Here is a 144,179-nt window from a genome sequence, read left to right on the forward strand (position 1 = left end):
TCTTATCATTTTTAGACATATATTTATATTTTTATTATTTCTTATATAATTTTATATATATTTAATTTGAATCATCATTAAATTATAATTTTATAAGTAGTAAAGCATCTAACAATACATCACTACAAAAAAACCACAATTTAGAGCTCATCAGATGTGGTTTCTAAGTGGTCGCTAAAGCCAATTAGCGACCACTTAAAGACCACTTGTAGCCTTTAAAACCTTTATCGCTAATGAAAATAGCAACTAAAAATTAAAGTGGTCGCTAAAAATAGCAACCATAAAAAATGGTCTCTAATCAACTACCCAGAAAGTGGTCTCTACTTGGTCTCCAGTTAGTCACTGATGCACTGACATAGGAGACCACTTGGAGACCAAATAGCTTCCACTTAGCGACCACGTGGCGTTGTAGCTATGTAGCACCACTCGGAGACCACATCTAGTGGTCTCTAAAACCTTCATCCCTAACGAAAATAATGACCAAAAATTAAAGTGGTCGCTAAAAATAGCAACCATAGAAAATGGTCTCCAACGTGGTAGCTATTTAAAGACCATACAAAAGTGGTCGCTATTTAGAATCGCTTATTAAATTTGTAACGACCTGGAACCAGATTACATGAGATATTATCCGCTTTGGCCCTTACTGGCCTCGCAGTTTTGTCCCTTTAACTGATTTGAGAATTTCCTAGAAGGTCACCCATCCTGAAATTTTTCCGAACCGCAGGTTTAATTTTGGAGTTCCTATAACTCCGTAGCCAAACAACCAAATATATATATATTATCAACCATTCCCCGTCTCGTTTCGATGTACAATTCGATTCATTCATGTACCCCCGTATCTTAGAGTGCTACCATCCTAGAAGTTTGTTAAAAGTTGCTCCTTGTTCAAGCGTCTTATCCTTGCCCCGACGTCCATTTTTGCCCTTATTGACCACTTCTTTAGGCCAAGCTGTCACATGCCCACCAGCTTCCATCTGGTTCTTCCTTGAACCACACATCTACTAGAGGGGTTATGCTTTAATATTATTTGTAAGGACTTGAAACCAGATCAAATAAGATATTTTATCCACTTTGGTCTCGACTAGCCTTACGGTTTTGTCCCCTTTGCGGATTCGAGAACTTACTAGAAGGTCACCCATCCTTAAATTTTTCTAAACCAAGTACGATTAATATTGAAATTCCTATAACTCCACAGCCAAACAATGTGATTAGTTCAAACTCTTTATTTATATGCTATCAACCATTCCCTACCACATTTCGAAATGCAATTTGATTCGTTCATGTATTCTCGTACCTTACAGTGCTGTCATTCTAGAAGTTGCTCCTTGTTCAGGCATCCTATCCTTGTCCCAACATCTATTTTTCTTCCTCATCGGACCACTTCTCTAGGCCAGACTATCATATTATTTAATTATTATTATAATTTACATTATTACTATAAGTGTATTACTATTTTAATTTAAATATTTAAACATTATTTTTAATTTTCATTATTTATATTTATTAATTTAATAATTATATATAATATTTCATATAAATAATTATAAAACTCAAATAACATAAATAAAAATTAAATTAATAAATATAAAAATATACTTAATGAATAATAAAATCTATTAATAAAATAAAAATAAAAATAATATAACAAATATTATAATTAATCTAAATAAAATTATTATAATTTAATTTAATTTTTCTTATTAAATTATATTATTATTATTATTATTATTATTATTATTCTCAATTTAGTTAATCTTATTATATTATTATTATTAGAATATAATTCTAAAAATTAAAATAGAAACCACACTGTTGGTCTCTACGTGGTAGCTAAAAACTCTTGCTATTGACCGAGTTTAACAATCACAGTCCATGGTCTCTAACTCAGAGACCATGATAATGGTCTCTAAAATGGTCACTATTTTCTCCACTATTAATTGGCACCCAGATTAGTGTGGTCTCTAGTTTAGAGACTACGCACGTGGTCTCTAAAGTAGTCCCTATTATTTTCGCTATTTTTTAGCGGGAAGTTAGAAACTACTTAAAGACCACATATGGTGGTTGCTAGTAGTGTGGTCGCCATATGTCATAATGTAGTCTCAAAACTTAGAAAAAATAAATTTGGTCTCCAAGTGAAAGCAAAATGGTCGCTATGTGGTAACTAAATAGCGACCACCTTATTGTGGTAGCTAAAAGTAGTATCTAAATTGCTATTTTTCTGTAGTGCATATAAATTCATAAATAAATTATAATTTTATTTAAAAAGATCATCTTTTAAAATATGTATTTAATAATTTATCACGATCATAAAACATTTAGTCAAATGCTAAATTACTCAAAAATACTTATATTATCATAAAATTTTCTATTAAGATTCACAATTATAATAAAAAGAACACCAAATATATCTAAAAATATCAAAAGACTAAAATATATATTACTCTCTTGATAAAAAAATTATATATATCTCGTGTAAAAATATCAAATCGTATGGTAATTTTTTGGCTTTACTCTATTAATTAATAGTCTATTATTATATAATAGGATTTATTGTTATTTTTATTTTTAGTTTCAATAATTTTAAATATTTATTTTTAGAGTTTCTTTTAGTCTAAATGTGGAAATTTTGATTGAAATATTTGAATAATGAGGAATTAAGGATTTCATAGAGGAAAGAGCTATAATTAAATAAATATGGTCTCTAAAATGGTCACTATTTTCTTTACTATTAATTGATGCTCAGATTAGAGACCACACTCTGTAGTCTCTAGTTCAAAGACCACACACGTGGTCTCTAAAGTGGCCCCTATTGTTTCCGCTATTTCTTAGTGGGAAGTTAGAAACCACTTACAAACCATATATGGTGGTTGCTAGTAGTATGGTCGCCGTATGGTCATAATGTGGTCTCAAAATTTAGAAAAAATAAATCTGGTTTCTAAGTGAAAGCAAAGTGGTCACTATGTGGTAGCTAAATAGCGACCACTTTATTGTAGTAGCTAAAAGTAGTATCTAAATTGTTATTTTCTTATAGTGCGTATAAATTCTTAAATATATTAAAAATTTATTTGAAAAAAATTATTTTTTAAAATATATATATTTAACAATTTATTATGATCATAAAATATTTAGTTAATGCTAAATTACTCAAAAATATTTATATTATCATAAATTTTTCTATTAAGATTTACAATTACAATAAAAAGAATACCAAATATATTTAAAATATTAAAAGACTAAAATATATATTATTCTCTTGATAAAAAAATTATATTTATCCCTTAAATGTGAAAATATCAAATCATATGGTAATTTTTTGACTTTACTCTATTAATTAATAGTTTATTATTATATAATAGAATTTATTTTTATTTTTATTTTTAGTTTCAATAATCTTAAATATTTGTTTTTAAAGTTTCTTTTAGTTTAAATGTGGAAATTTTGATTGAATTAAGGATTTCATAGAGGAAAAGAGCTATAATTAAATAAATATTGTACATGTGTATCTGGTAGGAAGTTATTTTCACAGCCAGCTAGTTCAAAGTGTAATAACCAACCTACAATTTGTTGACATGTAGTCCAACTATGACGTAATTTTTTTATTTTCTTGAATTTTATATTCTCAAGATGATTTTTCTATCATCTTTTAAGTTATTATGAGTGTCCACAGAAATAAAAAAATCTAAACTCACACTTAGCAAAAGAAGTTGGAGGCTAATTAGGAGGTGATCTTATTAATTAGCACTGTTCTTTGTGAGAATCTTTTTATTTATAAAAAGGATTATTACATTCTATTATGTAATTCACAGTTTATTCAGTGAAACATATTTTCATATATTTGAAAATATATTATATAGTAAGAGATTATGGTGAAGACTTTATATATATATATATATAAAATTTAATTATTTCCGGTAAACAATATACTGTTATAAAATAAAAAAACTTGGTTGTATGGCACCTTGTAAGATATATAATAATAATAAAAAGCCAGATAACAATTAAATAAGCAGATTTAGGCTCCATTTTTACTGGTAATAATCTTCTTCAGCAAATGAGAAGAATTATATAGAGAATTAGTGCAAGTTGTTGTTGTTGTTGTTTTTTTTTTTTTTTTTCATTAAAATAGAGTAGACTATGCTAAGTTATTAACACTCTACAGTGACACATAAACAGTGCAAGAAATTGATTGAAAATGCTTTAGCAGGCCAAGAATCAAAATGAGAAAAAGACTTGGGATTTCAAAGTATTACCCATTAACTCAAAGTTGTCAATTAGCTTGCATGAACTTGCCTAAGATATTTCTACTTTTTGAAGAGAGAAAGAGACAAGTTTGTAGTTGGTGCAACTACAATTTGAGAATGGCCATACTATTTCTTGTATGTATACAATATTATACTAATGTGTATAGACTTTATATACAAATACAATTTTGCTTTACTTGATTGTAACTTTAAATATTCCTTTATACATAAGTCTTGGATCTTGGATATGTATATACAGCTATAGTATATATGTTTGCTTGACAGAAAATTGCTTCAATTGGGGTTCCCCTATTATTCCTCCATATAGAGTCTTGTTTCCTTCATGAAAATGAAAAATAGCAATATCATACATCTAACTATGATATGACTTCTTGATAGAACTCAAATATATATTTATATGCTTTATCATCAAGCATTACAGTTATAAAAAAAATAAAAAAAGCCAAGTATTTATATTGATTTATCAATTATGGGTTTCACTTTTAAATCTTATTATAATACACAAAACCTTTCATCAAGTATGTGGTGAAACCTCATTTTCATAAAGATTATCAGGACATATAAATTACCAAGTGAATGTATATTTATGTGTATTAATAATCAAGAAATGCTTTTCTTTTCTTTTTTTCAGTAAAAAAGTATAGATTTTAGATAGTAGTGTTCAGAGGTAAAATAAAGTTAAATTAATTAATCTGTAACCTTTATTTGAGAAATTCTTTTGATTGAAATAATAAGATTTCCAATGTCTTGTAAAACTCTATCAAATAGTGAAAAATCCTAACCTACTAAAAGGTTTAAAAAGCTTAAAGAATAATGAATATTAATGGTTATAAAACTTTTACCTTCAATTGAATTGATGATTGTAAAATGCTTGGGTTGTTGCTGGAAGTATATGTCTCACCCAAAAGGACAACAAATGGAAAATGCATGGAAGCAATACACAATTGTAAATTAAATCAGTCCTGTGAGTTAAGGTAGAATATAAAAACATAATACATTAATAGCCAATGAGGAAGAAAAGGTTTGACTTGAAAAGAGAGAAGGTCAAATGAAATATTTGTCTTTGACTACACTCCTGAGTTGTTCCAACAACTGGTCCAATTAAAAGAATATGATACCAAAAAAATGAAAAAGAAAATCCATGACAGAAGTAATTTAAGTTTCCTGTTAATCACTTGAACTAATTAAAGCAATTTTTCTTATTTATCAAATCAAACCAAACCCCCTTTCCTCACTTCTATATATAGGCAATTTTACAAGGTATGAATCAATATGCATACACACACTACCAAAGAAGTCTCTTTGGACAACAACCCAATAGCAAGTACTAGGAGTCTCTTATAACCTTTTGTCCAAAAAGGTGAAAAAGAGGCAGCAAATCAAGAAATGGGTTCTCCTTTTCTTCTTCCAAAACCATCATTTCTTGGAGTTTCTCTCTTTATTTTGGTTACTTTCTGCCTTCTTCCTGAACCTGCATTTGGCAGAACCAGGCATTACAAGTTTGATGTATGCGTCATGCATATTATTAATTGCATTGGCTAATGGCTACTATATATTATATGGTACGGTTCTCATTTTTATTTATTTTTACAGCTCATTAATTGTTGATGCATTTTGTAGATCAAGTTGCAAAATGTGACTCGTTTGTGCCACACCAAGAGCATAGTAACTGTAAATGGAATGTTTCCTGGACCTCGCATTGTAGCTAGGGAGGGTGACAATCTTCTTATTAAGGTGGTCAACCATGTCCAAAACAACATCTCTCTCCATTGGTAAGCATTGATCTCTTTCTGAAAGAATAAATGATTTTTAAACTCATTTCTTGTAATAAAAATGGATATTTATTATAATTATTTAAATTCATTTCGACCCTAATTTAAAACAGTTTGATGATTTTAATAGTTTTCTTTAAAATATTATATTTTTCTATTTTAATAATATTAAAATTAAAAAAAAAAGTAATTATTATTAAAAATCTTGACTAGTTGACCCTGGTCCAATCAGATTGAATTGCAATTGGTACACCATCCAATAGCTAGAACAACATATTTTGTGCTTAAATTCATCATCATTAGCCTAAAAAACTTGACAGGCTATATGGTTTAAATGAAACAGGCATGGAATTAGGCAGCTTCGAAGTGGGTGGGCCGATGGACCGGCATACATAACACAATGTCCTATCCAAACTGGTCAGCACTATTTATACAACTATACTGTTGTTGGCCAGAGAGGCACCCTTTGGTGGCATGCACATATTTCCTGGTTAAGATCAACTCTTTATGGCCCCATTATCATTTTCCCCAAACGCGGAGTTCCTTACCCTTTTGCTAAGCCATACAAGGAAGTACCCATCACCTTTGGTAATTATAATCCTGCCCATTGAGGCTCTTATGCATCTAAATTATCTCCTTGATGTTAAAATAGAAAATAGCCAATTTAAACCAAAATTACTTTCTTTTGCAGGAGAGTGGTTTAATGCAGATACTGAAACTATCATTAAACAGGCCTTGCAAACAGGTGGAGGTCCAAATGTTTCTGATGCCTATACGATTAATGGGCTTCCAGGGCCATTGTATAACTGCTCTGCCAAAGGTATTTACTATGACACAGAAACTCGACTGTCAGACTATACTTTTTCAGAAGAATAATTTGTTTTGTCCACTTTTTGCAGATACATTTAAACTGAAGGTGAAAACTGGCAAGACTTACATGCTTCGCCTGATCAACGCTGCACTCAACGATGAGCTCTTCTTCAGTATAGCAAACCACACACTAACAGTTGTTGATGTTGATGCTGTTTATGTTAAGCCTTTCGAAACCAAGATATTGCTGATTGCACCAGGACAAACTACAAATGTTCTTCTTAAGACCAAACCCAGTTTCCCAAATGCCGCATTTTTCATGACTGCTAGACCTTATGTTACTGGACAAGGCACTTTCGACAATTCAACTGTGGCAGGAATTTTAGAATATGAACCCTCAACCCTCTCTAACAAAAAGCTTCCACTCTTCAAACCATCTTTGCCTGCTCTTAACGACACTGCCTTTGCCACTAATTTTACGAATAGACTTCGTAGCTTGGCAAGTGCCCAATTCCCTGCCAATGTTCCTCAAGTGGTAGATAAGCAATTTTTCTTCACAGTAGGCCTAGGGACAAACCCTTGCCCGAAAAACCAAACTTGCCAAGGACCAAATGGAACTAAGTTTGCTGCCTCAATTAACAACATATCTTTTGCAATGCCAACTACAGCTTTGCTCCAAGCACATTATTCCGGCCAATCAAAGGGTGTTTATTCTCCTTATTTCCCAATTAGTCCAATAATACCATTTAACTATACTGGCAATCCACCAAACAATACTATGGTCAGCAATGGGACTAAGCTTGTTGTCCTTTCTTATAACACTAGTGTGGAGCTAATTCTGCAGGATACCAGCATTCTTGGTGCTGAGAGTCACCCTCTTCACTTGCATGGATTCAATTTCTTCGTTGTCGGTCAAGGTTTTGGGAACTTTGATCCAAAGAAAGATCCTGCTAAGTACAATCTTATTGACCCTGTTGAGAGGAACACTGTTGGTGTGCCCTCTGGCGGGTGGGTTGCTATAAGGTTCCGTGCTGATAATCCAGGTTGGTATAAATAGAAGAGATACATTTTCCAGCAAGTCTAGTCTTTTTTAAGTAATCCTGAATATCCAAAGTTTGGTTTTGAAGATAATCAATTATCGAAACTAACAATCATCATATCTGCAAAAAGTTGACATGTCCTACCATCTGACTAATGAATTATGAAAAATTATCATATTCATAATGCATTTAGGTGATAATTTTGATTAAGTTGTTGATGGTTTTAATGACTTTAACAGGGGTATGGTTCATGCATTGCCATCTAGAAGTGCACACAAGCTGGGGTTTGAAGATGGCTTGGGTTGTATTGGATGGAAAGCTTCCCAACCAGAAGTTGCGCCCTCCACCAGCTGATCTTCCAAAATGTTGACACTTGAGCTACTTATGACTACATCCTGACCAGAAAAATTTCTCAATTGTTTTTCTTTTCCCCAATTTGTTTTTGTAACCCAGTTTTATTCTTTTGGCCCTTCATTTTTCTTTCAATTACTTTTGTGCTTTAATTGTTCTTCAATAACTATTTAGCTGCCCTTGTGGAGTTGAGAGAAGGAAAAATATGAACAATTTTTGTAACATGAAATGTACTGTGAGATACCTCAATAATATTATCAGGTTTTTCTTAATTTTCTTTTTTTTTTTTTGAGAATTTGTGATAATTAATAACTCAAGTATCCTCAAATGACAATTCTTTCTAAGCCACCCAAATACTAAAAGTTTACAGCATTTTCCCAAAAACAGATGATTGATTAGAATTTTAGCACTGTCTTAGAATATAAAATTGTTAGTATTTGGTTTCATGTAGCATGAGTTTTTGGCTCTTTCTCTTACAATGTTTAACTTTTCTTGTTAGAAGCAGTGCAGGCTAATCTGGTCTACTGACATAGTATTTTATGTTATTGAAAGTATAAATTTTAGTGCAGACATAATTGAGATTGGGTTTTTATGTGCCTAAGATTCCTCCGGCCTCTATGTCTTTAATCCCTGTCATTATTCAGAGACCTCAGAATCTGGAAGTCAAATTCGACACAGAATTTCTGGCCTTGCCTCGCTGTTTCAGGAATATAATGTGATTGTTATCTGCATATGTTTGGTCCAATAGCAAAATGCCAAGAACCAAATTATTATAACTATCACGAGGGAGTAGATATGGCAATTGAACTAACAATCTCTTCCTGTAAACAAGAATAATAAAATGGAAATGCTAAACTGCTACAAGGATTTGTGCAGTGTAGGTGAAAAGAAAATGCAGCAAGAGGCACAGTAAAGATTAAAATGCACCCCCATGTTTTAACAGTTCAGAATAATAGCATACTTTTCTTGGCTAATAATCCCCTCCCCTTCTTTTCTTTTTCCTGACAATGCGTGATAATTCTATGATTTTTCCTTAAGCAGGATGATTGAATACTTGCAAGCCTAACTGATTCTCACCTCAGGAAGCAAGAGTTACAATGAACAGTGCAAAGTTTCCAGGCAGCAAAGCGCATATATAAAAAGGCATCTTTCATAAAAAATAAAAATAAAGATAAAAAGTTTTAGAATATTTTCCAATGTAATAGTTTTTTTTTTTTTTTTTGCATCAGTCAGTGGACCTTGGATCACATTTAGAAGTGCAGAAACTCCCAAAAATGAACATAAAAGGATAGGATTTCCAACCGATAATATAAAAGAAATTCGTCAAGGTTATTCTGATACGAATCAAAAGAAGACACAAGTTTTGGTCCTTTCTTAGAGTAAACTAATCTGAATACTTGAATGCATTGGATAATCCACCTTTTCTTTAGGAACAAGAATAATCTACCATGATAAAAATAATGCAAAGGACTGCAAGCAGAGAAAACCAGACGCCTGCAAAGAAACAAAGTACTTGGTAAAGAAAGCAATGTAATCATCCCCCAGGCTATAAATACCATCCCACCAGAGGGTACTTTCTGCTCAATATCTAACAAATGGCTAGTTTCCCTATCCTTGTTCTAGTTCTGTTCACCACATTTTCATTAACCCAAGCAGCCCCAGCAAACTCCAAGCTCTTTAGGGAGTATATTGGAGCCGAGGACAAGGCTGTCAAATTTTCGGATGTCCCTATCAATTCCAATATCGAGTTTCACTTCATTCTCTCCTTTGCCATTGACTACACATCATCTGCTTCCCCAACCAATGGATACTTCAATGTATACTGGGACACTGAGAACCTTACACCTTCAGATGTTTCCTCTATCAGAGCCCACCATTCAAACGTCAAGATGGCTATGAGTCTTGGGGGTGACACTATAAATGGCCAGAACGTGTACTTTCAGCCTAAATCAATCAGCTCCTGGGTCAGCAACGCTATTCATTCGATATCAGCGATAGCAAACAAGTACAAGTTGGATGGTATTGATATCGACTACGAACACTTCAGCACAGATCCAGATACATTCGCCGAATGCATTGGACGTCTTCTTATTTACCTTAAACAACAGAAAATTGTGTCATTTACATCAATAGCTCCATATGATGACAAGTCTGTGCAACCGTATTACTTGGCCCTATGGAAGAAATATGGACATCTTATTGACTATGTTAACTTCCAGTTTTATGCCTATCCCAAGGGGACAACTGTTTCTCAGTTCTTGAAATATTTTGAGACCCAGACCTCTAATTATAGAGGTGGTAAGGTCTTAGTTAGCTTTGGAACAGATGGAAGTGGGGGTCTTTCTCCTCAGAATGGATTCTTTAATGCTTGCAGTAGACTTAGACAGCTGAACAAGCTACATGGCATATTCATATGGTCAGCAGATGACTCAAAGGAGGCCGGATTCCCTTTTGAGAACCAGTCACAAACCTTTTTGGCCAGCACAAAATGAATCCGCGGCTCCGTCTCTCAGTGTTAATCAAAAACTGCAACTCTTAGTGGTTATAATAGGTAAGCAGTTAGATAATGACTGCTTTGTACTTAGTGAATGAGCAAAATAACAATATGGAAACACTTCTAGCCGCCATTGCAAAATATAGGATCAGTTTTCACAAGAAAGTCACATTCCTATATCTTTGTTAATAGACCAGTGTTCAATGGTAAACTTTTGTTACTTGTTTACTTCTCACCACCGGCTGAGCCTTTTTATCGATTCATCCGAGGGTAATAGTTTGCAAAGTGATGTTTATTTTTCTCAAAAACAAAGTTACCTGAAAATTCACCCACAGTTCAGTGTATCCATTGGTTATCCATATCTGATTGACTGTGCAAAAGACAGTCAATTTTTCACGTGTAAGTAGATCATATCCCGTTTTTTAGACATAAGAAAATGATTAATATATGCATGAAACAGATAGCTCCAGCCAGTTGGAGATAAGGTGGATATCAGTCTAAACCATCTAGGTTATCACATATGGACATTTCAGAATATACACTTACACATTCCAGAATAAGAAAACCTTCAGAGGTTCGTATTACCTTTTTCTTTTTTAACTTACCTTGGAAATAGAAGGCTAAATAATGTCCATTAACATAATCCAATAATATCATCTTCTTCTCATGGTCCTTCGGCTGCAATAGTAACACTGAGGAGGAACTAAATTTTGATGTCTGATGTTCCAAAGTTTCTTCACTTCCCTTGCAAATTCCTTAAACCCTTTTGCTATTCCTTCTCTGAACCATTTTATAGCCAATACGTTAACAGTCAAGTATAGCTTTATATATAGAACCATGGCAACTCCTCCCTACGCCTCCGCGGTACGGTACAGGATATTTTTGTAATGGTACCAAATGTTATATATATATTTTTCGTATTTATAATCTAATTAGTGGATTATTATAAAAAATAATAGCAGATACAGCCAACTCATCGCTTCTGAGAACATAGGCATATTGCCGAGCCTCATTAAATCATTGTGTTCTTATTTTTCTTGCTTATTTGTTCATATTCTTATGATTATTAGTCTTATTTCTCAGCAATAATAGACTTGGAGGATACTGGAATTCTCAAATGATAGTCGGCTTTCAGGATAATCTTTAAGCGTCCTTTAAACTAATGATGTGTCCCCATGATAATTACATGCAGATCGTTATTGTAGTGATGAATGAAGACTTTGATGGAACTAAACGATGAAAATTATCAATCCATTTTTTGTTCAGGTATTATCTCCACAATGACCGGAGAGATTGTTAAAAGGCCCATCAAATCCTTTCGATCCATCTGGATGGTTCCTTCAAGTTTTTTTTTTTATTATTATTAAATTGGACAAAGGATACCAAGTTATGGAGTTTACCAGATTTCAGGGAGCAAATATTCATATGAAGAATTGAATGACAAATCAACAAACACCAAATTCAGATTCTAAGTGGAGCCTCGTATTTCCCGAAGAGGGATTGACCCAATGAGATTGTTGGCTCACACATTGAACTCGGTCATTGTTGTCGAGGCAAAGTGGTCTGGAAGGAGGGATCCACTAAGATTTAAGGCTTAAGAACAACCACTTGGAACTGTGAGTATATATCAAAACTGGTAAAAGTTCACCATTTACTGAGTTGTTTGATAATTTGAAAGGTCCTATCAATAATATCCATATAACTTCCCCAATTCTGCATTCTTGATAATCCCCAAGCATATCTTTATTTAAATCAATAATGGCACAGTGCCCTATGGAGGCAAGTAAGAAGTGTGACAATTTACTTGAGGTAGAATTAAGTCTCCTCAGAGTTGAAGAGCTGATATATCAAACTGCAAAAATGAAAAGCACAAACAAAACCCCATTCTCAACAGGTTTGAAAAAGCAAACTGCAATAAGAAAGCATAAGACTAGAAGTTGCACTAGGCATTTGTCAATAGGTTCATCAGTCACTGTTCAGCTTGGCTATTTATTTGCTTCATATGTTCAAATGCAAATGGCAGAATGATGAAACAGAACTGTCATCCCAATACCAAGTCCCAATCCACTGAAACGGAGAACTGATCGCTCCTTAGTGACACATGAAGTGAAGCTTATCCAGGAGATTCTTTTATTTGCACTCAAGACCTTTTGGAAGGAGCTGCTAAATCAACTTCCATTTAAGTGAAGGAAGTATGACTCCTTTAACAATAGTTGAGACTCGACAGGAGACGTTTCGGCATGACATTGCTCTGTATCTTTTGATATTGTACCTGGTGATGTACTGCCCCCTGAGAAAGAAGACTCGTTATATCTCCAGAAACACTATTACCTTTTAGTTTAAATACTTCAACCTCCCAAGATTTCCAACACCAGAAGGAATCATGCCTTGAAAGTTGAGATTCAAAAAACACCTCATTCTTTTAATTGACTCTTCCATAAAATAAATTGCATGAAAAATCCGTCCAGATTGAATGGAATCAACAGTGGACAAATTTCCCACGATATGGTACTTGAAATTGATAGATTTCAAAGCATTTATAGAAATGGAAAACAAAATTTTCCAACAAGACCAGCATCAGTTAGAGCAATTGAAGCTACAATACAAGACCATCAATGCAAAGAACTCAATATTTGGAATTTTTTTACTCGGAAACTCAAAAACTCCAAATATCAAAATAATAAGCATCACTTTGATGTCAAGCATAAGTAGGATAGCCAATAACGATCAAGACTGAAGATTACTCATTTTGTTCTCTTGAAAGTTTGGAATGGATGGTTAGTACAGAATAACCTAAACGTTTGTAAGAAACCAAGCTTCTTATCTCAAATAATTACATGTGAGCTGACAAGAAATGCAATCACTAGAAGAGTAAATATGCAGTATCACTACTTCAGAATAACCTTGAAACCCTCTGATTACTACAGGAGAAAACATCTCAATATACTTCCACCTAAACACAAGCCTTCGATTGTTCAGGAAAAACATATGCAGGTTTAGCCGAATGGTCATTTCCTCAATAATAGATGTTTCTACTAAGGAATCACAAACTTCTGGTAACCACGAATCAAGCATAGTAATTTGTTTAGTTATCAACCTTATAGATGTAACCAAAATAACAAGAAGCAATGCTACCGCCTTTGTGCTGTAGAAGCTAGCAAAATAGATATGCATTTGAACATCACTCTTTATGTTTTATATTATTATGTCTTAGTTAATCAGAATTTCCACTCCGATCAATCTGTAAAGCATGTTTAAGGTTCTACTTAATCAACAATGAAACAATGAAGTATTTCATGCTTAATCACACTTATAACCATAACTCAGCGCACAGTTTTCTCATGTTAAACAAGCTCTTAAATCAGGAATAATATTGAAAGTATCAAAATGAAAAATCCCTTCAACTGCAATGAGTAACTCAAAAACCAATAATCACCAATAGAAAGACATGGGAAAAAAAAGTATCACTTTTTATAATAAAAAAAATTACCCATGAAAATTACCATAACAACATACGCCAAAGTCATTAAGCCTTCATTTTCACTCAATTATCCTCTTTTCTCCTCTTTTTCTTCTTCTTCTTATCACTACTTTCCTGATCATCAGCCTCTCTACTCTTCCTCTTCTTCTTTTCCTCATTAATTACCATTTTCCCCTTATCTTCCCCAAAATGATTCTCTTCTTCCTTAATTTTCACGTTGTTCCCAATTTCACTCCCATTTTCCTCACAATTACCAATATTGGCACTTTCTTTCTTCTTGTTCTTCTTCCTGTCCTTCTTTCTCTCAATTTCCTCCCCTAATAAATTACTTGCAGCCTGACTCCGCTCCTCTTCCTTTATTCTAATTTCCATTTTGCCCTTACCGAACTTGCCAATTTCGCCACTTCTCTCCTTCTTTTTCTTCTTTCTTTCACCTTCACTCTTCTCTTCTTTAACCTCATTTATCATTTCACCCTCATCTTTCACAGTTTTTTCAACCTCCTTTATCGGTAACTCGACACTAGCAGAGGCATCTGGTTTTTGATTTTTGTGCTTTTTGCGATTAGGTTTCGAGTGCAAGCGAACTAACTCATCGAAAGCGGTGGTGGCGCGTCGGAGATACGCGGCGACAGCCTGGGAAGCACCAGTCTCCGCGGCGACAAACATGGAAAGGATTGAAGCGGCTTTGGAGATTGAAACAGGATTTGAAGAAACAATCTTTCCTGTTACTGTCTTCATGGTTGATTTTAGTTAGGGGTTTTTTTTTGGGTTAGGGTTTATAAGAGAAATTTAAGTCGTTTGGGATGTTTCTGACCCTTTTATTTTATAGGGTTTTAGTTATGGAATTTTGGGAGGGAAATATAGATTGATTGCTGACGAAAACGCTGCGTAGCAATAGTCAAGCATGTCAATAATTCTCTTATTTTCTCTTTTACGAATATTTCGTAAAAATATGAACGTAGATAACAATATTTGTAATCATTTTTAATTATAAGGAAGACATTTCAAAGAAAATATATATATATATATATAAAAGAAAGATAAATGAATAGAAAAAATTATAATAATATTTACTAAAATTATATTTGATTTAAATTATTAAAAATTTATTTTATTTAAAAAATATATAAAATAAAAATAATAAAATTGAATAAAATATTTTAATACTTATAATATATTGAGAAATTAATATAAAGTTTATTAAAAATTATACTTAATTTGTTAGAATTTAGTTTAGTTATAATCAACTACGTACTATTGAATATATAGAATTCTAAATTAATTTTCATTTCATTCAAGTTATATAAATCTTGAATTTATAAATAAATTTTATAAATTTTATCAAATACAATATGTAAATCCATTTTGAAGAGAAGAGATTATTTATTATTTGTCAATCGAAAAAATAATTTTAAGTTATTAAGAAGAATTTCTTTCTAAATAATTAAAAAAAATTAGATATCAAATTTTATTTAAATTGAAATATTTAGTTTTCATTAAATTGGGTGCTAACTAAAAAAAAATATTTCATGATGTACACATTAAAATGGTAAATTCTCGTTTAATTAATCAATTATTTCAATTATTTCTAAAAAAATGTATTGGCAATAAATTCATGTATTATTTTTTTACTTATTTCTATTAATATTATCTTTTTTTATTTTTTTTACTATGGTTCTAAACTTTTAAAATAATATATTTAATCTACATTGATCTTAACTGAAAACATATAAATAAAAATTAATAAAAAATTTAAAATAAATATGAATAGAATAATTAATACCCATAAGATTCAAATCCTACTAAATTTAGATAATGTAATAGATAATTTAATAAAAATTATTCATCATATAAAATTTAGATAAATTTTTTAATAATTGTAGTCGTATAATATTCTTTATTTTTTAATTTTTTTCACATATAATATTTTTAGATGAATCTATGTATTGTCGAGTTGTTGTTATTATTTTAATTATAAAAAAATTAATTTGAAAAATTAGGATTCTACTTTTTTATTTAATAACTCTAGTATAAAATTTAGCTAATAATCAATTGATTACTTATAGTTATTATTTAATAGATGATATCATTGGCAACATTATGATAAAATATTCTTGGCATTTTATAATTTGATATTTTCTTTTTAATTTAATAAAAACTTTAGTGTTTTAGAATTTTTGCTCAATATTAAGAAATAATAAAAATTTAAAATAGATAAAAAAAAACCTCTTAACTAATATTCAAAAGAGAAAACTTCCTCCTTAATTAAATCTTTTATATTAATATTTTTATTAGAATAAAGTAGAAAAATGTCTAAATATATATTGATAAAATTTTGATACGTGTTTTTAGAGAAACGGACACTTGGCAGTATTTTGGAATCTTTTGTTTTGATTGTTGCAAAAATTGTGAAATTTATTATTTTAGCCGGGCTTGTCTATATCTAGGAGGGAGAATATTTTGTAAGTAGCTAATGATTAATGATATTGATATTTTTCTGATTTATTTCTCGTTCTTTTTTTTTTCTACCTTTCTCCGTTATTTTTTTGCACCCAACGGTTATAAGGATCTTCCTTATACATTTGGTATCAGAGCGGTCGATCTGAACCTTAAATTTCTTTTCCAATATCTGTTCTTGTTCAAGCCAGAAGGTCAGGTACAAAAGCTTATGTTCAGTGTTAAGAAAGGTGGGCGATGGATGTGTGAGGTCTTATAACCAGCCGAGAAGAAAGGAAAATACGATCGAAGCTTTCTAAATAAAGGATATATTGCTGAGAATGCTAGAGCTCGAGAGCTCAAGAAAATAGAAGATTCAATAAAGGGTTAGATTAAAAATTTGCTCAAAGAGACTTCAAAGAAATAAGAGATAGCCATGGAAGAACTTTCTCAACACCATCTCACTACTTCTAATGAGCTAAATAAGAAGCTTGATATGTTGATGCTAAGCCTAAACAATCAGGGCTCAGGTGTTGTTATTCCTCCTATTCAAAATGACTCAACCCGTTACCATGTGAGTCCTTCACATACTCAGCAATTTAAGACTTCTTCATACCATAGTCCTACTAGTTTAGCACTAATTGAGTTTCCTCACTTCAACGCCAAAGATGTGAAGGGCTGGATTTTTAAGGGAGAGCATTTTCTTTAAGATTGATAACACGCCAGAAGATGCTAAATTTGTCTAGCCTCTATCCATTTGGAGGATCAAGTGGTATCAATCCTATATTTTCAGTAGAAGAACTCAAGGCTTGCCAAGCTGGAATGAATAAGTTACTGCCTTCTTAATAAGTTTTAGGGAGCAACTTTTTGAAGATCCTATGGCTAAGTTCATGAAACTCAAACAACAAGGTTCTCTAAATGATTATCTTATTCATTTTGGTAAGTTACTCCGTAAGGTATCTCTATCTGAATCCTATGCTATTAGCTATTTTCTAAGTGGGTTAAAGGATGAAGTACAAATTATTGTTCATACATTTAACTCTAAGTCCTTGCAACAAGCTTTCTCTTTAGCTCGTATGCAGGAAGCAAATATTGTAAAATTGATGACAAAACGTGCTCAACAATGTCTCATTCCTCTCCTTCCATCACCAAAGCCACCCCTCCACCATTATTACCAACCCTTTTACCAAACACTAAACCCTTAAATAATACCAAAATGTTTCCTACCAAAAATACTATAACATTGACTGAAGCTGAAATTATTGAAAAACGCTAGAAAAATCTTTATTTCTGGTGCGATGAAAAGTTTGTTCCAAGTCATAAGTGCAAAATTTTTTTTCTCCATTCCATTATTATATAAGAGGTGGATGAAACAGAGTACTAACAACCTCATACTCAAGATTCAGAACATGATGATGCAAACCCACTAACAATTTCTTTATATGCATTTGATGGTTTATATAAGAATAATTGTCAAACTATGAGGATTAGAGGACTTTACAAAAAATGTGTTATTCATATTGGTTGATATAGGTAGCTCTCAAAATTTCCTAGACTACAGGGTAGCTAAAGCATTATGATGCTCCCCCACTCATATTCTAGCTAGCAAGATTACTATTGCTAATGGTACTTCTATTTCCTACAATCTTGCCACCACATATTTCACTTGGACCATGCAGGGACACAAGTACACTAGCAACTTTTTAGTTTTGCCACTTGGTGGATGTGAGATGGTCCTGGGGATATAATGGTTAAAGACACTAGGGACTATCATATGGAATTTTGATTCACTTCAGATGCAATTTATTCTCAAGGACCAACATCATCTTCTACAAGGAGAAGCTGAGTCTTCTATTCAACATATCCTCCCTAAACGCCTCCATAAAATCTATTCTTATCATAATCCTTAAATTTATTCATTGACAATAGAACCTATCTCACTCTACTCCATTCAAGCACATACACCCTCAACCATTTACCTAGCAATATGTCAGCTAATTCATAAATACAAACCCATTCTCGAAGACCCCAAATCAGTACCCCTATATTGTACACATGATCATCGAATTCCACTAAAACCTAATTCTAAACGAGTAAATATTCAGCCATATAGACATTCCCCTATTCAGAAAGATGTCATCGAAAAGATGATCAAGGAACTATTGGCTTCGGGTGTGATTCAACCAAGTGTAAGTCCCTATGCTTCTCCTATTGTGTTGGTGAAAAAGAAAGATAACTCATGGCATATATGTGTAGATTATCGTGAGCTTAATAAGCATATAGTGAAGGAAAAATTTCCAATTCCTTTAATTGAAGAGTTATTAGATGAACTTTATGGTGCTGCAATTTTCTCAAAGATTGATCTAAAGTTTGGATACCACCAATTGCACATGCATCCTCATAATATTCCTAAAATAGTATTTCATTCTCATGATGGACACTGCGAGTATGTGGTCATACCATTCGTCCTTACAAATGCACCATCATATTTTTAAAGCCTCATGAATGATTTCTTTTGTCAACATTTGAGAAATATCGTGCTGGTTTTCTTTGATGATATATTGGTATACTCGAAGACAATGGAGGCACACCTTGAACATCTAGAATGTGTTTTTTCCTTACTTCTTGACAATCAACTGTATGCTAAGGAATTAAAATGTCAATTTGGTGCAACAAGGATAGAGTATCTGGGTCACTTTATTTTAGGCCAAGGTGTTTCTACAAACCCAAGAAAAATTAGAAGCTGTAAAAGATTGGCCCATTCCTACAACTGTCAAATAGGTTAGAAGCTTTTTAGGCTTAGCTGGCTACTACAAAAGATCATAGGGAATTTTAGAATTATAAGTAAGCCCTTAACAAACCTTTTGAAGAAGGACCAATTCCTATGGAATCATGACACATTGACAACCTTTAATCATTTAAAAGTAGCCCTTATCTCTGCTCATGTGTTGGCAATACCAACTTCAAGCAAGGACTTCATTTTGGAGGTTGATGCAAGCATAATGGGCATAAGTGTTGTTCTAATGCAAAATGGACATCCCATTTGATATATCAGTAAATTTCTCAATCAATGCCATCAAATTTTATCAGTATACAAGAATGAATTGTTGGCTATTATTTATGCCACTAAACAATGGAGTCACTACTTATAGAGTCAACATTTTCTAATTAAAACTGATCATCATAACCTCAAGTATATCATGGATCAGCGCATAACGACTTTTATGCAACAGAGATGCCTTGCTAAAATTCTTGGGTATGATTTTAAGATTTTCTATAAAAAGGGGAAAGAAAATATTATTGTAGATGCATTATTGCGCGTCACATATTATAGTTTATTACAAATATTAGTCTCTTCAACTCATGCTAATCTATTGGAAGAGATAGTATCCAATTGGAAAAATGATGATAATTTACAACAACTCGTCTCTAACTTAATAGCAAATTGTGATCATAAACCTATTTTTTCTTGGCATGATAATCTATTAAGAAGAAAGGGAAAGATTGTTGTAGGACCATATGAGGCTTTGCACATAAAAATCATTTTTATTTATCATGAGATAACAGTTACAGGGCATTCAGGCGTGTAGGCAACATTACAATGCCTTAAGGATCTATTCTTCTGGCTAAAGATTGATAGATGTTTGAAATTATGTTTGCAATAGCAATATATGTCAACAATCCAAACCTGATCTCACCTTATCTCCGGGATTATTGCAACCATTACCAATTCTAGAGATCCTATGATCCAACATAAGTATGAATTTTATGGAGGGCTTGCCAAGCTCAAATGACAAATCAAATGATAATGGTGGTTGTTGATTGTTTGAGCAAATATGCCCATTTTATGGCTCTTAAACATCCATATACGACAACTGTGGTTGCTCAAACATTTTAAGATTGCATTTTTAAGCTACACAATCTTCCTCAAATGATTGTCAGTGACAAAGAGCCCATTTTTCTTAGCATATTTTGGGAGGAATTATTCAGACTACAGGATGCCCAATTGTCAAAATCTATATCTTATCACCCTCAATTAGATAGACAAACCGAAGTCGTACAACTCAAATTATCACAGTAGCTTAGGCACTGCACCATTACAAGTATTGTCTGGTTATCCTCCTCCACTACATGTGTCATACTTTCCTGGTGATTCTTTTACACCAGTTGTAGATCAGTTTCTCTTTGTCAAAGAACAAACTTTGCAAGTTATCAAACATCATCTTTTGAGGGCTCAAAACCACATGTGACAATAAATTAATAAAAATAGAACTGATTGTCAATTTGATGTGAGAGACTCAGTTTTTATTAAATTACAACTGTGTAGGCAGAAAATGGTAGCTACTTAAAACTCCATTGTACTAAGCTATCGATACTATGGTCCTTATAAGATATTGGAGAAAATAGGCTTGGTCACCTATAAGCTCGAGCTTCTTGCGAATTCCAAGATACACCCAGTGTTTAATGTGTCTTTAGTTGAAACGAGCCACATTTGATATCACAGCTGCAACTGATCTCCCATTACCAACAGATACTCCTCCTACACCTTTGGCAATCATTGATAAAAGACAAGTTAAACGAGGCTATCATAATGCAACACAACTCCTGGTTTAATAAAAAGGTATGTCACCTGATGATGTTACTTAGGATTATGCATCTGATCTTCAGTACAGGTTCCCTAACATCACCCTTGTGGACAATAGCAATCTTTTATGGGGAGGGAAATGGTACATGCTTTTAGAGGAATAGACCTACCAAATAATAAGAGAGTATAATTTATGTTTTGGAATCTTTTATAATTTTGTTATGATTATTGCGAAAATTGTGGACTTTGTTATCCTAGCTCGGCTTGTCTACATTTTGCACGGAGAATATATCATAAGCAGCTAATGATTAATGATATTGATATTTTTCTAATTTTTCTTTCATTCTTCTTCTTCTTTCTATCTTTTTTTGATATTTTCATGCTCCCAACGGTTATAAGGATATTCCTTACACCAAATTGCCACAAGTTAATGTTAATAAAGTATATCAGACACATATTAAGGCTTTGACTTTATACTTTTAAAGCTCAGTGTTTATATATATTAGTTATTTATCTGTGTTATACGCGATTATTACTTTTCTTATAAATATATTTTGATTTTAAAAGTTAAAATCAAATTTTTTATTTATATATGATTGCATATATAATTAAACAATAGTAAAATCATATATATAATAAATTTTTAATAAATGTCATAATTGATAATATTAAAATTAGAATAATTATTTAAATATAAAAATCATACATGATTATTTTTTATAAATTATAAATTAATATTATAATAAATTATTAAACATTATAATATATTAAAGTGCTTTTTCTTAAAAAATATATAGAAAAGAAAGAAAGGGAGAAAGATAGCCTTGCTAATAAGATTTTAGTAACTTTTTAATTAATTAAATTAATTTATTCAATTATCAATTAATTTAATAATATATAATATCTATAATTAATAATTTATTTTAATCTAATTATTGAAATTTAACTATATTAAGATTTTAAATAATTCTGATCCGAGATTGTAACAATTTATTTATATTGTTAATATTATATTAACTAAGAAATTAGTCTAATAATTATACAATAATTTTTTATTCTAAAAAGTATTATATTAATAAATTGGTGATTTTTATGGTGACTTTATTTAAAATAAAGTTATTTATTTTATTTTAAACACTATTTATATTTAATTTGCTTAAATGCTTTTCATTAAATTTTATAAACAAAGATTATTGACAATTTGTTAAATTCTCTATAGTTTATGTTCATTACATCAAATATTACTAGTTGTGAAAAATAAATGATATTACTAAAAAATAGTTACTTTTGTAAAATCTAATGTTTTACAAAAAAGTAGACAAATATACGAAAAATATTAATTTTTATAATCATGAAATATATTGCTAAATTATGAAAAATAACAATTCTCTTCATATTTTTTACAAATTATATTAAATTTTTCATAAATGTTACTAGTTCCGAAAAAATAAATAATATTATGAAAAAATAATTACTTGTACGGAATTTAACAATTTACGAAAAAGCTGATAAATTTATGTAAAGTATTAAATTTCTCATAATCGCGAAATATATTGCTAAATTACGAAAAATGACAATCCTCTTTATATTTTTTCACAAATTATACTAATTTTTCCTATGTGTTACTAGTTGCGAGAAAATGAATAATATTTTAAAAAAATGATTACTTTTGTGAAATTTAGTGATTTATAAAAAAATTGATAAATGTATAAAAAATTTATTTTTTATAATCACAAAATATATTGCTAAATTAAAAAAATGACAATATTTTTTAAATATGTTTACAAATTACACTAATTCTTTTGTAAGTGAAACTATTTACGAAAAAATGAATGATATTACGAAAAAATGATAACTTTTATGAAATTTAATAATTGATATAAATTTGATAAATTTATAAAAAATATTAAATATTTTTATAATTTCGAAATTTATTCTTAAATTATTAAAAATATCAATTATCTTTATATTTTTTATAAATTAAATTAATTTTTCATATATTTTAAGAATGTATGAATTTCTAAAATTATATTATATTACTTTAATAAATTTTATTTTAATTGATAAATTGTAATCACATGTTACTAATTTTTAAAAAAATTGTATAATAAATTGCTATTATTTTATTAGTCGATTAAAATAAAATATAATTACTTGTTTTATAGAATAAGTAAAAAGTTTAAATATCATACTAAAATAACAGTAATAATAGGTAAAGAGAAATATTATTGAAGAGAATTAATCTATAAATCTTTACATGTAAGTTTATATACAGCTCATCAAATAAATATGTCGAGGATACCATAATTTCGTTACAGAAATTGATGTTACAAAAAAATTCATAAAGAAAAGCTAATAATTGGACAAAATGAAGTGAAGAATAAATTCTATATCAAAAACATGTTATAATTGTTATGTGTATATTAAACTTAGAAATTTCTGTGATTTAAGCTGTGGCTTAGTGGCCGACTGTTAGCTCCACCTATTGTAGGTGTAGGGTTCGAAAATACGTTGGGGTTTTTATTTTCTTCTATTTTCGCGTTTTTATTTTCTTCTATTTTCGCCAATAATCCGCAAAACAGAGGCCTTCTGTCTGTCACTTTCACCATCTCCTAAACCCCTCGCGCCAGTCACAGAAAAAAACCTTAAACCCTTTTTAAAACATTGTTCTTTCTTTTTTTTTTTTTTTTTTTATACAGCTCCTAATTCTCTTCATCATTATTATCAGCAGTAATTCTCTTCATCACCATCAGCAGTGATTGATAAAAAAAATGCGAAAAACACAGCAAAAACAGCAAGACATAGTCTATACTAAGCAGCCTTACATTGAAGATGCGGGACCTCGCAGAATGTTAGTTAGTTAGTTAAATTCAATTCAATTTTTTTTTTTTTTTTTGCGTTTATTTCAATTGTGATATTATTTATTGGATTATGTTTCTAATGATTTTTATTCTTTTAAAAAATTATGTATAAACAGCAAAAGTATGCAATTTACAATGATGTCAGGAGCAGAGATTTTAAAAGCAGCAGAATGCCAAGTTCATTTAGGTTCTTATTATGATTCCACTCGTAAACCTATTCAAGCCGGTTTATTGGATCCCCGCTTGGTATGTTTATCATCCGGACGCTTGTTCCTTTGCTTCTGTGTTTGTGTAAATGAACATTCTCTTTTAATCAATGTTGAATAAGGTTTTCCTTTTGTGGGTTTTGGTTTCAGGGTCCTGCAACTAAACAGAGTAGTGCCTGTGAAACTTGCGGCGCGGACTTTCATGAGTGTCCTGGACATTTTGGATACTTGAATCTTGTTTTGCCAGTGTTTAATGTTGGATATATGAGTAACATTTTGGATATTTTGAAGTGTATTTGCAAGGTAATGTATTTTAACAACAGTTTATTTTATATGCTAAAGTGACCCGTTTATTTAATCAAATCTATTTTTGTTTGAGCCTCAGTCCATCATAAGGAATGGAAATGCATTTTGTTCATAATTGACATTAGAGAAATCATAGCCTTGTCAAAGACAATAGTTTGTGGTTGTCGTTTTGTGTAATGGTTTATATGGTCCTTAGTGCCTCTAGTATCTTTTGCAGTCCTGTTCTCGTATACTTTACGATGAGAAATTATGTAAAGCTGACTTGAAAAAGATGAGAAATCCCAGGATAGAGCATCTGAGGAAGAGTGAGTTGGTGAAGAAGATTGTGAAAAAGTGCAGTAGCATGACAAGCAATAAAGCTGTGAAGTGCACGAGATGTGGAGATATGAATGGTATTGCTTCTGCTTTCATGTCTAGATATATTAATTTTTACCGGAAAAATATAATAAACTTGTTGTCTGCTGTGCCTCATCAACTACTGTGTGGAGACGGATGTTTCTAAGATACTTTATGATATCCAGTTCTTATAATTTTTCTTTCCAATTCATATCATGTTTAAGGAACTAGAAATAAGGTTGAGTGCAATCTTCAGTATCATCCTAATACGAATAATGAGCCTCTGCCTATTTCATACTTTTTTATTATTATTATCTATATTGACTGAAGCAGCAGTTAGATTCTTATATTTTTCTCTTTGGATGTAGAATGCAGTGTGAAGATGGTCTCATCATTTTTCCTAGAAATAAATAGGTCTCATGTGTGCATAGATGCATGGTTGTGTCTGTTTGTGAAATCCTTCGAGATCAAATTTTAAGAATAACTCTTGCAGTTTCAGGTCATTACCCTGCCATTTCAAATGCTGAAAAACAAACAAACTAAACTTAGAGGGTTAAGCCGGTTATGGGTGCCTTTTCCCTTCATTATTCATATATCATACTTTACTGTCTATCATGGCATATTCCAACTTTTCTTTTTGAGTTTGAATTTTTCTTATTGTCAATTCTTTCTAATGTTGTATGTAAGCCATTAAAATTGCATAATAGCATTAATCTCTTTCTGGTTATGGAAATGCTAAAAGAATTCGCTTATGTGTGGCTTATGATGGCTTATATGTGAGAATATAGGCTTCAGGACTGTGTAGTTCAGGTGAAAGGCTTGCTCTTTGTTGAAAAAGTAGGCTTGAAAAGGTTTCCTAGGACTGTTGCTGAGATCATGATTCAGGGTATGTTTGATAAGCTGCCTCTAACTGTTGCTGGGAGTTTCTGGCAGCAAAGGAATCAGATTTAGAATTGGCATAGAGGCTTTTAAATATCCTTAGGTACAAAATTTTGACATTTGGAAATTCTGCAAGAAACAATAGATACATCATGACCATTGAGGGGGAATGTTTGCGAGCTTGATTTCCACATTAGTTAAATCAATGAATTTCCAAGGGAATTACTGCTTTCTGACATGAACTACCGATTTGTTTGATATCGTGGTTTTCAGGGATGGTCAAGAAGGCTGGTTCTGTTCTAAGCATTATTCATGATCGGGCAAAATTAGTTGATGGCTATTTGGAAGAATGCAGATCAGCAATTGCACATACTAAAGAGTCTAGAGCACCCATTAGTCTGGCTACTTATATTCTTACCCCTGTCAAAGTTCTCTCTCTTTTTAAAAGAATTCCAGAGGAGGTACTGTTCTGCCAATTTGGATTTGATTAAGTCTTGTGGTTACTCATATTTTATTCTTACCAAGTCACAACACCGTTTTGTTGTATTACAGGACTGCGAAGTGCTTGGTCTGTATGATAGACCTGAGAAACTCATCATAACAAACATTGCCGTGCCGCCTATATCAATTCGACCTTCTGTTTTCACAGATGGATTACAGAGGTTTCCTCAATATATTTTCAATATTTTTATTAAGATGCACTTGTGGTAGCATGATGATATATGATGTGTCAACACTCTTCTGATTCTATTGCAGTAATGAAAATGACATCACAGAGAGATTAAAACAAATTATTCAGGCAAATGCTAGCCTTCGCATGGAGTTACTAGAAGGAAGAATGAGTGTGAACAAATATCTGGTAAAATTGAACTTTTTGGGAAGTGTTGGATGTTTGATACTATAACTCAATGGTAGAAATTGATTCTTTTAGCTATTTGCTCTTAGATGTTGACTTGTCTTTGAATTTTTGGTAAATCATAATTCAATCCTCTTCAAATTGGCATTCTTTTCATGTGTTTCCATCTATATGTATATATGCCAAGCGATTTCAATTCAAAAATATTTTTGTACAATTATTGCCGACATATTTGGTTACAAGGTATTATTGCATAGTACTTATGTTGAAGATTTTGGTTTAGGATTCTTGGGATGGTCTTCAAGCTGCAGTTGCACTCTATATGAATAGTGATGTTCGTGTTCCAAATAACGTGGAAGTTGGCAAGCCATTGAGTGGTTTTGTACAGCGCCTCAAAGGAAAGCAGGGACGTTTTCGTGGGAACTTATCAGGGAAGCGTGTTGAATTTACTGGCAGAACTGTTATATCACCAGACCCTAATCTTAAAATTACTGAGGTCCTTGTAGCAAAACTTGAAAGACTACTGGAGCTGTTTATATAAGCGATTTGCTTATCTGAGCTGTTATGATCTATGACTTCAGGTGGCAATTCCTATCCATATGGCTCGGATTTTATCTTATCCTGAACGTGTTTCCCATCACAATATTGAGAAGTTGAGGCAGCTTGTCAGTAACGGCCCTCAGAAATACCCTGGCGCAAGTACGGTCAGATATCCTGACGGTTCTTCAAAGTTTGTACTCTTACCCTTGTCTGCATATGGATAAATACTTCTTTTTATCTGGAACTCATTAGTTTGTGCTGCAGGCGTTTGATAGGTAGTTACAGAAAAACCATTGCTGAGGAATTGACATTTGGTTGTATAGTTGATCGTCATTTAGAAGATGGAGATGTTGTTCTTTTTAACAGACAACCAAGCTTGCATCGAATGTCTATCATGTGCCATAGGGTGATTAAGAAATGATTCCAGTGCAGTATATTTTATCACATGTTATTCTTCTGCTATTAAACTGAATTTTTATTTTTGTCCGTGCAGGCAAGAATCATGCCTTGGAGAACATTGAGATTTAATGAATCTGTTTGCAACCCATATAATGCTGATTTTGATGGTGATGAGATGAATATGCATGTCCCACAAACAGAAGAGGCTCGAACAGAGGCACTTTTGCTGATGGGGGTAAGTACTTTTTGATCTTACTGTCATTAGTCCCATCCTTGGAAACCTATCATGTTCAGGATCCTAGTTTATGTTTTGCTTTTAACCTACGTCTGCTAATGTTTCAATTTTATTCTGAACCAGTGTGATAATACCATTTATGAAACCTCTAATCACTCTTGATGATACTAATAGACTTGCAACTTCGCATGAAATAGACTCATTTCCAAACATATGATTCAATGATCACCTGTGCTACTGACCTCCTTTTGAAATATAAGCATTTTTTAACTACATTGCTCCCTTAAAATATGAAACCGGGTTTCTTATTATCTGCAAAATGTTAATCAGTTTCAATGTATGGACGAGTTAGACATTCCATTGTCTATGATATACGATTCTTATCGTGTTCTTAATTTATGCAACATGGAAGTTATGAAGTTGAAAAATTTTAAAAACATTTCTACGAAAGTACATCCTGACCAATCAACTAGAGCAACAAGGCAGCACTAGCTGCGGCAATGTGGCTGAATGTTCATTCTAATTATAAAGTGCAAGCTCTTTGAAAACTGAGTTCCGCTCATTGCTTGTACATCCAATTATACTGGTTATAGCTATTATAACAGTCACTCATAAGGACCAGCATTGACCAAAGTACCGATCTCATATCAGTAAAAGTGAAAGTCTAAAGTTGGCCATTTTGATCTTAGCATGCAACAAACTTGTATTTATTAAACGTTCTTTTAGCTTCCTAATTTCCAGATTCCAGTAATTACTTCATTCTTGAAATTGGCAAAATTTCCAAAGGGAGTAGCAAAACATATTATGGCTGGTGTTTTCATGATCTATAACATGTTAGAAGGTACACTGACACATTGTCACTTCCCTAGGTGAGGAATTTTGGTTCAATTTATAAGGTATCCTTGTCTTAAGAAAGGAAGTTATCATGTGAGCCTAATTGATTTAGAATTGAATGAGCAATAGAAAGTCTAATAGTAGACGAACGCAGTAGCCATTGCAATCTATTTAAGGCTTAATTGATAAGATTTCTCTTTCAAGCTCTTGTTTCCATGATTACGTTGTCTTCCATCACAAATAACTTTTGACCCATTTGGTGATTGATTGATTTTAGTTGTACTTTGTGGCATGATAGTGCACAACCTGAACCTTTGATCAGTGGCATCCAGAGTAGGTGCATGATTATCCCACTGATACAAAGTGGCATAGTGGTTCATGCACCTTTTGACGTCATGTACTTTCATGCAAAATTTACTATAATTTTTAGGTGTTTCACTGCTGAATCCCTTGCACTTAGTGGCCAAAGTTATAAATAATAACTAGATGGTGGTAGTTATTATTTGTAAGCATTCCTTGGATATACCTGCTTTAGAATGGCACGGATAGTGGCTTTGCAATGCAATCCAGAGGTCAAGTCAGCTCCTTGATGATGGGTGATAAAGAGAATAGAAAGGTTGAGGCTGAAGAAGAGAGATTAGGATATTCCTTAGAGAAACTATGCATATATACCTGTTTCCTTAGTGGGTAGCTAGGGGTGCTTGCCTAAGGTTCCGATATGTGACTTTAACTTGGAAAACGGCTATGATTGGTGGTGTCAGTCATGACAGATGTAGCTGTTTATTCTTTCTATCGTGTCAGTTGTCCTTTTGTGGCTTATCTCATGCTTGCATTAAATCAAGTTTGGTGAGGATGTTGACACAATACTTTAGGTCTGACATGTAGGTTAGTCTAGGTAGTAGCTTACTTGAAGTTGCTCTTACTTGGTATGGATATTATTGCATGAGCTGGTTGCTCCGGGTCATTACGGATTGATTCTCAAATCTACTGATCTATAATGGATTGGGCTAGTGATTGTTGACTACTTCATCAACTTGTATAAGCTATTATTGCCTTTCTTGTGAGCTATCAATTGTTGTTTTACGAGAATTTTGTGTGTTTGCCTCAGGTTCAAAACAATTTATGCACACCAAAAAATGGAGAGATCTTGGTTGCTTCCACACAAGATTTTCTAACATCATCCTTTTTAATTACAAGGAGGGACACTTTTTATGACCGTGCGGCTTTCTCACTTATGTGTTCTTATATGAATGATGGCATGGATCTTATTGATTTGCCAACACCTGCAATACTTAAGGTCAGCTAATACATATTGAACTTGTCCACATTTCTGTTTTATTTCATGATATGAACTTGTCCACATTTCTATTTTATTTCATGATATGAACTTGTCCACATTTCTGTTTATTTCGTGATATATTCTTTTTTTTTTTAATCGATGGCCAACCTAAAAGTGAGATTTCCTTCCTATCCATCTAGTCTTAGTTTTTGAATTATTCTCTTAATGACGGAAGTTGTTAAGGATTAAATATAATTTTATACTAGCAATTGATGTTATAAAATCCAAGTGTTATGACCACAAAAGGATTCAATGCAGACTCAGTTAAATTGAGTAGCTTAGTGCAAAATCATACTATGCATATTCCTTGCTAGAAGAACTTCCTATTTGCAGAAAAATACACACTTTATGAGTCACAGGTTGCACATGAATTTGAGTTAGATTAAGTTGATGTCGATCATTCTGTCATTGGGAAAGTATGTGTCCAACTCATTTATTATGTTTAGAGATTGGACTGAACAATATAGTATTTTTGTTGAAGTATTGGAATGAGATGGACTTGACCATTTTTGGTTTATGTTCCTGATTGTCTATCATTTCCTTAGTATCTGATTATTATGAAGTTATTTTTGTGCAGCCGATAGAACTTTGGACTGGTAAACAATTATTCAGTGTTCTACTTCGTCCAAATGCAAATGTGAGAGTCTACGTAAATCTTATTGTTAGGGAGAAAATTTACTCCAAGCCTAAGAAAGGAGATAAGAGAGAAAAAGAAACAATGTGTCCTAATGATGGTTTTGTTTATATCCGGAACAGTGAGCTAATATCTGGACAACTGGGGAAGGCTACTCTAGGTGAGCTTTCTTGTACATTTAAAGTATCAAGAAGATGTATGCACTTGTATGATAGTGCAATGTTGTTTTATACTATTTTCTTGTGAATAATTCTCATAGAATACTGAATGGATGTTGGTTTTCTTTTATGCTCCTCATCAACATATGTTATTCTGACTTAAAAGTATATATTATTCTGCAGTTAGTACTTATATGCTAAACCGTCCTAAGACTCACATGTAAAATTGAGTGGTTTCTCATTTCCTTTTTGCCACTTAAGATGTTGTTTTCAGATACGATGTTCTTGGCCAAAAAATTATAGGAAAAGTGATATCAAACCGCTAAGGGGCCATACACACGGACACAAATTCAATCACATAGCTATTGGAAAAACACAAAGATTAAAGAAAAGCAAGCTTAATTTTTTTAATCATAGCCTAACCTAATGAAATAGCTAACAGATAAGGGTTTATCTAGAACCCTAAAAATAATCCTAACACTTTTAAGTTTGAAAATTGTAAGCTAAGAAAACTTTATACCAATACTGACTAGGATACTACTAACCCAGTACTAAATAAAAAAGTAGCTTTTAAATATTCCTAATGAGAGGTGAAACTCTTAGATAATGCTAAATCTTAAACTCCCTAATGAATTAAATAAAAAATAAACCCTAAACTTGTAATTCTCTAATTGCATCATTCTGCTCTGGTTAAACATAACTCAACCTCAATTTTTTTATAGTGCTAAAGAATGAATAATTAGAGGTGGAAAAATTCAGCTTTATCTTCTTGGATGGCAACAATAAAATCAAAACTTAGACTTCATTGCTTTCTTTACATGACCAAGTTTATCGACATATATGAAATCAATAATAGGTTACAAGGTTGACTTGTTGCTCTTGAATTCATCATAAATAAGAAGTTAGTAGGATGTGGAATGTTGTTTATCTTCTCCATGTTCTCTAGTTCATCTTTCTCCAAGTATGTTCTTCACATTTTTATAGCTCAAACTCATAATTCTGGACTTCATAATCAGACACTTCTAATAATCTCGTATCATTACTATCATCTCTACTAAAGTTTCCTCTGTGAATTTATCACTTTGATTCTAGGCAGGCTTAACGAGTTGTTCTCCCTTGCAAGATAATGGAATATCTGAGTAGGCATCATAATACCTATAATAAGAATCACATAATTGCTTAACATAAGAAACTTGTTGATAGCACGTTCTCTATACTGTTAAGTCATTTTAATTTATTTCGTAAAATGTTTGATTGTCAAATACTCATGTAGTGAAGAATGAAGATATTTCATCACACCACAATATGGACTCCTAAGATAATATAACTCATCTAACTGTACTCTTTAGTCGTAGATATCATCTTCTAGTCTTTGAATTTCAGCAGACATAGTGGAATCATTTTTTTTCTTATCTGAAAAACAGAGTCCTACACAGCTGAGGAAGAGATTAGAAATCTTTGTCATACCTACTTCAATACCAAATTGATGAAGAACTACTAAGAAACCACACACACAAACTCAAACCCAAACTCACAACTGGGGGAAAAGCACAAAGCTTAAAAGAAACACAACTAATTTTCTTAATCATTGAAATCATAACATGAGTTAGTAAAATAGCTAGGGTATATGGTTTTTATGGAACCATTAAATTAATCCTAATACTATTAGGATTGAAAATTCTTATCTAGGAAAACTCTGTACTGTACTAACTAGAACACTACTAACCTGATACTAAATAAGATAATAATAAAATAGCTTTATTCTCATTAGTTCCTAATGAGAATAGAACTCTAAATAATATTTATTCCTGAACTTCCTAAATAGACAAGTACAAGAAAAAACATGAATGTCATGACAAAAAATTAAATCAAACTAATTCCTAACCTTGCAATTCTCTAACTGCATCGAAAAGTTTCTTTGCTGAACTTTGTGTAACACAAGGTTTCTTGCGCTTTAATGGAACAATGTTGGCCGAATTGCTGAATGATGCTAGTTCTGTAACATCTATACTATTATTCACCGAGAGCGTGGTTTTGTTAATGTGCTCTATTTTAGAGTTGCTTGGTCTAAGGTCATTATTCATCTGGACACTTCAACCTTTTATCCCCCCTCCATAAATGCAGTTGATAGATGCATTATATTAGAGATTGCTCTGTTCTTATATTAAGAAATATTATTCCAGGAAATGGCAACAAGGATGGACTTTACTCTATTCTTCTCAGAGACTACAATCCACATGCTGCTGCCACTTGCATGAATCGGCTAGCTAAATTAAGGCAAGTGTCTAGTCCTCTGATTAGAAAATTCTTCCTAATTGTTTTGGTTGAGGTGCAATTGAATTTGATTTTGAGGTAGATATTAGAATTTGTATTTTCTTGTTTTACCTTGGAATCTAAATTCCTGTATGGAAATTTTTCTTAGATTCTTTTTAGCTTTCTTCAAATCAGGGCTTGAACTTTTACAATTAACTTCATCTTTTTGTCATGGGAAAGTTTCAAGGAATCTGCCTACATACAGAATTGAAGGCTAGGAATTTGCTGGTTTGGATTGGATTAACAAAAATGGAGTTGGTTGTTTGGAGTTTGAGTACTATTGAAAAGTGATATGGGTTACAACAATAAAGACTGATTTGATAGAAACTTGGTTATGGAATTAAGACTAAATTAGTTGCTGCAACTCTTGATACGAAGGTTTTCTAAGGTTAGAAAAGAAAATGCAGGGAAGAAATTAATGTTTGCATAGAAAAGGTGATGAAGATCAAACTTAAGAAAAAATATGTGTACGGGAGAAAAAGGTAACAAGAAAACTCAAGTAAACATTCGCAAGAATTTTAGGAACTCATTGAAGTTTCTTGAATTGGAGCCGTCATTTTTAACTTTTATGTTAAATTGGTATTTAAACGTCAGATGCTAAAGTAATAATGAGCCTACTTGTAGAGTTTTCACTGTTTCACGATTGTGAAAACTGAGAAGCAGAATGTAGGATTTGATTTCTATATATACCGATGCATTTTGTCATTTATCAAAGTTTGGATCTTCTGATATTCCTCTAAAGTGGAGGTTAGGATTTAATAGTCCTTCAATACCACTTCTGATTCAACAATTCTTCGTACTTACTGAAAGAACAAAATGGGTAGAAGATAATCCTTGGTAAATTACTAATGATCATTATTTTCTCAGCACAAAAAGTGTTACTTTCTTCATGCTATTAATTATGCAACTTCCAATTCTTTATCCTTGAGTTGATCTTGAACATTACACTGCTCAATTTCTTTCTCTTGAAAATGCTATCCATGGTGTAATCATATCTATATATGTATGACAGCCTTGTTGTTTTGGCTGTAATTTTAGATTCTCAGAAACAAAAAGAAGTTATCTGCAGTGTCGCAAGTTTCCCAAGCCCATATTGTGGTTTTCTGGGATTTGTTTGGTTTACTGTTATTCCATTGTCTTTGCTTGATTACAGTGCTCGATGGATAGGAAATCATGGCTTCTCAATTGGGATTGATGATGTCCAGCCAGGAAAGAAATTGATTGATGGAAAAGGGAAGACAATTTCTAATGGTTATCAACAATGTGATAAACTAATTGAACAATATAATGAAGGAAAGCTTTTGCTTAAGCCTGGTTGTGATGCCACTCAAACACTGGAATCTGAAATAACTGAGAAATTAAATAAGCTTCGAGAAGAAGCTGGTGATGTGAGTATCCAGCCCTTAATTTCACTTTTATATGCATGTGCTTCATAATATATCTCATAAAGGTAAAATATTTTGGTTCAGTTGGTTAACAAGTGAATTTCTGGACAGTGAAACCAAACTGATTGATAAAGTTGGTTTTCCAGTTTATGTCATTGCTGCTATTGTGATAGACTGGCTTCTACTTTTGAAGTTCGTCAGTCATTACTGAATTATCACATTGGTTTTTCTTCCTTGAAGTCAATTTCTTTCTGATTGAAATCATCAAGTTACCTTTTGTTGTGTTGTGGAGGTTGTTCGTAAATGCCAACATAATTTTGTTATATTTTGAATTTTCTTCCCCCTTGAAGGTATGCATGAAAGAATTGCATTGGAGAAACAGTCCATTGATCATGTCACAGTGTGGATCTAAAGGATCTGTTATCAATATCAGCCAGATGGTTGCTTGTGTTGGTCAGCAATCAGTTGGGGGTCGCCGTGCTCCAGATGGATTCATAGATCGAAGCCTTCCTCACTTCCCCAGAAAATCAAAAACTCCTGCGGTAAGTTCAATCTCACCTTTCAGCTATGCCTTAGTCCCTAGCATTTGACAATAGGCTACTCTTTAATCCTTGAAATGTTAAATTTAATTGCACTTTAGTCCCTAGTTTTTCATGTTAGAGAACATTGTAATCCCTCGAAGTATACAATTTTCATCCATAATAGCATGTGAGTAAACTATTTGAAACATCAAGGATCAAAGTATCTGAACTTCAGGGGGGTTTTTAATTTAGTTGTTTTCAGATTTATGTGTCTGCAATTAAAATGCCCATTATGAGTAGAAAAATCATAGCTTATGCTGAGGGTATCAATATTTGAGCCATTTTGCTAATTTTTTGAAATAGTTAATAGCAACGCTGCTCTATATTGTTCAATTTGGAAAAGGTGGCCTAATACTAGGGCCAATAGGAAGTAATTTGATGACTTTCTGAATAATCTGCATGAACAAAACTAACTAGTTGTTTAGGCAACAAAAATTACATAGATTGCCACACTACTATAGTAGCCTTTAGAAGAGGTTGCCTTTTAGCTCTGTTTTAGTTTCATTGTGATAGTTTATGTTCAAAAATCACTCTTGAATTTTGATTGGACATGCTGAGTTGGAACTTCACATGGATTGCTTATGATATTTCTGATTTTATTTACTACCCCACCTTTGTCTTCATGAAGGGGGTTATATATTTTATTTGAAGACCTTTCTGTGAAGGAGTTAAGACCATGGAGGGTCCTTAGCTCAGGTCCCGAGACAGAGTATTCAAGTTTATTTGTTTGGAGCCCCATCAATCTTACCAACGGAATATGCATCTATTTTCATTTGCATACAAAGAAATGGATAGAGAAAATTGATAATTTTGAATATTATCTTTGGTTTCCCTGCTGTCTATTAAGTATAATTATTAAGCTAAAAATAACAGAGCTAACAAAAGTCTTATATATTATTTTTCCTGGAAATTCTTAGCATTTTAACTTGGCATTTCTTTTGAAACATTGCTTGACTATGAAAAGAATACCTAATCTATTCCATAACATTTGGCTAAACTGTACAGAGCTTGTTAAATAACTAAACCTGAACTGTTGAAGTGTTGAATGAGATTTTGTACTTTTCTGTGCAGGCTAAAGGCTTTGTTGCTAATTCATTCTATAGTGGTTTGATGGCAACTGAATTTTTCTTCCATACAATGGCTGGGAGAGAAGGTCTTGTGGACACTGCGGTATGCATTATCTTTCATATTCTTTTAAGTTATCCATCTAGATTTGACACCATGTTTGCAAGTTCATCTCCTATTGGCATAACCTGGTTACAATTTTTTTATAGACTATATGCATACAGCATTGTTTTAAGTGATGCTCTCTCTCTCCCTCTCTCTCGACATATCCAATAATGTTCTTCCTGAGGACGAAACATTCGCTACGTGGAAATTGTATTCTGTGGATAAGTGGTGGAGCTTATCCTAAGACTCTGAACAGATTCTTTAATTATTATTGCTGCAGGTCAAAACAGCTGACACTGGATACATGTCTCGTAGACTTATAAAAGGATTGGAAGACTTATCTATCCAATATGATAATACAGTACGGAATGCTAGTGGATGCATAGTTCAATTTCTTTATGGAGATGATGGCTTGGATCCTGCAAGTATGGAAGGGAAGGGTGGAGTTCCATTGAATCTTGACCGGTTGTTCTCAAAAGTGAAGGTTCGCCATTGTTATTATTTGGAACTTCTCATAACTGTTTGGAAAAGTTGAAATTAATGTTGAATGTTTACTTGCAGGCCACTTGTCCTGTTAGAGAAGAGGATTACCTATCTCCTTTGGATATTTCTGACGTGGTGGAAAATTTGCTACTAAAGCATGATATGGCTCTTGGTGGAATTTGTTCTGAAGCCTTTAAAAAAAGTCTGACTTCCTTTCTCGGAAGTCATGCCAAGAGATTGGAAAGCATGATGAAATTGGCCGATGGTGTTGAGGACCCAACCTCTGAGAATATACAAACTGGAGGGATAAGAGGAAATTCTAAGATCATAGAAAGACTGGCTCACAAAATATTTGGTGTTTCTGAAAGACAGATAGAGGTCAGTGCTTGCTATTTCATGCTATTTCTTTGTATTATTAGCACTTCAATCTTCTCTACTATTACTTTACTAATGACTTTACTTGGTGCATATGGACTTTTTTCCTAGTAGTAGACTAGTATGTTACTTTTATAGCACCATCAAGGTAGCATGAGCTGAAGAGCAATAACTTAATTGCAGAGAGTGGATATGGATTCAGATGCATTTCCCTTTTTAGTCAACGGGTTAAAACCAAGGGGGAGGTACATATATTGAAGTGGGGTCAATTAACCCCATTCTGCTTGGCTGAAAATACTTGTTAACAACAATTACATGAAAATCCCTAAGAACTTCTATTAAATAAATAACACAAGAAGTGGGTTGGGAATTGAATGATTTGACAATAGCTAGTGCATTGGTGCTAATTTTATCATGCCATCCAACGTGGGTAAAAGAGTTTCATATTTGGACATTTTATAGCCTTATTCATGAATTTTGGAGTTAGGCTTTATCTTGTCTGAAATCCCAACTATTATATTAGGAAGTGAGTAGCTAACTTCTCTCAAATGTAAACACCGGTTGAGAATTTGAAAATATTCTTTAATAAAAACTTAACCACATTTTGAGTTCCAAGGTTGAATTTGGGCAATTACAATAGGTCATATTTGGACCCAATCTATAATTCTTTGTTCTTAATCCTTTAAATGGTTATTGTTCTCTATTCATAGTTTATTAACATGTCCCATATTTCAATTGCAATTAAAAAGTTTGAGGGTATTATTTTTAATATATTTAATTAGTTATTTCCTTGTGGCGACTTTCAAATTTCTTTTTTTTGTAAGTTTTGATTAATGACCCTACCGAAGTGTATTCCTAGCTCATTCACCAGATAATCCATTAGCTAAGAAACGTGCATTGGCTAGAATGATCAAGAAGGATGGTGGATTGCATGCTAGGCATTGTGCTTATTGCAAATTGGTCACTGGGTGTCCAGTGATTGAATGGGAGCCTGATGAACTTTTCTTGCTAGTGGATTGTGTATATTGTCACATATTGCTGAAACATTGATGTTGTCCTTGTTGAGCATGAAACATGTGGGAAACAATAAATGATCAAGCAAAAGAGAACAAAGTTGACAATTTCAAGTTTTTTGGAGGTGAGTGAAGTCATGGGAGAGTTGCATCTGCACGTGCTTATTCCTTTTCCAACTCAAATTATTTAGAGAAACAACAATGCTGTCAAATGATTCTAGAACATTATTATAACTTAACAAGTGCTATAACGGAACATGTGACAATAACGCAGAACCTGCAATTTTGGGTGAAGCTTCTGTGCACATACCTTAGGGTCGTAGTATGTTGCTATCCTACATTATCTGTCGTCTCTTTTATTCTTTTGATATGCCTTCACTCTCAATGACATGGGGTAATCCTTCTTGGGGCCTATGTAACTTGAGGGTATTATTTGGAGTTAGCTGTTGAAATCATACATGTTTATGTTGACGTATGCTTAAGGATGCTGCTGTTCTTTTCTCTTTGTGCCTCTTGCGATCATAGATTATTTTGAGCTGTTTGTCGAATCCTTTTATTTGCTCTTATAATAAAAGTTCCCCATAGATCTCTGAGATGTGGATCAGAGCCTACCTTCTGTTTTTCGCAACTAGATTTGGCATTATTAGTCCTTTATTGCAATCTCTTTATGCTTTTCCATGTAGACCTGGGCATTTGTTTTGAAGTTTTAGCAAATATAAATCTATAAATGTAATTTGTAATCACATGATAGGTTTTTGTAAAAACATGCATCAATCGTTATCTTTGGAAAAGAGTTGAACCTGGAACTGCCATTGGTGCAATTGGAGCTCAAAGTATAGGGGAGCCAGGGACGCAGATGACATTGAAGACCTTTCACTTTGCTGGAGTTGCAAGCATGAGTATCCTTACTGATTTAATTTACTGATAATTGATGCTGTTTTTAAACTATTTTTAATTTTTGGCTATAAGTGGGTTTCTGGTTTGATTCCTTAGCACTGTATTAGATATAACACAAGGAGTTCCTCGCATCAAAGAAATAATAAATGGGGCTAAGAAGATTAGTACACCTATCATTACTGCAGAGCTTGAGCAGAATACTAATGTGACTGCTGCTCGAATAGCAAAAGGTCGGATCCAAAAAACTGTTCTGGGCCAGGTATGCCATTATTTCATTGGAAGAATTTAATAGCTAGCTTGGCAGTTGGTTCTACTCCTACCGAGAACATATGAACTCATTCTTGACTTGCACAGAGGTTCTTGTTTCATAAATTTGAAATGCTCGTCTCATCCCTAAATTTCAGCATTTTATAGTTTTTTCTTGGTTTCATTTACTAGATTTTGTGTATCTTTCATTTTTCTGAATCTTCCGCGAGTTCCAGGGTTGTCTTGCACAATTTTATATCCTCGATTAGCTTGAAGTCTTTCATACATCAATTTATATCTTTCAGTTCCTCTGCTCTGTAACTAGAAGTGTTTCTTTTTTTCTTTTCATCCATTAAGCTGAAATCTATCTTCTATATCTGATTTTCATGTTTATATTGCAGGTTGCTAAGAGTATCAAAATTGTAATGACTTCGAGATCAGCATCTGTAGTGATCACACTTGACATGAAAACAATTCAAAATGCACAATTATCTCTTGATGCTAACATTGTGAAGGAAGCAATTTTACGAACTCCAAGAATTAAACTAAAGCCACAGGTAAGAAATTCTCATCAGTCAATTTTAGCAATTTTAGAGTTATACATTAAACACTTCCTGGCCATGTTAACATGCAGCATATCAAAGTTCTGGATACTAGAAAGTTGGAAGTTATTCCTCTGGGTGACAGGGAGAGGGTTCATTTTGAGCTCCATAATCTTAAAAATTTGTTGCCATCAATCATAGTTCAGGTGAGGTTTTTCAGAATTTTTTTGAAGTTACTATGAGATTATGCTTTATTTCCTCTCTTTGTTAACTTTGATGGAGAGGGACTTTTAATCATCATGTCTTTGCATGACAGGGCATAAAAACTGTTGAACGTGCTGTCATAGCCCAGAAAAAGCATGATGGTAAAGCAAATGATCAAGAGCTCCCAACATACAACATGTTGGTAGAAGGGTTAGTTTTCTATAATTACATGTTACTTTCACACATTCAATGATCTGTTGAATTATTCTTTTACTTGGGAAACCATTGTCCCTTGTGTTCGTGTCTATTCTGCAATTTAGATGAGTTGCATTTTGTCCTGGCTTTCTGGGTTTCTATTTCCAATACACTTTAAGGTCCCTATTTCCCAACCAGTGGAGATTTTAAGTCATTTTTACAGTTAGGATATCGAACTAAACCAGGAAGGCTTGAAAGCAGTCTAAAATATAAACAGGAAAAAGTAGAAAGCAGTTCTAATAGTTTACTCATCTGATTAACCCCATAAATTTGTATGCATAAATGTATTCTCCATCTTCCCTTTAAATGCCTGCTGGAGTGGTAGAAGCATCAACTTCCATAGTACTGATATTTGCATTTATGAAAAATAATTTGTGTCGAATCCTTTTTTCTTTTGAAGATGATCATTGCATGGTTCAGAAAAAGTTTATATAGACTGGACATACATCCAATGTGGAAGTTAAGTTGGTGTCTGGAGCGACTAAGACACTTTATGCTTCATAGGATTTTGGGCACCCTTTATGTAATTCACCAAAATGTTATTGAGATTTCGTAACAATTCAGGTTTCTTTTTCTTTTTAACTTCCCCAATCTGAAGGGTCTTTAGCCACTTCTATTTTCCATTTTTTCAATTTTCATCTTATATTATTATATAACTACTTTAAGCAAGTTTTATTTATTTTGCTAATACTTTTTAAAAGTTCATGCTAGTAAGTGGCTGTTTGGTAAGCAAGATTATTTATTCTGTTCCAGCATTTTCAATGTCAATACTCTCCTGCGTACCATCATTTAAAAACCGTGCTACCAATCCATTTTCAATGTTATGTTTTGATGAGAAGAAGAAACTCACAGTTATTGATTGACTGGAACATACCACCATTGACCTTATTGAAACAAAAGGTAGGTTTATATGCTTCTTGCAACAAATTGAAGTTTTGTAATGGGTATGAAATTAAGTTCTAAACTGAGTGACCGTAGCTGAAGTCAACCCAAAGACAGGTGCTTGCTTTCTTAGTTATTATTTGTGAGAATAAATTTGGTTTTCCACTCTTAATTGAGGTTGTTCTCTTGATGGTAAATTGAAATAATAATTGACTGAAAAATACTCTTATGTTTATTCTATATATCTCAAAGTATTTATACAAGATACCTAGATCTATTTAAGGTAGTCAACTATATAGGAATAATTACAGGAAATAAATAGAAGAATATTACAGCTACAATTCCTAAATAAGTATGCAGCTATATATGCTAAGTCTCTCCCTCAAGTTGGTGCATAGATATCACACATGCCCAACTTGGATAATGATGCATAAAATGAGCCACTAGTAACAGTGTAAGTCATCATGTCGGCCAGCTGACCTGCATTCTTGATGTAAGGAACCTCTATCATACCAGAATCCAGGTTATCCTTGATATAATTCCTGTCAAGTTCAATGTGCTTAGTTCGATCATGTTGAACCGGATTGTTAGCTATCTCAATAGCTGTAGTGTTATCACAATAAAGTACCATAGGTTTCTTTGGACCAAATCCGAGTTCTTTTAAGAGAATTTTTAACCAAGCAAGCTCTGTGGTTGCATGATGAAGGGCTCGGTACTCGGCTTCTGCACTAGACAATGACACCACATTCTGTTTCTTACTCCAAGTCACCAGATTACCTCCAACGAATGACACATAGTCTGAAGTAGACTTTCTATCCAATTTAGAGCCAGCAAAGTCAGAGTCTGTGTAACCCATAATATCCAAGTGCCCATGTTTGGAGAACATAATACCTTTACCTGGAGAGGACTTCAGATAAGCCAAAATACGATTTACTGCATTCATGTGTCGATCACTTGGATTGTGTATAAACTGACTGACAACACTAACTGCGTATGATAAATCAGGCCTAGTGTGGGTTAGATAAATCAACTTTCCCACTAGTCTCTGATATCTCTCCTTGTTAGTCGGAACCTGATCAGGATAGATAGATAGACCATGATTCACCTCAATGGGAGTATTTACAGGTTCACAAGCAGAATTACCAGTATCAGCTAAGAGATCTAAAATATACTTTCGTTAGGAGAGAAAAAGTCCTTGCTTGGACCGAGATATTTCAACACTTAAGAAGTATTTTAGAACCCCCAAGTCCTTCATCTCAAACTCCTTGGCCAAGTAGCTTTGAAGTTTCTCTATCTCACTAGCATTACTATCTGTAACAATCATGTCATCAACATAAACAATAAGCAAGGTAATATCATCATGCTCCCTCTTATAAAACAGAGTATGACCTGCCAAAGCTTGCTTAAAACCGCGCTCCTTCATTGAGTAGCTCAACTTGCCAAACCATGCCCTTGGCGATTGTTTCAACCCATACAATGCCTTTTTCAGCTTGCACACCTTACCCCAACCAGTGTAAATCCTGGAGGAGGATCCATATACACCTCCTCTATCAAATCACTATGGAGAAAAGCATTTTTTACATCAAACTGGTGTAATGGCCAGTCTAGATTGACTGCAAGAGATAGAATGACTCGAACGGTGTTCATCTTAGCCACATGAGCAAAAGTCTCTTGATAGTCAATCCCATAGGTTTGAGTGTAACATTTGGCCACCAGTCTAGCCTTGTACCTTTCAACTGTCCCATCTGACTTGTATTTCATTATAAACACCCACTTGCATCCTACTGTCTTCTTTTCCTGTGGCAACTCAACCATCTCCCAAGTAGAATTTTTTTGGAGAGCCTTCATTTCCTCTTCCATAGCAACCTTCCACTTAGGATCTCCAAGGGCTTCCTGAAAATGACTAGGAATAGACACAGAAGACAACTGAAGAGCCAAAGCTAGATGAGCCTTAGACAAACGATGATAAGAGATAAAATCAGAAATAGGGTAAGTGACATTAAAAGATGACTTGGAAAAACCCAACCTATCAGATTCTCTATGTTCACGAAGGGGATATCTCCTATCATGATCGTGATCTATAACTTGTGGATTCAAAATAGCATTTTCTAATGTTACTGGACTAGAATCTTTCTCTAAAGTTGAAGTTGTAGGAGAGGGAACGTATATCTCAGGGTTAATAGTAGAAAAGTCATCCGATGGCATGGTAGTATCATCAAGAGGGGCACTAGAGTCAGGAGAAGGCATAACAGTGGTATTCTGTTTTCTTCTTCTATAATCGTTTTGAAATAACCTAGCTAGTCTTTCATCATTTTTCTTCTTAAATTCAGACTCAAACTCAACAGAACAAGTATTATCTAAAGATTCCTTATTCTCCATAATAGCTGAATTCTCCTCCTTACTCGACATCCACAACTTCTTCACTTCTAACCATAATCGTTCCTCTTCCTTACTACTAATCTCCCCCTAAAGAGTAATCATAGATACATCCCTAGAAAAATAAGATACTTGTTCACAAAATTGAACATTCATGGAAACATAATATTTACCTATAGGAGGATGAAAACATTTATAGCCTTTTTGAGAATTAGAGTAATCAAGAAAAACACATTTAAGAGCACGTGGATCAAACTTATCCTTATATATAAAGTGTACATGAACATAACATACACAACCAAAAACCTTAGGACAAATATTTAGAGCAGAAGGAATAGAGTGAAATTGTGATAACATTCTTAAAGTGGTTTGAAAATTAATGATACGAGCAGGCATTCGATTAATAAGAAAGACAACAGTCATGACAGCCTCAGCCCAAAACCGTTTAGGAATATGCATAGTAAAGCTTAAAGCTCGAGCAACCTTAAGGATATGATGATTCTTACGCTCTGCTACACCATTTTGTTGTGGTGTGTAGGCACAAGTTGTTTGGTGTAGGATGCCATGTTCTAGGAAGAAATTGGTAAGAGACTGATTTACAAACTCACGACCATTATCAGAATAAAAAACTTGGACCTGAGTATGAAACTGTGTGACATCATGTTGTAAAATTGAGAAATCGCCTGTATAACATCACTTTTAGATTTCATCAAATATACCCAGCTCACTCTAGTGCAGTCATCAATAAAAGATACAGTATTTATGGCCTGAGGCAGATGGAGTAGAAAAAAGACCCCACACATCAGTATAAACACATGAAAAAGGAATAGAACTCTTATTGAAACTGGTTTTGAAAGGAACACGATGGTTTTTAGCATAAATGCATTGTTCACATCTTAGACTAGAGATAGCAACATTGTGAAACAATTTAGGAAATAAAACACTCTAAATAAGAAAAAGATGTGATGCCTCAAATGACAATGTCATAAATGAATCTTCTTTCTATCAAACGACTCTCTCTCTACTTGAAAACCATGGCTAGGTTTAGATTTAAATTCCGTAGCCCCCTCTAAGTAATAAGACCTGCTCTTTCCTTACCATTGCCAATTGTCATCTTTGTACGTTTGTCCTGAAAGACACAATGAGTAGAATCAAATATTGCAGAACAATAAAGACTTTTGGTAATCTTACTAATGGAAATAAGGCTATTAGAAAGATCAGGGGCAAGTAAGACAGATGACATTGAGAATGTAGGAGAAATTGGGACATTCCCAACTCCTGTAATTGGCATAGAAGTCCCATTAGCAACCTGTACAGACTTAACAGGTAAAGACATTAGAGAGGCAAGTATAGAGGAATTACTAGTCATATGGTCAGTAGCCCCTGAATCAATAACCCAAATGTTAGAAGCAGTAGAAACATATGTCAGACTAGAATTACCTTGTTGAGGAGACACTTGAGAGACATGAGAAGCAGAAGGTGGAGAAGTGTCAATAACAGTAATCTAAGCAGATTTCTTATTTTTCTTCTCATCTTGTTTAAGTTTATACTACTCCGGATAGCCATGCTTCTTCCAACAAACATCTACTGTATGCCTGGTACTATTGCAATGAGTGCAAAAGCAAGAATTGGAAGCAATAGAATTCACAGGAACAGAAGAGTCACCTGAAAGGTGCTGTTTTAGATCATTAGAGCTGAAGCCTCAGAATGATTTTTTGTTCCCATGGTGACTTGTCTCTGCACTTCACAACGAACTAAAGAGTAGGCTTCTTCCAAGCTTGGTAAAGGGGAGGTAGCCAAAACACGACTACTAACTTGATCCAAACTGTGATCAAGACCTGCAAGAAACATATAGATGCGATCCTCTGCAATACGCTTTGTTTCTCAATATCAGCAGCACATGTCATGTCATTGGGCCTACGATAATTAAGCTCCATGAAAATTGAATTTAACTTTGTAATATTCTGGGAGAGGTCGACCACCCTGGCGCAATTGAAATGACCTCTTCATCAGTTCATATACTTGGGAAGAGTCAGAAACATCAAGATAGCTCCTCTTAGCCGCATCCCAAACTTCTTTAGATGTCCCACATTGAACAAACTGTGACATCAGATTATCAATTATGGAATTAATAAGCCAAAACTTGACAAGTGCATCTTCAGCTTCCCATTCATTATAGCTCGGATCATTTTCTGTAGGTGCAGCCTTTCTTCCAGTAATATAACCCTTCTTCTTCCTGCCAGCAATATGCATTTCTAAAATCTTTGACCAAACACGATAATTAGAACCATCCAATTTAATATGGATTGGAGAAGAGGTCTCGTGAATGGTCATCGTCGAGAGTTTCTTGCTATCAGGAATCTCTTTGTTGTTAGTTTTAGTAGACATTGCAGCTAGATGACAGCTAGGGTTTGAACAAAAGAAGGCAGCGAAAAAAATTTTCTTTTGCTTTGATACCAAAATAATAATTGACTAAAAAACACTCTTATGTTTATTCCATATATCTCAAGGTATTTATACAAGATACCTAGACCTATTTAAGATAGTCAACTATATAGGAATAATTACAAGAAAGGTAAGTCAACTATATAGGAATAATTACAGGAAATAAATAGAGAAATATTACAGCTATAATTCCTAAATAAGTATACAACTATATATGCTAAGAATTTGCAAAGTCCTATAAACTGTAAAAATAAGGGTACCTGATCAATGTGTAGTTGGTCAAAAAGATGAGCTAGAAAGTACAATGACTTGTGGTATTCTGCCTGAATGAAGAAGGTAAATCATATATTTCTTGTATCTCGTTGCTTGCTTGTGATTGTTTTAATGCTCCACTTAGCTATCACAAGATTATTATTTTAAATATTTGACAGCTAAACATGCTCCTTCTATAAAACTATGTTATACATGTTTTTGTAGGATGGGTCTTGATCTTGTTATGGGAACTGAAGGAGTGGATGGGTGCAAAACAACGAGTAATCATGTAATGGAAGTTCAGAAATTTCTTGGAATTGAGGCTGCAAGAAAGTGCATAATTGATGAGATAAATCAGACCATGGAACATCATGGAATGAGCATTGACATACGGCATATGATGCTTTTAGGAGATCTAATGACATTTAAGGTGATTTTCTTTGCCTCTTTACTGTTTTTGCCATCCAATTGTAGCCAACAGATATGGATATTCTGTCATCCTATTTGGCACATGCATTCTTGGGGAAACTTTAAGGTGAATGGTTCTGTAACAGGGCGAAGTTCTTGGAATCACAAGATTTGGCATTCAAAAAATGGACAAAAGTGTTTTGATGTTGGCTTCATTTGAGAAAACAGCAGATCACCTTTATCATGCTGCTGTTTTTGGAAGGGATGACAAGATTGAGGGAGTTAGTGAATGTATCATAATGGGCATCCCAATGCAGATAGGCACAGGAATACTCAAAGTACAACAAAGGTAAGACCACAGAATTTCTTTCTTTCTCTTGATGATGGTTGGACTGTAAATACCTTAGGTCGTTAATCAAATTTCCAACGTTAAGCAGCATTCTGGAGTCGAGTCTTGCTCTACTATTAGCAGTCAAGTGGATTGTCTTATTAAAATTGAGAAACCATGGTTCTTAATTGTTGGACTTCTCTTACATGGATGGCATGGCTTTTTCCATCTTTCATTATATATGCTTTATTTTCTTTGTTGTGTTAGTGGTCTGTATACGGCATATACTGATTTGTCTGCTTCAAATTGCTTGCACATCAAATAGGCATATGTAATCAGACTGCATTCTTTTTAAAGACGTAAATCAGTACTACATTTATGATGAGCCAATTTGCAGATCAATACGAGTATCATCCTCTGCCAAAGGTTTACCTACTGTGTTTTCTCTGCAGGGTTGATCCACCACCAGTGCTGAATTATGGATCAGACTCTATCATCTCTTAAGCGTTTTTAATTTCAAAGTTCATGAAACATACATGCAGATCATTGCAATACACACAGGCAGACGCATTATCATCAGTGTCTTTGAAGGTTTGAAAATGACTATAGAAGCTCTAAGCGGGAAACTTTTGTTTTTCCCCTCTATTTTGAGTAAAATTTTGCTGAAAGAAGAGAGGAGAAAAACAAGAATTACACCCACACCTCAGTTTTTCTTTCTTGCATAGAAACATCTGCAAAATATCACAATTAATGAAGTGTGTACTCTCTGATTATATGTGTAGCAGATGGCCGAGTACAAGCTGGCAATTTATAGGCATGCTTCAACAGGAGTAGCACTTCTGCATATTAGGTCTCCCTAGAGCTCCAGCATATGGATTTGCAGCTTGCGAACAAAAAGAAAATGGTGATTTTGCCGCATATACAGCTAAAGTAAAAGAACACTCATCAAATTCAGTTTCCCTCAACAAGGTGACATGTCAAATTGCAGTTTTGACTTTCAGTATTACTTCTGTGCAAAGTAGTCAAATCAAGGAAGTTCATCTAGTGATAATTGATGAAATTATCATGTACAAATGAAAATCAGTATGATGCATGTTGTACAATGCGGAGTAATATTGAGATTCTTTAACTTGATTCTATCTTGATACATAAAAAGTGGTCTAAATTTTCCCATGGCTCAGCACCATTTCTGTCCTCCATATGCAAGGGTAAAAGAATCATATGGGTCATTCATGGTTAACTGTCAAACATCCACAGAAAGCCCTTAAATCACTTTGCCAGCACGTTGGTTTCTTGTAATTGTGTAGGAGACCCTAAGTGCAGAATCCATTCCATTGTTAAAGGACTGGAGCCCTGCTCCAACCCTGCAACATAATATTTTTGTTATAATGGTAAGCTATACCATTTGTGCCATTCGAGGACTACAGAGACTATACTGACATAAACTGAAACGTGCTTGCATATAAATTTTGTTATTTCTCAATTTGCCTACAAATGGTTATTTTTCCATTTCAGCATATGGTCTCTGATATAACTCAAGAATTTTCAAAGAATATAATTCATATCACAGGAATTGACCCAAACTGTTGGATACATAGCTGATAAAAAAGAATATAACTAAATATGTACATATGGTTTTGGACTTTATACGACTTGGTTGTTGTACCTTTCAGTTAGGATAATCGCAAACAGTAATTTGCAACTGTGAATTACTCTGCGCATCTACATATTGTCTGACAAAAGCTCTTCTCCACCAAACCTCAAATGCTCTCTGAATATTTGGGCAGTCATCCCCTTTACTAAGGAATCGATCAAACCAGTTTAGCAAAATAGCTTGCTGTTGCAGCAGTGGAAGGGTAAGAATGGTTCGCCCTAGTCCATCCTCAACCAGTTTTTTATCAACAGATTTACAAGCCCTCCTTATCCACCCAAAGTCTGCATAAAGAGGTTCCAACCAGGTAGACAACAATAAAAACCGAGTTTCTTTTGGCACCAAGATTTGTCCTCTTCCGATGGCAATGCATAGTTGTGCGGTGACCTTGCTGATTTCATGTCGGTAGAGGGTAGGGATCTTTGAATGGAGAACTGCAAGCTCCTTCTGATCTGCCCACAATTTTACAAACTCCTCTGCTGCTTTTCTATCAATGAGAATATCAACAATCCATTGCAAATTTTCAGCTTCTCGACCTATGTCACTCATTAAACCTCCACGATCAAGCCTGGCATCATTCATACATGCAGCTTCAGATAAGCATAAGATTAGAGAACTAAGACATCCATGGCAGAGAGAATAAAGGGTATCTTTCGAAATATCAAGCCTGTTATCATGATTAGATGAGTCTTCTTTAAATAACCGAGAAATTACAGTTCTCATCTCGCGGCGAGCTTTGTCATCTTTGGCTTGTAAAACGCCATTCAGCAGTTTCAGGAAGATGTCATCAGATCTATAAGAAGTAGATAGTTCACATGATACTCTTTGGAGAACTTCATTTGCTGAGTCATGAAGTTGAAGTTGACTGAGATGAGATATAATATTTTCCTCTTCATCCTCCGACCACGGCACTGCTTCCAAGTATTCTAAGCATGACATAATCCCTGCATCAAACGTGATAGCTGCACATACCTGTACCCAAACACTCAAATTTGAGTACTTCACTACAAGAGAAACCAGCAAGGAAATAATAAGAAGAAAGGTCTAACATCTCACATATAAATGATGAGAGGAATGACATTGACAATGAGATAATTCAAATGAAAATAGCGCACATCAGTACGAGCAATTTGAAGGAACAAAATATGAGGGCAGAGAAGAGATTTGAATTTTATGTATTTACTATTTTGTCGAACTTCCAAAAAGAGTTTATTGAGAAAAGCGAGTCTTATCTGCTGAGTGCCAAAAAATGAAATTGCAAGATCATTTTTATTACATTAGTCTACTAACTAAAACTGTCAAATTTCGTCATGAAAGCAAATTAACAATGTCTGCCATCAGTAAAGTAATAGAACCATAAAATGACATTAACCAAGACAGATAATTTGGCTCTATCTCTGTTCTATCCTTGATATGTGAAATAATGCAATTAAACCTATGTTCTGTCCGACCACTGCAACCTGAAGAGAAAATTTTCCATTTCCAGTTACCTCTCAACTATGGTTCTTCAGATGAAAATGGCTACATTTAGGTTTTCTTTGTATACCAAATTAACATAGATATAAAAGCAAAAACAAGTTTAGGGAACATAAGAACATAATCGCTCATCAAATCCAAAAGACAAGACATATCAAAACCAAGTATATATAGCCTAAAACAACCGACAACTAGTAATACAGTAAACGTCAATTTCCCACCACATTTTCCTTCTCCTCTCCCCAAATTCCCTTGGCTACCAAACCAAAGTGATAAACCAATAGAAATCTTTTTAAAGTTAGTAAACACTACCCAATTGCATACACAGAAAATCAATCTAGATCAAAACAAGACATCAAAACCTAAAAAACGGAAATTAAGAAAAGCAGTACAAGGTAATACAACATACAGAGAAATGGCAATATATAAATCTAGAAATTATCTAATATGTTAATACCTTGAGGACTGCCAAGACCTTGGTGACCTCCTCACCCATCAATCTCTTCTTCAAATCATCGCAGTACATCAAAACCAAAGCCTCAAGGTACACCTCTACATCATCACACTCACTAATCTCAACTGAATGCATAATACCCTTTTCTCTATCTCTTAACTTCTCCCTAAAAAATCCGCTCTTTTCAATCAGAACCCTTTTATGCACATCACAAGAAACCTTAAGTCCATCTCTCCCAATCACAGTAAGCCTCACATCACCCAATCCGAAACCACAATAGTTATTGAAGTTATCAAATTCTTTAACTATTTTTGAGATTTTTGATTGGGTTTTTTGACGGTTTTGTTCAAAAGATTGCTCCTCAGACATCATCTGGAAAAGGGTCGGGTGGTGACTAGAGCGAGTTGGTGGTGGTGGTGGCGGGTGAGTCAGCTCAGTTGAGTTATTGAAGTGAGGGGGAGAGAGTAGGGTTTTAGAGTTTGTTGGAGAGTTTAAAAAAACTCTAGAGAGTGTTGTTGCTGTGGAAGAAGTAATACTTCTTGAAGGTGAAAAAGAAAGTGTTGGGTCTGATATGAACCCTTGTTTTATCATTGTTGATACTTCTCTTGATGCTGCCATCTTTTTGCAATTCAAGTCCCAAAACAGTAAAAGAATCAAGAATCAAGAATCAAGAAATAAAGAAAGTGAAACTGGGTATCAAGAATCAAGATTCCAGAACCAAGAATCCATACTGTAGTATTCAAGATTTCATTTTTAGTTTTCCCGGGAAAATTAGGAAATGGATTTTCCAGGAAAGCAAGTAAAGTAAGAGAAAGAGGAAGAATCCAAGAAAGAAAATGGAGAAAGAGTTAAACAAAGAAAGAAGGAAAGATAGTAAGGTATAAACTATAAAGTTCAAGAATCAAGAACCCACCTGTAGTATTCGAGGATTTCTTTTTTTTATTTTTTTGGGTTTCCCGGGAAAAATAGGAAATGGGTTTTCCAGGAAAGTAGGTTATGTAGGAGAAAGAGAAAGGATCCAAGAAAGAAAATGGAGAAAGGTCGGGACTTTGGATCTGGAGTGTTGAATAATGGCAAAGGTGCTGACAAGTGTTTGTACTGATGAATGTGTGTTTCTTTATATAAAACCTGAAAAAACGGCTTGTTTTTTTTTTCAAAAAGAAATTATTAAAGCATTTGGAGAGGAAAAGGATACATTATTTTTTTGCACGTGCACTCACGTGACTTACCCTCTGCCTCTGATCATCATCTTGAGAAAACAATTCCTCATTTCATTACCAAATATATTAGTGATCTTGATTTGTTGAATGAATTAGGCAATGCCAACAAAATTCCCAAGTGGATACCTTTCAAGATTCAAATTGAAAGGCCTAAAAGAAAAATGTGTGTTTAAGATGAAAAATTAACAAATTAATGTATAGATAATATTTGTTAGATATACTTTCGCTTAGGAGAATTTTAATTTAGAAGATATATTTTTTTAATAAATGTGATATATAGTTTTTATTTAAATTGCAAATGAAGTTAGAAATGATTATGAGAATACATGATATACGTGATTAATAAATAAAAATACAATTCCAATTATTGAAAGTATAGATTACTGTTAATAAAAACAATACAGACTGTATTTATCATTATATATATATTTTTATAGAAAAAGGACTCAAGCTAATTCTCAATTTGATGGGTCTTGGAATTATTTGGCACATGAATGAGTCAAGGTGACAAGATAGATTTGATGTTCTGGGAAAGGAGATGTTGAGGCAGGTGAGTGATATGAAATATAGCCATTGTTTGGAATTGATATTGGGTGTAAAAAAAAACAATTTTTTTTTTAATTTTTTATAGATTAATTTTTAAACTTATATTTTTGGAAAAGTATGGATTTACTTATTTCTTTTTTTTTTTTTTTTTGAGAAATAGTTTTTAAGTTTAAACAATAAATTAAAAAATTAGATAAATATATTTTCAATCTTAATACAAAACCAAACCAACCCCACAATGGGACAATGTAATATATAAATGGGACTGAGCAATGTTGGCTTCTGCTGCACCAACAAACACTGAGGATCCCTCCATCCCCCCTTTTTTGTGGTCATTTTTTTCTAAGCTTATTGTTTGTATTTTTATGATTGTTAGTTACAAGGGAAGCATGGGGTCGTTGCCTCTCAACATGAATAATACCCTCTGACAATTTCTTTTAAGGTAATTTCATTCACAGCCTCTGAAGTTGGCTGCTTTCCTGAGTTTTTAAATTGTCTCTCTGCCTTCAAACTTTATACTTTTCCTTATCCCCTAATTCCGGTTCAAATTAATGTAATAAAGCATATATAATGTCTACTCATTGCTTCTTTCATTACTAAAATCCACTATTTTTACTTTTCTCACATTGGGTTTTTAATAATGGTTGAATAAAATTAGATACAGAAAAAGTGTTCAAGGTAAAAAGAATTAAAATCAAAGAACTTTTCAGGACCAAATTGAAGTTTAAGTACATAAAAAAAGCAAACATCCATATTCAAGAACTGGGAGTGAGACTGCCCCTTTTTTTTTCTTCCTTAGAAGGGAATCAAGCTTCTTACTAATTTAAGTTGAATTTAATTCAGTGGATTAGATACTTATTCAGTAAAAATAAAAGGACATGCGATCTGAAGAAATATTATTATCTACTTGAAAGTTAAATCTTTTAGTTTTTTTTTTTTTTTGTTTCCTATTCAAATAATACAACTCTTTCATGAACGAGGGTTTTAGCCTTTTATCTTGCTTTTCCAGGCAGGTAGACTATGTTCAAGTACATCAAACTAAAACTACTAAATTAGCAACACACTTTTCTGTTTAGCGACGACATCTATTCTCGATGATAAAATTTAGTGACAAAAAAAAGAAAATACGTCAATAATGACTTCATAATAGCGGAAAATATTTATCGTTAATCCTCCCGCTACGAGGCTTTTGCGGCAGAATGTGATATTTTAGGAACGGATCTTTATGGTGCATTAATTTTTGAAATTTTCTTCCCGTGTAGTATGGCATGGAGCATTTAAAGGTGGAGTAGTTTTGGTCGTCGGGAATGAATGTAGGGCTAACAGGAATGTCCATACAACTGTATGTAATTATACTTTGGACAAGTTTTGGGCCACAACATTAATTTCTTGCTTCTATTTGGTAACATTCTTTGGTTAATTAATCCCATTGTAGAATGCCTTTTCTGAAGTTAGTTCTTTAGTTTTTCTTTTTGTGGTACCTGTTTTTACTACCATTTTATCTCTAGCAGGCATCAGAAAAGAAAATTAGGTATGATATTAATGGAACAGACTGAAAATAATAATAATAATAATTGTAATGGTCCCATAATAGAATTCTTACAAGGCACCAGGCAGATCTTGAATTTAATCTTGACCAAAAGAAATAAATTAAAATAATCAGCACATGCAAGAAATTTATGTAAGCTTTTCCTTATTATATTTTTTGCTCTCTTGTATTTACTGAGATTAGGTTTTCACAACCCAGATTGTAAAGCTGAGTGCAAACCCCCAAGAAATGCAATTTTCTTTCTTCAATTCTTTTTCAGAATCTTAATTTTATGTGGTTCGCTTTGAACTGATGAAAAAGATAAATTAAAATTCATGCATAAAAATTGATTTAAATTCAGAAGAAACAAATTAATTTAATATCAAAACTAATGAACATAGATTGCAGACTCATTACAACAAGCAAACATATCAATACATAGGACCCCAAAACCCTAAGTTTCTTCCATTCTAATGGCAAAGCACACAAGTAAAATCAACCAAAGCCAGATAATTAAAATGAGATGATCCCAGCCTATCATCGCCTTCTTGCCAATGTCAAAACATTTCAATGTAACATCTTAAGAAAAGAAAAAATATACATATTATATTATATATTAAGATACAATTTGAGACTATTATTTAAATAGAAAAGCTTTGAAGTCCTTAAGAATAAACAAAACAATGCTAACCTGTTTAGAAAACATTGTTTTGTAGATCCAAGAGTTCAGGATCAATAAGTTTAGCTTCCTTTTCTGCTTCATTCTCGAAAATAGGGGTGTCAAGCTCAGGAGGATTCTGGATCAATAATAAAATGATGATGAGAAGCAAGATTGGATAATGGGATTTGATTCAGACTACAAAAATTAATAATAATGCATCTTAATATAGTTGGTCCCCTTATGAATTCATGTAATATAGGTCAAAGCAAAATTTTATATAAAAAAAAAAAAGAATCGAGTTTAGTTGCGGATCACAACATGGTTTTGATTGGTTTTTTCATTTGTAAGATTTAAAAAGATTTCAAACTCTCTACCGATATTAATAAAAATTTATTACTATTTAAAAAAAATTAAACTATCTACCGATATTAATAAGAATTTATTAATTTTATAGTGAGATAGAAAATATTACTCTAATGCGTTCGGTTTTCTCTTTTTTAATTCTAAATTTTAAGCTCATTTTACATAAATGTGAATATTATAAAAAAAAAAAAAAAGCAAAGAGAAAAATCAACTATGAAATTGTAAATGCTGAAGGGTATGTATTGGTAGTATAAATTTACCATGCAGCGGACTAATGCCCAATTGACACCCTTGAAGAACGGGTGCCTCTTAATCTCATTTGCTCCTTCATGAGAACCCAATCTGTTTTTGGGATCCCTATGCAACAATCTGTACATTAACTGCTTTGCATGGAGACTTACCTGCTGGATGAAATATAGAGTTTTTGAAATAATTGTTTAAGCCAAGAGATAATTAAGTAAGAGTTCGAAAGATTATTTAAGATCTCACCTGTCTGCTTCTTGGAAATTTAAGATCTTTATGAAGAACATTGGCAAATGTCTTTTGCCTCGTCTTTCCTCTAAATGGAGTATATCCATAAAGCATTTCATATAGAAGGATCCCTGTTGCAAAAATGAAATGAAATATTACTTACAAGCAGATTATCAATGTCTAAATGCAGCATTTTTCAATTCCTAAAAAGATCAGAAGATAAAAGTGCGATTACCAAGAGCCCACCAGTCCACTGCACTGGTATGTCCTGCCCCAGTTATAATTTCCTGACAAAAATTGGAAACCCAGAAACAAAATTATGCTCAACAGTATAATCAAAGAAGACAAGTTATGAGAAGTCATATGCAGTTATCGAGTGCCTGTCAGGCTAGGAGTTCAAACTCTGACACTAGCTCCTTCATCCCAGGAAAATGGAAAAATTGCCTTAACAGACTATATTTCGGAATGAAGCAAGCATATTTCTTAATAGATAGAAACATGTAGAGAGAGGCTGTTGATTGAGTTTTACTAAACAGAACTAGGGATGTTTAAAGTGAACGAACCGGCGCTATATACTCTTCAGTGCCAACAAAAGAATTTGAAGCTCTCATGGGTTCAGCCATAAAAATGGGATCTTGCTGATGATGTTTACGGTGCTTTTTCTTTTCATCTACTGTTGGAATCAAAAGCTGCAACATAACAAAATTTATCATGTTTATGCCAATAATTCTAAATAGAGGAAAAGAATGATCCAGAAAAAGGATAGGAAAGACGGCTTACCTGCGGTTTGCATGATGTTAAACATGATAGATCAAAATCTGTCAACGAGACATGTCCACTGCTCTGGAGTAGAACGTTTTCAGGCTTCAAATCCCTGTAAATTATCCCTGAAAGAAAGAGGGTAGAAAAAAAATCAGTAAGAAAATGCTTAATATTGTGAATCAATTCATTTTTCAAATTCATGTTTGGTAGACCGTGACTTAAACTTTGTTTCATTACATTGCAATCAAACATGACTAATGCTCAATTTGCAACAAAACTTGCAAAATTATTGGTGTATAATTTTGTTAGAAAGAAAGAAGAGATTGATAACTGAACTGAATTTCTACCTTGACAGTGAAGGTACTCCAGTGCAATAACAACTTCTGCAGCATAAAATCTGTGATCATAAGACATTAATGTCAGGATCTTGAGTTGAAAGAGCAACTATCGAGACCAAAAACATTTTCAAACGGATTCGTAGTTTAACAGTATCAGAATCTGCAACTTTTTCAGGACTAAACCGAAGAATGATGGATCTGAAAACTAATAATTAAGTTTCCGAAGCCAACCTTTGGATTTTGTAATGTATTTCTTTACCTTGCAGCATCTTCCTTCAGGACTTTTGTTGGTTGTCTGTCCAAAAGCATGAAGAGCTCTCCACCAGAGCAGTAATCAGTTATCAGACAGATATGTGTTTTGGTCTGAAACGAATGAGAATATATTAGAATTCCAAGTTCTGTATACTAACTCTAGTCAATTAAGCTTAACCTGAAAATACTAGGAATTCTTAATTGATATATCAACTGTCAGTCAAGCTGATGCCCATTATCTAACCTGAAATGAAGCATATAATGCAGGAAGGAAAGGGTGGTCTAACATGTCAAGAATTTCTCTCTCAGCACACGCTCTATGTACCTGCATGAAAGAAATGAAGTCATGTAGGACAATAGAGTGCCAGAAGAAATAAGAAAAGGTAGAATTGATTGCATAATTCTAATACCTTATTACGGTTGAGCATAACATTCTTATCCATAGCCTTCATGGCAAAATGGTGATCCGTTCCACTCAGTTCTACCAAATGTACACTGCCAAAGAATTTTTAATTAGGCCTACAAAAAATTCTACAAATCTCGGGACTGATTCATATCGCTCTAGATACAAAAAAAAGTGAATAAAGAGTAGGAAAGACAGACCTGCCAGTGTCACCAGATCCCAAGGGCTTTACTGGCCTAAAATGTTTCAGGCCTATTGGTTCTCCATCATCTAAGATCTGCAGGATATTAATCCTTGATTAGATTTTCTAGATAATTAGTCAGTGAAAAGCGAAAACCATGCGAGCCATTGGAGCAGTTATGATACCTTTTGAATTGCTTTCCAAGATGGAGTGTCCTTCCTGTGAGGCTTTGCATGAACCGCCTTTGAGTGATTTGCCCACAAATCTTCTGGTTTCTGCAGATAGTACATGCTTGGTGTCAAACCTATTGTACGAAGAGCTTTTCAAAGGTATGTACTACCATTCAGAAACCTACCGAATTAGCGTCTGGAAGTTCTCTCACTGCTTCATCAACATTTTCTGCAGTTTGTTTTACCTGATAATGGACATCAAATTAAAAGTTTAATAAAATCTACTTAGCAAGTAAATTCAGTTTTAAAGCAAGCTTTAAAAATGTGGGGGAACTCGGACCAGTTTTTCACTCTCTTGTGCAGTTTCTTCTGGAATACAATTGGAGCGTGGCTCAACATGTTCACTTCCATCCAGTTGGACTCCAATGAAATACTGCACTTCTCCCTGTTCATAAAAAGCTGAAGCTTATTAGCAATTTTAAAAATATAGGCTTCTGTCTAGCTATATAACCACCTGTATCATCCGAATGGTTACCTTCTGATCACGCATAGGCTGCAGATGGAACAAGTTCCAGAACTTCTTGCCTGCGAAATGAAATAATTGATTTTGATGCAACTAAGAAGTATAAATCTGATGACCGGTTACCCAATTTCGAAAAGTCACGCAAAACCTTGACTATGACGGTAAGCATACCACTCTTAGTGTAGTTGATGAGCTGCACAGTAACATCTGTCTGGTTATCAATTGCCTCTCTTATTTTCCTCACAGTAGCAGGATCAGTTTCAGGACCTTGCAAGAATCTGCAAATTCCAATGAACAAATTGATTACAGGAAATCAACTGCATAAATGATGCTTGCTATCTTCATATCTATTTTAAAGAGATTCAAGAATACTGAATCCAGTTGCAACCTGACACAGGCAGTATTGAGTTGCATGAATCCTGAAGAAGCACACAAACCTGCAATTTCTGCCCAAGATCTCTTCACGGCTGTACTCTGTCAGCTCCAAGAAGCTATCCGAGGCAAATATCTGAGAACTTAAACAATCAGAAACACCAATAACTTTTTGCAATATGTGTAAATTTGAATCCAATGATTTGGTGGGATTCTTACAATGGGATTATCTGGCAGCCTTGGATCAGTAATGACAAAGTTTTTCTCTATACGTTCAAGTGTTGTTGCAAGGTCAATACCTTTTCTCATTTCCTTCTTCCTAACTTTGTCATCAACGCTATTTGGCCTTTCATCAATTTCACTCTCCTCATCATCATCAACATCATCATCATCACCATTAAGAATCAGCGCATCGTCAAAGCTATCAGCATTGGATTGAGTACTACTTTTCTTCATAAGCCTGTACAGTGAAAACAACTTTATCAATAAGAAAAATACATGAAGTGTTATGCAAGAAAACTAAAATCCCCGCAAAAGAAATTACAAAATACATTTCTTTTGCCACGGCAATCTGCAACAATCTATTGTCAGCAGTTCTAATGGATTATTGCATATTTTTTCAGGAAAACAAATGTGTCATATAATTGCTCCTGCTTCTTGTAGCTACCACAGATTCTCGTAAGAGAGAAGCTATACCCCATGAAAGAAAGGCGGATAGATTTTCTTGGTTTCTTTTCTGGCAACTCATTGATGCTCTGCATTGAGTTTCGAGCACCCCCAAGTGAATTCCTTCTGTTTGAAGGTACATTCTCCGAATTTCGCCTTCCCAGCGCTCCTTTTCTTTCGTCTTCTCCACCACTTTCCGACTTTCGCATTAAGGGACGACTGGTCGCTTCACTGAGCGAACGAGGCCTCTTTACTGCTTGAACTAGTTCAGTTACTGAGCTTGTAGCCATTTCTTTTTGCCGTGCTGGAGAATCAAAGATAATGGTAGAGAACAATGCAAGACATGGAAAATTTTTTAGCTGTTCAAACGAATGATGATTATTTACTAACTTACACATAAGTTGCAACAACTGTCACCAATATGAACAACCAAGAAACAAAAGAAATGCAATGAAAACTAGCTTTTCATATCATTCATACCAAGAAATTTCTAAAATTGTCCAAAGTTCCATAACTACAGTTCTTGTAAAATAAACAGCAGTTCATATCTTCAAGTTACATGGTACCAAGCATAGCAATGTATATAATTTGTATGATTAACTGTTCATTGTCACCCAGTTTTCCACCTCATGTTTGAGTCAGTAGACACTACTCAAGTCAATTTAGTCAAGCTTCAAATCCCCATTACTAGATTTAATCAAGTTTTAAGAATTATAGGACAAGATTTGCCCAAATCTCAAGTCAATTTAATTTCCAAAGTTCTTGGTCAGTGTTAACAAGGCCTGTGATTTTTCCCATCATCCGAATTCAAAAAGTCATCAACCTATAATAGAATTCCCACTATTCAAGTACGATATAATTACTGGGAGTGATTCATTATTACTTTTGGTATATGAAACACGAACTTACTTTGTACAAACCACAATAACAAGCTCAAAAATAAATAAAACAGGAGACACTCCTCATGTAATACTCGTATTATTCATTAATTTTCAAAAAGAACAATGATAAAAAGAAAAAAAATAATGTACCATCGTATCGGATCAAGGATTCAGGCAATCCATTAGGACGTAACATCTTATCTTTGGACCCCTCTGTAAACTTGCTAACCTCCACCTGCATCCTGTCAAATCAGCAGACCAAGAAAATAAAAACAAAAATAAAAAGATGAACATTGATGTGCAATTGTGACATATCATAATCATAAAATAATCCAATGCAAGATTTTCCTCTTTGCCTGTGCTAATGGTTTAGCATGTTTGAGGTCCACCAATTCATTACTGTCAAGCATTGAATATTTTAGCGAGTGACCCAGTTGACAGAAAAGATAGGAGAAAAATAAAGTTGGAATTATTGGCATGACATGGGACAATAGGACATTTCTACTTCTCCTTGGTCTGGCCAGTTCTCATGTGGTGTGTTTTATTACACATTCAAGGATCACTGTATCGGGTAAGTAATCATGAGTGTTTCCTTGTGGCAATCCTGTTAACTGCGCCTACACGTCGTAATAGAAGTTCTAATATACAATTTACACAAAAATTAAAAAGGCTCAAAAGGAAACCAAAAAAAAAAAAAAAAAGTTGAACGCCAAAAGTAATTCCATTTTGGAAAATTGTAAAATATGTCATTCATGTGTAAAAGGGATTTTGGCCATTTCAATATAATTATTTTTATTGGTAATTAAATTGAGAGACTAACTAACCCAATATATTTGAGGACTTTCCCAGATTCATCTTTAATAGGAGAAATAGTAAGAAGGTTCCAAAAAGGGGTCCCATCTTTCTTATAATTGAGCAATCTTCCACAGTAACTATTCTCTGACTGTAAAGCCTCCCTAATTTTAGCCACATCTTCTGGGTCCGTGTCAGCACCCTGTAAAAACCGACTGCAAACAACATAACAAACAACAAAAAGTAGCCACTTTTTTTACAAATTTTTACCTCATTTGACAGTTATTACCGTTCAAAATAACATAGTAACAGAAGTTTATGTCAAAACATGATATAGTTATATAATTTTTACCAGTTCCTGCCTATGACCTCTTTAGAGGTATATCCTGTCATTTTAAAGAATCCAGCACTTGCATACATTATTGGGTAGTCAGGTTTTGTAGCATCAGATACCACAAATGTCTGTTGGAAAGTGGATAGTGCATTTTTAATGTCTTCTGAAACTCTAGGAATTCCTTTATTCTCTTTCCCTCCATCATCTTCGGATAAGTCTCCCCCGGAGCTCTGAACTGAATTATTTGAATTTCTTCTAGAAGTACCCGGTTTATTACTATTTGGTTCATCCCCACCCGACGACCGAACACCTACTTGCGGTTTACCCTCTTGGGTCTCGGGTTTTAGCACTAGGCCCCACTCGGCCGCCCTTCTCGCTGCCATTTCAGCTTCTCCTGATAATTCTGTGGCAGGATTCTTGTCTTGATCATTGCCAATAAGCTGAGAATGTGAAGGTGATGACAGTAGTGGGAGTGTTGGTGATGGTGCAGGGTCCTTGATAGCCATCCATGTGGTAGCTTCTTCTGCCCGACCCGACTTGGGGGGCGACTGGGTGTTTGGACCATCATGTGGTTTCTCGACCCAAGTTTTCCAGTTGGTATTGGGGCGATAAGCTAGGTTAGTGGATCGGGTCGAGGAAGTAGATGAAGGATTAAATACTTCTAGTGATCCACGAGGATCTCTGGGCAATGGAGTTATTACAGGTGGTGATTGCTTATTGGATGAGGATGACCTGCCAGTAGGTTCCATATCACTGCAAAAAATATGTACATAAAAATACAGAACAAAATTGTAAGAATTCATGAATTTTATATAAATATTTTAGGACGGCTCAATAACTTATCTTATTACTAATACTTCACTCGTATTTCTATTTTGAAAATATTTAATTAATTATTACAATACTATTTATGTAATGATTTATTACACTGATATTATTTGTAAATTAATTCTAAAATTGAAATGTAATTGGTGAAATATATATTAGACATAAGAAGAACTATATATCTATGCATAGGATGTGATTAAATTTATAGAGGGAAAAGAATAAAAAACTGCATGGCCTGTAGAAAGAAGATTACATGTGTAGGGAAATGTCTGGTGGCAGGGAGTGAAATGCAGTCTAGATTAAGCTGGCTAGACTAGACAGAACAAACATTAAAAGTTTCACTTTCAGTATACAGGGTGGGGCAATGATATGAACTGGAGTTTGGGACATGGAATGGAAAGGGTGATATTTTGAAAATAAAATATGTGGTGAGGAAGAAATATACAAGTCAATGGATGGATTTATTATTATGGAAAAAAGAAGAAAGTGTGTAAAGTTTGTTTGAAGAAGTACCATAGACAATTTTAGGGTAGTTTGGTCCATGGAACTTGGAAAACAAACACTTCAAAAGAAGAAAGAAAGAAAGAAAATTTAACCAAAACAAGAAAATTAGAAAGTGCTCTGTAATTAATTTAGACTTATACAATGATAGGTAGTTAGCTAATTAATTAAAGCTGCTCTCAATTCTGCCTATGAGAGTGAGTGATAATGATAACAGCACAGCATATAACAAAAAAAAAGAACAACTCATCAGCTTCTGCAAAATATAGGAGTAAACTTAGAACCTAGAAAATTACACTCAAGAGAAGAAAAGAAAATTAGGTATATACACAACAAACCCATATCTTGAATATGTTCGCTAAACTAATCTATTGTATTCAGAAAAATAAGAATGGATGGATAAAGGTAGCTAGCTAGCAGAACCCAAAAAAAGAATGCAAGATTCTGAATCTTTAAGTTGATCAAGAATTCTTATTAGGTAACAAACAGATACCTGAAAGCTCTTGGACTGGAAACTGACAAGTGAAAAGTGATAAAACAAACTTGTATCGTGTTGTCCGAACAGTAGGAGATAAAAGAGAAGAGAAAAAGATTTATAAGGAACAGAAAGTGGTTTGTGATTGATTGCAGGAAAGACTAAAAACAGAAAGAAAGAATGATTGGCGAGCTCCCATCCCTCTACACCTAATACCTCACATGGCTTCACCTCTTATTCTCGAATCCCAATGCCATGAATGATAAAGAGAGAGTATATATAGTACAAAGGAGTGGGAAATGGGTGTGGGCTGTTGGCAAACAAGAAAAAGCAACAAAAACACTGAAGAAGAAGCAAAGAAAGAGAGGTATAAGAAGAAAATATATGTTGGATTTTGAAGAGGTGTGTAGTATTTATGTATATATATCTTACTTGCACGTTGAGAGTTTCAGGTCCAGCCGACCGGGCTCTTGGCAGACAATGCCTCTTATGTCTGGGTGTCTCGAACTAGCAGTGGCAAAAGGTTTAGAAGATAAAGCCATATGCAACAAATGAAAAGATAAAAGAAAAATATCCTTTTCGTTTTAATTTTTCAATTATTATCATATACTCTAAAAGAATATTTATCATAAAATTAATTAAATAAGTTACCAACTGAATCAAAAAAACTATGTAAATAAATAATTAAAGAGTAAAAAGATATAAAAGAAACTCTCTATCCAAAATAAATATAATTCATGGGTTAATTTAGAGAGAATATGTGGCAGTTGTTTTGCTTTTTTGCCTTAATGTTTTTCTTTCTCAGCTTTCCTTTCCTATGATAAGTGAATAGACCGACACCCAGTTCCATAAAATGCCAATATGTGAGAATTACAGGTTAGATTTGTGGTAACTTGATTAGAGATGCACATTGAAGGGGACACATCGCCAATGAGACTGGTCTTTTATTTTTTTCTCATAATATTTTTTTTTATTTTACTAATATACAATAGAGAAAATTAAATTTCATATATTTATGAAAATTAAAAGTTCTCTTTCAAATATCTGAGTCATTCTCTTGAAAAAAAAAAAGGAAAACAAATTTAAATAGAATATATATATATATATATATATATATATATATATTTCCATCATATAAAACTAACATCTAATTAAATTTTCCATTAAATTAAAATATAAATAAACCTTCATAATTCTTTAATAGATAAATACTATTCATATAGATAATTTTTTGATTTAATATTATCCACTAAGTATAGTTTGATCAGTTTCTCAAGATTTATTGAGTGAATAAATAAAATATATTCAGACATAATAAAATATAAGATACGATAAATGTCAATTAGTTAACTAATGTATTAAGTAAATTAAAATCTAAATTTGAGTCATTTTTTAATTTCTATGGTGTTTATGAGTTTTCAATCTTTTCTTGTATTATTAGATATTTAAATTTTATCAGTGTAAGAAAAGAAAAGATTTAAATAATCTACAACGCAAAAAGTTTTTATATTTCAAAAATCCATTTCTTTTAGTCATGGCAAATTAAATATGAAACTTTTGATGACAAACTTTAGTAAACATATAAAAGTTTATTTGTGAGCTATTAAAAATTGATTAAAATTTATTCGATCTTAATTGGAACTTGACCCATTGAAGTAAGTTGGTAAACCATGTCCAAATCCTGTTTCGTTTTTCCTAGGTATAATTTTTACTCATTCCATTTTAATATATTACCAAAAATCTTATTTATTAGAAAACACAAAATAAAACTAATATAATCAATCATTTTCTTTTATTTTATGTTGCAGAAACTTCTATTTAATTATTTCACCATTAACATTGAGATAAAACTTTTATTTTATTACTAATTACTTGGAAATATTTTCTAAATTTAGAAGTTAATAGTATATGAGTTATATTCTTTCAAATATAGAGTTAAAATAGTACGACTATAAATAGTTACGATCTATACTATTTTTTCAGTGCGTTCATATATGAATACGTCATATATAAATTTTAGCATTATATTTATATATTGTTAATTATTTTAAATTTTATAATTTATGTTTGAATTTTTTTTTATAAAAATTATTAAGTGATAGAGTCTAAGTTTTAATATTAAAATTAAAATTGACTTGGGATTGAATTTGAAGTAATATTTAGATCCGATTTGAATTCATAAGGGCCTAATTACAAATTAAACTTCGACACTTTTAATTTATTTTTAAAAATATTTTTTGATGATAATTTTTGAAATTTTACAGTAAAAGAGATGATGTAGGAAGTCGATTGTACTTACTAAAACAATAATAATTATAAATTTATAAAAATAATTTATCCTAAATTTAATAATATAATCATTAAAAATTTTATATATGTGCATTCTTTCATATATTTTACATCTAAATACAATAAATTTTTTATTAAATCAGTAATTTTAATGTTAGTAATTAGAATTAATTTACGTCATTTTTCTCATTCTAAAATTTAAGAATTATTAACAAAATTTATTTCTAAAAATAAATTAAAAATATAAATAATTATATTAAAATTTTAAATTATTAAATAAAATTATTAAAAAATATAAAATTCAGATTTTGATTAATAATTGCACGATACGATTTGTATGACACCCATTCGGTCCTCTCTCTCACTTTTTTAATTCTTATTTTATTTTTTTCCACGGATAACCTATGATTTTTGTTATGTATGTGGAGGAGCATAAACAATAGGTTAAGAAACTAATCTATTAATTAGTGAGGGGATTAATTAAAGGATCCACAAGTGGCAGGTCCCAGATCCACGTGAACAACTTTTGGGGCCGAAATCATCTTATCTTGATCACGGCTGTGATAGGTCACATCTGACAGTCTCTGTTGGACAAAGTGGCCCCCCTCCCTTAGCTCGGTGGTCCCACAAACTCTCACTTGCATTTCCATGGGAATCATGCCCCTCCGATCCGTCTTGATCATGTGTGGACAGAGTCACAACAAGTACTGGATCACAACTTTTCCTTCTTCTTCATGCTGGTGTAACTCGCAAGTGTTGTAATCTAAATGCTTTACCACTTAACTTTCAGTTTTTAGACTAATAAAAGAATTTCAGTTCCTAGCATTTACATGGCATCATCCTTTAGCTGCCATGTGTTATCGTAAAAACTTTTGTTTCTACTTTTTTTTTGAATGTTTTGAAAATATTTATTACCAAAATTTATATATTAATTTTTCTAGATATATAATATTTCATTTATTTTTTAATATATTTTAATCAACTTATAAAAAAATATATAAAAATTATTAGAATGAACAGCTCTCGGCTACAATTGGTATCAGAGCCTTGGTGACAGAGAAGAGAAATCTAGCTATCATGATTTCAGAAATCACTACTCATACCTCCACTCTACAACTCTCTCCATCTTATAGAAAAACTATATCCAATAAGATCGACCATCTTGTGGAAATTTCTCATATTTTTGAAAATGTCCAAATAGAAAATACTCTTGTACCCATTATCAACCCATATAACATTTTCAAAAAACAGAACTTTGTCAGAAAAATCTTCAACCAAATCATCCACAAACAACCCTTATTCGTTAAGGAGTATGTTCAATCTTCCTCTCTTTCACAATGTTCCCTTACTTCTACAACTCAAGAGCAGTATGTTACTCTTGAGATTCCCACTTCCTTTATAGAACAATGGAAGAAACAGGGATACACACATCTCTATCTTGGAGCTGTCAGGCTAGTCCTCTCATATCATGGCAGGATGGGTTACCAGTTACAGCTCGTATGTCACTTTTGGACACTAGGTATCTCAGATACGAGCATGCAGTAATCGGGACTATTGTCACAACACTTAACACTGGAAGTGTTGTTCTGACTTTCTTCCCAAATTTTAATTTATCTCTTAATGATCCTTATTTGTCAACTGCACTTAAGGTCGAAGTCCAGATCACTGGAGCAAACCAAGTGATTGATGCTCTTTCTGCGACCCTGCACCATCAGATTGTCTACAGACTACAGGACCATGCCTTTAATCTATAAATCCCAGGCTTCCAAGCCTCCTCTGATGCTTTGTCTATTATGGCTGACTCTGGCCAAATCCCTACAATAGTCCAGGCCCCAAGGCAGCTGGAAAGAGAAGATCTGCAGACAGCCTTCTACTACTTGCAGACAGGAGATTCACTCTGATTTACCAGCAGTTCAACCACCCCAGACAATCCAAAGTTGTTTCATGTTCCAGCCTGAAGATTTTCCTCTCCTAGGGAAGTCCGAAAATAAAAGATCGGAGATCCTCCACTCAAGGATTACTCCATCAGGATCCATAGAGCCTCTCACTCTACTAGAAGAAGTACTAAATTGGCAAACTTCTAATTCCATAGTTCAGAATTCTTATTTAAAGAAGATAGATGGAAAATTAGATCAGGCTCTCCATTTGGCTCACAAGTTGGACCAAAAGTTGGATACCTTCTCTCAAGAAGTACTCCAACTATATTTCTCTCTAACCGCCAAATATCAAGCCTTGGATAGAGAGCTTCGAGTTCCCTAACCGATTACACCAGCTTTCATCTAGAAGGAAAAAGAAATTACAAGACTCAAAAGGCAGATTGATCAAATTGAACATGACCTTAGAAAATATCAGTCTTCTACAATCCCTTCCTTTACATCAGCAGCCTCTACATCTTCTGCAATTGCTCCCTCATACTATTCTGCATTTTCTTTCCTCCCGCAGCCAGAACAAGAAGGAACTCTTTATCAACCCTTTGGTACTTTCTCACATCTCTACCCAAAAGGCTCCATAACCCAACAAAAGAAAATAAATCATCCTCTAGTCTCTAAAGAAAATAAATTGCCAGACCAATCACTAATCAACCCTTATGATTCTGATTCTTCTTCAAATACCTCTAAGATGGCTGATATCACAGAAATTCTCATGAACACCTATACTACTGAACCCAATCCAGAAGTAGTGGAGCCTGAAGATGGCACAGAAGATGCACAGTCATATTTTGTTCCTACTGGAGCTTCAAACCCAAGGTCAAAACTGACAACTGGCACGGGACCTTGGTTCACCTTTAATGATTTGCCTCCATCAAAATGGAGAGATGAGCTTTCTGAATTTTTGGCATGGATTGATCTTCAAATGACTTTTGATAGTACCACACTTAAAAAGGTTCTTACTGAATTTGTCACGAGATTCACAGGCAGTTTAAGGGATTGGTTCCAATCACAGTCTGAGTATACCAGACTCCAATTTGTGACTTTGCCAACTTCATCAGCTGCGGTCACAGTCCTCCATAATCAGTTCCTTGGAAGTTATGATCTCATTATACGACAACAAAAACAGGAATACTTTGATCGAAAATGTTATTCGTTGAAGATCAAGGATCTGGAAAGGCATTAGTCTGCCATGTCCAAATTATATTATGTCATTAGAGGGCACGACGGCGATGATACATTGAAATATACTTTCATTACCTCATTACCAGATGAGATACAACCAGAAGTCAACAACATGATCGCCGCAACAAAGAAACCGGTTACCTCCATTACTCTTGGAGAGATATGGCAGTTCACTCTCTCCTCTATCAAGAGACTATGTGACCAGCAAGAATTGTTCAGAAGACTGTATCAACGAGATTTGATTGTTCAAAAGGCCTGTAACAAAAGCCACCTTAAGATTAAATGCAAGGCCTCCAATTGTGTCTGCTCCAGTCACAAGAAGAAAATCAAACACCATTTCTAAAAATACCCTCACAGCAGAAGTAAAGAATTCAGAGGAAAAAGGCCACATACAAAAGGATTCAGATACTTCCGAAAAAAGAGGAATCAAGGCCACAAATCAGACAGATGCTACATTTGCCGAAAGAAAGGGCATTATGCTAAGGATTGCCCTCAAAATCCGGAAAAATCAGCAAGGATGGTCTAACAAGTTAGCATGTCCATGTCTCTACCAAGTTCATTTGAAGAAGATACAGAGTCTCTCTTATCAGAACAAGACGATCTCACTCTAGAAATTCTCTTTGGAATAGAAAAAGAATATTCAGATTCTACTGAATCCTTAAAAGAATCCTCTTCAAATTCTGATGATAATGAAATTCCAATTCTGATAATTAGTATCTCCTCAAAAGAAGAGAAAGATTTAAAATTTGATATTATTATAATATAAACCATCAGTAATAAATATTGTTATAAGAATATTATATATAATTATATTTTAAAAAAATTATAAATTTATTTAAAAATTACCTAAAAAAATTTCTTTTAATTTAACTATAAATTCTTAAAACATATATTATTATTATTTCTAAACTTAAAAATAATTAGTTAGTTATCAAATATTTGAAAATAATTAATATTAAAATTTAATTTAATTTAATTTTAGAGATATCTTATAACAACATGTATAATATTAATTAATTGACATTAAATATTGAAAAGATACATAAAACTAGTAAAAGTATCGTAAAAAAAATTAAAAAATATAAAAATATAAAATTACATTGGAGTAACATATTTGACAGTAATTTATTAACTTTCCCAGGAATTAATGCCTCAATTTTATAGTAAATCTTTGAGGTAAGATGACCGATCAATGTCCTTTGGTTTGGCTACATAGGTAGAGATGTAGATGAATAAACAAGTGAAGGAATATTGTGGTGAGGGCTGAGGATTGGTGGTGGAAGGGAGTATAATATCTTTTCTATTAAAAGCTTCTTTCCTTTCTTTAGTTGGAATCTATAGAAGATATCCTGGCTTGCAGCATTGTTTGTTTCCCCCTTTTACTTTATTTCTTTTCCCTTCAGGAATCTGAGTATGTATAGAGTCTTCTCACAGGATAATTCATGAATAATAATTACGTTTTTCCAATGAAAATTGAAAAATAAAAATGAACATTTAAAATTGATGGATATGGTGAATGTAAAAGTTGAAGCTGTTTACTTAGCCAATGAAATTAGAACTAGAATAAATTTTTTTCTATTATAGAGCCGGTTGCTTAGTATATATTTGATACCGACTTCATGATTTAGACCGAAATAAATATAAATATATATATATATATATAATCAAATAAAATATTATATGATTCAAACTCGGTATATATACACTATTTTAAAAAGTGTTTTCTCACTCAAAAATCAGAACTAATATTCCTCCAAAGGGATTCAATGCGGGAAACTTCCATTACGTGTTATATAATTGCCTAATGTATATATGTGTTCTTGATAACAGATAATGCTTGAAGAAATTGATGGAGACATAACATAATAAGAAAGCCTTTTGTGGTCACGTATCTGTGATTGTGGGATCATGTCCTCGAATCCACAAAATAAGAAAATGTAACCAAAAGATAATAAAAGAAGAAACTAAAAAGAAGTTGCCTTTGATTGCTCCTACTTTGCCAACTTCTGATTTGGACTGAACATTGGTAATTACATAAATCTTCACGTTTGGACAATGTGCCCTTTTCTTCTTCACATTCACATATATATATATGGTTAGGGGTATAAATAGATACCAACAGGTGGATTTTCCAGCTCCCCCTTTTATTTTTTATTTTTTTAAAATGATAGAAGTTCGAGCATTAATTTATTTAAAAATTTAAATCAAATTTAAAAAAAAAAAACTCAATTTATTATGTTTATGAGCTTTTTCAACATATTATAATATTATTTACTTTTATGATAAATAACATAAAATATATGAGTTTCCAAAACAAATCTTATTTGTTGATACTAAGAAATTAAAGTTACATAGTTTTATTTATATTTTATAGTTAAATATGGCAATAGCTTTTAAGATTTTTTTATTTATTTTTAATAGAGCAAAATAGTATTATCTGGAGAATTTTTTTGTCACTTTGAATTTATTAATTAGTTTTAATATTAATAATTAATTTTAATTTTATTTATTTAATTTATGAAATGATAACAAATAAAAAGTTAAAAAATTTTAATATTCAGAATAGTACGAACTTAATTTGAATTTGATTTACTTTCAACTCATCTAAATTCATTTAAGAAATTTGAAATTTAAACCGATCTTAACTACTAATATAATTTCATCTTGTCAAACTTAAGTAGTAATATGCCCGGTTTATTTAATCTGTACATATAATAAATTATCCTATAAATTTTATAAAGTTTACAAGATATTTCTAAATTTTAATATGTAGATATTATTTGGTAAAGAAGACATTAGGGTAAATGTTATATATATTATTTAGGCAATATTTTCTAGAAGATATTTTGAGCTTAGTTTTAAAGATGTCAATATTCCGTTTACTCATGGCCCATTTCTTTCCCATTTCGGGGAGGCGTCCCTGGCTGAAGCCCCTAATTTTAAACCCTTAGCCTCGTACGGATAAGGCGAATCCAATTGATTTGTAATATAGTCCACGTCAAGAGAGTAACGCTCGACCATAGACTTTTCATCTGGCAATTAAATTCTCAGAGCCTAAAGAGTTATACTCAATCATGATAAATTCTAAAAATATTCTTTTACTACCTGCCTCTGATTAATACCGGTACGCACGCGATCCTGATGCAATCCATCATGTGGCATGTTCTACTACCGTCTCATCCTGAGTCAATATGAAATCATAGTATTAACAATGTGGAAAATAATATAAATAGCAAGCAATTTAACTATTATTTAATAATTTATTAAAAATATTAAACAATATATAAACTTAATTAATTAGGTAAATAAAAAATAATTAATTAATTTCCATAAATCGATTATTTAGGTGAATATTAAATAACTAATCTAAATTTATAAATCAATAAATTAGATAATTAATAAATAAATGATTTAAATTTATGAATCATTTAATTAAATTTAAAATAAAAAATAATAAAACATTTCAAGCAATATCCACTATAACAGTATGTGTATAATAATAATAATAATAATAATAATAATAATAATAATAATAATAATAATAATAATAATATACGTACTAATTACTAATCAAGAATGTTAAATAAAGATTGAGCATGGCACATATGTAGAGGATATATGGCTTTAACTTACGCTCGGTTATCGAATCGATACCTGAACTTTTATGCGTCCGGGAAACACCGGGATCCGAAAACCGGTACCATCAACGGTATCGGATTTCGAATCTGGAGACGCCTATTCGAAGCTTGAGTTGCGGGGAGTCCGAATATGCAAATGTCTTCGCTTGAAACTCACCGGAAACCACCGAATCAAGGCCGGAAAGTTTTGTCTCCGGTGAGGCTCGCACAGCACTACCAGCTGAGGAAAATCGTTGAGGAAGGGCCGGTTTGAGGTTTTCGGGGTCCAGGAGTCTGTTTCAAGCATCAGATCGGCGAAAGGGCGTCAGCAAGAGGTTGTTACGGCAGCGAAAACGAGGGAGGAAACTTCCTTCTCGCAAGCAGCTCCTTCTCGACGGCTGAAGGTTACACGGACGATGGCGACGGGCTAGCATCGTCGAAGGAAGCCATGGCAGGCAAGGAATGGAAGTGTAATACCCAGAATTTTCCTTTAATAATGATAATATTAATAATAATTAATAAATAAATTTTTATTTAAGATTAGTTTTACTTTATTCTTATTTGGTTTAAATTAGAATGATTTAAATGGAAATTTTAATGCTAGACAAATAAATGAGTTATTTTCTATATTCAATTAGTTTGATTTTTAAGAAATTAATTAAGTAAATTCTTTAAGAAATAAATTATATTTTTGGTTATTCAAATTTTTTCCCCAAATGAATATATAAATTAAATTCTATATTTGAGAGTTATGGAAGAATTTGTATTGGATATTTTATAAAAGAATTATTGGAAAAAATGGTATTTTAATTAGCTAATGGTATTAAATTTTAATTAAAAAATATTTAGCAAATTGATTAATTAAATTAATTGTGTGTTAGGACTAAATTGGAAATTTAATTTGGGATAAGGACTAAAAGTATAATTTATTAATATAGTGTTTTAATGAAAATTTGTATGTTTGGTATTTTTATAATTAAATATGTTGGCAAGGGCTTTTTGGTAATTTTACATTTAAAAGTAAGGGTAAATATGTAATTGAACATTTTTAATAATTCTAATTTGGCCCAAATTAAATAGTTAGGGGCATAATTGAAAAGCTAAAGAAAAGTTTAAGAGTTAATTGAAAATTTTTCAGGATGAAATTGTTAGTAATTAAAAAAGTTGAGAGATTAAATGGTAAAGAAGAGAAGTTCAGGGACCCATTGTCGATGTAGAGAAGAGAGAAAAGAAAAGAAGAAAAGAAGGGGGATCAGGAAAGAAGAAGGAGGAGAAGGGAAGAGTGGCGGTGCGCCCAGTCGGTGGTGGCGAACTCCAGAGGCGCCCAGGCCGGCGCACGGCGAGTGAAAATAGGAGAGGCAGCCGCCTTGTCACCGTTCATGGTGTTTCCGGCAGCCGTTGCCGATGGTTTTGAGCTCAAAATGAACAGCAACTCTAAGGCTTTCTTTTCCGATCATCGCCACCCTTTGAGGCTGCCGGAATTGCAAGATCTGGCGAGGTGAAAAGAGTAGGGCAGCCGACATTTTCTGGCTTTTCAGGCGAGCTTTGGCCGATCGGAGGGCATATCCGGACTCTCCTCAACTCAAGCTTCCCAATGGCACCGGTTTCTTGGCAATCAGACTCCATTTAAAAATCGACGGCTGAGATCGTCCGTAAATCCTTTCGGATGATTGGGGTTCGGATCGGAAGATCGGAATCAGGGATCGTCATTAGCGCGTCGTTTTGAGTCCGTTGGTGCGTTCGGGTCATTGATTCGACTCCAGCAGCTGGAGGCGATTCAACCGAGCGATTAAGCGTCTCGGTAATTCTCTGGCCCATTGATTTTAGAATTTATTGGTAAATTTAATATATTTATTGAATTGTGTTGAGCATTAGAAAATATTGTGAGTAAAAATAATTATTTGTCGGACTGTCTGCCTTGGGTTGTGATTTATGATGTGTGGCGGAGTTGGAAAAAATAGTGAAGTCTTAGAGACCCGACTCCCGTTAAAATAAATTATTGAATATTTGAAGTGTTTTATGGCAAGTCCTGTACCTGTTTTATGGGGGATAAATGTCCGTATTTTATGGGAGATTCTGCCAAATTTTCGGTAGAATTTACCCGAGTCGAGATTTTTAGACAGTCAATCCTAAGTTTCTAGACCTAGGGTTAATTGTCAAATGTTTCAACATTATTGATTAATTATTTTCCGTGATTAGATAATCCGTCAGTTCGGCTCGCTCCATCCGAGGCATCGGAGCAGAGCTAGGAGGTCGTCAAAGCTGCGAGTTAAAGTCATATGTCTATTTACATGTGTTAAGCTGAGATTTTACGAAATAATTCCTATTACATGATTTAATACTTTAATCAGTTATTTTAATCGCTATTATAAGTTTTATGCATTACGATTTTATTATTTCGTGTTAACTCGGGATGGGACGGCTGTAAAACATGCTATCGATGAGATGTACCAGAATATGAATGAAGAGGAAGAAGATAAAGGGTTAAAGGTTTGTAAATTTTAAAAAAAAAGTAAATTAGGATTTGCCCTGGTCGAGCATTGCTCTCTAGGTGCCGGCTTATTTAGAAACCTAAGTGACCAGACTGGAGTTAAGGACCATGGTCGAGCTTCGCTCTCTGGGCGCCAGTCTTATTGGAGTAAGAGAGCCGAAAGGCTAAGAATATTAGTGATAATTAAGTGACTAAACCGGATTTAAGGACCCTGGTCGAGCTTCGCTCTCTGGGCACCAGTTCTGTTAGAATGAGAGAGAGTCAAGATATTTAGTGTTGGGATTAGGGTTCTATTAAGGTACTCCGTCCCGTAGTAGGTGAAAGTTATTTTTATTTAAGCATGCATGACACGTTTATTTTTGCATGATTTAGTATTTATTTCAAATTAAATAAATGTGTTATGAAATGTTTGTAACTGTTTTTGGATATATGATTTTAACTCACTCTCGAGATTGACAGTCTCAATTTTATTATTTTTAAGATATGTGATTATTAGTCTTCTCGCGTTAGTCTTCTCGCGGCTCTTATCTAGCTACCCGACTCCTTCATCATCGGGTGATGTAATTGATTTGGTATGTTTGACTTGCAAAAATCTTAGATTCTCCGCAATAGAAATAATAGACTTATCAGTTGTAATTTTATGTAGATTCGGGTCTTGCCTAATTCTATTGGCAGACCGAATTAAATATGTAGAATTTAATAGTTAAAATAAGTTGTGACATCAGTAATATTAGATGAGATTTAATTAAGTTAGTGAGTGTCAGGCTTATTACAGGATTCGGTGGCCTTACGCCTACCCATTCTCTAGTGCGGTCACGGTCTCACAGATCGGGTCGTGACAGGAAGGCGACCAGAGAAGAAGGTGCAGGGGAAGAAGGAGGTGGTGTCATCAGGAAGGAGACAAAGAGAAGAAAAAAAATGCCGCCGGCGAGGAAGGAGAAAGGAGAGGAAGCTACGGCAGCTGGAAGAGGGGTCAGGCGATGAAAAGGAGGGAGTGGGGGAGGAGGAAGAAGGTGACGGGGAGAGAGAAGAAGGAGGAGAGAGGGGATGGCAAAATTTTTTTTTTTCCTAATGATGGAAAAGATGCACATATATCCCTCCCTTATTAAAGCAGCTACAATCATATCCCCACTAAATAAAATAAACATATATATATACTTATACACTTAGAGTTATATTAATAATTCACCTTGAAATTAATTACTAAAATGACCCTAAGGAAAATTTTGAAATTCACGGGTATTGCAGTGACTAAATGAGATAAATTTATTATTTTTATTTTATATTATTATATTTGATATCCGTAAATTGAATTATTTTACATAATTTTTTTAGTGCAACTAGTTTGTTTTGATACATAAATATATGAATTTCAAATATATATCATATAATATACTAAGAATATACTATATGCAGTTTAAACTATACAAAAATATAGTTAAAACAAACCAAATATTCATTTAACAGTAACAAAAGTATGTTAAAAGAATATCATAGTGCATAAATTTTTTTAAAAAATTGTAAAAGAAAATAGAACAATTGACAGTAAAAATATAATTTTACCTCAAATTTTCCATATTTTTAGAAAAAACCTTTTTCTTTTCTGGTCAGACTTTTCCGTCTAAACTTTATGATCTGAATTGTATAAAAGGATTGATGAACCTAATGAATAAAGACAACTACTAATGAGGATATGTGTTTTTTTCTTAAATCTGAAACATTATGTTTCAAGAGTGAAGTAAGTTGACATGAGAGATCATATATTTTCTCTCACTTTTTAGGTTTTAACTCTATTTGCTATATAGTAATATGGACTTTCTATTACAATGATAGCATATAGTAATACTTATATATTAATTATTTATCAATTTTTTTTTTGAAAAGATATACAATCCATCAATGTTGATATTGATATGATATATAATATATTTATTAATCTATTCAAAGTCAATTTCATAAGTACATTTTATATCACATCAAATGATGAGATAAATATTAATGGAACGTTTTACATTTTCTAATAAGTAAATGCAACTAATATATATAGTGATAATAAGTAAATGTATATTTTCTCTTAGCTGTAAAACATTATTATATATAAAGTAAAATATGTTGAAATGTGAGACCCTATATATATACTATCTCTAACACTTAGAAAAATTGTTTTGGTCAAACAGAATTATGATGTATTGTAATCATATTATTCCATAGTTAGCTTAAGTTTTCTGAACCCATAAATTCAAAGAGATATTTAAAAAATTATTAGATTGGCTGAAATAAAAAAAAAAACAAAATCCTTGCATGGGAACGTACAATACTACAATTCATGTTCTAAGAAAGGGAATTTAAACACCAATAGACCATATGTGTCCTAATAAAAGTTGATGAATTACTTCGACGAGAAATACTCGCAGTTGAGTCTGTTACCTTCAAACAAATGGCAAGAAAAGAAAGGAAAAAAAACAGAAGAAGAATCATGTTTCTTTGTTTTTATTCATATAGATCCGAAGAATTCTCAGTCTAATCTCATTACCATCTCCAATGGAAAAAGAAGAAAAGAAAACAAGACCAACCATGCCATACTTTAACTAACTGCCAGGAAACAAGAACAATCTTACAGCGACCAAACATGTCAAGACTGTCACAGCCAGGCTTTAGAAAGACTCTGATATGGTTATTTTTCATTATTGCAACGCTTTCCCTCATCTACTCTTCTCACCTTCTCATAATTAAGGATCGCCAATGTATTATTACACATGAAGAAAACCTTGACTTCCTCAACAATAAGACCACATCAATCCACCTCGATGATAAAAAACAAGAACGAGAAGAAGAGCGAGATTCTTTACAGCCCATTCTACTGCCCCAAAGATCGCAGTCTTACAATACAGAGCTGAAGCACATTGTTTTTGGGATCGCAGCTTCTGCGAATCTATGGGAAAAAAGAAAAGAGTATGTGAAGATATGGTGGAGGCCCAGAGAGACTAGAGGAATAGTTTGGATGGACAGAAGGGTAAGGAGTAGAAGAAATGACGGTTTGCCTGAGATAAGAGTTTCTGCAGATACCTCAAGGTTCAAGTACTCTAACAGGCAAGGACATAGATCTGCCATAAGGATTTCAAGGGTTGTTTCTGAGACATTGAGGCTTGGTTTGAAGGATGTGCGGTGGTTTGTTATGGGAGATGATGATACAGTGTTCATTGTCGAAAATGTGGTGAGAATACTTTCCAAATATGATCACAGGCAATTCTATTATGTCGGTAGCTCATCGGAAAGTCATCTTCAGAATATATATTTTTCTTATGCTATGGCCTATGGAGGTGGTGGATTCGCAATAAGCTACCCTTTGGCGCAGCAATTGGCTAAGATGCAAGACAAGTGCATTCAAAGATATCCTGGATTGTATGGCAGTGATGATAGAATCCAGGCCTGTATGTCTGAGCTTGGTGTGCCACTCACCAAGGAACCTGGATTTCATCAGGTATGTCTTTAATACATTGACCCTAATTATTTTCAGGAAAAGATGCAGTTTTTTTTTTTTAAAAAAAAAAAAAAAAAGAGAAACTGTTTTAGTTCAATTGTTGCTCCTGATTGTGGTATTGCAGTATGATGTTTATGGAGACCTCTTAGGCCTTCTTGGAGCTCATCCTGTGACGCCATTGGCATCCCTTCATCACCTAGATGTAGTCCAACCAGTATTCCCACGAATGACCAGAGTTAAGGCCCTCCAACATCTATTCCAATCAGTCAGGCTTGACTCGGGCAGCATAATGCAGCAATCCATCTGCTACGACAAGAAAAGATACTGGTCAATCTCAGTTTCATGGGGCTTTGTTGTTCAGATCTGGAGGGGAGTGATTTCTCCCCGAGAACTTGAGACGCCCACTAGAACCTTTCTTAATTGGTACCGAAAGGCTGATTACACCGCATATGCATTCAACACAAGGCCTGTGACTAAGCATCCATGTCTGAAGCCTTTTATTTTTTACATGAGCGCCACTAAATACGATAGAGCAAAGAAGCATATAGTCAGTGTTTACAATCGCCACAAATCTCGAGCTCCTTACTGCCGGTGGAGGATGGCTTCCCCAGAAAAAATCAACTCAGTCGTAGTATTGAAGAGGCCGGATATTCTTCGGTGGCAGCGGGTAAAGTGTTCGTTTGGAGATGCATTCCACTTTCTGTTGTTTTATGCTCTTGTGTCATCTTGAAGCTACTGCTAACCAAAGCACAATTTCTTTTGCAGTCGCCCAGAAGAGATTGCTCCAGAGTCCTGCCATCAAACAGGTCCTCAACTCTGTACTTGTGGGTAGGCGATTGCCGAGAGGGTGAGATTAGTGAATTGTAGCAGCAATAAGGAACCTGAAGTGCTTTTCCTATGATGTTATCTTCTTTCCCAAGAAAAGATTGCTTCCAATGCAGACAGGAATAGGAAAAAAAAAAAAAGAAAAAGAATCAAATTCAAGGGTGTCAAATGGAAATAGACTCAGAAGATCAATTTTATTGGCTTTTGCAAAACAAGAAAGCTCACACTGCAGATTTTCAATCTATATCACTGATCAAGGACTTGCCTACGACTTCTCATTCCTTGATTTATCTCATCTATGTAAATTTGATACAAGCTCAACAGCAATCATAGTTTTCTTTACAGATTGTACCCTGTTACTCCTGATAGAGAAGAACTATCTAGTTTTACATTTACATGGAACAAACAAATCCTGCTTTCTTCTCCAATCAAACTATTGAAGTTCACTTTTTCTTTTTCTTCCCATGAAGCACAAATGATTGATCAATCCATTTTACCTACTGGATGAACTTCAGCTTCATTATTCACTGTGATATTGTGAGGAACTGCAGCAACTGGGGCTGTAGCCGATGCTAAGATGGCAAACTCAACATGATTGTTATTGAGAGGCTGTGGCATCTCAACACGATGTACTGCCACAATCTTGCCGTCCTTGATCACCAAATTCACTGGTTTCAAAAACATATAGCTGAATTATTAAACATGACACTGAAAGTGAAATCCAGTTCTCATTTTTCGGAACTTTCACTGAAAACACAACATGTAGACTTCAATTATGTTGCGAAGCATAAAGATCAAAAACAAAATTGTAAATGCACAAGACTAAGAAACTTAAATCTCTGAATAAATTCCATGATTTTTTCTTTCCCTACTCATCCTTTCAAGATCCAAAATAATTGTTTCTGTTAAATTGAGGAACTCCAACTAAAAGAGACACCCCACAACTAATTTTAAAGAAAAAGCTAGAGAATAAAAGAAACTGAGAATTATTATGTTAGCAGCAAAAGGAATGCTCAAAGGTTATCTAAACATCAAGAAATCACCATTACCCAAAGAAAACTCATAAAGCAATGTATGAACACCAAAATTAATTGAAGACATGAATGAGAAAAGCTCAACAAGATAAGAAAACAAACCAAAGATAGCGTAATGCATAAAAAACATATCTAAACATCGAGAAATCACCATTATCAATCAAAATCCAGAAATCAATTTATGACACCAAAGCAATTACAAACATAAATAACAACACCCAGCAAAGAAAACAAGCCAAAGACTGAACCCAGAACAAGAAAAGGGGCAATCTCGAGATCATGGAAATGAAATAGTACCTGGGTAAGAGAACCACCAGAGAGTAAAGAGGCAAAGCAACACAGCAAAGGGAATGGCATGAACCAACTTTTCAGAGGCTAATTTCCTGATAGGGTTAGAAGACCGGAAGTAAACTGGAAGTTGATGATCAGAACCATATGTCATTATTGAGTTTCTTGGAGAATATTTGGGTTGCAGTTGCGTTGGCATTGGTTGCGTCACCTTTACTATGAAGTTCTCTTCTGGTGCTCGAGATGAGCCTGTTGTTGATCTCTGCTGCATTTAGGGTTTCTGACAGTAAATCGTTTCTTTATTGCTAGAGGGCGTTTTCTTTTTCTTGGTTATGGAATTTGGATCTCAGTTCCTCGGTTAGTTTGGTTCTTAACGAACTTGGCTTACTGGGCGGGAAAGTGGAACGAATACTAATCCTGAATTTTGATTAATTATTAGGCTAAATCCATAATTCGACCCTTGAACTTTGCAAGATTGTGTGTTTAGGCCCTTAAACTTCATTTTGATTCAACCTGGCCTCTCAAATTTTTGTTTTGTTATTTATTAATCCCTTTGTAATAAACATTAAAAAAAATTATATAACATAACTATATTAAGAATATATGTCAATCATTTAATACTAAAATATAAAAAATATTTAGATATACATGTTATTCTCTTATTAATACACTAATTCTGGGTAAAAAAATATATATTTTCTACAGTAGCTTTTAAGCTTTGAGTTTGATAATGACTACATGTGGACTGGACTGAGAGGTATAATAGTAACTCATGTATTTCTTCTTGGAAAAGCCAACTTTAGAATAATTCTTTAATCTTGATTTAACAAAATCTTATATTTGATAGAGCGCAATGTAATCACTAAGTAATGAAACCAAAGATATAGAATGCAATGTATTCATCATTTGATTACTATTTTTGGTTATAACAAAAATATATATAATGTAATATAATTATAATTTTTATTTTAGCATTTAATTTATTTATATTAATTAGTATAAAAATTAATATTAAAATAAATTATTTTTCAAAAAATTTTATTAGTCACTGGAATTTGGTTCTCGGTCACCGGTCGCCGAAATCCGATAGTTTTAGGTATTTAAATTATGTTAATAGATATATTGTAAGCAATCATGATTATATAGATTTTATGTGCATTGAGCATTGATATGTCTAATTTAGTACTCGCAAGTGCACGAACCGTTCCTATAGTAAGGGTAAGTTCACCACGAGATTAATCTCTCAAGGAACTATGAAGCCACTTATTATAAAGACTAATTATCAACACAAAATAATAAAAATAAATTTAAACACTCTAAATTAGTATTTTGAGAAAATAATAATCATAAAGTAAAATAACTAAACAATGATAAATATACAATGCAAATGCAAATTCTTATAATTTAAAACTATATGCTAAAGATAGTATTTAATCTAGTCATTTACTTAGTAATCTCCTTGTTTTATTTTAAGCCTAGATCTAATGAATGAGATGGTGATGTGCCTTTTCCCTAAGTCACTCAAGCTAATGATACAACCTAAGTTTTTTATACTAACATAGATTAAAGTAAAGATGATGTTTCTAATACTTTTAACCTAAAGATTTTGATAACAAATATTACTATTAAAATGATATGATGGTCGACCAATAATAATAGATGAAACTAATGCATATATGAAGGTAAATAAATCATTCATTAAATAAATAAATAACAAGATTTATACAAAAGTAAAAAGGCTAAAATAAATATTTATGAAACTAGACTAACATATTTAAACCAATGATCATGGTATTAAATAGAAAGACATAAAACAATAAAGTAAAAACTCTTTCTAGATCTAGAATTTCTTCAAGTAGAAAGATAATTAGTCCTCACTCTGCACTTCTTGAAAAGCTTCTTAGATCTAAAAAAGAGCAATAAAAATTAAAACTAAATGTTTATGAAGAACTGTAGAGAATTATGGAGAGAATAATGGTGAACAGGTGTAGAGAGCAAATAGGAGAAAACTCTCCTCCCCCAAATTAGATTTTGCAGAGTTATACTTAGAGAAGAGTCATCATCTAAATAAGTCTCCTTAGAGATGTATACCTAATATAAGTTTATCTAATAGATAAGACTTTAAGTATATTTATCTCCACCAAATATTATCCTATAAATAACTCTTAATATAAATCCTAATAATTATACAAAATGACTAAAATGTCCCTTGTGCCTTATAATTAGCAGTCTATGCGTAAGTATTTAAACTTGGGCCTTGATAAGAACATATCCAATTAAGCTTCCTTTTGAGTATTTAGCTTCATATTTTCTTCTTTTGGCTAATATTACCTGAAAATAGATAATTAAGCTTAAGTGAGGTAAAAACACGTATTTTCACCATATTATATTTAGAAATATATCATTAAAGTTCTAAAATACCCTTAAATATCTATATTTAATTTGGACCGATCAAGCATTATATCAAATTAAAGATAATTGATTATATTGTATACTTACATTATATCAAAAAAAAATTAATAACCAAATAAAATATATAATATAATGGTGATTCTATTACATGCTTCATTACATCATACCAAACATAGTAAGCATGATATAAATTATAGCTCGATACAATCTATCAAATATTTAACTACAACGAACTATACCTTTTAAAAATTTAAAAAGACTAAACCATTCAATTGAAGCATAGTGGCTAGTTCGATCAGTTTGATGCTTAAAAGAAAATCGATTAATTTGGTTTGATTTGTTAGACAGGATATAAATTAATTTTTTATTTTATAATTATAAATTTAAAATAAAATAATAATGAAGTATTTTATAAAATCTATCTAATATAAAGTTCATTGATTAAATTAATTATCGAACTTTTGACTGATTCAATTATCGACAACGTTTTGAAGAGAAATGTCACAATTTTGAGATTCGTTGACAAAAATTAACATATATTACAATCTTAGATAACATCAATAAGGAAAACCCAGTAACAAAATAAAAATAAACACAAAACCCAAATGTAACATTGCTATTGTAACCATAACTTAGAAATGAAACCGAGCATTGGGTAAAAGAAAAGAAATAAAAGAAAGAGTTACATGGAATGATGGAAATGGTTGGTGGCAATTGGATTCTCTCTATGTGTTTGTTCTTATTTACGACTGTAATTTCGATTCTTTTGAGTCTTGACATCTAAAATATACACAGAATTGATTGTGACTCTTAAGACTGAAAAGCAACAAGCTAACCCTTTAATTAATCAATAAAGCAAGATGTTAATATAACTTTGCAATTGTACCTTTTTAATATATCAATTAATAATATTAAAAACAATTAGGAAAATATATTAAAATATTAAAAATTTTATTAAGAAAAGAATCATAAATTTTTTTTGTTAAATGTAATTTCTGTAACAGGCAAAAAGTCTTATTTTTCCATTCTTTTTTAAAAAAAGAAACACTTTTTGAGAATAAAGGTCTTACATTTGCTAGTTCATACTCAATTGGTAATTTTCCACTCTAATCCAAATTTTAAGTTAATTTATTATATAACTTAGTTTATAGTTAAACATGGAAAAAGAGAGCCAGAAGACATGTTAATGCACAGACCACAATTAAGAAGCATCAACACACTCAAGAAGAAAAAGAAAATACTCCTTCGCCCTATCAAACCAAAAGAATTGCAGCTTGATACAAAGAGAAATACGAACAAGCACAAACTAACAAATTCTAACTCGCCTTGGCAACTTCTATTTTTTCTGGCCAAGAAATAGAAGAATTAAGTGAATAAAAGCCTTGAGAAAGTTCATGGCCAAGAAGAAATACGTCCGGATACGGGCTATTTTAGAATGTACTAGTAGTGTTTAAGACCGTATTAATAAAAAAATCAATAAGCATTCTACATATGTTACTAAAAAAAAATTGACATAATAATATATCTAGTTGATTGAAATTTAAATTTAATTTTTAAAAATTCAAAGAGGATGAAAAGGGGCGATCGACGCTAATAATTACTGCTATGTAGTTCGGTCTAAATATATATATGTGCGTCAGATACTGACGCGCCCAGATACTCACGCGCCCAGATACTCACGTTCGTTTTTCTTTGAAATAATTTATGTTCGTTAAACATGTACTCAATATTCATTGTTTAAACATTAAATATCCATTATTTGTTAAGTAAATCTTGTCGAAATGATATCTATATCACAATATAAACATTTGTAGTATAATTTTAGTTTGACTTTTTTTTGTTTACTAATTGTATGGACAATTTACGATATATGTTTATATTATATATGTTTGTTTGAATAAATTAATGAATATGATGTTCATTAATAATGAATATCTATTAACAAACTAATGAATATAATGCATAATCATTATATAGATTATAAACTTCATTAACAGATTTTATAACCAGTCTCAAATAAGTTAAAATATAATTTTGAGAATCAATTATTAAAAAAATAAAAATAATGAATATTATAAAAATATTATATGTACATTAGATGTACACGTAATAAACATTAAAAATAAAAATTATAACAATATTAAATGAACATTAGACGTGCCGCAGTGGACATTGCAACTATAAAATAATGGACATTATAACGATATTATATTAACCTTAAATGAACATGTAATGAGCATTACAACTATAAGCAATAAACATTACAATGTCATCACTTTGAACATTAAACATATATATAAATAAAAATTACAACTGATGAATATAAAATCATAATAAAACAAGCTAACTAATGATGAATAAAATATTGTATGCATAAATGAAGAAGTTCTATAATTTAATTTAAATAAGTAAAATAAATAATTATAAAATAATAAAAATCATACACCCTTAATATAATTTAAATAAATAAAATAAACATACATCTTAATCTAATTTAAATAAATAAAATAAAAATTAAATATACACCTTTAATCTATCTTATTCTAAAAGAAATAATCTTAGATCTATTTAATTTTAATTTATTTTATATTTATCAACTTTTCTATTACCTAATGATTCTGAAAAATAAAATAAAAAATTAATTAGTTTAGTTTATTTAGATTAAATTTAAATAATTTAAACTAATTTAGATAGTCTTTAATTTATTCTAGTAACTGTCCAATTAATAAAATCAAAATACAAATAAAAATAAAAATTATGAGAATAAAATAAATTAAAAAGAAATTAAAAATACTGCATGCATGAATTTTTAAAAAAATAATAAACAATGATTATGAAATCAGACCGAATAAAATTGAATTAAATCATAATAAAAAATCTTAACAAAATAATTAAAGATATTGAAAGAAAAAAAGTGTACAAAAAGATAGGAAGTAAAATGAATTAAAAATGAAAAAGGACTTTTAAATTTGTATTAAAAGCTGAAAATTTCATATCATAAAAAACTATTATGAAAATGCCAAGCACATAAAAGTTTTTATATTAAATTTTATTACTTTTTACTTCAAAAAAATTAATTTTAGTTATTTCTTATCATTATATAATAATATTTTGATTTTAAAATTTAATAATAATAATAATAAATTTTTGAAATTAATACTTTTATATTCATAATTACAAATTACAAAACACAATCAAGTCTATTAGTAAAAACTGTAAACGTCAATAATAAAACTACAGGTTCGTAAGTTAAAACAAGTTCATGAATTATAAACTATAAGTTCATTACAAGTATACTTGAAGTTCATATATAATATTTTAAAAATTATATAGATTCATAGATTAAAAACAAAAGGCTCATAATTTATAAACTATAAGTTCATCACACACGTACACTTGAGATTCATATATTATAATTTAGAAATTTATAATTTGAAAAATAAATTCATATTTTAACTAATGAATTTACAGTTCAGAACTGATGAATCTATATCTTATATTTGATGAACCTATAAGCAATACTTAATGATCTTCTTGTTTATAACTATATTTAACATTAAATTTTTAATGAACCTACAATATATTATCAATGAATCTATAATTTATATCTAATGAACCTACAATTTATGTCTAATAGACCTAATGAATATGCGTGACAATAAAATCTAATATCATATAAATATTTTATGAAAAGTAATAGAACTATCTTGAAGTCATTGGAATTTGTAAATAAAAATTACATTGAAAATTTTACACAAATAAGATTTTAATTCTTTATTATTTCTATTAATTTTTATTATACTAACATTATTATCATAAGAATCAACTACTAATAAAATTACTAATTTTTAAAATAATCAGGTATTTAATGAAAATAAAATTTATTTTAAAATTTAATACTTAATAAAATTATTAATTTACCAAAATATCAAATATAGAATTATATTATAAAATTTATAATTAATTAAATTGAAACATTGACTATTTTATTGTGTAAAAGACTAAAAAAGCAAACAAAAGAACAAATACATTTAGTACAAACTTTTGAAATTTGAATCCATATTTTTATAGCTTAATGAAAAGAATCCATCATGGATAGGAGGAAATTTGCAGAAAAATAAAAGAAAACAAAACTAACCTTTAAATACTAAAATTCTCTACGGCTTTGATTACTTTCTTCGAATATAAGAACATCCTTTTATTTAATTACTTCATTTTTTCGAATGAATACAATACATAAATATTACAGTAACGAAATATAAGGTTTGACATTAGCAGATATATTTTCACTAAAAAATATGTTAGTAGAAACTTTTAAGAGCTCATAATAACTTTTAGAATTAGATTGAAAAAAATGATCTAATATTTAGGATTATTCTTATTCAAAATGCATCATTTGAATAAGAAGTGAAATGCTATCCAGCCAGCCTTGCGTAGAAGTGAAAGCACAATCTCCTCCAGGTAGCTAACATCAATTTCTGATGATGCATTCAGAGATAACTCTCAAGAGTTTTACAGATGCATGCCATATAAATCTAAAAGGACATATAAACTTGCAAGAACTGGGAAAATGTTATCTTTACTAATATATGTATATGCTAATCTATTGAACAAAGAAAATGGTTCCTACAAAGGGGTATCTTACATACAAGAATCTCAGCTCACATGTACACCAGAGGAAAAGAGAAGGGGCAGAAATTTCCTGTATGAGAATTAGTCCGAGGATGGAACTATTGCCTGCTATCTCCACCGTACAAAAATTGATACCAGGCACCCTGAATATAAACACTACAGAAAGGGATAAGAATGTTTAATTACTCCTTCCCCATAGAGATGAGAGGCGCACCACTTGCAGTTTGTTCTATTATATCATTATCTTTCCTCAATCCAGGACAAGATGGGTTTTTACGCGAGCCATGGACAGGATGGATTTGGGGGTCATATATTTGAGAAGCCAAATAATTCAGAGCCATAACCACATCTGATACAGCAGGCCGCATATTAGGCTGCTCCTGAACACACATCGCAGCAATGGCAAGAGCTTGGTATAACCCTCTTACAGGATAATGACCTTCAAGTGAAGGATCAACCATGCTTGGAAAGTTCTTCCTGTCTTTAAACAAAGGTCGGGCCTGCAAGGAATTCAACTGATTTCATAATTCTCATCAATGACATTAGTCACTTAAATATAATTCTGCACTGCCCCCAATGCTGAAAGGTCTTTGACATTAGCTAAAAGATATCAATTATTAGGAAGGATTAATAATCTTTCTGCTCATACAAGAGCATCAAACAAATATACCAAGACTTGTCTATATTTCTGAACTTTTCATCATGACCTATTTGCAAGCTTAAACTTCTTGCAGATATAACGAAAGACTGAAAAAGAGACATCATGTAAGCTTTTGAGAAGCTTTGCTTCCATGTCAAATTAAAACTACTGTCATTTTCAATGTGAACTTATGATTAATGAGTAAGGGTGAATTACAAAACTTACATGGATCTATGAATAGATAAAGTTCAAAGAAAGGATCTCAGGCAAAAATACTACGGAATTGAAACAAATGCATAGAAGAGATATCAGTCTGACTAAGCAGGGTTGAAGGAGGAATAGGGTAGGAGGAATAACAGCAGCAGAGAGACGCTTTATCACAAGTCATAGCCATGAAAAGTTAATACATCCAAAATTGAAGGTACACCAATATACTGGAATTTATTTCAGGCAGCCAACAAAAGGAAAGGTCCTAATTCAGGCAAGTTTCAATTCCCAGCTACCTAAAAGAAAACCAAAAAAAAAAAAAAAAAACTCAACACCCATTATGATCCATATTTGCAGTTCGAACTTTGTTAAAATTGGAACAACAAAAATAAGTTAGCTACTTTCCACAAAGTTGGTGTTCATCAAAAAGCAACTACTTAACAAGTAGAGCCACCTTGGATTATAGTGCAAATTAGATATCATCATACAAATGAGCGCCCAATAATAGAAAATCCAGTCTAGGACTTCAGAGTTAATATTTAAAGTACTTTTCTATGACTGATTGCTAAGTACCAATCATAGAGCCTAGAATCTAAATAACTGCCATCACAATCAATAGTAAGGTGATGCTAGTGATGTTTCATCACAGGACACAGAATTTTCAAGTATAACAAAATTGCAAAAGTATAAGTAAGAAATTAACTTACCCAACCAACTAGATTCTGCTCATTTTTGTCCCTTGTTTGATCAATTGCTTTCCTGCCTGTGATAAGCTCCAATAGAACCACTCCAAAGCTATAAACATCCGATTTAAAAGTAAGCTGCCCTGTCATTGCATAGTCTGGCGCGCAATACCCATATGTGCCCATAACCCTGGTGGAAACATGAGTTTTGTCCCCACTAGGTCCCACTTTGGCCAAGCCAAAATCAGATAGCTTTGGATGGTAGCCCTCGCCAAGCAAAATGTTGGAGCATTTCAGATCACGATATATAACAGGCGGTTTCATCTTTTCATGCAAGTATTCTAAACCTTTTGCTGCGCCAGCAGCTATTTTCATTCTATTGTTCCAATCAAGTGGTTGCCTATTAGATGGAAGATCTGTAAAAGGAAAGATTTAAAAGGATAAGTGAATACTATATAGTAATTGGAAAGACACAGAGATGCAATCAACACAAGGATGATTAAATGGTAAAAAAGTGACTTACATACCATGCAAATGGTGTTCCAAAGATCCTAATGGCATGTATTCATACACCAATAGCCTCTGGTCTCCCTCTGCACAAAATCCAATCAACTTCACAAGATTGGGATGATCTGCTAGACTTAAAGTTAATACTTCAATTACAAACTCCCTAGTGCCTTGAAGGCCATTTGGATCAAGTTGCTTAATAGCAACAACCTATATAAAAAATTCAAGAATAAAAATCAAGACTCACTCTTTACCAAAAAGAAATCACATAAATAGACAATACTTCAGAACCCACTGATACATGTTATATCTACAGTACTGAGGTGAATATGTTCAGTTATCAATGAACTCTTTGTACTGACCTGGTTGATTTTCTCCAAATAACCCTTGTAAACTTTGCCGAAGCCCCCTTCACCCAAGAAACAATCTAACCTAAAATTGCCAGTTGCAGCTGCAAGTTCCTCAAAGGTAAATGTTTGGGCCCGCTTGGCATTGTTTCTTGCATCCTTAGAAACCTCATCTGTCAAATTTAAATTCTTTACATCTATAGATAACTGATCATCCTTCGAATCCTCCTCTTTCTGTGCATTTGAATAAGGCTTTACTTTCAAAGATCCTATTAAACAAATAAAACCAAGAATTAAAAATTGAAAAAAAAAAAAAACAACAAATAATGAATAGAAAGTGAACTAAAAAAGGCACCATGTAAAGCACATGGAGAGCAAAAGGCCAAAATTCTAATCTTGATATGATTTATACACAAGGGTATTAGAGAAAGCAACAGCCATCAGTACTGAAAGCAAACAAGAACACGCTAAGGACAAAAGAAACTGAACACCCAAATGAGGGTTTTGGATTATGGGTTAAATTTTGTCTAACAAACAAACAAAAAATATGGCATTTACATAACAAAACCAAGAAGGAAAAAAAAGAAAGAAATGCCTTTCCATGATAATAAACATTTAGCTGTTGGTTATTCCAACCCATTTCAGCAATACTCAGAATCCATCTTTCCTAATAGCTCGCTTATTAATCAATAGAAAATAAACAGAAGCAAAATTGTGTTAGCACATTTGGCAGTCAAAATACATGAAATTAACAAGAAATTCAAAGAAAGAAAGAAAGAAAGAAAGAAAGAAATCAATTTTCAAAAATTGAAACAACAAGGAGGGCCCCGCACTGCAAGAGAAAAAGGAAAAAGAAAAAGAAAAAGATTTCAAACAATAAAAAAAAGGAAAAGGAAAGAAACCAAGACTTGTACACATTTCAAAAGAACAGGGAAAAAAATAAAAACAAGAAAAATTTTAAGAAGAAAAACTTTGATCATGAACAATAATAATAATAGTAGATAAATACCTGAAGTGGGCCTTGTTTGTTCATTGTGTTTATTATTGCTGTTGCTGTCTGATCGTTTACTTGATTTTCCAGTGCAGCGAAAACAGCCCATTTTTTTTATCAATTATTAATTAACGAAATAATTATTTTATTATTACTATTTTTCAATCACAAATAATACTATTTCACCTTTTCTGGATTCAATAACTCTCTATCTTTCTTTCTTTCTTTCTTTGAATTGTCTATCAACAGAAACAAAGAATCAAACGCAGAAACTGTCGAAGGAGAGAGACAAAGAAGAGAAGAGAAGAGAAGAGAGAACTAGAATAACTAGCTCCTTTCCCCTCACAATGCCCCTTTTATATGTGCCTTTTTTCAAAAGCATTATATATGTTTTTTTTACTGGGTTATATTCTTCTATAAACTACGTACGAACACAGTCAGTATGCGACCAACCATAGAATTACATGTAATAATCGTCATTATCAGAAAACACACTTCGGTATATTTGGACGACTCATAACACGACATGTGGAAAATATAAATGCGTTTCAACCTTTTTGTCGGTTAGTATGCTACGGTGCTGACGTGGGACGTGCTTATTAGCTTTATTGTGTTTTGGTGTACCAACAGATCTTTGTCCTTATTCTAGAAGCTAATAAATATTATTTTATAGAAATTTATTTATTGCCCTCTTTAAAAATGTATTACCTGCCCGTGACGTACGTATCGCACAGCGGCCATTAATCGCCGTCCGATTTTCGAAAATAGAGAGCACAAGTCAAATGCTTTATTTTATTTATTTATTTATTTCCAAAAGCAAATAACTAAATGTTTTGGGGGTAGAGGGACCCACCTCGATCAGCTCGCCTCACCGCTGATTGGGACCCATATAATAAAACGCGGTTTACGCATTTAAATCAACGGTCGCGATGTAGGCGTTGAGTTTCGCCCGCCATTTATTAATGGTAGGATTAAATACTCGGCTTTTCTTTAAGGTTTTTAAGGCTGCAGCATAGCTGATCGCCGCTCTTTTAGGTGATTTTACGATATTGACCTTAACACGGTCTTTTAGAAATTGGATGACCAGCTGGTTCTTGGTTAGATAGCTAAATAGCAAAGAGGAAGGAAACTTCTTTGCATGCCTGAAGAGGAATTTACTGTTTGACTTGGTGGGTAGGTTAAATAGTAATTGGGACGAAACAATAAAGAGTGGAATTCCTTTTTTACAGTGGTTAAAATTACTAACTGAAAGGCTCCAGGCTCGACCTATACCGCTGGAGTAATTATCTCATTTTAAGATCCAATATTTTGGGAAGAATGATTAAAACAGACATTATTGGTATTTTTATTTACTTGGTTGGGATTTTACAGTAGAGTAATTTAATTTTGAAACAAAAGGATTTGGGTTTTTAAATTTATCTGAGATCTGAACACTTTTCTTGAGAAGTATATGAGTTGACATTTAATTTTTAAGTTATGTTATTGTTTGAATTAAAATAATTATGCAACTTTTGTCTTACAATTTCTTTTTTCTTTTCCTCCAAATGTAAATAAGTTTGATACAAATTTTAGAGTATGTTTCAGTTTTAAATGATAGAATTTAGAATTCAACTCGATAAAAATTTAATTAAACTCATTTAATAATTTATTAAATAATTTAATTTCAAGTTAGACAAGATTCAGTTTATTAGCACTATAAGCCAACTCAAATAAACTTATAAACTAGCTTGTAAATAAATATATTTATAGTTTGAAATTTAAATATTTTTCTTATACATTAGATATAAAAAATTTACATATTTAAACAAATTTATTAAAACAATATTAGAAATTTAACTAAACATATTACAGCTGCTATTTTTAAATAGATTAATAAATGCGGTTCAATTAAACTTATTTACAGTCACGAGGTATAAAAGAAAATAAATTTCAGTGGACTTAATGCAAATAAAGATTAAATTTAAATAAACCAAATCCAAGTGGTTACACTTCTAAAGAAAAATATACAAAATGTATGTCCCCACCCTATATAGATAATTGATATATATTTATTAATTTTAAATAATTAAATATATATTTTAATCATTTAATTTTAAAATATAAAATATATATATATATATATATATATATATGTTTGTATAATTACTTTCTTATTTATTACGATATCTATTAAGTTAAAATAAAAATTACTTTTAAATATAGTCATAATATATTCTTTATTATCTAAGTAAATCGAAAATTTTAATAAATAATATTATGATTTTTATATTTTTACATAAATATACGAATAAAAGTACGAGATTGGTTCATTAATATCTAAAAATGATTACAAAAACTTCCCAAATTAATAAACTTGGATTAGTATTTGTTTCTCCAAGTTAAAACCAAGCAATTTATTGCATGTCTCTAAAGCAACAATCTAAGTTTCACGAAAGTGTTTCATTATAAAATAATTCTTACTATTTTTTTGAAAATACTTTCATTTAAAAATAAAATCCAAATACCCCTTAAATCTCTCACTCATATTTAATTTAAACCATTTTTCTTAACCTTTACAGTCAATTTAGCATATAACTTAACATGTAAAATTCATTTATTAGACTCTTTTTTAGGTTAGGAGCGCAAGATTCAAATATTTAATTAATCAAGAAGAAAACTCATCCTCTCTAAATTAATCAAGCTTCAATTTACAATTAAAAGAAAAATATATATATCAATAATAAATCTAGTGGCCATCGTAAAAAAAACCCTTTTTCATTGTTTACAGAATTTTTTAATGCTAACCATAACAATGGCTTACAGATTTCTGTAACATTCTGACTTCTAATTTGAGAAATCATTCTTCCATTGTTTATTGAAGAAAATCCTCATTAAAGAAACAAGCCACTTTCTTCATTTTGAGAAATATAAAAAACAAAATAAAAAATATTCTCAAGTTTCCTAAAAGCAATTAACTATACTTTGTTAAAATGTTAAACAACTTTAATTGGGTACCTAAGGGATAATAAAAGAATTAATTACCAACATCCTTAAAACATAATTAACACATAATATGTTTAAGGCAAGATACGTTAGCCAAAGAAACACCAAATAGAATTGGTAATCAAAGGGCATGATATGGGAATTAGGGTGGGTTTTGATAAGTGGATTAACTTTTCCTTTTGTTAGAATTGTTATAGATTAGGTCAACTATGGCCGGTGCAATTAAACCATATTATAAAAAAAATGTGCACCCCAAAAATAATAATTTATGATTAAGGAAGGTTTGAAAGCATCATGATTGGTCCAAAAAGTCTTCATATGTCACTCAAGGAATTGCTACATTTTGGTAGCAAAGTATTACATTTAATACATCAATAATTAAAGAAATCACACCTGAATTTATGACTCCCTTATATTCTCAATCTATAATTCCACTAGTTGGAGTGAAAATGAAAATAAGAAATAAATATTTTATACATTAAATATTACATAATTATCAAATAAAGTTTAAAATATTCCGTATTTGTCTTGATACGTAAAAAAAATAAAAGTTACATTTTGAAACTTAATCAAAATTGATTTGAAGTAGAGTCTTAATTAGGTTAGGATTAGGAATCTTCTCACGTTGTGGTTAACATAATAAATCATGTTTAGCTATTAATTTATTATTAATAACTGAAATTTATTATCCAATTAGAAATTTAAATTTAATATATAAATAAAATTTTAATTATTTAATTTAAAATAAAATAAAAATTAAAAAAATGATACATCATATTTAACTTGAACATGAAAAATCATTTATTTTGTTTAATGGGAAGCAATCGAAATTTTATTTGTCTTTCTTTTTTCTTTTATTGTTGAGATACCAAAAAATCCTGGCCACACAACAAATTGATCTTTTCACACGTGGAATGCTTAGATTAGCAAATAATCTGGTGGTCCAAGTCACTAAATATACACTTGTCAAGAAATTAAAGCAAATCTATGTGAATAAGTTAAGATTATTATGTCATGATAACATTAAAATAGATACAAAATTATAATATAAGCCAATGAGTTAGGTACTGATACATAAAGGCCTTTGGTAGTTGTCTATCCACGTATTAAATTATTTGGGACTACACAAATAAAAGATGTTTAGGGTATTTAAATCTTAATTAAGAAGTTCTGTCTTAATTAAGAAATAATAGAGGACACGTGCCCTAAGTGGGATACCCTTGAATCCTTAATTTGGATTAGTCATAGACAACAAGTAATCTTGGAAAAATACATTAATGTGGTATTCTATAGTTATCAAGAAAATGGATACTGATCTCACTTGCTTGGCTTCATTCGGAAATTAAAAAAAAAAAAAAATGTAATCTTTTTCTAATTTGAAACACTTGATCTTATTAGGTTATGAAAAAGAATTTAATTTTAAAATATTGTTTTCTAATTTGAAAAACTTGATCCTATTATGTTATATTTGAGTTTGAGATTGTTGTTTGATGTTAATAAAATAGATTTAAATTTTTTTATCTGATAAATAATTTAAAAACAATTTATAAGCTTTGTGGCACTTATTTTTAAAATAAATATATGTTTAATTTATAAATTATATCCAGCATGCAATTGATTTTTTATCAAACAATTATATAATATGTGTTTAATAAGATTTAAAATCAATAGCTGATAGTTAATTTAATCCTAATGAGTTACTGATTCTATAATAACCAGTAACTAATTTTATCCTAATCAAATATATATAGAGCTTTTTCTATCATTGGATAACTAATTTTATTTTATTTATTTATTTATTTAATATTATTTTTATAAATATTATTAAGAATAATTTATTTTAAATTAATATCATATATTTAATCTCTTACAATTCATGATGAAGAATTATTATTTTAAAATTATACTTAAATTTTAAATAATTATGATATCTATAATTATTTGATATTAGAAATTTTTTATTAATTATATTTAGATTTTAAATCTCTACTATTAATTTAACTCATAAATATTCTTAATAATAAATATAATTGAAATAAATAAAACTACTTATAATATTTTTAATTACTATAAGCTTTTCTATTAATTTGTGTCATTGAAAATATTATTATTAGAATAAAATTCATTTATAAAATAAAATATATTTTTAATGCATACTAACAACACCAACTAATAAAATTTTATCAAATTATTTAATTTATAAGCTTTCAGTCATCAGCTGTCAGCTTACAACTATTAACTGACATGTGCTAAATATTAATTTACAAACTTTTCTTTGAGTATTTCTTAAAATATAAAAAAGAAATATTTCTACCAACTCCTATTTAAAACTGGACTTTTAAAATATTGATTTAACAATGAAAATGGGTATTACAAAGCAAGGCTGATTACATATACAATTATATCTAATAGTTTATTTTATTTAATTACCAAGTGGATTAGTTATTTTTATTGTTATTAAGAGTTTAAAGGATATTACTTTTTTATACAATTAATTTCTAAATCAATTAAATAATAATATTGCTGGCATTTTCACTTGTGATTGAGCAAGTATTGAATATAAATTTTTGCCATTCAGCATCACCAATAATAATAATAATAATAATAATAGAAAAAGGATGGATTAATAAAATGATTATCTCATATTTTGTAATCGTAGGTAAATTAAAAGAAAATAGTCTTTTTAACTTAATATAAAAAATTTCTATATCTAAAATACAAATGTTTCATTCATGAAAATAAATAAATATCTTCTGATGTAGAAAATATAAATTAACTATCAATACAAAGAAATACATAAAAAATTTCCTATAACGATATTTAACGGTATTAATAGAACTATAATAAATTACAATTCAGCAAAGAGTAAATAGTAAATTGATTAAACAGTAAATAGTGACACTATTACACATAAATTGATTAAACAGTAAATAGTGACACAATTACACCTGAAACCAAATCACAATTTCTACCCAAACCTAGATCTATATGATCATCCAGAAAGCCAATAATTGAGTATAAGCGCTCCAATTATTAATTCTTTTCCCAATCACCGACAAATTATGGAATGTTAAAGATAAATGGATGGCTACAACGCTTCTCTACTTGCTGACAAATGAAGTGAGCAGGTAAAATTAGGCGGTGTAATCTATCGATTTCATGTCAGCAGAAGATGACATGAAAAATGTGCATAGCAGTCTCGGATTATGAAATCTTGGATCATGATGATAAGAAGACTAGACTGTCCAAATCATGCCTTTTTGGTGGTTGAATTTCATTTTAATCACAATAAATGCTTCTTGCTTGTACGGTGCTCTACTCTTCATACCCCTTATCAACTTTGCAATTATTAAAGGTCAAGAATTTGAGCCAATGTTCTGTACCGCAAACAGGGAGAAAAGAAATTAGAGAATTTTGGGCTCTTTTTGTTTGTCCATTATGAAGTTCAAAAGAAAAAAAAGGAGAAGGCAGAGGCCGACTAGACATCCAATGAGACACTATCTTTGACCATTTGGGCAAATTCTGGGTGATGTTTGTTGTCTGGAGCAAAAGAGCTTCACCGCCCTGCGGGAGCCCATAAAAAAAAATAAAAAAAATTGAGCAGACAGACCAGACGTGTGTTTGGTTTGGTGGCTATCATATCCTACACAATGAAACCCTGTATGCTCGTCCAAGCTACTATTGCCCAATAATGTTCTGACTCTCAACTTGGAGGAAAGTATATCTCTATACTCTCAACCACCAATTCAAAAACTTATATTACTTAAAAAATCAATGTCATATTTCTACAAGGAAAATGATTACAATATCAGAAAATCAACCTGGTAGAGACGGTGTAAGCATATAAGTTCATTCCGACATCAGTCTTTTTCATTCACTAGACACTGGAAAAATCAACAACAGGGCGAGGAGGCGATTTCTATGCGAAGGTTACCCGTTGAAGGGCAGCCTCCTTTTGAATTCATGGTAGCTTAGAAACTCCAAAGAGTTGTATAAAGTATCTGTTTGTAAGTTCACAACCATTAAAAAAGAAAAAGGATCAAGTTTGGTGCATGTATAGTAACAACCCGTGCCACATAATTTCCTTTACCACAAATCTCGAACCCATTCGTCATGTATGTATACAATTACCGCGCAATGAAGCATGCCCGCAGGGACAAGGGTTGAGTAACTTGGGTTAGCGATCTGAATGTTTCTGTGCTATCTTACACTGTCACATGAGTTATCTTCAGAAGTGAGGTCGTTGCTCTGGCAGTCCCTCCCCGCTTCAGATTCAGACCTGGTAAATAGGAACAAAATTAACATTGTTTTACTGACAAATATAAATGATGTAACTTCACATATCCACTCCCACTCTGCTCTATCATACGTTGTCTGTCGAACAAATTGCCCCTTGACACGCGGCCGCTGTTCTGCCAACCTTTTCCTGCTTTGATAACGAACCTGAAAAAAGGACAAGTAACACAAACACAGGCATATAGTCCAGTGTATAATTACAAAACAAGCATGCAGTGGTTAACCACAAAATCTCAATTGGAGCTATCGGTGGACCAAAGCCTAGCTATATTGGCATGTGGCTGTAAGCTCAGAAAACATGCCATTTTAAGAGTCATGGAAAACCAAGACACCAGAACTAAAAGATAATTATGAAAACGAGTTACCCTTTTCTCAAAACATCTCTCTTTCCTCTTCTGTCGAAACTTGGATAATGCAGCCTCTCTCTGTGCAAGCCGATCTTCATCCACAGCATTCCCACTGATTCTCCCACTCATGCCACCTGCTCCATGATTCGCACCTGCTGTGTTGTTACTTTCTATATTTGTCAGTTCAGTATGCAAGGCAGTGTTGCTTCCATTTTGCCCATTACTGCCATGGTTACTCCCTGAGGCACTCCCATTCATGCTATAGTTTCCAGCATTGCCTTCAGTTGGTCCTCCAATGACATTTGATGATCCACACTGTGGAGCAACTGCTGCCATATTTTTCAGTGAAATGTTATCATGCTCCTGCAGTGATTGATATTGTTGTATGTTGTGGACATGATGGTGATAATGGTGGTGGTGGTGGTGATGCTGGACTTGAACCTGCTGGTTGATACCTCTAACTTGTGCATGAAATGTATTACCTGTATCCTCTACCTTCCCAGGTTTTATTTTCCAAGAACAAGAATGACCATTTTGTACAGGCTGGAAGGCAGAAGAGTGAAACGATTTGAAAGTTGATGTGGACTCTGACTTGTCATTAAAAGCTTCTGGCTTGGGTGTAACTTTTTTAGCTGTCGAGGCCATGTCATTGTTATTGCTACTACCATTAGACTGCTGATTGAGAACAGTGCCACTTAAATGAAATGGAATATTATGCGTGGTCTCTGTTTTCATTGCAACTGAGCTATTATCAAGTGGAGAACAACTCCCACCATTCTCTGTGGGACCCTGGACAACAGTCAAGAACGAGAATAACATCAGGCCAGCAAAGAAACTAGATTTACTTGCATACCTATCCTTCGATGCCTTTTAAGGACCAGGGTTAACTCTTTGTACCTACTTTTTATGTACTCTAATTTCTCTACCATATGAAAATTTGTTAATTCATCTAATAGTACCTAGTAACACAGTACAAATTATTTACTTTGTTAAATATAAAGTTATATTAGAATTTCCCTACTCCAATCACCGTAAACAGCATTAAGATTTAACTGTTCCTGTCACTATATCTATGAAAAGAATGGCGAGCCATCTCTTCTTTTACAAAATTGTTATCATGTGATGTGAATATAAGAGGTGAAGAATTTGCCCTAGAAACTTTCTATAGTCCTCCCTTTGCCAATTATGACCGGTACAATATACAGCAGTTTTCTGCTATCTAGGGTGGAGGGAGGGACAAGTACTAAGAGAGGCTAAAAGAGAAGTACGAAAGAAAACATCTAAATACCAACTTACTAAGGTGCTGCTCTATAGCATTTACCTGATTAGCAGAAGAACCATTATTGTACCTGTACAATAAAGAAATAAATATGCTTAGAGTTGAGATAAATGTGTCAAAAAAGAACAAAAAGCCGTTCAAATCTTGAAAATTTGTGTTACTTTGAGAATGCTGACAAATCTGAATGTCTTAAAACATTGCGATCATCGTCAGCAGCATTTCCATCATCTCCTACTCCTCGCAGCCTCTTCAAACTTAATTCAAAGGATGGCAACTCTCCAGAATCACAGCATGCTTTATCTTTGAGTTGTGAAATATCGGGACGATTTGAAGTGCCAACTTTCTTAATTTCAATACGAGGGTTGGCAGAATCAGCATTTGTACTAGCCAATTGTGGAGTTTGATCCCTCAGTTTAGTAAATAAATTTTCACCGTCATGCTCCAGCATCCCATTCTCAAGTGGCTTACTATCCACTTCAGAAATTTTCTGTTGCCTTTTGCTTGTAGGACGGGGAGATAAATTCTCAAGTTGACAGTCATGTCGTATATCTAGATTGCTAGAGACTCCTATTTCCAAGTCTTTGCCCATTGCAAAATCATCTTAAAAGTGAAAAACATTGTTGTTTTATTTCTTTAAGAGAATGAAAAGTGCCAATAAAAAGATTATTAAACAACAAAAAGGTAAATAGAACACATCCAAGCATACCATGTTTGTCATCCCTTTCTTGCAATCCTTTTGTGTCAGTAACATGTACCCATATGTTGCCAAATGTTTCAGGCTTTGTATGGATCACCTGAGCACAAGTGCTATCAGGAGCATCTGCCATTTGATATGCGGATGACATTGGTCGAGGACTGTCAATATCAGCTGCCCTTTTTGTCCATGAACTCTGCAAAGTATAAGAATGGATTGGGAATAGGTCTTGTTCACACTTGGCAATTAGATACTTTGGCTCTTCAAACACTTAAAATTTTGATTCTCCAGAAAAATAAAGGAAGACTGACACTGCATGCTATCTCATTATTAGGATACTTCAACACTCAACCAAGTGGTAAAATCCAAAGTGCATGGAAACAGCCGAGTGGTAAGAATCCAAAGGGCATTACAATGTTATCAATAAATTCATGTCAAGTCAAAAGAAAGTCTTTTCTGCATCTCGGAGAAAAGAATTTAGGGATAGGTGTGCTTCCAAGTGAGATATACATTAATATGAAACCTCAGCTAAAGGGTATTATTATAGTAAAAACTTCACTATATGTGAACATTGACATGACATAACCAATTAAGCATATGCCTTGTGAATCAAAGTTTCTGATTTGTCTCTTCAACATGTTCACTTTTAGTTGTTTCCACACCACCTTCGATGAGACTTCTGCAGCAATCTAATTTAGATTCTTTAGCTCTTAGTCATATAATAAGCAGCTTATCTAATCTTATTCAGTTCTTGAAATTAAGTCTAAGGTGTATAGGAAACTGTTTCAAAAGTTGAGGAAAGAAAGCTCCAAATACACTAAAAGGGCCCTATATCTATTCTCATTGTAAGTTAATTCAAAATTTTGGTCAAACAACCCTTACACCAGAACCCATGTACCCTTTTTTTGGCAGCTTGTTGCCATTAAAATCTTCAAAAAAGAAATACCTGTAAAGAATCTTTAGTTTTCTATTAATGATGCTTAATCAGGTTAGGAGATTTAACTAATCTCGAATTTGCTGCTTTATGGAAAAGGAAAAAATAAAAGAATATTTACTTCTCACAATTTTTATGATTTCGGACTCTATTTAATAATAGTAACCCAGAAGGTACAAGTGGCAGGAAAATATACTAAATTGGCAAAGTCAGCCAAAATAAGAAAGAGCAGGCATTGAAATAGTTGATAAGGTTTCTACTTTCCATTTACAACATCAAGGAAGGCCAATCAATAAATATGTAATCATGTAGTGACTCCAAAAAAATTTCAGTATCATCCCTAATCAGAATTTGTTCAGGTTGGAAATACATTTAGGGCTAAGTACAAAAAAGTACTCTGAGGTTTCATATGTTTACAATTTTTAGTATGTAGTTTTTTTTCAGACAAAAAAGAGACACGTGGTTACAAATCGTGACAGGAAAAGATATATCACTGTTAAGAAGTCTCAATTTCCAAGAATTAGCCACCTTTACACCGATCGACCATTATTATCATATTGTCCGCATTTAATAACGCGAGTTTGGAGCTTAACAACTCATAATTCCAACATTTGACCGTTAAATCGCGATTTAAGAAGTCATTAATCCGATGATATAGACTTAACAGTTAAAAAATAACGTTTTGAATTATTAAGCTCTAAACTCATATTATCAAATAAGAAAAATATGATAATAATGGCTGATCGGAGTGAAGATGGCTAAATCCTTGCAAATTGAGATTTTTTAACAGTGAAATACCTTTTTTGTACGATTTCTAATCACATGCCTCTTTTTGTCTAAAAGAACCACATACTAAAAATTGTAAAATGATGAAACCACAAGGTACTTTTATATAATTATCCTTACATTTTAACACAATAGACCAAAAAAAGATAGCCATGTGATTTAAGAGGTATATTATCATTTACCTGAGTGCCACTCCCATTATCACTTCCATCTCGATTACTTGGACCGTTACTCCCATAGTCACCAAGCTCATCACTGCTGTCAGAATTGTTTTCAGACTCTTCATTACTTTTTGTCTTTGCAGATTTCTTAGTTTGCGTCCCACTTTCACTCCCACTACCACTAGACTGAAAAGGATGAAAAATTAAACCAAGTTTTGGGGGGTAAGTTTTCAGCATTTAGAGTCCTAGAGTCGACAAGTTGTCATTAATTGGCCAAAAAACAGATGCAAATACACTTTAAAACAGGATAAAGACATGATAATTTGTATCTATTTTATTCCTATGGCAGGATACAATCTTTCTAGCAAAATCTGTTGGAGTTATATCTTCTAAGAAGGTGCACTAAGTTAGCTTTACGTCCATTATAATTTCAATTTTACTGAAGATAAAAGAAAAAAAAAGGTCAACCCAAAAAAATCCATAATAGTGCACAGCATATTTTTATTCATTCGAAGAACAAATGTAGAGGAACTCACACTGTGGCATCTCCTCCAAACATGCTGCCATAGGTTTTTTAGTTCATTCTTTCGAATAGGTTTCACTAAAAAATCAACTGCACCTTTTGACAGACACTTAAAGACTATACCCATAGAATCATGGGACGACATCACTGCACCCAGAACTCATGAATTATGTAAGTTAAACACATTAAATCAACAACAATTATAGGAAAAGTAAAAAAAAAAAATTGATTTCCAGAAATTCACTGTAGAAGTACATCAGAGCAGTACTTACTTATCACTGGAATATTCCTGAGAGTTTTGTGGTTTCTAATCTTGCATAAAAGACCAATTCCAGATAAGATAGGCATGACTACCTCTGTTAGGACAAGATCAGTATGATTATTCATATCTTCCAGAATCTTCCATGCTTGAAAACCATTAGCGACAGCGTTAACTGTCCATATCAGATGGATGATTATCAGCAAGAAAAGAAAAATAAAATATTAATCAGTCTTAGTAAGTAAAACTATAGCACACAATTTGAACAGACTAGTAGAATAAAGCCTCTAGTCAGCTATAGACAGGTTAACTTCCCTATCATAATTATTGCATAGTTATAAGGTAGTGACCTTCCTACCAGTTTCCATTGCTTAGCTAGAGGACTATCCTATGTATAAGAGCAAGGTAAATAATTATTACAAGAAGATCCTGCTTCTAATAAGAATAGAAATCAGTAAGAAATATTAACAATATCAACAAAATTCTCAAATATGCATCACAAGATAAACAAAATATCTCCTCTCCAATATCACCTAATTGAAGTATGCCCATTACCTAAAGAACGCCCAACTCATTAAAGAAAAGAGTGCCCCCATAATTTAAACAATTAGTCAAGACTCCTATGATATGACTAACATTAAGTTGATATGTAGCACAAGTATTTAAAGTAGATACAGAATTATTAGAAATCCCATGTAACTGTGGAATAGATACTTAAATGAATTAATAAATTATTCATTCACACATTACTCATAGAGTATAAATAAAATTGAATATTAAAACAAATAAGACTGCACCTATAATTGTGGATATCTCCAGTTAGAGCTCAGACAGTTATTATAAAATTATGTATACTATGATTTAAAATGAAAAGACAAAGGGATTCATAGATCACTAAAATGCAAAAAGACTAACCTTCATAACTGCAATTCCGAAGCAACGCACTGACAACATGTCGTGTTGAATCGTCATTTTCCACTAGAAGAACTTTCAGAGATCTAACAGGGAGGAACCTCTCCCAACGTATGACAGAATTTTGAGCTTGTTGCTGCTGAGATATCTGGAACCCATCATGGACCTGAACTTCTCTTCCAGGTCCATTATTTACATCTACAGGTACATCATCAACCCTAGTATCATCTTCCCCAGATGATCCCAAACCTTGCCCTTCACCCATTACGCCATTCTGATCTTCTTTCTGTTCAAAACACATGAGTTTTTCACCTTCTGACAATCCTTTGTTGCCCACACCACCATCACCAAATCCCTAGCTCTAGGGGATGTTCTCAGCACCGAGGAATATCTACTAGGGTGTATGTGCGGGTGCGACTTGTGTCACCACAACAGCAGCAGCCATCAACCAGTTTCAAAAGAATCATTGATGAAAAATGCATAGCATTGCATAGAAAAGCAATTCAAGACGCTAAGCTCATCCGCAATATCTGCACTCTAGCAGAAATTATACAAGCATGCTAGAAAAAGAAAAAAAAACTAATCTTTCGACTTCTGTACAATATATAGCCAACTTAATTGAAGACAGTTTTTTAAATAAATCACTACCACAACAACACACTTAAACAAATATAATCTTATCACTTTCCCACCATCAAAATCTCTTTAACAAAAAAGCTTAGAGCTCTTTGGTATAGCAACTACTAAAGTCAAACCCTTAAAAGTTACTCAAAAAGAGATGCAAAGATTTTAACCGCATTTTAAACTGCAATTGAATCCCATTCCATGTACTGCTTCTCATCAAGCACTAAATTAACTAAAACTATTGAAATTTCCCAAACAAAAAACATATCCAATTTCCAATATCTTAGCAGCTAAAAAATGAAAGGAAATTTTGAAAATAAAAAAAGAACAAAACTCTCATATATATAGATCTAATAACATATATTGGAATATTTAATACATGAAAAGAAATATATATAGCTGAGAACAAAGATAATACCTTTAAGTGATTCTCAATAGAGAAAGATAATCTCCATCACCCCATTGTTTTGAGCTACTAGCAGATTAAAAACTTCCAAAAATCACCCAAAGATTAAAAAAAATAAATAAATAAAATGATTTATCAGTACTTTAAAAATTAAATTTAAGAGGAAAAGTTAGATTTCAGTGTTTGCTTCTTTGATATATCTGAAAGAAAAAAGCTTGACTGGTTAAGAAATTTTGGAAGCTTTCAAAAAAAAAGATGCAAGTTAGAGAGAGAGTGTTTTTTCCAGGCAGAGAAAGAAGATATTTATTTCGAGGGATGATGACGTGTAACAAATGGAGGTCCAGAGAGAGGCTGCTAAGTACACGTGGAGGTGAGGGATATGCCATGTGTATTAAATATAAGCCATTGATGATTTTCTGATGTGGACAAAATCAAAAGCTGGGAGTTTGCGAGTTAATCGCCGTATCTTAGATGATCCTTCAGATCTGTTCATGGACACGTGGCTCGTCGACTGCGGAGTTATAGGTCTTAGGACACTATTGCTATTTGAATCATATACGTCGCCGTTTCAGTTTTTGGCCATGAACAATTCGGAAATGACAAAAGAAACCCTTTGGGTCAGGAATTATCCATTTTTTTCGAAGGAATAAAAAGGCTTTTCATAGGAGACCAGACCATAAAACCTTATCCATGTTTTTATAGGTATTAGAAACTGGAGAAATTTTTTGGGTAGATCGTCAGCAAAATTAAGAGAAAATTAATTATTTCATTGCCTTATAAAATATTAAATTTATAAGTGATTTTTAATAATATTTTTATATTATTCATATATTTAAAAAATAATAAATTAATATTTTTATAAATTTTTTATTTTTTAAAATTTTATTAATAGTAATAATTGAAAATTATTACAAAATATATAAAATAAAATTACTTTTAAAAATTACTCTTTATAATTTAATAATTTCTTTACAAAAAGATTCTTTGTAAAACTACTAAGAGATTCTTTCAGTCATTTCTTTTTTAAAGTTTATTTGATTTATTTAAAAGTTTACTCTCTATTTCAGAATTCCTATCAAAATTTAGATTATAAAGTCTATGCTAACTCAAATCATTTGATACTGGAAATATGCTTTTAGTAACTCTGCACCATCTTTCTAGAAAGTTCTTAACCAGAAGAATACAAAATAGAAAGCAACATGTATTCCCTACAGTCTCTTCAAATCGAATAATTGTGACAAAGAATAAGGTTGCTATTTAAGATAATATTTTTCCTTTTTCTTTTTTTTGGATAGGATCTATAAGATAATATTTTAAATACACTACCAAAATTGCAAGTGATGGGCCATGAAAGAGACTGCGTCTCGCTTAAGAATTCTATCTTTTTAGCCATCCATTATTTCTTTGTTTTCATTAATAGAGTGGTACTTATATAGTACTAAGCATTCAATGTCTATTCATTGATTAATTTTCCATATGTGATTCCTCCAGACTTCAGTAATCTTTATTGACTTAGGAGTATTAAGAGTCATTCATAAATCAATTGGGAAATTCATCAATGATATTAATAATCCAATCCATGATATGGAAAACTAAAAAGACTTTATTATTTAATTAATAATTAAAAATTTTAAATATATAACTGCATTAAAATCTTAAGATAATATTTTAACATCTATATTTAATGTCCTCTAAATTAATTTTAAATAAATGTATCAAGAAAAATGTTAACTGAATTTTTTAGGTTTAACGGCTGCCTCCAAATCTAAGGATATAGTTTAGACCCCAAAAGCTTAGAAGTTTCGATTTATTTTCTATGACCTATAGAGCCCATAAAGTGGTTTTATCAGTTAAAAGCTTCCAAATATATATGAGGAAATTATATTATATACGCTTTTTTTTTAAATAATTACAAAAATACCTCATGATTTAATTTCTTACATTTTTATTCTTTTTCTTTACATTTTTACGCTTTTGAGAGGAAACAATTTTTCTGAACTTCTTAATCTTCTTTACCGTCCAAGGGATATCGTCAAGGCTACAACTTTCTAGATCCAGTTTTAAGAGGGTGGAGAAGTTGATTCTGGTCTCAAATCAGTTGAAAAATTATGGCAAGCAGGCTCTCCATGAACGACAGCGACTTCTTCTCTTTGCTTTGCTGATATTGAGTCGTTCTGGTGGCGAAGGACAGCTCGTGACGTTGTGGAGACTGTATGGCCGGACTTTCACGTTGAATGGCAGTTGAAAAAAAATAATGGAGAGGAAAGTAATGAGGAAAGGTGAAGTTAGTGAAGAATGACGAGCTATAAAGAGCTTAATAGCTGCAGCAAATGCATACAGAGACTGAGTATCTGCAATGAGCTTCTGCAAGTGTATATCTTCTCTCTATAACTAGTTTTAATTGTTGCTTTCTTTCTCTACAGATATATACCATTTCTTCTTCTAGTTTAACCGCTGCTTTCTTTCTCTACAGATATATATCACTTCTTCTTTTTCTTCTTCTTCTTCTAGTTTTAACTACTGTTTTCTTTCTCTACAGATATATACCACTTCTTCTTTTTCTTCTTCTTCTTCTAGCTTTGAGGCAACACATCCCATTCTTAAATTAGTTTCTTTTATTGCTAAAAGCAAAATGTTTGTTTTCTTTGGCTTGTATAAGCATTGATGCTACTTTTAGTGAAATGAAAACTGCGTAGAGTGAAAGAAAAATGGTTTCTTTGAAAAAAAAAATACACATTCTTTTAAGATAAAAAGAAAGTGGGGGCTACATAAGCTAGCTAGCTATGGAAAGGTGAGAATTTTTTTTAAAAATGTATTTGAATAATGTTCTTCAAAAGCCATAACCTTGCTTTGGAACAACCCATTTTATTTTTTTATTTGAGAAAGTTATATTTCGGCTACACACTTTGCTCTTGAAAAAAGATTTCATTCATACCAACCTATTACAACTATTGGGTGCAAAAACAAAGAGAGAGACAACTATACAGAGCTAAAATTACATTTAACATAAATTTTTTTGTTAAAAAAGATAGAAATATAGGAAATTGTTTATTTTTTAACAGATGAAGATGTTTTTTAGGTGATTTTATCTCTTGTATAAAACTGAATATGGCTTAAGATAAGCTCCAACTAGTAGAAATATGTTGTCTATCAAGTAGTAACTCGTCCACTACTGCTACAGAAGACTTGGTTTCCATGAGAATTAGTAATGCTGAGGTTGAACTCCATAGAGTGCCTGAAATGGAGTCATCTTGAGATTGTTGTGGAAATTGGTGTTATACCACCATTTTGCTAGAGCCAACCATTTTTCCTAAGACTTAGGTTTTTAGAAACACATACATCGCAAGTAATTTTCCAGACATCTGTTTACTCTTTCGGTCTGTCCATCAAACTGAGGATGATAGAAAATACTCCGGTTAAGTTGCACACTAATAACCTGGAACAATTCTCTCCAAAACAAGCTAGTGAAGATCTTATCTCTATTAGACAATATCTTAAAGAAGTCCATGCAATATGGAGATATGAGACAGAAAAAGAGTAGCAATTTTTGGAGCAGTAGAGAGGTGGGACAGAGTAATAAAATAAGAGTACTTAGTGAGGCGATCAACCACCACCATGATTGTATCTTTCCCTTCAGACTGAGGGAGTTATTCTATAAAGTCCATGGAAATGGACTACCATGCTTGCTCAGGGATAGGGAGAGGCTACAACAGACCAAGGTACAATATATTTTCTCTCTTGCATCTTTGACAAACATCACAACCAGCTACCCAAGTATAAGCATCTTGTTTCATCCCATGCCAATAAAAATGTGATTTTATTCTGTTATATGTCCCAATCATACCAGCATTACCACAAAGAATTGAACTATGAGCGGCTGCTAACACCTTATTTATTAATTCTAGCTGCTTCCCAATGTAGATCCTTCCCTTGTACTAATAATCCTTGAGAGTAGTTGTAATGTTCCTTTGCATTAGGCTTGACTAATAAAGCCTTAATATACTCATGAGCAAAAGTATCTTGTTTATAGCTGTCAATAACCTCCTATAACCATTCATGAATTACTATTGAACTGACTTTATAACAATTGGCATGTTCTTGTTATGACCAACTCCTTCTGGATAAAGCATTAACAATCTTATTTTCTACTCCCTTCTTATGAGCTATGTTGTAATCCAAACCTAGAAGTGTAGTTAATCTCTTCTATTGAATTATAGTATGTACCCTTTGCTGTAGCAAATGCTTTATACTTTCTTGATCTATCTTGATTACAAAGTGTGCATTCTCAAGATAATGCCTCCACTTGTGAACTGCAAACATAATTGCTAACAACTCTTTCTCATACACTGAAATTCCTGATTCTTCTTACTCGAGGACTTACTCATGTAAGCAATATGTTTTTGTTGCTGCATCAAGACTAGCCCAACCCCCTTACCACTAGCATATGTTTCTAGTATGAAGGATTAGTTGAAATCTGGCAATGTGAGCAGTGGAGCAGTAGTATTGCTGGCTTCAATTTATGAAAAGCATCTTTAGCCTCACTATTCTAAAAGAAGGCATTCGTTTTAAGTAAGTCAGTGAAAGGTTTACTTATCATTCCATATCCCTTAATAAACTTTCTATAATAACTAGTGAGGCCCAAAAATCCCCTAAGTGAGTGTAGTTGGTGTGGGCCAATTCTGCATGGCTTCAATCTTACTAGGGTTTGTGCTTACTCCTGTCTCAGGAATAACATGGCCTAAGTACGCTATTTGTATTTAAGCAAAATAGCATCTAGAGAACTTAGCATACAGTTGGTTTATCTATAAAACTTGAAGAGCTGTCTCCAAATGACTTAAATGAGCATTTAATTTAGGGCTATAGATTAGGATGTCATCAAAGAATACCAAAATGAATTTTCTAAGGTAAGGTTTATAGATGTGGTTCATAAGGGCTTAGAAGGTTGCTAGAGCATTTGTCAATCCAAATGGCATCACTTCAAATTCACAGTGGCCATGGTGTGTTCTAAAGGCTGTTTTGGAGATGTCTTTAGGGTACATCCTAATTTGGTAGTAACCTGACCTAAGGTCAATCTTGGAGAAGTAAGAAGCTCATTATAGCTCATCTAGTAGATCATCAATGATGGGAATAGGAAATTTACTTTTGATGATAATTGCATTAAGTTGTTTGTAGTCAACGCATAGCCTCCGCGTTCCATCTTTCTTTTTAACAAGGAGGACTGGAGAGGCAAATGGGCTAGAGCTAGGTTGTATAATGGAATTAGACAACATTTCTCTAAGTTGTCTTTCTATCTCATTCTTTTAGCAGTGAGGGTACTTGTAAGGTCTTAGATTAACAGGTTGAGAGCCATCTTGCAGGACAATGGTGTGGTCATGGTTTCTGCTAAAAGGTAGTGTTTTGGGCTCTTTAAATATAGATTTATAATTCTTTAGTAGCTGAACTATTAGAGCTAGAATACTGATAATGGTGGGAAGATCAATGGAATGGTAGCTGCTGTCAGTGAGTCCTCCTTCCAAGCTGCAGGAAATGGAGTATAATCTAGTTGTACTCTAAGTCCATTTCTTACTTAAGAAACTTTATAATTCTTTACAGGACATCGTCTTGATTTCTCCAACATCAATAATCCTAGTCAATACTATTTGCTCCTACCCCTTAACAAAGGATAGCCTCGTATTCATAAGGGAAAAGGCTCAAACATGCCCCTAACATATAACCACTGGTACAGATTGGCCCTTTAAGTTTTTTTTTAGCCAGTTGCATACAATATCTCGTCAAACGGAGTATTTAAGCCCCACTTTAGAACGGAGCTGAAGATCATTAAAACTTCTGTTAAATGGAAGTGGGGTGGCAAATGGTAGGACCTATAATCCAACGGAAATCCATCACCATCTCCCCTTCTCTTTCATCACTTTTCTTTTCATGGAAATTAAGGAACCCTAAATTAACCAATTGATTCCAATTAATGTCGACATCCCCATCATCAATAATCACAGGAAGCAATGATACTAAGGTTCTGTAAATGTCGAAGGTTTTGCGAATGCCGAAAGTTACAATCGTCGAAGGTTTTGCGAATGCCGAAAGTTACAATCGTCGAATGTTCTGTTAAGGTTGAAATTCTGGACGTCGAAGATCGTGTGAATGTTGAGAAGTGTTGTAAAAGTCGAAAGTGTGGAGATAGAAAAAAAGATGAAAGGGAAGAAATGAAAGAGATTGAAGATTTGCAAAGTTGATTTGCAAACTGAAATGGAAAAGATGTGAACTGAGCTGAGGAATTTGAAATCTAGCAAAGAAACAGAAATTGAAGATTTGCAGAGTTGTCTTGTTAATTGCATTATTAGCTTGGATTATTTATAGGGATTTGGTGGCACAATGTTCCTTTTTTTTTGTAATTTTATTAATGGTTTGATAAAATGAAATTATGACACTTGATTGGTAAAAGTGCTGCAAATATCTTTTAGCATACTGCAGTCAATATTGAGCTAAAGTATCAACACCACTTGCTCATAAGCAAATAACATCAAAGTAGCAATAATATATAAAAGTTATTGGCGTCCCCTGTTACTGCAGCTAAATGTTACTCTAAGTCATAAAACATCAAAGTAGCAACAAAATTTAAAAAAATGCAAGCTCTAAGACACAAAACACCAAAGTAGAAACTGAATACTCAAAATAGATTGCTTGCTCTAAGATACAAAACACCAAAGTAGCAAAAAAAATATAGAAAATGTGCTCCAGTCAACTATTGGTAAACTATTGGTCTGTTGTAGTAGCATCACTAACTATCTTGCCTTTCTTCTTTTGTCTACCTATTAGTTGCTCTTTTTGAGCTTGCAACTGTGAAGAGATAATTGCAACTCCTCCTCTCCATTGCAGTCCTAGAAGTTCAAATGGTAGGTTAGTAGTAAATGCAACTTCTGAGCCATCTCTAGTGAATTTAATTGTCCTTGTAATGGATGATGCATCCCTTTTCTCTTTGCTTCTTCTGAAGTCTCTTTCACATGGTAGTGGGAACCTAGTTTGAGGATCAGTTTCCATTTTCTCTGCTTGTAGACCTTCACTAATTACTCTTTCAGTAGTTTATCCAGGCTGTGAGTGTCAAAATGTCAGATTAAACATGCCACAAACTAATATTTATAAGAAAAAAATAAGTATGAAAAGTTCACTGACATTATAAGTTGTTCAAGTTCAGGTTCTTGCTTTAGCCAATGCAAAAACCATCTCCAATTATTCTTATTCTCTTTGTCTATCACTGCCCATGCGATAGGCACCATCTGATCATCACCATCTTTGCCTACTGCAGTAAGAATCTGGCCATTAGTAACCCCTTTTAAGAAACATCTATCCAGACCTATGATAGGTCTACCTCCAGCCTTCCAGATCCTCTTAGGAGCATCAAAATACAAGAACATCCTCCTAAACACCCTTCTTCCTTCTTTCAATGCTTCCTTACATAACTCAATCTCTGCTTTTGTACCAGGATTGCTTCTTTTAAGTACAGTTGCATATGCTTCCAAATAACCAAACTCCACTTTGAGACTCCCATCCATTTCTTGGATTATCATCCTCTTAGCCCTTTTACAATTAGTCAGACTAACATTAATTTTTAACAAGCTCGCTACATCATCTTTCATTTGTTTTATCTTAATTGAAGGGTTTTTGTAAATCTTACCCTTGAAATAATTGGCTAAAAACCTAGCAGTAGCACTAGGGAGTGAGAAATCCCTAAAGCACCTATGCTCAGATATTAGTGTCTTTACTGCTAATCCAGGATTTTTGCCATCTTTTGAAATGAAAAGCACAAAAGGGCAGTTTTCCTCATTTATACATTTAGCTTAACACCTAGAGCTACTCCATAGTTTACTATTGCTTGTCTAGCCTCATTAGCATTAGCAAAGGTCATTCCAAGTATGAAATGGCTTTGCCCATCACCTTCATCATATCTGACCCTCTCTCTAGGTGCAGACTATTTAGGAGACTGTTCAGGATCAGTTTCCTCATCACTAGATTCTTGACTTCCATCATTTTCATTTATGTTTGCACTATCATCTTCACCATCCTCTTCCTCATTGCTAATATAGACTGTAGGTCCGGAACTATTAACAGGTTCTTCAGTAACAATAGACTCAAGTTGACTAGCATCAGCTCTATTATTTGGATTGAAATAGCTACTCTGTGTAGGCATTTCATTGTTAATGTCTGCAGCAGATGCATCCATATCAACATTCCATTCAATTCCCAAAATATTTGGTTCAAAATGTTGGGAGTTATCAGCATAGGAATTTATTTCTCCTACCTAATTGTATTTGCTAATATAATTCAAAACTCTCCTAGTTCCCTCATCATCTTCAACTAAATACAATCCATCTTCCATGTCTTTTCCAAGTTCAAGTACAAAAATGCGTTCCACATTTGCATACTCAAGCAAATTCCTATATTTATCCTTAGTATGTTCATAACAAAGGAAGTCAGAATCAAAATCATAAAGTATATCAATATCACCATCTAGATAATCAATTTTTGGATGTAATTGCCATCTACCACCATAGTTAAATCTCAGATTCACAACACTAGACATTCTACATAAAATTAAAAAAAAAACTTTAAAATCATTTTCCAGGATTGGCTCAAGTAATAAACAATACTAAAGCAATCGTTGACTCACTTTACACTACATGAGGACCACTATTTCGAAAGGGACAATTCAATATATAATATTAAAAAGTAATTACATTTCAAAACAGAATAAAACAATGAGACCCACATGTTTCGCTTTAACATACCTGTTAACTCCAACTTGCAAACACAGTCGTAACTCACTTTGTTGCTATATAGTTGAGTGGTAATTTCTGTATTTCTTAGGGTTAGAAAAAGTGAGCTTCAATCGATCGATTTGGTTGTTGGGATTCTTTACAGCAAGTTACAATCTTTCGTTCTTTACAACAATAACTTCCATCCACCATTAAATATTTTTTATATAAGAAGGAAAAGATGGCTAGCAAAGTGTCCCGCTTCTTTATGAAGTTGTTTCCTTACATGTGGATCTTACCAACGGATATATAATTTGAACTTAACGATCTTCAGCTCCGTTCTAAAGAAGGGCTTAAAAACTCCGTTTGATAAGATATCATGTGCAACTGGCTAAAAAAAAAACTTGAAGGGCTAATCTGCACCAGTGGCTATACGTTAGGGGCATTTTTTAGCCTTTTTCCTATTTTCATAAAATCAAAGTTGTTTGGACTATAAAGCTTCATCCAATCAACCTCCAATACCATATTATGACCTCCCAATTTCAAAGTTCTGAAATCACATTCGTACTCATGCCCTTGCATGCTCCATTTAAATCTAATGCAAGTTGATTTACTGAACATGTGTTATCCATTTGCCATAATAACTATCTTGTTTTGGCTAATGACAATCCCCACCCCTCTAGCCATATCCAGATCAATAAAATTGTGGGTACTCCCACTGTCAATCAAAATTAAAATGAACCCAATTCAGTTCACAACAACTCACAACCCACCAACAAGTTCATACATAAGAGAATTAACAAGAAGAGAAGAAAAGTGAAGAAATCACCAAAAAAACAAAAACGTAGGGTTCTGTCCAGATGCAATCTCTGACAAACCAGAGATCAGACGAACGATCCAACCGTTGAATTTGAAGCCCTATATGTCCTCAACAAGCTGATCAAATTTCAGCACGATCCGACGGTTGAAACTCCGGCATTATCCATTTTAGTAAAGGCTGTTTCAGAAAATCTAAAAAACAGCAGCAAAAAGCTGGACCCATAACAATCTCCCCCTCCAACTCAATACGGAGAAGATGATCACCTCCATGATCACTTGAACTTCAATCCTGCAAGCTTACTACAACAGCAAGTTTGCTTACAGGAACTCCCTTAGTCAACATATCCGCACCATTCTTGTCGGTGTGGACTTTCTTCAGCTTCAAATGCTTCTCCTCAATCACATCTTGCAACCAATGATATCTAACATCAATATGCTTAATGCGAGCATGGTACATTGCATTCTTACTCAAATCCATAGCACTCTGACTATCACAGAATACTATATACTCACCTTGCTTCAACCCCAACTCTCGAAGGAACCTCTTAAGCCACAACATCTCTTTGCTTGCTTCCACAACTGCTATATACTCTGCCTCAGTAATTGACAATGCTACACATTTTTATAGCTTGGATTGCCATGAAATGGCTCCCCCTGAAAATGTAAACGCATAACCTGAGGTAGACTTTCTATTATCAAGATTCCCTGCCATGTCTACATCTGTATAGCCTTCAAGAATAGGCTTGTCACCTCCATAACACAAACTCAGTTTGGAAGTGCCTCGCAAGTATCTGAAGATCCACTTCACAGCTTCCCAGTGAGCCTTACCCGGATTAGATAAGTATCTACTCACTAATCTAATAGCATGTGCAATATCTGGTCTAGTACACACCATAGCATACGTCAAAGAACCAACAGTAGAGGAGTAAGGAATAGATGACATAAATTCTTTCTCCTTCTCTGTTGTAGGACAAGCTTTCTTACTAAGTTTGAAATGAGTACCAAGTGGTGTACTAACCGGTTTTACATTCTTTATATTAAACCTTTCAAGCACCCGTTTAATATACTTCTCTTGTGATAACCACAACTTCTTAACCTTCCTATCACGAGCAATCTCCATGCCTAAGATTTGCTTTGCAGGACCCAAATCTTTCATATCAAATGACTTGGACAAGTCTGCCTTCAAACAGGAAATCATTCATGCATCTCGTCCAACTATCAGCATATCATCTATGTATAGAAGAAGGATGATGAAGTTACCTCTAGGAAATTTCTTGAAATACACACAAGGATCGGCAGAAGTCCGTTTATAACCATTACTTGTCATAAACGAATCAAATTTCTGGTACCATTGCCTTAATGCCTGTTTTAGCCCATAAAGACTCTTCTTCAATTTGCAAACAAGCTTTTCATTCCCAATTTCTTCGAATCCTTCAGGCTGTTCCATGTAGATCTCTTCATGCAAGTCACCATGTAAGAAAGCTGTTTTTACATCAAGCTGCTCCAACTCCAAATCAAGACTTGCTGCTAAACCCAAAATGACTCTGATAGAAGTCATTTTGACAACAGGAGAGAAGATCTCATCAAAATCGATGCCCTTTTTCTGATTGCACCCTTTTACCACAAGTCTAGCTTTCCGCTTCACAATCTTCTCACCATCTTTCTTGTTCTTGAAAACCCATATGTTTTTCAAGATCTTCTTGCCTTTGGGAGGCTTCACTAGCTCATAAGTCTCATTCTTCTGCAAGGAATCCATCTCCTCCTTCATAGCATCGAGCCACACATTTTTCTCATCAAGAGATAACACTTCTTGATAGTTCTCGGGCTCTCTTTCATGAGTGATAAGAATGAACTCTGAACTTGGATACTTTGTTGAAGGTTTGCGTTCTCTTGTCGACCTTCGAACATGTGTATCCTCAACTTGAAGGGTAGGCTGCTCCCCCTGCTCATGAACCTCTTCACCATGATTATCTGCTTTATGATGTTCATCTTCATGCATTTCGGCCTCTTCTAATGAAGACTCATCAAGATCACCATCTTCATCATTTTCTAGTACATTAGCATCAGGTTGTACCTCACCAACATCACCATCAGGTGTCACCTCAACGATGTCATATGTTGGCTGAACAACAGAAGGAGTAGAAGAAAAAACATCAGTAGTATCAAAAGACAGCTCTGAAGTAGAAGTGTACTTCGTACTCAGAAGATGTGCACCCATCTCGTACTCAAAGAATACTACATCTCTACTTCTCACTATCTTCTTCTTCTCAGGATCGTATAGTCTAAAACCATACTCTTCATCACCATAACCAATAAATATGTAAGGATTAGTCTTGGAGTCCAATTTTGATCTTTGCTCTTTCGGCACATGCATGTATGCCTTGCATCCAAAGACTCTCAAATGTGAATAAAAAGCGTCACACCCTTTCCATAACCTATCTGGAATGTCAAGACCAAGAGGAATAAAAGGAGATCGGTTAAGTAAGTACACTGCATAATGTACTACTTCACCCCAAAATGTCTTAGGAAGATTAGACATTTTAAGCATACACCTTGCCTTCTCCACAATGGTTCTATTCAGCCTCTCTACAACTCCATTGTATTGTGGTGTACCAGGCTCTGTCCTCTCGTGTCTAATGCCATGAAGTGAATAATAATTCTTGAACTCTGTAGACGTATACTCACCACCATTTTCAGTTTGAAGACGCTTCAACTTTCTGTTTGTCTCCCTTTCTACCATGGCATGGAATTTCTGAAATGTCTCGAACACTTGGCTCTTGTTCTTTAACATATACACCCAAGTTTTTCGAGTAGCATCATCAATGAAAGTGACAAAGTAATGATTGCCACCAAGAGATTCCACTTCAATAGGACCACAAACATCAGAGTGTACCAACTCCAACTTGACCTACTTCCTGGTAGACTTCCTAGAAAAAGAAGCTCTTTGTTGCTTTCCTGCCAAACAATAATCACAGGGGTCAAATGTAACAGATTTATTGACAAGAATAAGAGATTTACCTGCTAATAATTTTATTGCTCTGTCACTCATGTGTCCCAATCTTCTATGCCACAAGTTAGGTGAATTCTTGTCTTCAACTGCATTCGCCTCACCAGAACATACACTCAAGTATGTCTTATACAAAGTGCAACACAACTCTCCACGAGCAACAATCATGAACCCTCAGAGAGTTTCCATCTACCATCACCAAAACTATACCGATAGCCCTTTTTATCAAAGACATTTGTAGCCAACAGATTGAGGCGTAGATCTGGAATATGGCGCACATTCTTCAATGTAAGCTTGCACCCAACACTTGTCTTCACACAAATGTCACCTAGTCCAACAATGCTTGCTGAACTCTTGTTACCCATTTTCACACTACCAAAGTCTCCTGCTTTGTAGTTCATGAAGTACTCCCTGTTAGGACTGCAATGGTATGAAGCTCCTGAATCTACCAACCACTCTGAATTTGAACCATCAATGTGATGACATTCCTCTGTTGCACAAATAAAGGCAACCCCATCCTCATCTTTTGACACAGTTGCTGAAGTGTTTTTGTCATCTGCTTCCTTTGGTGAGTCTTGCTTCTTACCTTACTATTTCTTCCATCGGTAACAAAACTTTTTCACATGACCAGGTTTGTTGCAGTAGTGATATGTCCTAGTCTCCTTATTGCCATCTCAAGACTTGGACCTTCCTTTTGAATTACCACGGCCTTTGGAACCCTTACTCTTACTTCTTCCTCTGTTCTCAATAACAAGAGCATGTGAATTATCAACTCCCATCTCCTTTCTTCTGATCTCTTCATTAAACATGCTTTCTTTGATGACATCCAAAGATAGCACACCATCCGGAGCAGAGTTACTAATAGTCACAACCAAGGTTTCCCAACTATCTAGCAAAGGACTCAACAAGAACAAAGCCTGCAATTCATCATCAAGAACAATCTTCATAGTAGTCAGCTTGTTAATGATATCTTGAAAATCACTAAGATGCTCAGACACAGACTTTCCACCTTTCAATTTCAAATTAACAAGTCTCTTTATGAGCAGTCTTTCTTTCATACAGACCTTCCAATTTCTTCCACAAATCATATTAGTCGGACTCTTGAGACACATGGTTGAAAATGCTAATATCAACCCATTGTCGAATAGTCCCTAAAGTCTTTCCTTTCAACTTTTCCCATTCTTTATCTTCCATCTTATCTGGTTTTGTGGGTTTGGTAATGTAACCACTAGAATCAGTGGCAACATCAATTGGGTCATACAAGTCTTTACAATACAACAAGTCCTCCATCATCGGTCTCCAGATGGAATAATTGGTTGATGTCAATTTCACCATTGAACTGCTACTACTCAACTCCATAATAACAGACAAATTAAACCTCTGCTCTGATACCAACTGTAAGGCCCAAGGGGTATCCCGACAATACCCACAAGATCAACACAAGACAATCAACCAAAGAACACTACCCAATTGTATATAATTAATTCACCAAATCAAATAACTACGCACAAAACCAATTGTGGACAGCAAGCATATAAACATGATAATGGATAAAATAAATCAACCAACGCACGATATTTTTACGTGGAAAACCCCTTCAATATGAAGAGTAAAAACCACGGGACGTATAAGGAGTCCACCCTTACTTCTTCTCTTATTATGATAAAATTGAGAGCAAAATGAACCCAATTCAGTTCACAACAACTCATAACCCACCAACAAGTTCATACATAAGAGAATTAACAAGAAGAGAAGAAAAGTGAAGAAATCACCAAAAAAAAAAAACGTAGGGTTCTGTCCAGATGCAATATCTGACAAACCTTCAATCAAACGAACGATCCAACCGTTGAATTTGAAGCCCTATATGTCCTCAACAAGCTGATCAAATTTAAGCACGATCCGACGGTTGAGACTCCGGCATTATCCATTTTAGTGAAGGCTGTTTCAGAAAATCCGAAAAACAGCAGCACCTCCTCTAACCCTTTTTTTTGCTTCTCTTCTTGTGATTTTTGTGTGTTTTTTTACCCTAGCCTTGCTGTCCCCTGCTTTCTCTCTTAGACTACAGCACACACCTCTCCAAGCTTCTCAAAAAAGTCAACCCATAATCCATAAAAAGGATAAACATACCACCACAATATTTTTAGGCTAAACCCAAAAAAAAAATAACAAACATAAATTAAATGAAATAACTTATGCAACAAAAAGCTGGACCCATAACAATTTCATCTCTTCAAACTTTTCCTGATATTCATTAACTGTTCAACTTGTTGAATTCTTCCACTACACATTCATTTCTCCAAATCTTTGACATAAGGCCTCAGGAAATCTATCCCAATCCTTTTCCTTATTGTTAGCTCGCCACCCCTGATGCCATATGTATGCTCTTTCCCCTAGGTACAAGGAGGCAATATCTAACTTCTTGTCATTAGCTACTCCATACAGATGGAAGTATTTATGGCACTTCCGTATCCAGGTTCTTGGATTACTACCTTCAAAAGTGAACAGCTCTAACTTTGGTAATTTGTCATAAATACCTTGACTACAGGGTGAGAAATACAAATGCTATATTCCCCAACTTCTCTAGCTAGATTAGGAGAAGGTAGAGCTGTCGGTAATAGCCCTTTTTCAAAGTTAATAATAGCACCACCCACTTTCTGAGGAGAGTTGCTTGTTGCAGGAACTGTAGGTTCATGAAACTTCAATGGTGAAGTAGAAATTATGGCAGTACGAATAGCTGCAAATCGCACTACTCCGTTGGAGCATGGAGAATCATGGACCTTATCGTTTCCATTAACTGGTCCATTTTATTCTACATTACTTGCTGTGAGTTGTGATTTTCCTGAACTTGCTTGTTATGCAAATCCAACTGATTGTATACATCTTTTATGAATTCTTGATTACACTGCTCAATCATTTAAACTTGCTCCTCAATGGATGGTTGTGCCTCAAAAAACACTAGACTTATTTTTCTTACTCATTTGCACAATGGAAGCAATGGTTGGATTAGGATCATACTGCTCTGATACCTCTGTTACATTCTTGGGATTACGCATATTTTAGAGATTAGGAAGAAGAAAAATTAAGAGGAGAGAAAGGAGAGAGAATTGAGAAGCAAAGAAGGAAATTGTTGTATATTATTCAATAATGATTACACACATTCCCTGCCATAACAATATGCTAACAAACTCCTTCTAGAAGTTAGCGAAACCAATAGCTGTAATTTATTAAAGGACAAATAACTAAAAGATAGAAAATAACAAATGACAAATAATAAAATATCTACAGAAAACTCATTTAGTTTCAATTAGCTATTTGTTTTTTATAATTAAGCTTATTAAATATTTTTTAATTTAAATAAAATATTAAAAAATGTTAATTAGTATGAATATACACTTTATAAGTGATGAATTTAAAGTTCATGTTTAACGAGCTTGACACTAATAATAAATGAATATAAAACTTTATAAGTAATGAATATACTGTCTGTGCGTAAAACAAATCAATATTCACATGGTAGAAAACAATGAGTTTATTATCTATAAACTATCAGTTCATCAAATATACACTTGAGGTTTATTTAATATAGTACACTCATTAATATCTATAGAAGAGTCATTTAGTCTCAATTAGCTATTTGTTTCCTATAATTAAGCTTAGTAAACGCTTTCTTAATCTAAATAAAATACTAAAAGAATTAATTAGTATGAATATACACTTCATAAGTGATGAATCTAAAGTACATGTTTAATGAATTTGACACTAATAATAAATGAATATGCACTTTATAAGTAATGAATACACCGTCGGTGTATAAAATAAATCAATATTCATAGGTTAAAAAATAATAGGTTCATTATCTATAGACTACAAGTTCATCAAATATACACTTGAGGTTCATTTAATATAATACACATATTAATATTTATAGAAGAGTCATTTAGTCTCAATATAGCTATTTGTTCTCTATAATTAAGCTTATTAAATGCTTTCTTAATCTAAATACAATATTAAAAAAAATATTAAATAGTATGGATATACACTTTATAAGTGATGAATCTAAAGTTCATATTTAATAATAAATGAATATACACTTTATAAGTAATAAATATACCGTTTGTGCATAAAAAAAAAAAATCAGTATTCATAGGTTAAAAAATAAAAGGTCATTATATACAAACTACAAGTTCATCAAATGTACACTTGAGGTTCATTTAGTATAGTACACACATTAATATCTATAAAAAAGTCATTTAGTCTCAATTAACTATTTGTTCCCTATAATTAAGCTTATTAGATGTTTTCTTAATCTAGATAAAATACTAAGAAATAATTAATTAATATGAAATGAAGGAAGTAACTATTAACAAAATTCTAAATAAGAAAATAATTAATATTTAGTTAAGAAATAAAATTATTAATTTATCAAATATCAAATATAAATATTATATCCTGAATTTTAAAAATAATTAGTATGTAACATATGATTATTTTATTATCCAAAAGACTATATAAAAAGAAGAAAAGAAATTATATAATTAAACAAACAATCAAACAAAACCCTAAAAAATAAAAGTTATGCATGTATAAAATGACATAGGTTCACAATATTGTTTGAGTCCGGATTCATGATATAATTTACCCTATAATTTGCCATCATCTATTGTCAACTTTAAACTTGCGGGCTTCGCAAGGCCATCGTAGTTGCCATAACAAAACCCACCTCAAAATATATATACTTCTCATCATCCATAAAATGGTACCATACAACTAATTTTGAGTATATCTAAAAAATTTTAAAATTTTAAAATATTTATGGTATCTTTTTTTTTTATTTGAATAAATTATGCAACCAATATTACCGGTTTTCACATATGTTTACTTATTAACTTTAGAGAATTGTCATAATTTATAAGTCTAATCTTGTATTTCCAAAAGTAAATTAGCTATCTTTTGAGCGCTTATTTTCATCAACTATTATTCAATTGTTATATCTTTTAAGCATTTGTTTTCATCAACTATTATTCAATTGTTATAATTTATAAGTCAAATCTTATATTGTTAAAAGTGAATTAGTTATCTTTCGAGCGTTTCTCTATTTTGCATATTTTTCCAATTAGTTAGTACGGTCAAAAGACTTAATTGATAAAAAAAAAAGGTTTAATTTAACCTTTGAATTTATTAACAGTTCCAAATTCATCCAAAAAATTTTAAAAAATACTAATTAATGAGGGACCATTTAAAATGAATTGAAGAAGTTTTAGGGGCCATTTTGAAAATAGTAAGTCATTAAGAGCAAAAAAAGGAGCAAGATGGTTATTAAGAGAGAGAGAGAGAGAGACTCCTTTCTCTCATACTGCCATTAATGGCAGATAGAGGTTGAAAGGGGGGGAGGTTGGAATCTTGGCTGGGAGAAGTGCTGATGCCGGTGAAGCAGGCGGGCGACATCAGTTGTAAACGATGGCGAACGATGTCAGAAAACGAAAGCAAACAGTAATAGCAAAATGAATGGTGTCTCAACGTCGTTCACACTGTTACAGCAATGGTTCACTTGTTTTTAGTACGACGGGCTCATGGTGGTTTGAGTTTCCTTTTAGTGGTGGTCTAGTCGCTGGTTTAGTCGAAGAGAGAACGACAGCCAAATGTGCTCCTTCTTTCTCTTCGATCCCGATGCTATAAGCGAAAAAGTGAATATCTCAAGTCACTAACAGGTTTACTAAGTTGAGGATGCGAATAACTCATGCTTTTAGTGATGATCGGCTAGTTGCCAAAATCTCAATAGTGTGAGGGAAGGAAAATGTGTACGTGTGAGGAGAGAGTCAAGGGACTTCACACAACATTTTTTACACATTCTAGAATTATCTTTTCAATACCAATAATATACTTTTTCTCATTAATCAAATGATTCTTAAATTAAGAGAAATTTTTGAGTCTAAAAATCATTAGAAGTAAATAACACAATTAAATTTAAGTCTAATTATTATAGATAAAAATTTGTTTGGATGGATTTGATTTATTTAGATAGGATTTAAGTGGGTAAGATTTGTTGTTTTAATAGAAAAACATTTTAAAAAAATGTAAAAGAAATAGAGAATTTAATTTTTTTAATTGTTTTTATTAGCAAATAAAGCAAACTATTAGCCAAGATATTACTTAGTATAATATAATAATCTTTTGATTATATGCCTTTAATTTGATAAAATTTTAATTTTAATTTTAACAGAGTTTAACTCTGTTAATAAATTCAAAAACCAAATTAGAATTTTTTTTATTAATTAAATCACTTGACTGCATTGACTAATAAAAAATAAACAGAAAGAATAATAGTTATCAAACAGCATTAATTTACTTTTGGAAATGCAGAGTTAAACTTATAAATTATGGCAATTCCCGGGGGTATTAGTAATTTTCCCTGAAAAAGAAAATGCTATGTTTACAAATATGATGCTATAAACAGGACCACATCCGTGAAAAGGGTATGACTTTTTTGTGCAATTGTAGATTATAATAGCAACCCATGTGGCATATGTAAGGTCACTTTCGTCCTGTTTTTTTTTTCATTTTTCCTATTGATCCTCGAAAACCATCCATTTATGCCTCTTTGCATCGACTTAAAATGTCTGGTTGTGCAGTGATTTTACCTTTTACATAGCTTTCACCATTGTGATGAATCACACTCGCCATATCGGTGTACGAGGGAACTCAAAACCCAAACCCAACGCTGACTCATGATCAAAACCATCCAATTCTATATTTGCTATCGCAGATTGCAAGACCTCTGCTTCTTCTGAAAGAAAAGATCACTCAGGGCGCTCTATCCAGTCACATTGTCACATCGTCAGGAACACTTTGACGAGCAAAGGAGAATTGCGGCCTTGTCAACGTAAGTTTTTCCAAGCTGCCAAGATGGCTTGGGAAATTTGACATCATGCTAAGTCAAGATTGTCAGGAGCTCAACACCAAGCCTTTTAACGCTGGCATTAGATTCTCCAGGAACTCCCTTTTATTCAATATTCTATCAGATGTACAGTCTTCCTCCTGAAACAGGAAAAGAACAGCATAAATTTCAGTTATCATCACCTTCAGATTAAATATTGATACAGGTGGCCCTCCTTCACCGATTAGGAAGTGTCACCGACATATTATTGTTACATTTGAAACTAGTTTACCATATATAAGGAAAAAAGTTTCTTCCAAAAAAATAAATGCAGTTACTAAATTCTCCATCAAATTATATGTATGCGCAACAAAAGAACATCAAAATTCACTAGCGAAAAGGAATTAAAATAAGAATGCCAATTTCACAAAACAAGTATTCTAGATTAAAAACATATTTATACTCACATCACCAGTTGAAGCTGAAATAAGTGATAAAAGTGTCACTGTTGCACTTTGGTAATCTGTCAAGATCTTATATGCTGAATCATCCAGTTTGTCCTGAAAATATCACATGCACGTGGAAACATTTAGTTAATAAGAAATCACCTCTCCTGGTATACTGGAATTTCTTTTTCTGGTCACATGTCCCATTTGAGTAATTATTTTTGGTTCCCATATTAAGTAGGAGGCACTACAGATATTTTGGATCATCAATGAAATGTTCTATTCTATGATGACAAACTAAATCAATACTTATATTAAATTCAAAGAACACAATTTCAACATAATTCAAAATATCAACCACTCTTAGTTATCCTGGATCCATCCTTCTACCAATTTTTCATGTACAAATATTTTTTGAAAAAATGCTAGTAAATAACGAGAACATCATATGTTACGATTATCATCAATGTTATTTCCTCTAGATATTGTTTAGATTCTTTCATCTTTCTTTGTTTTTCTTTATTTGTTTCCTTATACTTGCCTATTTTCTTGCTTATATTATGCCAAATAGTAGTGGATTCCATACCTTCAATCGAGACACAGCAAAAGAAATAGCCCTTCCTGGCGCTTGAAGGGCTTTATTGTGAATCTACAAAGAAGAATGTCAGGATAAGAAATTGTAGAAACATTGGAAGTCTATAAGCAAAAGAGTAAAATAAAAGTTCCATCTCATTGCAAGCATAAAATCCAAGAACAGAACCTGAATATAGAGTAGGGAAACAACTTTAGGGAGCAGAGCAACTGGATCTGTTTCAGCAGACACTTGAGCTGTCAAATCCTGACAGTGACAAAACAAGTGTTAATTGAACATCAAATGCTCATTTTAAATAAGAGAAGCAAGATTGCAGTGAAACTGACTTGAACTGAGATTCACCACACTAATAACCAGCTATAAACAATTAAGTTAACATTGGATTGCATGGCATAATCGAAATTCTGTATAACTATCAATGGATGGCCCACAACACCAGGACTAGAACATCTACTTTGATATAGAAGGGAGTGAAGACTGTATAACTGTTGTCAACGTGAACAAGTAAGATCTTTTCTACATAAAACAACCACACATACCTTGCGATATGAATGCAGAAGAGTTCTTTCCAATTTTTTGTCAAGCTTTTTTAAGAGCAGCCCACTGTAAAGAGAGAGTCCAAATATTAGTGTTTACTTCCACACTAATAACAGGTACTCACAAGACAAAAAAAGCGGATAAACAGAAAGGATAAAATACCTTTCCTCTGCAATTTCTCTAAGTGAGATCATGAATACTTCCACCCGCTGCCACAAAGAAATCAAATTTAAATATTGCTGAAATTTCCACCAAACTGACATGTATATCAAATATCTTTTGGACCCAGTGGTTAAACTAAAAGCATGGGGTGCAGATGCTAGATATCTTAGCTGGTAAAGTCTCATGGTACTGAGGATTCAGGAAAAGAGAGGTCCACCATTGTTAACAGTATCCATTGGACGAAAGACATAGGCTTACCATGTCTATTATTTCCATCCATGTCATACTTCCTCTAGAGCTTATAAAGAGAGTAAATTATCTACTATATTATATCGGTGACAAAAACCCCATTATGGTGTCGCATTTAGTATGTTGTTTTCATTTAAACTTATTTAAGAAAAAGGAAAGATGATGTTTTGAAATATTATAAATAGAACTTTCAAGCATTGACACTTTCCCTCCACGCCATTCACACCACTGCATAACCATAAACACCCACATCCCATTAGGAGTAGAAAGAAAAGGAAAATGAAGTACATATTAAGAGAAGAAAATTCTTCTTTACCTTCCCTTCCAGAGCTTCTATTACTGTAATAGCTTTCTTTGAAAGAGATCCTGGAAAACTTTTTGCCTGTGGAAAAAATGGGAGTATTTAAGAGTACAGATCAGTATCGAACCTTCTTTAACATCTGGTCAATCTCACATGGCATGAAGTGGGGTGACAAATATTCATACAAGAGCAATTCTTTCTGCAGAATTAAAAGTGATGGATTCCAAACTTTGAGAGTCTTCAACTTCAATTCCATTTTTCATTTTATTGTGCTTGTCCTGCATTTACATTAACTCCAAGCATCAGATCATCCTGTGGAGCATGTATCTTAATTTACTTAAACCAAATCAATGCTGAGCTGAAAAGAATCTGATAGAAGTGCTACCAAGTTATGAAAGAGTGTATCTGCGATAGAAGCAGCTATTGTTCTTAACAAATGCCTGTGCAAAATAACCTGCAAATCATAAATAAACTAGATTGTACGCATTTTTCATCCAACAAGCATCTCTTAAAATATTAACATATTCTGGAAATTGATGTTATAAACTATTAGAGAAACTTACTGAAGTTGATTGGTCATCCTCAAACAAGTCCAATGCTTTTTCATACAGCTGCATGTTTAAGAAAGGCTGAAAAAGGGCAAAAGACAGACTACATGGTTTAGCAGGTATGAGAATTATAAACTGTGGCCTGCATGAAATGTCAAGTACTAAAGTTGAAGAATGCCAAATACTGAAAGTTAGCCATCAGCAATAAGCATTGTGCTAACCTCATCAAGCTCTTTTTGCAGATTATCAAGCAAGCGTTTCACTTTCTCAGTATTTTCTGTAAATAATGCCTTCCTTCTCTCCTTCAAACAGTTAATAAGCATAGGTCTCATATATTTAGCTAATGGTCTGAGGATTATCTGCAGATCGTCTACACCTGCCAAATAAGACCATCGTGCCAGTCAGAAATGGAAAAGAACCTGGTCCCTAGCTGGGTAAATAGTTAAGAAGAACTACAAGCACATACAGACCTTGCTCTTCAAAATCAGGAACCAGAGTGAGGATCTTTTGCATTACCCACTCTTCTGAAGGAACATTAAGACTGTCTTCTTGCATCTTGGCCAAATCTTTCTTACCACCTGTTTTTGTATCTGAAACTTGAAAAGATGCATCCTTTCCTTTTCTCTGGTTTTTCTTAGATTTTGTAGGAATATAGTCCTCGTCTTCAGGAATATCAGTTGCTTTTGTCCCAGCAGATTTTCCCTTTTTCTTCCTTTTTTCATTACCAGTCTCACTTAACTGACTTGACCCGCCAGAATCATTTCTAAATTTAACATCCCTAACCAAGCTTAGGCCATCACTTAGCACAGCACCAGAAGATCCTGAGAGACTAAAAGCATCCATCTCTTTTTCCATGCGATCATAGATAGACTGGCCATGTATAGATAAGGTCGCACTCATCAGAATTCATATGAAGACCAAAAAGATACAAGCAAATGTCAAACATCTGGTTCAATGATGTTATTATATTCAACTCAAGAAGCCTGTGCTACAGTAAAACATACAGGAAATTCAACTGTTTTTGTTTTTGAAGTTGTCAGTGGGGAGGGAGATAGGGGGGGGGGGGGTTAAGTTTTAATGATTTTCAAGCAGACTTTCTAAAATATAAAGGGTAACTATTGAATACAGAGAGGAGGAAAATGAACCCCATGATACACCTCTGCCTTCATAGTTTCGAATCTCTTCAACCTCTTGGTTCAAAGCAGAAGCTGGTTGACCAGGTTTACCTAATATGCTAATAAGATAGTAGGTCCAATTGACAAACTGGCAACCACAGCCTATAAGCATCACTTCACATATCTAAATCATGATGCATAGAAATAAGGTAAACAAATGTATGGCCCACAAAACTTCATGCTAACAGCTACCTTGACAAAATCATTACTGAATATATACGAATCCCCAAGAACGATTCCTTTAGTTCCCTGCAGAGAAACAGAAAGTAGCAAACTAAATAAATCACCTGATTTATTACATGAACAGCTATCAACAAGAAAATTTATCACCTTGAGAGCAGACTGAACAGAAGGACAAACTGACAAAAGCTTGGATGCATCTTGGGACCCAAAGGAGGTAGGTAATACAGAAAGAGAATCAATCCTGCAAGGAACCATCCAATCATACCATGCAAGTAATGCTATAGAGCTCAGATGACTTGTATTCTTAAAGTGCTTAAACAAGTTCATTCGGCGAAATTAAATAAGAAATCTAATTTTGTTTTAAGACGGTTCAGGACAGAAGAATTAAACCATATAATAATGTGACCGTATTTCTATTCTGCTCTTGGCACTTGATCTACAACAATAAGACCATATTAGTTTCATGACTATAAGAAAATAACAATAGGCATGCTAAAATATAAGCAATCTAATACGAGGGGCAAAATGAAGAACAAGAGCAGCATGTAGTGATACGGAAAATTAAAGCAGCGAGTGCAGGAAAATTTCTCAAATCTATATCATCAAATAAGTATAGTGGCTAACTATATTAGAAAATTAAGAGAATGAAATATTCGAACTAGAAACAGGATTATATTCCTAAGTTTCATTTATCAAATATGGCTAGTCAGCAGTTGCAAATTCAATATTATAAGAAGGGCCTATCTAAGCATAATATAACCAGAAACAAAAGGATGACTATTATAGTATGACCTAGAAATAAAATAAAGATACAGATTTATAGTCTCCGGGCAGGATTATTGTTCAAAACTAAATAAAATAAATGAAAGCAATAAAAACCATCAAAAGAAAAATGTACCTTAGAAGCAATTGTGATATTAAGGCATTGGTGTTAGAAGAAAACAAAAACAAAAGAAAAAGAAGAAAAAGAAAAATAAACATTGTTTGCCCTTACCAGCTACCACGCTCAACAGCATCCTCAACAGCAGCATCCAACATCTCAATCAAGGAGGGATGAGCAAATGCAGTAACCAAAGGTATACCTTCAGCATACCTGGACTAAATAGGCCCATAGAACCACAATTTCGATTAGACAGCTAGAGAAGCATTCTCAAGTAGACGGTAAATGTTTCACATACCCTATGACATTAAGGAAAACAATTCAGATTTCAAAATCACAAACTGAATATGAACTCAATAAATACCTGCAAAAACTGAATCGGCTGGGAAATTCCAAGTTTGTTCAGAGTGTCATAGCTGATAAAAGAATTCTGCAGAAAAAGGGAGAAACAATAATTAATTGACTTTTAACAGTTATTACCAGGCACAAAAATAAGGATAGGCAGATGATATTGCTGCTAGGACATGACATCTCAACATGCCACAAACTCACAAGTAATTCACAGCACTGGGATTCCAAACCTGTGAAAAGAAAGAATCTATACACTCCTTCTGAGCAGTGGCAAAGACCTGTTGCAAAATTAAAATTGATATAAGATCAAACACTTACTGTTTAATGATGAGCAAGAAGAAATTGGAAGCAATTCAATTCAACATGCTCCCCTGTGCATATTATTTCGATTTCAAGCACATGGTGAGACCCATCCAAGTTAATATCTTATGAATGACATTATGCAATTACCAAAGGAATAATCTGGTGCCTCTAAAATGTAAGATTGTATTCTTATCATTTGTTTATTAAAAAACAAATTGTAGCCAAATTTAACAACAAAAATCATGAAACGTACCACCATGATAAAACCAGAAATACTATTCCATGAAAAATTCTTGCATCATGTAAAAAATTTAGGTGCATTTTAAAATGGCTTATTCTGGAGAGAAAATTACTATTAGCAGTTCAAAAATGTGGAAATTTAAATATGACATACTGCAGCAATTCTAGAAATTTGACATTCAAGACTATCAAAACCTTTCCTTGAGGTAAGATGAATCTTAGCACACATGCCCACAATATTCAAGAGATTAAAAGAGAAGATAACATACAGTTGGCGTCCAATGAACTCCTGCACGAAGTGATCCAAGAACCTCGCCTTCCTTCACCAGCCCATTAAACAAGGATTGGAAAAACGAATTTTCAACAACCACGCCACCAGCTCCATCCATTTCCTGCAACAATTGCTGTAAAGTTCCCCATAGTACTGACAAATTAGTAGGAACTGTGATAGCCCTGGCAGCACCCCGGACCATAGCACTGACACGAGCAACATAAGCAGGTGTATATAACTGCCCTCCTTCAAGCCTACCTTTCACCTAAAATTCCAAAACAACACATAATGAAATTCAACTTTCTACAATCCAACAAATAGAAAAATTACATAAAGAGCACAAAAAATACCAATTTTCCAAGGCGAGCCTCCAACATAGAAGCCACTAACTCAGACCCAACGTTTAACTGCGTGGCGATTTCTGCCAAAGCAATTTGACTACATTCTTGAAGCCTTTCATTAATTTCTTCAGCAATATTATCCCAATAATCCTGTGATATAATTTCTCCTTGAGTTAACATTAGTCCCGGATCATCCAAAACCACTTGTTGGGCTTGCTTTTCAACATGATATAAATCAACACCAATAACATCCGCCAGATCAATCAAGGAAACACGCCCTAATTTCTTGATTTCCACTACAATTTCATTCCTTAATTGCTCCTACAGTGTCAAAAATCTTCACATTCATCTCATATACCAGAAAACAAATATATAACGGAGCAACAGAGCAGTGTAACAAAATGATTATAATATACGAAATAGGATTTAAACCTTCAGAAAGAAATAAGAAAATCCAAGTGCTAATAGTGTGTTTTCTTACCGAAAAAGATATACGCATTCAGCTTATAGACCACAGGAATAAATAAACAAATAGAACAATAAAGAGTCACTTTATTCATCAAAAGGAAAGTTCCAAATGTCTATTCTTGGTTACCGAGAAAATTTAATACAGCATTGCAAGAAAAATGAGAATTACTTGCGAACGAGGAATTAAATAATAAAGAAGTACTAAAATGAAGTGTTAAAACTGCGTTTGGTTAACAGCTTCATTGTATTTGAAATCACACGAGCTAAAGCTTAAGTTATTTAGCTGAGTTGACTTTGACTATCAAAATTCACTTAATTTGTGTTTTTGTAGTTGATCAATTTATCGAGAACCAAACGGAGAATTAAAATAGGGAGCAAGTAAAGTGTGAGTGTATTTAGAGAGAGAGAAAGGAGAAGATACAAACAGGAGTGATGTATTCTTTGCCAGAAACGGTGTGGAGAAGGTCGAAATCGATGATGTGAAGTTCGCGGAGTTTCTGTACCAATTCGACGACGTTTCTTTCTGATAATCTTACACTTGATTTCGCTTGCTGTGCAAATTCGAATTGTTTTTGCAATTCTAGCAATTCTGCGTCCATTTTTCTTCTTCAATCTTCCGCTCTGATCAGATTTTCTATATCGTTTTTTTCTTAAGTTTCCGTATTCAAATTTTTCGTTTTTCCAAGAAAATAAAAATCTGAAAGGGAGCGAGCGAGGACGACACGGGGGCAGTTCTTCGCTGAAACGCACACTCATAATGGGCTTCATTTTGAACTGTCAATGGGCTAACTGAAGCTAATTTGTAGCCCAGACAAGATCACTAGATTACGTCTGGTTTATTGAAACAGCTCCGATTGTTTTCACGGAAAATTTTTGGAAACTTTATAAAAATATTTTAATAAGAATAAAAAAATTGTTGTTTTTACTTTGTAAAGTCTTTTTCAAAAAATATTATTTTTTATAATTTATAATGTAATTATTTTTTAGTTATTTTTCAGTTTTTTTAATTGTTTTTTAGTTCCCTTACCAAAAACAACAAAAAATAAAAAGAATAACCAAAATCATAATTTTAAAAAATTAAAAAATATATTCTTAATATTTTAATAAGGTAAAAATAAAAAAATAAAAAATACTATAAATTTGATAAAAAGTATAAAATATCTTTATTATCTTTCAAAATATTTTCTTAAAAGATATGAACAGTTGTAAAAATCGATTAATAGAAAAATACAACTTACCCAGTTTGGTTCATTTGACCTCTATCATTAATTATCATTTTAATATAGTATAAATATTTATTCTATATTTTAAATATTTATATTATGTCAATTGATTAAAATAATATATATATATATATATATATATAATCAGATAGATTAGATTTTAAATTGGAAGCAAATCTGAATTATAAAGGCGTCAATTTATTTTATTAAAGTTAAACCAAAATTATTGTACATTTTAAGATTATATCAATTTATAACATTAGAAATATTAGATTTAATTATTATTTTATTTTTTGTTGTAATTTTAGTTATATTTTATACCAATGATTATAAAATGATGTGTTAAAGACTTAAAAAGTTTCCTTTCATTTTAAAGTATAGGATTATCAATTAGATTTTGTATGTGTTAAATTAATAATAATAATAATAATAATAATTGGTATATTAAGGCTCTCATCTTATCTATTTATATATATTAATTTTTGAGACTTAATTTTTAACATATAAGAGTTTATAATGTAATTTTATTATTTTTAATATTAATATATTGATTAATAAGTTACATTTTTTATTAAACACCGACTATAATTTTAAAAAATAACATACTAATTATATTTTAATATTATATTAATTAATAAATAATTTTTAAATAAAATAATGATACTAATCCTACATATCAATTATATTTTAATATTACATTAACTAATAAATTAGTTTTTCAATTAGATAATAATTCTAATTCTAGAAAACAATACCTTAAATTATATTCTTAATATTATATTCAATAATAAATTAACTTTTTAATCTTAAAAAGTAATAATATCAGTTATATTGATAATTTCAACTTATAAAATACTAAAAATTAATTAACAAATAATTTTTATATCATTTATTAATAAAATATAAAATATAAAAATTAAAGATATTTTAAATTAATATTAAATATTAAAAAATTTATGTATCAATTTGATTTTATAATCAAAATAATAATAATAATAATAATAATCATGCAACGGACGCAAATAATCCATTAATATTAAAATAGTCAATACACATTGTTCTCAATAACTCTTTCCAAAGAAGGAATTTTGTAGAAGTGTTGTGTATTATATTTCAAAAGTATATTATTACTCATACTTTTCATTTAAAATTATCACTTTTTTTCTTGGCTGAAATTGAGAGGTTAATATAATATATATAAAGCTAAGTTTTTTCACGAAACTCTATATGAAACTATATTATTTTTCAATGAGAAAATAATATGTGATATATCTATAAAAATATTAATTATAAATATTTATAAGAATTTAAATGTCATTTTAAATGCCAATAATAAATATGATAAAAATTTATGATTTATTTAAGTGTAAGACTATTATATTCTTAAGAATAATTATAATAAATATAACAATTATTATATTTACGATATATTAATAATAAATTCTATTATTTTTCCAAGAAAATAATGGAAAATTAAAAAAATAACAAAATAGTAAAAGAATAATAATTTTGATTTTAAACCATAATTATAGTTCAAAGAAATTTGTAACATATTAACATACATATCAGTCCAATATAAAAGAAAAAGTTCCAACCTATATATGATAAAAAATTTAAATAGTAAAAATTCTAACAATCTAATTTATTAAAATATTATTATATAAATATATAAAAAACTATTAGTGCACTAAAATAAATAAAAATAAAAAATGACAAATGTATACACATTTCATATTCATTTATCTTAGCATATAATTACCACATAAATTTTTTAAGAACATATTGTATGATTTTTATAAGAAAAAAAAACTAATATAGATGTTAATAAAAATATTATAAAATAATAAAACTTATTTTTATAATAAATTATAATTATATATAGTATACAAAAAATTTTAAAAATAAATTAAATAAAATAATCTTGTATTAGCATGAGCAAATTGCTAGTTTGATAGATGTCCATTGGTTGAATTGATTTTAAATCTTTTAAATTATATTTTTATAATTGAATTAAATATTATATTTGTAGATCCATAAATCCACCATTTAATATATATTAAAAATATTTATTTTTGACTGGTGATTAACAAATTTTAAAATAAAGTCATAAAATTATGATACATGATCTAAATTAAAATGTGCCGCAAAACAAATTCTCTTTTTTCTTTTCCCTCATTTTCTCATTTTTTTCTCTCACTAGCTAACACTTTATCTCAGTATCTCTTCATTTTCTATGTTTGTTTGCTTTTATTATTATATAATATAATTTAATTGCTATGAAAGTACTAAAAGATATTGAATTTATTAGTGGATTTTTACTTCCTTTATAGAAATAGTTGTTAATTAAAATTTAAAGGGTATATAGAATAAATTGCACAATCTAATTATGAATTGAATTGGGTTAAAATAGTTTTTTTTTCATGAATAGAATTGAATTAGTAAATTTTTATTTTGCAAATTATAAAATAAATTGAATGTCGTATTAAAACTGCATCAAACCAATGACAACACCCCCTTCTAGAATATATGGCCTAGTTCGCCTACATAATATTCTCTTAATATGCATGTATATACAAACATAGGCTCACATGATTTTGTGGATTGTTTAAGATTTTTCTGAATCATGGATATTAGAACTTAGAAGCAAATATGATTCGCTTGCCATTTCTTTGATGATTTTGCAAAAGGTGAAAATGATAGTCATTTGAAGTGATCCATTATGACCCAATACGATGCATAGAGGTTTCTAAGTGGACCTTATGGAGTAAAGTCATGACAGACTTGACACCACTTGTTAAGGTAAGGTGTTGTCTTTTTGCTACATACAGCACCAACTGAGTCTAATTTAAGGAAACTATTGAGTTCAGTAGTTACTAGGTAGAGCTAATCATTAGATTTTCTGGGTTCCAATCCCTGATTTGAAATGTTTGATATACACAAACGTTCAAATAGTTTGAGAATCCAATGTTTAATTATCAATTTTATAATTCCATACATTTACTCCTCCCAAAGAACCAGCAACATGGCAAGTCCTCAACACTCTTTTTATTCACATTAGGTTTAGTGTTTTTTCTTTAACAATAAATATGTTTAACATATTAGTGTTAAGTTAGAGAAAATAAGAAAAGTTTTTTTCTTCATAAAGTAGGGAATAAACCATTGAAGAGAAGAGATCTCGAACTTGAAAATTCAACCTCAATACTAAACTCTGCCTCCCAAACTAATGCGTGATGGTTGGTGTTCTAATATTAAAATATTGAAGAAGGGTAAAAAAAAGCCTATATATGATTTGCTCGGTAAGAAATGTACATTTAGAAGCCAACCTACGGAGGAGGGAAAAAAATAAGTTCAAGATGAAGGTGTTAAATTGCATACATTTTCTTATACTCATTATTCAAGATCTCACTATCTGACATGACAGACATTGAAAATGATCGTGATTTACTTCCCACGGATGATCTTCGTATACTTCTCATATTTGAGGCTTCAATCCGATGCTTAATTACCCAATAACACATAGTTCCAAGAGTTGTAACCATTATAGTTGCTCCTATGATTGTTACACTGATGGCCAACCACTTCTCCTCCTTGCCCACTACAATAAATGACAGAGCCAGAAATGCTACTGAAACAAGTGCACAAGCTATCCACATCAACTTGTTGATGACTGCCATCATCTGCTTCTTTGCCTTGCTTTCTATCACAACAACAGATGTTTGCACCACCACGACAGCTAGAGAAATGAAGAGAGCAATTGAGTCGAAGATGAAGAATACTATAAATGGAGCTTGTGGAGCAATATTCGCCTCCCCAAGTGACTGCCCTTTGGGGATATCGTTCTTGTCATCCACATATTGGCCAGGGACAGTGAAGATGGCGGCAAAGGCAACTGTGGCAATGAGGACAGCTACGACGGTTGTGGAGTTTATGGCATTGTTAAGGCCTTCTGCGTGCATTTTGTTTAGACGTTTAGCAATGCCTTGCACTCTTTTCCGAGTTTGACGGGTGTGTTCTAACTGGTAGTGAACTTCATGTTTGATGTCGCTCACTGTTTGTTTCAGTTCCCGTGCCGGATTTGTAGCTTGTGGCTTTATGTTTTTGGCACTTTGAACCCCATGCTCCTGCAAAATGGCTGCAATCTCAGGATGCCCCGTTTTCTCTGCAGTATCAAAGGCAGTTTCACCAGTTCTATTGACAGCTTTTGTATCTGTTTCATTGTGCCTCAGTAGTAACCTAACAATCTGCAGAAACAGAACATTACTATGTCAATTCTCTGATTTCCAGAAGCCAAAAATATTTGTTAAATTGCATATTACATAATAGTTTATATTTCTGATTCTTATTTGTCTGGCTCAAAGAAGAAAGAAAAAGAATGCTGTGACATATGTGTACATCTAAAAGGATTTCAGGAAAACATCATAGCTTTGGGAACTAATTCATAGATTTGAAATCAGCAGAATTATCAAAATGACATCAGGATCACAATTTTCAAGCCATCATCCACGGTTTTTTCTTCTTCTGCTTCTTCTTCTTCTTCTTTCCCCCCTTTTCAGGTTAAAACAAGCAGATCATTAACAAATATCCGACTGATTTACAATACAGCCTATTCATGCTCCTGAGAGTTTAAAGTTCAACCAGTTGACCTTTCACAATATTATAGCATCCACTAGTTCAAAATAAATCAGCAAACTGTCAGATGTGTCAGGATTATGTTTAGAAGTCAAGTGGCAATGAAATTTCAGAAACCAATATGGAAGCAATGTATCTGCAGTACAACAAGCAAATTATATATGCAACAGCTGTGGTGTTTATATAACTTCACAACCAAACATATCTGCTTAGCATTGAAAAGACAAAAATAAAAAATTCAGGCTCATAAATAAGGAGCATAATATAAGGAATTTGTTCCTTAATATAGCAAAGTCTTAACAGATTACCATGAGGGTTTGACCAAACTAACTAATTAGGCATGTGGATAGCAACCGTATGCAATCTCTCGGATTATTTGAAGGTGAAAGTAAACCAGTTGAATAAACAATCTTTCTTTATACATACTTCATCGATTATTCTTTTTTTTTCTTCTTCTGTGTGTCAGGTAAGATAGGGAAAGGAGTGATTCACCTGAGATCTTCCTTTTCGGGTGGCTATATGTAATGATGTGTTTCCCTTGGTATCCACCATGTTCACCGATGAAGGTTCTGCATTTATCAACTCCTCCACCACTTCAACATTCTGACCCTTCACTGCCATGTGCAGTGCTGTCTGCCCCTTTTTATCTATCCTTGTCACTATTGCAGGCTCCATTGCGACGAGTGCTCTAACAACTTCTAAATGACCATTTCTAGCAGCAGAATGCAAGGCAGTTTTCCCATTGCTTCTAGCAATAGCTGCGAGGCTACTCCCTGCACTCAATAAAAAATTCACCACCTCTATATGGCCTTGGGTTGCAGCAGTGTGCAAAGCTGTGGTGTTTGATAAATCAACAGTCATAGCCAATTCTGGATGTGCCGCCATTAGAATTTCCAGTATATCTGCGACAGCAATAACAGATAAATCGCCTCATCTTCCTTGAATAAGAACAGGAAAAAAGGAAAAAGGAAAAAGAAAAAACAACACCCAATTTAATAGGAAAATCTACTGTCGAAACATACCTAAATCCCCTTGCTTGGCGGCAATGTGAAATGCATCAAACCCATTTCTTGCTTTAATACCAGCATCAGCAAGATCATAGTACTTAATCATCTCCCTAACTAAATCAACATAACCATATTCAGCAGCTACATAAAGGGCAGTCTCTCCTGATTGATTTTGCTTTTCTAACAATTGCTTCAACTCTTCCCCCTCAGTATTAGTAAGTATTTCCATTACAGCTGCCAAATTTCCAGCTCTAGCTGCAGAATGCAATGGTGTATCATCTTTTTTTCCTGTCAACTGTTTGGTCATTTTTTTCCTGGGGGCTGGACTCGACAAAAGAAGTGGCGACTCCATTGAATCGACCGATAAATAAGACTTCCTCTACTTAACTATAATCAGCAAGTCAGGTCCTTTTCTTCCTGCCAGCAAAAACCCGGATCAAAATTTGCATCTTTCATCATCAAGAATCATTCTTGATTGAATTTCTTTTGCAACTTAAAAATTGCAAACTCTTTAATCTCGTTTCTTGCTCTATGCTTCCTCGCATCCTAAACCACAAGCCTGTCAAACAAACAAAAATACACCGAAAAAGTACAATAAGCCAATCTCTTATCTACCATTATCATATCAATGCAAATAAGCTACACATACGAATCCCAAAAGAACAAAACAAAGAAGAAACCCACAATTCCTTATCAACAAGATCATGACTTTATCTGGTTTCTTGCTCTTTTTTTTTTCTATTCATTTCAAGAAAACGAACAACCAATAAAGAAAAAGCAAATGAAAGAAAAGAGCCATTTCTTTACCTGGGATTGAAGGAAAGAGCTTCATAATATGCTCTCTTCCATCAAAAAAGAAAACAAAAAGGATTCATATAAAAAATTTAGAGCCAGAGTCTCCTATAAAGAGAAACACAATCTAAACACCCTGTAATGCATTTTGCGAGCAACACAAAAACGTTTTTAGTGCTTTAATATTTCATTATTCTTTTTATAAATGAATATGCAAGAAGAGAAGAAGAACAATTAGCACTAGGCCAAAAGAAAGGAATGGAGAGGCACATGTAGGCAACAACTTTATTATTATGTTTATGAATCAAAAATTTAAAAAAATCAAAATCAAAATTGAAAATCCAAAAATAAAAATTGTTATTATATGATAAAAACCAATCTAAGCTACGAGCAATGGAGAGAGACTTTTGTAAAGTTTGTTATGATTACAACGTTTTTTTCTTTTTTGTTTAGAGAGAGAGATTATGACAGATATCAGACAATTAAGAGAGTGGCAAGGAAAACCAGAGACTGTTTTAAGGTAATGGATACCAACGGTAATACCAGAACCACGCGCGTAAATTGTCTAAGGGCGCGAGTGTTATATCTTTTCTGGACCTTACAGTTTGTCGGTTGACTCTATTTTGGCCGTTTACCAATCAGCTAAATTTTTTATATATTCAGATGAATATAAATTTTTTTAGTTTTTAATGCTCACTCTTAAAAGTTTAACCTTCATGTAACTGTTTCGAAAAGAACATTTTTAAAAAACAAAATAATAGAAATAAAAAGGAAAAATGAAACTTATTTTTTTATTGTCTGAAAGTGTAAATGCCATAAAAGAATTTAACTTAATAATATTTTAAGGTGATTTTTATTATTTAAATCTATAATTTATAAAGTTTATTCATTAAATTTATATATAAAACCGGTTGAATTCTTCTACAATTTTACTTTTACTATACCACTATAATGAAAAATTTATAATCACAAAGATAATTATTATTTAATAAAAATAACAATTCTTTTCATATTTTTCAATTAAAATAAGTTTTTGTATATCATACTACTTGCAAAAAATATAAAAATATAATTATCTTTATGCAGTAAAAAAATTTATGGAAATATTAATAAATCTTTAAAAGAGTAATAAAATTTTATGCAATTGCAAAATAAATTGTTATCTTTCGAAAAATAAAGTCTAGTTCATATCTTTTCTTATAAATTAAAATAATTTTTCATACTTCTTATTATTTAAGAAAAAAGTATGATATTGTGAAAATTATGATTATTTTTGTGAAAGTAAATAATTTACTAAAAATTAGTACATTTACAAAAAATAATATTTTTGTGATTGCAGATTTATTGCTATTTCACAAAAAATGACAATCATCTTCGTACTTTCTTTTATAAATTTAAATTATTTTTCATATATTTTATTATTTATATAAACAAGTATGATATTATGAAAATATGATTACTATTATAAAATTTAATGATTTATAAAAAAATTGATAAATTTATGAAAATTTTTAAAAAATTATAATCGCGAAGTTAATTGCTATCTTAAGAAAGATGACAACCTCTTTATATTTCTTTCGTAAATTAAAATAATATTTTATAAGTCTTATTACTTATGAAAATTTGTATGATATTACACAAAAATGTGATTTATTTTTTGTCAAAGTCAAAAAAGTTATGAAAGAATTATTAAGTTTATGAGAAATACTAAAATTTTTTTGTAAATATAAAATGAGTTGTTATCTTATGAAAAATGGTAATCTTTCATAGTTTTTTGTAATATAAAATAAAATTTTAATAAATTTTAAGGGTTCATATATTTATATATTGTCTTGTGTTATTTTAACAATTCTTCATTTTAGTTGATAGCATGTAATTATAAGTTATCAAGATATTTTTTAATTATGTAAATTATTAAATTGAAAAATTGTTATTAGTTGTTTAAAATAAAGTAGGTTAACCATAGAAAGTTATTAGTTTTACCTGTAAATTCGTTACTCATAAGAAGAAAAGAAGAGTAGCCAAAAAGTTATTATTGTATTGTATCTTCTTCTTTTTCTTTTCCTCCAGTTTCCTACAACAAACGAACTGTAAATATTGTATTGTATCAATGCAACTAAATCTCTGATGAAGGATGGCAGGATTGATGAAATCAGTTAATCAACGTTTTTCTTTGTTTTAAGTTATATTTTAGAAAATATAAAAAATTGTTTTTAAGTTCTATTTGCCTTCAACTATATTGTAATACTTTTAATATAATTAGATTAAAAGTCTTCATATATTGCACTTAATAAACATCACTTTCTTTCTTTAATAACTTTTTATTTGAAAAAGATTTATTAGACTATCTTACGGCTTAACGAATTTCCATTTTAGAGTATGTGGTTCGTTTTTTTTTTATTTTAATATTCTATGAATATACCTATAAGCAAATAATGATCAAATTACACAATAGCATTAATAAATTCTAACATGACATATGCAATAAGTACCGTTTTTACAATTGCCACATCGGTATTTACTAATGATATTATACAATTTAACTATTATTTACTAACGGTTATATTTAAAATATACTAAAATGATAAAAAATTGAATGATAAACTTTAAAACGAAAATATGTTAGATGAAAATGTAATTTGTTGAAGTTGCCCCTTTTATTTCTTATGAAAAAAAATATTTTTATAAGTTATGGAGGAAGCACTTAGTAATAAAAATAATTAATCTCATTATTCCAAAAAGATAATTACCTTTTAATTTATATGTACATTAAAAGATATATGTTTTCTAATTAATACTATTAATTTTTATTACTTTTTCTTTAGATATCATTATTAAAAATTCTACAAAAGAAAATAATTTCCCCTGATGAGTCAGCAAAAGGATACATTGACTCATCATAAAAGGGAAATAAAAATCGAAAAGAGAAGAGAATATAGAAAAAGCAAAACTCAGAAGCTGGAAAATCATAGAATGAGAGAAAACCTCTTACAGGTTTGGTGCCTATCGCTACGGGAAGCTCTTCATGCACAGCTTCCACATCTTCCCCATCGGTAACAACTCTGGAAGAGAGAGAGCGAGAGAGGCAAAGATAAAGACAAATGGGTTACTCACTTTGAACCAATTTCTTATGTTGTTTTGCCCTCTTTCAATCGAAATCTTAAGAAATAAATAAGTAAATTCAGTTTTGCAAGTAATGGGTGCTTTTTCTAAGATCCGAGATTGATAGAATAGAGCTTGAGCTATTGAAGAATTTAGAAATCCTAGATATTAATTTTTCCTGAAGAGAAGAACACATTGGCCCATTCTTCTTTTCTTTTCTTTTTTTTTTCTTTTTTTTTTTCTAAAAGTAAACTTTAAATAAAAGGTGTATTTGATGAGTCAACAAATTTGTTTGTTAATTGTTTAAGTCACTGAGACACTTTTTATTTTAAGAAAAGTCTGATTGAAATGTTAGCGTCATTCACTGATTTTTCTTTTTATTTTCCTTGCCGAATAGTGGCATTGGAAAAAAAAAATTAGGTGCATTTTTTTACAAAATTAGAAATAATTGATTGAAATTATTAAAAGGTTAAAAGTTGATAACTTAATTCGTAATTAGGTTGTTTTATAATATTTAAACAATGCCAAAGCACAAGGTGGTGTAAGAAGAAAAAGCCACTAAAGGAGAGGGAAAACCAAACTTGAATTATTACTGTGTGGTTGGGTATTTTTATATTTAAAAAATTATAAATTTTTCGTGATAATGTGATTTATTGTTTTTGTATTTTTATTATTTTATAAATAAATTTATTTAAATTTTTATAATTTAATATTAGTATATTATGTATTTTTAATAATAAAATTATTTATTAAATGATTTAACGTATAACTAATTATATTGAGTTCATGTTAAATAATATATATAAATTTTATTAAGAATAAAATAAATCGATTTTTTAAATAAGATTATAATATTTTTAAAAGTATTTTAATAGTTGACTTGATACTAAATTATATATATAATGATTTTATTGTTAAAAATTAATATTTTATTATAAAATAATAATGATATTGAGTAATAGGATATAGAGAAATAAATATAAGTAGTATTTTATTATAAAAAAAAACTTAGTAGTCTAAAAAAATCTAAACTTATGTGAAAGTTTGCTGTTTTGGTAAATTTTTTTAAAATGGTCAATTTAGACAATTAGATACAATTTTAATCTAATTGAGTTATTTTTTGAAATTGAGCAATTTGACTAGTGACATAGATGTAGATTAGGAAAAAAGAATTTTAAATTGATGGGTTTTAATGTCACACTATTTATACATATTACATAATCTTAAATTTTTATATTTTAAATAGCGTTCATGTTACTATATATATATATTGCGTAATTTTAATCGGCAACTCAATTTAGTCAAAATTACACTCAAATTGGTTAAATTATAACTAATTTTTCAAGAACTAATAAGAAAAAAGATTTTGATAAAGGCTTGAATTTTTTATGCTATTAGGTCTAAAAAATTATAGTCCACTAAATATAAAACGTCTAATCACTAATGTATATTCTTATACTTTTTCTATTTAGCTGTTGAAAAGGGGAAAAAAGAAAAAGAAAGGCTTAAAAAGAGGAAAACCATATACGAATAGTCTAGGAGTGAGTTTTTAGTGTAGCTATCAGAAGGCGAATTGTAATGCCCAGCGAGAAAACTACCAACTGCAGTAAAAGAGAATTTGGAAAAGATTTATGAAAGGATTGATGCCGCCACATCTCACGTCGACTAACTTACGACAGCTTGAAACTTGTAAGATTCAATACTATTCTTTTTCTTTAGGGCTATTTTTTATAAAAAAAAAACACAAATTAGAAAAGCCAATAATATCTCAAAAACAAATTATGATCTGATATGTGAGTTGGTCCATCATTATTAGCGTCATTTGTAAGAAGGCTCGTATCACATCCATATCAACTAAGAGGCGAAAAGAATTGGCTTTATAAAGTTCAACGCTACTTTTTTCTTTTGAATAACGACAAAATCGTGGAGCCATAAATAAGTATTTTAAGAATAAATTACAATCTAGATAATTTTTTTTAATATAATATTAGTTTCTTATTAAAAAATTATTAACTCATAATAAATAATTAAAATAAAATAATAAATTAAACTTCCTGATTAAAATAAATCTAAATATACTATTTATAATATTATTATTATCTCAGCGGTAATCGATTTTTAACTTGCAAGTTTATATTAAAAATCATTGACTGGTTTAAAAATGAGTAATATTTTCATAATCTCTTAAAAAGAATAGTAGTATTTTATAAAAAATATATATAATCATTTATTTATATTCTTTTAATTTACGTGATAACCTATATTCATAACTGATTAAGAAATAAAAAAAATCATTTATCTCTTATTTTAGTTTTTCAAAATCTTTATTCTTTTAGATTATTGATTTATCATCAT

The 144,179-nt window shown here is 32.3% G+C and overlaps 12 protein-coding genes across 23 annotated transcripts; 4 read left to right on the forward strand and 8 right to left on the reverse strand.

Moving 5' to 3' along the window:
- Positions 1-5,533: 5,533 nt before the first annotated feature.
- LOC8271713 (laccase-17) lies at positions 5,534-8,507 on the forward strand. Of its 2 annotated transcripts, none has more exons than XM_002531778.4 (6): positions 5,534-5,768; positions 5,883-6,034; positions 6,378-6,622; positions 6,726-6,854; positions 6,934-7,887; positions 8,124-8,507. In XM_002531778.4, the coding sequence occupies exons 1-6, from the start codon at positions 5,649-5,651 to the stop codon at positions 8,252-8,254; spliced, it is 1,731 nt and encodes a 576-aa protein (XP_002531824.1). In that variant the 5' UTR covers positions 5,534-5,648; the 3' UTR covers positions 8,255-8,507. The 2 variants fall into 2 exon arrangements, with proteins under 2 accessions (XP_002531824.1, XP_048234691.1); XM_048378734.1 differs by having other exon boundaries at positions 5,557-5,622.
- A 1,112-nt stretch (positions 8,508-9,619) lies between these two features.
- On the forward strand, positions 9,620-11,063 carry LOC8271698 (chitinase 2). The gene has a single exon (XM_002531779.3). It carries the CDS (start codon positions 9,831-9,833, stop codon positions 10,725-10,727), a length of 897 nt encoding a protein of 298 aa, XP_002531825.1. The 5' UTR covers positions 9,620-9,830; the 3' UTR covers positions 10,728-11,063.
- A 1,384-nt stretch (positions 11,064-12,447) lies between these two features.
- On the reverse strand, positions 12,448-15,043 carry LOC8271699 (nucleolar protein 58). Of its 2 annotated transcripts, none has more exons than XR_001536146.3 (2): positions 14,220-15,043; positions 12,448-13,019 (listed from the first exon to the last, which is right to left on the reverse strand). XR_001536146.3 is itself a non-coding variant. In XM_015727003.3 (2 exons), exon 1 carries the CDS (start codon positions 14,946-14,948, stop codon positions 14,274-14,276), a length of 675 nt encoding a protein of 224 aa, XP_015582489.2. In that variant the 5' UTR covers positions 14,949-15,042; the 3' UTR covers positions 12,448-13,019; positions 14,233-14,273. The 2 variants fall into 2 exon arrangements, 1 of the variants encoding a protein (XP_015582489.2); XM_015727003.3 differs by having other exon boundaries at positions 14,233-15,042.
- An 8,640-nt stretch (positions 15,044-23,683) lies between these two features.
- LOC8271701 (DNA-directed RNA polymerase III subunit 1) lies at positions 23,684-48,142 on the forward strand. 2 transcript variants are annotated; one of them, XM_048378082.1, is made up of 28 exons: positions 23,684-24,082; positions 24,209-24,338; positions 24,449-24,601; positions 24,822-24,996; positions 26,093-26,280; positions 26,372-26,481; positions 26,576-26,678; positions 26,959-27,171; positions 27,257-27,405; positions 27,480-27,621; positions 27,709-27,849; positions 29,792-29,980; positions 30,600-30,816; positions 32,998-33,091; positions 34,281-34,515; positions 34,863-35,054; positions 36,165-36,263; positions 36,544-36,747; positions 36,825-37,124; positions 38,886-39,033; positions 39,139-39,290; positions 39,679-39,834; positions 39,912-40,025; positions 40,136-40,233; positions 46,459-46,663; positions 46,788-46,990; positions 47,422-47,560; positions 47,752-48,142. In XM_048378082.1, exons 1-27 carry the CDS (start codon positions 24,003-24,005, stop codon positions 47,471-47,473), a joined length of 4,242 nt encoding a protein of 1,413 aa, XP_048234039.1. In that variant the 5' UTR covers positions 23,684-24,002; the 3' UTR covers positions 47,474-47,560; positions 47,752-48,142. The 2 variants fall into 2 exon arrangements, with proteins under 2 accessions (XP_048234039.1, XP_048234038.1); XM_048378081.1 differs by having other exon boundaries at positions 47,755-48,142.
- On the reverse strand, positions 47,997-51,841 carry LOC8271703 (BTB/POZ domain-containing protein At5g60050). 2 transcript variants are annotated; one of them, XM_015727008.3, is made up of 3 exons: positions 50,554-51,841; positions 48,636-49,592; positions 47,997-48,333 (listed from the first exon to the last, which is right to left on the reverse strand). In XM_015727008.3, exons 1-2 carry the CDS (start codon positions 51,166-51,168, stop codon positions 48,639-48,641), a joined length of 1,569 nt encoding a protein of 522 aa, XP_015582494.2. In that variant the 5' UTR covers positions 51,169-51,841; the 3' UTR covers positions 47,997-48,333; positions 48,636-48,638. The 2 variants fall into 2 exon arrangements, with proteins under 2 accessions (XP_015582494.2, XP_002531830.2); XM_002531784.4 differs by lacking the exon at positions 47,997-48,333 and having other exon boundaries at positions 48,406-49,592; positions 50,554-51,840.
- Positions 49,448-63,392, reverse strand: LOC8271705 (phototropin-1). 7 transcript variants are annotated; one of them, XM_048378085.1, is made up of 24 exons: positions 63,250-63,392; positions 61,032-61,766; positions 60,712-60,894; positions 60,038-60,129; positions 59,037-59,310; positions 58,560-58,800; positions 58,406-58,476; positions 58,140-58,246; positions 57,981-58,030; positions 57,786-57,890; positions 57,631-57,690; positions 57,461-57,550; positions 57,295-57,371; positions 57,102-57,186; positions 56,936-57,016; positions 56,699-56,802; positions 56,449-56,498; positions 56,120-56,226; positions 55,903-56,028; positions 55,575-55,626; positions 55,358-55,470; positions 55,129-55,272; positions 54,536-54,641; positions 49,448-49,624 (listed from the first exon to the last, which is right to left on the reverse strand). In XM_048378085.1, exons 1-23 carry the CDS (start codon positions 63,357-63,359, stop codon positions 54,540-54,542), a joined length of 3,159 nt encoding a protein of 1,052 aa, XP_048234042.1. In that variant the 5' UTR covers positions 63,360-63,392; the 3' UTR covers positions 49,448-49,624; positions 54,536-54,539. The 7 variants fall into 7 exon arrangements, with proteins under 7 accessions (XP_048234042.1, XP_048234041.1, XP_048234043.1 ...); XM_048378084.1 differs by lacking the exon at positions 49,448-49,624 and adding an exon at positions 54,195-54,423; XM_048378086.1 differs by lacking the exon at positions 49,448-49,624 and having other exon boundaries at positions 54,195-54,641; positions 55,129-55,269.
- A 12,971-nt stretch (positions 63,393-76,363) lies between these two features.
- On the forward strand, positions 76,364-79,083 carry LOC8271706. The gene is made up of 3 exons (XM_002531787.3): positions 76,364-77,808; positions 77,933-78,475; positions 78,574-79,083. The coding sequence occupies exons 1-3, from the start codon at positions 76,957-76,959 to the stop codon at positions 78,673-78,675; spliced, it is 1,497 nt and encodes a 498-aa protein (XP_002531833.1). The 5' UTR covers positions 76,364-76,956; the 3' UTR covers positions 78,676-79,083.
- On the reverse strand, positions 78,880-80,299 carry LOC8271707. The gene is made up of 2 exons (XM_015727006.2): positions 79,965-80,299; positions 78,880-79,301 (listed from the first exon to the last, which is right to left on the reverse strand). Exons 1-2 carry the CDS (start codon positions 80,224-80,226, stop codon positions 79,117-79,119), a joined length of 447 nt encoding a protein of 148 aa, XP_015582492.1. The 5' UTR covers positions 80,227-80,299; the 3' UTR covers positions 78,880-79,116.
- Positions 80,300-86,930: 6,631 nt separating this feature from the next.
- Positions 86,931-90,705, reverse strand: LOC8271708 (probable serine/threonine-protein kinase PBL5). 2 transcript variants are annotated; one of them, XM_048378490.1, is made up of 5 exons: positions 90,393-90,705; positions 89,399-89,652; positions 89,057-89,246; positions 88,554-88,945; positions 86,931-87,499 (listed from the first exon to the last, which is right to left on the reverse strand). In XM_048378490.1, the coding sequence occupies exons 1-5, from the start codon at positions 90,481-90,483 to the stop codon at positions 87,182-87,184; spliced, it is 1,245 nt and encodes a 414-aa protein (XP_048234447.1). In that variant the 5' UTR covers positions 90,484-90,705; the 3' UTR covers positions 86,931-87,181. The 2 variants fall into 2 exon arrangements, with proteins under 2 accessions (XP_048234447.1, XP_048234448.1); XM_048378491.1 differs by lacking the exon at positions 90,393-90,705 and adding an exon at positions 89,739-89,964 and having other exon boundaries at positions 89,057-89,122.
- Positions 90,706-97,192: 6,487 nt separating this feature from the next.
- On the reverse strand, positions 97,193-104,549 carry LOC8271709 (two-component response regulator-like PRR37). Its single transcript, XM_002531790.4, has 10 exons — positions 103,551-104,549; positions 102,649-102,810; positions 102,390-102,523; positions 101,875-102,039; positions 99,985-100,168; positions 99,440-99,878; positions 99,321-99,348; positions 98,018-98,788; positions 97,726-97,799; positions 97,193-97,635 (listed from the first exon to the last, which is right to left on the reverse strand). Exons 1-10 carry the CDS (start codon positions 103,846-103,848, stop codon positions 97,557-97,559), a joined length of 2,334 nt encoding a protein of 777 aa, XP_002531836.3. The 5' UTR covers positions 103,849-104,549; the 3' UTR covers positions 97,193-97,556.
- Positions 104,550-123,474: 18,925 nt separating this feature from the next.
- LOC8271711 (E3 UFM1-protein ligase 1 homolog) lies at positions 123,475-131,810 on the reverse strand. The gene is made up of 20 exons (XM_002531792.4): positions 131,497-131,810; positions 130,613-130,924; positions 130,261-130,527; positions 129,679-129,726; positions 129,462-129,527; positions 129,212-129,315; positions 128,365-128,458; positions 128,227-128,283; positions 127,330-127,729; positions 127,081-127,235; positions 126,875-126,940; positions 126,697-126,765; positions 126,497-126,589; positions 126,327-126,392; positions 125,762-125,808; positions 125,602-125,665; positions 125,231-125,308; positions 125,057-125,119; positions 124,492-124,584; positions 123,475-124,185 (listed from the first exon to the last, which is right to left on the reverse strand). Exons 1-20 carry the CDS (start codon positions 131,668-131,670, stop codon positions 124,093-124,095), a joined length of 2,409 nt encoding a protein of 802 aa, XP_002531838.1. The 5' UTR covers positions 131,671-131,810; the 3' UTR covers positions 123,475-124,092.
- A 3,751-nt stretch (positions 131,811-135,561) lies between these two features.
- LOC8271712 (ankyrin repeat-containing protein At5g02620) lies at positions 135,562-139,362 on the reverse strand. Its single transcript, XM_002531793.4, has 4 exons — positions 138,738-139,362; positions 137,946-138,489; positions 137,416-137,825; positions 135,562-136,535 (listed from the first exon to the last, which is right to left on the reverse strand). Exons 2-4 carry the CDS (start codon positions 138,280-138,282, stop codon positions 135,657-135,659), a joined length of 1,626 nt encoding a protein of 541 aa, XP_002531839.4. The 5' UTR covers positions 138,283-138,489; positions 138,738-139,362; the 3' UTR covers positions 135,562-135,656.
- Positions 139,363-144,179: the final 4,817 nt, after the last annotated feature.

The sequence above is a fragment of the Ricinus communis genome, chromosome 8 (assembly GCF_019578655.1).
Source record: "Ricinus communis isolate WT05 ecotype wild-type chromosome 8, ASM1957865v1, whole genome shotgun sequence".
NCBI lineage: Eukaryota > Viridiplantae > Streptophyta > Magnoliopsida > Malpighiales > Euphorbiaceae > Ricinus > Ricinus communis.

Bases quoted from the DNA above. Each gene is read 5' to 3' on its own strand.
- LOC8271701 (XM_048378082.1), top strand. From the start codon at position 24,003: ATGCGAAAAACACAGCAAAAACAGCAAGACATAGTCTATACTAAGCAG. The intron at 26,482-26,575 runs GTTTCCTCAATA...ATTCTATTGCAG, and splicing joins TTCACAGATGGATTACAGAG to TAATGAAAATGACATCACAG. The intron at 39,291-39,678 runs GTATGCCATTAT...TTTATATTGCAG, and splicing joins AAAAAACTGTTCTGGGCCAG to GTTGCTAAGAGTATCAAAAT.
- LOC8271705 (XM_048378085.1), bottom strand. From the start codon at position 63,359: ATGGCTTTATCTTCTAAACCTTTTGCCACTGCTAGTTCGAGACACCCA. The intron at 58,031-58,139 runs GTATGCTTACCG...TTCATTTCGCAG, and splicing joins CATCAACTACACTAAGAGTG to GCAAGAAGTTCTGGAACTTG. The intron at 57,691-57,785 runs GTCCGAGTTCCC...GTCCATTATCAG, and splicing joins CACAAGAGAGTGAAAAACTG to GTAAAACAAACTGCAGAAAA.
- LOC8271709 (XM_002531790.4), bottom strand. From the start codon at position 103,848: ATGTGTTTTGAACAGAAAGAAGATCAGAATGGCGTAATGGGTGAAGGG. The intron at 102,811-103,550 runs GTTAGTCTTTTT...TGATATGGACAG, and splicing joins TCGGAATTGCAGTTATGAAG to TTAACGCTGTCGCTAATGGT. The intron at 100,169-101,874 runs GTAAATGATAAT...TATACTTTGCAG, and splicing joins ATAATGGGAGTGGCACTCAG to AGTTCATGGACAAAAAGGGC.
- LOC8271712 (XM_002531793.4), bottom strand. From the start codon at position 138,282: ATGGAGTCGCCACTTCTTTTGTCGAGTCCAGCCCCCAGGAAAAAAATG. The intron at 137,826-137,945 runs GTATGTTTCGAC...TTGCTGTCGCAG, and splicing joins CGCCAAGCAAGGGGATTTAG to ATATACTGGAAATTCTAATG. The intron at 136,536-137,415 runs GTGAATCACTCC...CTGTTTCTGCAG, and splicing joins CCCGAAAAGGAAGATCTCAG to ATTGTTAGGTTACTACTGAG.
- LOC8271707 (XM_015727006.2), bottom strand. From the start codon at position 80,226: ATGCAGCAGAGATCAACAACAGGCTCATCTCGAGCACCAGAAGAGAAC. The intron at 79,302-79,964 runs GTACTATTTCAT...TTTTGAAACCAG, and splicing joins CTGGTGGTTCTCTTACCCAG to TGAATTTGGTGATCAAGGAC.
- LOC8271706 (XM_002531787.3), top strand. From the start codon at position 76,957: ATGTCAAGACTGTCACAGCCAGGCTTTAGAAAGACTCTGATATGGTTA. The intron at 77,809-77,932 runs GTATGTCTTTAA...GTGGTATTGCAG, and splicing joins AGGAACCTGGATTTCATCAG to TATGATGTTTATGGAGACCT. The intron at 78,476-78,573 runs GTAAAGTGTTCG...TTTCTTTTGCAG, and splicing joins ATATTCTTCGGTGGCAGCGG to TCGCCCAGAAGAGATTGCTC.
- LOC8271708 (XM_048378490.1), bottom strand. From the start codon at position 90,483: ATGGGCTGTTTTCGCTGCACTGGAAAATCAAGTAAACGATCAGACAGC. The intron at 89,247-89,398 runs GTCAGTACAAAG...TTTTTTATATAG, and splicing joins ATTTGGAGAAAATCAACCAG to GTTGTTGCTATTAAGCAACT. The intron at 87,500-88,553 runs GTAAGTTAATTT...AATTCCTTGCAG, and splicing joins AGCAGAATCTAGTTGGTTGG to GCCCGACCTTTGTTTAAAGA.
- LOC8271711 (XM_002531792.4), bottom strand. From the start codon at position 131,670: ATGGACGCAGAATTGCTAGAATTGCAAAAACAATTCGAATTTGCACAG. The intron at 130,528-130,612 runs GTATTTTTTGTG...TTGGAATTTTAG, and splicing joins AGGCTCGCCTTGGAAAATTG to GTGAAAGGTAGGCTTGAAGG. The intron at 126,393-126,496 runs GTATGAATATTT...TTTTTTCCACAG, and splicing joins CTGCAGAAAGAATTGCTCTT to GCAAAAAGTTTTCCAGGATC.
- LOC8271703 (XM_015727008.3), bottom strand. From the start codon at position 51,168: ATGGCAGCATCAAGAGAAGTATCAACAATGATAAAACAAGGGTTCATA. The intron at 49,593-50,553 runs GTATTAACATAT...GTTTGGGTACAG, and splicing joins AGGTCTTGGCAGTCCTCAAG to GTATGTGCAGCTATCACGTT.
- LOC8271713 (XM_002531778.4), top strand. From the start codon at position 5,649: ATGGGTTCTCCTTTTCTTCTTCCAAAACCATCATTTCTTGGAGTTTCT. The intron at 6,035-6,377 runs GTAAGCATTGAT...TAAATGAAACAG, and splicing joins AACAACATCTCTCTCCATTG to GCATGGAATTAGGCAGCTTC. The intron at 6,855-6,933 runs GTATTTACTATG...CACTTTTTGCAG, and splicing joins GTATAACTGCTCTGCCAAAG to ATACATTTAAACTGAAGGTG.
- LOC8271698 (XM_002531779.3), top strand. From the start codon at position 9,831: ATGGCTAGTTTCCCTATCCTTGTTCTAGTTCTGTTCACCACATTTTCA.
- LOC8271699 (XM_015727003.3), bottom strand. From the start codon at position 14,948: ATGAAGACAGTAACAGGAAAGATTGTTTCTTCAAATCCTGTTTCAATC.